At 42.9% G+C, this 126,851-nt stretch overlaps 1 protein-coding gene across 2 annotated transcripts; it reads right to left on the bottom strand.

Annotated features, from left to right (window-relative positions):
- Positions 1-14,910: 14,910 nt before the first annotated feature.
- Positions 14,911-94,290, bottom strand: Npepps (aminopeptidase puromycin sensitive). Of its 2 annotated transcripts, none has more exons than XM_021176671.3 (23): positions 93,962-94,290; positions 80,914-80,998; positions 66,989-67,066; positions 57,484-57,605; positions 53,706-53,813; positions 50,816-51,016; positions 50,171-50,267; positions 50,024-50,057; positions 49,175-49,289; positions 46,159-46,323; positions 44,403-44,507; positions 43,188-43,248; positions 40,173-40,282; positions 38,105-38,168; positions 35,040-35,179; positions 33,137-33,271; positions 31,436-31,655; positions 27,133-27,275; positions 26,429-26,485; positions 22,848-22,955; positions 22,120-22,275; positions 21,380-21,427; positions 14,911-16,361 (listed from the first exon to the last, which is right to left on the bottom strand). In XM_021176671.3, the coding sequence occupies exons 1-23, from the start codon at positions 94,217-94,219 to the stop codon at positions 16,209-16,211; spliced, it is 2,763 nt and encodes a 920-aa protein (XP_021032330.1). In that variant the 5' UTR covers positions 94,220-94,290; the 3' UTR covers positions 14,911-16,208. The 2 variants fall into 2 exon arrangements, with proteins under 2 accessions (XP_021032330.1, XP_029339254.1); XM_029483394.2 differs by lacking the exon at positions 93,962-94,290 and adding an exon at positions 76,892-77,022.
- Between the last annotated feature and the right edge of the window lie 32,561 nt (positions 94,291-126,851).

Below are 126,851 nucleotides of genomic sequence, written 5' to 3'. Positions count from 1 at the left end.
GCTCAGTCATGAGGTGACTTAGAATCAAGGGGATCTGTGATAAATTGAATATTGGAGAGCTTTGCAAAAAAGGAGATTGCTCAGGAGGCAGAGGCAGGACCTTAGAATTGGAAGCCTGGGCTGGAGAGATGGCTCAGTGGTTAAGAGCACTGACTGCTCTTCCAGCTGTCCTGAGTTCAATTCCAAGCAAACACATGGTGGCTCACAACCATCTGTAATGAGTTCTGATGCCCTCTTCTGGATGCAAAGAGAACATGCATCTAAATAAATAAATAAATCTTTTTTTTTTTTTTTTTTTAAATTGGAAGCCCACAGCCATCTGGTGCACAAGGGTAGTGCCAGAAGGTGGTGACTGAGTGCAGAAGGATTATTGTAAACTCAAGGCCAATACATCGTGTGTTTAAAGTCGGCCTGGGCTGTAGAATGAGACTGTCCCCACTCCCTCCCACATACCCACATAAAAAGAAGCTGAGCCAGGCAGTGGTGGCACACGCCTTTAATCCCTGCACTCGGGAGGCAGAGACAGGCAGATTTCTGAGTTCAAGGCCAGCCTGGCCTACAGAGTGAGTTCCAGGCCAGCCAAGGATACACAGAGAAACCCTGTCTGGAACCCCCCCCCCCCCAAAAAAAAAAAAAGTTGGTAGAGTGCCTGCTGTAAAAGCAATACTTTGAAGTCAATCACAGCCCCCATGTCAAATGGCCAGGAGCATCAGTGAGCCAATAGTCCCAGCATGAGGACCTAGAGCCACAGGATTTCTAGGAGCCCAAACAAACAAACTAACAATGGGGCTGGAGAGATGGCTCAGAGATTAAGAGCACTGACTGCTCTTTCAGAGGTCCTGAGTTCAAATCCCAGCAACTACATGGTGGCTCACAATCATCTGTAATGGGATCCAATGCCCTCTTCTGGTGTTTCTGAAGACAGCTACAGTGTACTCATATACATAAAAAAGTAAAATCTTAAAAAAAATAATAATAATTTTAAAGGCACCAGGCAGTGGTGGTATGCGTCTTTAATCACAACACTCAGAAGACAGAGGCAGGAGGATCTCCGTAAGTTTGAGGGCAGCCTGGTCTACAAAGTGAAGAGCCAGGACTTCATAGAAGACCCTGTCTCAAGAAACCAAAATAAATAAAATAATTTTAAAGACTACAATAGATCTAATGAGACAACTCACTGAGTAAAGATGTTTGCCACAGGGCAGGTGAGATGGCTCAGCAGGTAAGAGCACTGACTGCTCTTCCAGAGGTTCTGAGTTCAAATCCCAGCAACCACATGGTGGCTCACAACCATCCATAATGGAATCTGACACCCTCTTCTGGTGTGTCTGAAGACAGCTACAGTGTACTTACTTATAATAATAAATAAACAAAAATCTTAATAATAAAAAAAAAGATGCTTGCCACAAAACCTGACCAGCTAAATTCTATCCCTGGGACTCACATGGCAGAAATAATAGACTTCTGCAAGTTGTCCTCTGACCTCCACACACACATAACATGGTCTGTGTACACCCAACCCCCTATTCCTCACCCATATAAATAAATGAATTATTTTTTAAAAAAATGTTTTTCAACAGTATACTATGAAGGAGCACACTGGAGAGATGGCTCAGCAGTCAAAAGCACTTGTTGCTCTTGCTTGTTTCCCAGCATCCACATGATGGCTCACACCCATCTGTAACAGAGTTCCAAGAGATCTGATGCCCTCTTCTGATCTCCCTAGGCACCAGGAATACATGTGATACATATACATAAGTGCAGGCAAAGGACTCATACACAGAAAGTAGATAACAATGCAATAAAGTGAACGGGATGGCACCTTTCATAAATATATACAAGAAAAGAAAAGATAACTCCAAAAAGCTGAAAGATGAAAATGTGGAACTCAAGACAGTTTTACTTGGAGAGAATTTGATTTGACCCTATGTTTATTCTTAATAGATTAATAATTGTAAATGTACCAGTAGAAGGCTAAGGAAATGGGTCAGTAGGTTACTGCTGGCTGTGCAGCCATGAGGATCTGTGTGCAGGTCCCCAGTGTCCATGTAAAAGCTGAGCATGGCAGAGCCGAGTTACAGGGAGATCTCTGGGGGTTTCCAGCCAGCCAGTCTACCTGAAGCAGAAAGCTTTGGTTCAAATCTCTCACTAGACAACCTGCCTCAAAAAATAAGGTGGAGACAACATTAAGGAAGACATCTTGACCTCGAGCCCTGACCTCCACTTGTGCACTCGTGGGTAAGCATACCTTCATTGACACCACACACACACACACACACACACACACACACACACACACACACACGGGTAGAGATAAGCTGGATTCAGTGGCTGAGATAAGGAGGTTCACTGAGTGTTCAAGGCCTACCTGGGCTTCAGAGTGAATCTGAAAAGAGAAACTCAGGGAGAGCCTGTCCAAAAACCAAGCAGAAGCAAGGTAGCCTAGTAGGTCCTATGTTCACAGACTGCCAGAGAAAAGTGAAGGAGGGAAAGCAATCCCTGACAGGACAATCTGAGAGACCGCCCAGGGTCACAGATTTCCCGAGGAGGCAAAGGATCCGTAAGCAGGAAGCAGCATCATGACATTGCTGAACCACGTGGATCCAAAGTGCGGAGGGAAGAAGAAGGGGGTCAAAGAAACAGCAAAGGCACCGCACCGTGCTTCCTGCTTTCCAGATGGACGATCACGGAGAGACCTGCCAGAGATCCTCTCCTGGCTAGACGTCCTGATGATCATAACCTGCCATCGTATGTAGTAACTAAACATCGGCTCAGCTGAGCAGACACATTTACAGACTTACGAAATTGAAACACAGGACCTCTTACACCCTATTCTCTGCATTGTTTCTCAGGAGCCAGTTGGGAGACAGGACACTTTAGCAAAACAGAAAGGAACAGAAAGGCCGTCAGACATGGTGTCTCATCCATGAACAACAGCATTAGGGAGGCAGGAATAGGGTTATCAGTCTGAACTGCCCCGGGTTGCACAGTAGCTTGGGTTACGAAGTGAGACCCTTGGGAACAAAAGCAAAACCAGGAGTTAAAAGAAGAGAAAGAGGTGTGGTCTAGGAAGTAGGATTCACGGGTCAGAATACAGGTCTCCAAGACAACAAGGAAGGAAAATCCCCAGGGCAATAACTCACCAGGCAGAAGGTCTAGAGAGCGAGTCAGGACAGAAGCGATGTGTCCAAGCCAGCTCATCAGGGAAAGGTGCTTGCTGCTCAGTCAGTCGGGGTTCAATCCCTGGGATCCTCACAGAGGAAAGAAAGAACCAGTTTCCTCAAGTTTGTTCCTTGGTGCCCACAAACACACGAGTAAATTTAATAATAAAAAGAATATAACATAGCTATTAGAAGAACACACTTAACAGTGAATGAGAGAACAGAGCATTGCAAGCTCTGAGTTTCTTTTTCTTTCTTTCTTTCTTTCTTTCTTTTTTTTTTTTTTTTTTTTTTTTTGTGAGACAGGGTTTCTCTGTGTAGCTCTGACTATCCTGGAACTCACTCTGTAGACCAGGCTGGCCTCGAACTCAGAAATCCACCTGCCTCTGCCTCCCAAGTGCTGAGATTATAGGCATGCGCCACCACTGCCGGCAGCTGAGTTTCTTTATGACTCTAGTATATTAAAAACTGGCAAATAGCTTTTGGACCTTGGCTCCAGGATGAGCCCAAGAAGGAGGAGGAGGAGGAGGAAGAAGAAGGAGAAGAAGAAGAAGAAGAAGAAGAAGAAGAAGGAGAAGGAGAAGGAGAAGAAGAAGGAGAAGAAGAAGAAGACGACGACAAGCTGCATTACTTCCCAAGCTCTGCCATTCATAGCAAGGTAGTCAGGAATCGATCTCGTGAAGCCCGAAAGGGCACTGCCCCATGACCTCCACCAGAGCCTGTATAGAGGTGGCTTCATAAGAACAGAAGGAAAAATAAAATAGAAGTTATACTATATGTTAAAATAACAAAGAGCCAGGTCTGGTGGCAAGAAATTTTAAATCTTAGCACTTAGGAGGCAGAGGCAGGAGGATTTCTGTGAATTCAAGGCCAGCCTGGTTTACATAGCAAGCTCCAGGCCAATCAAGACTTTATAGTGAGATTCTGTCTCAAACCAACAGACAAAACCTAACAAAGAAACAACATAGTCAGAGACTAAGCTGTCCAGCCGTGTGTAACTTGTTCAATGAAAACAGTCTGCACCCATGGAAGGAGTTACAGAGACAAAGTTTGGAGCTGAGACAAAAGGATGGACCATCTAGAGACTGCCATATCCAGGGATCCATCCCATAATCAGCCTCCAAACGATGACACCATTGCACACACTAGCAAGAGTTTGCTGAAAGGACCCTGATATAGCTGTTTCTCTTCTTGTGAGACTAGGCCGGGGCCTAGCAAACACATAAGTGGATGCTCACAGTCAGCTATTGGATGGATCACGGCCCCCAATGGAGGAGCTAGAGAAAGTATCCAAGGAGCTAAAGGGATCTGCAACCCTATAGGTGGAACAACATTATGAACTAACCAGTACCCGGGAGCTCTTGACTCTAGCTGCATATGTATCAAAAGATGGCCTAGTCGGCCATCACTGGAAAGAGAGGCCCATTGGACTTGCAAACTTTATATGCTCCAGTACAGGGGAACGCCAGGGCCAAAAAGTGGGAGTGGGTGAGTAGGGGAGTTGGGGGGAGGGTATGGGAGACTTTTGGGATAGCATTGGAAATGTAAATGAGGAAAATATGTAATAAAAAATATTTTAAAAAAGAAAAGAAAAGAGTCTGCTGACCTGCGCCCCTGGCAGGAGTGCTCCCACCCCCTGCAGCGTGAATGTCTGCATCACCCCCAGTTGTGCTGACTGTTCCAGCCCGCAGTTCTCTCTTTGTCTCGTGTATCCTGGGATTCATTTAGTGAATTAACACATTCAACACTTAGACGAAACTGTCAATAAGTCTAGTGTGGTGGCACTTGGAGCGGCTGAGGCAACAAGGTCAGGAACTGCCTGGGCGACATATCTCAAACATAGAAAAAGCAGACTGAAAGTGCTAGCATGTGCCTGTGACCCGACACGCCGTTAAGCTCAGGCAGCAGAGAGCCGAGTGTGAGGCCAGCCCCGTGTTCTACACAGCCCACTAGGCTACACAGTGAGACCCTGTCTCAAAAAAAAGGGGCAAAAACCGTGAGCTGGAGAGATTGCTCCGTGGCTAAGAGGACGCACTGCTCCTGTAGATGAGCAGAGTTTGGCTCAGACCCTTGTAATTCCTGCTCCAGGAAATAACACCATCTTCCGGTCTCCTCAGGCACCTGCGCCCCCCTGTACATACATACATACATACACGTAGCATACTTGTTAAGACCCTATGTTAACCCTCAATAATACAAAAAAGGCGTTGTGAAGGTCAAAGGGGGTGGGGGTGGGGGTGCAGGTTTGCAGCCTCTATGCTGTGTAGGGCTTTTCCACAGTCAGGGGCCAGGGGCTGGGGCACCTGGGTCTGCTTCTTTTTCCTCAGAGCTGGGAAGAAGCTGCAGAAACAGGGCCTGCAGATGTCAGCATCCATAGATGAACATTGAAATGGCCCCGAGTGAACACTAAGTTCTACACAGTAGAATAGAGGCTCGAGTCTTAAAGCAACCTAAGTCCCAGATCTCTCAGACTTGCCCGGTTAAATGTACTTTTGAGCCATTCTAAGGGTCGACTCACAAAACATTGTCTTTTCCTTAAGATGTCACAAAAGTGCTAATGTCCCGGGATGATGCCTTTTCAGAGGCTGCAGCGACAGCGGACGGGACCGTTTGGAGGATTAGAACACTTTGGAATAATGGCAGCATGTGTGAGCCAGTAGGTCTTCGGAACAAGCTTTGGCTGGAAGAAACCAGGAAGACGGTGGACTCTGGTGGGTCCGCCCCACCGGGTTATGGAAGACAAGGAAAGCTGAGCCTTTCTGGAAGCCGGGTTACAGAACCTTACTTGAGAAATGCACATGGCCATAAATGGTCGGATCCTGCTCAGAGCAGCTGAGCTCACCCCCTGGGCTTCCGGACCTCACACTGGAAGTTTTCAAGTGAACTGTGTTTCCGGCCTTACCATCAGATCCCCGGAGGAGCAGCAGGTCATTAGAGCTTCCCATTAGCAGGCGATGTGGACCCCTGGGTGCCACTCCTTTAGATTGCAATATCACTACTAGTGACTATGGTAGTACTGTTGCTAGAGTGCATTATTATTATTATTGTTGTTGTTGTTGTTTTAAAGATTTATTTATTTAATGTATATGAGCATCCTGTTTCTGACACACTAGAAGAGAGCATCAGATCTAATTACAGATCGTTGTGAGCCACCATGTGGTTGCTGGGAATTGAACTCATGACCTCTGGAAGAGCAGACAGTGCTCTTAACCACTGAGCCATCTCTCCAGCCCCTAGAGTGCATTATTTTTCAATGAAAAAATTATTTTATTATTTTCCGTGTATGGGCATTTCACCTGCATGTAGTCTGTACCATGTACACGCAGTACCTCTAACGGCCAGAAGAGGGCACTGAATTCCCTGAACTGGAGTTTTGCCTGCTTGGGAGCCGCAGTTGGGTGCTAGGAAGCAAACCCTTCCTGTTTGGAAAATCTTTCAAGTCTTGATTTAACATCACATCCTCAAAATGACTTTTCCTGAGCATTCAGAATCCCCAGTGATGCTCTCAATTGTATGGCATCCAGTGCTTCCCATTCCAAATGGTTAGTGGTGGGGACCAGCGGCAGAACTATTACCTAGCAAAGCCCTAACACTGCAGGAGAAGAGCACTCACTTGCTGCCCTTTGTCCATGCTAACTCCTCAGCCTCAGGCAGACAGAGGCCACATCTGCCATGTCTGACAGTCTTCTTTAGTGAGTGAAAGCTCAGAGGAGTCACTGTCTGCTGTCTATACCCCAGGGCAAGGAACAAAGACATTCCAGGCTGGGATTTGAACACCACAGTCCACTTGGGGCAGGGGCTTTTCTGACACAATTTCAATGACCATGATATTTAAATGTTTTTTAAATTTATGCATGTGTGCCCCACATGTGCATTCCAGTGTGTGCATGCCAGTGTGTCTATGCACATCTGTGTATTTATGTGTGCCGCCGTATGCATGCAGGTACTCTCAGAGGCCAGACAAGGACATTGGGTCCCCTGGAAATAGAGTTGCTGATAGTTCATTCCTATGGGTGTGTACTGGAAGCTGAACCTACACAGGACCTTTACAAGCGCAGTATGTGTGTTTTTAGCTGCTGAACTCTTTCTTCAGCCTCTGCATCAATAACCCGTACTTCCTGTATAGACCAGTCTGGCCCTAAACTCATGGAGATCCACTTGCCTCCATCTCCAAGTGCAAGGATTAAGTGAGGTCTTTTAATCAGTGATTAAAAGGTACATCAGCCACAGCAACTGGCGTGCTGTGAGATTGCACAACGCCTTTCTGTCATCACAACTGGAAAAGGCCGGTGTCCTTTGCACTGGATTCCTCCTTCTGTAATTCTCACATGCCAGCAAGAAACTGTGACCAGCACACATAAGGCATGGTCGAGGACGGACCACAAATGGCAACTACCCACGTTGCCAGGAGTAGTGGTCTGTGCTTTTAATCCCAGCACTCAGGAGGCAGTGGCAGGTCCTAGCTACCCATGAGTTCAAGGCCAGCCTAGTCTACATCAAGCTAGTCAGAACTACACAGTGAGAACTTGTCAAAAACAAACAAACAAACAAACAAACAAAAAACCCTTCCCACATTATACCTATCTGAGGTCCTTCCTGTTCTGTGTTCCCCTCATCCCCATCTCTCACACTGAAACTGAACTCAGGAAGTTGCACATGACTCCCAGTGAGCTATAGCTTGGCACCGGCATGCTGGTTTTCTGAATTGTTGGGGGAAGGTAATCACTGGATTAATGAAGCCTAAGCACAACTCAGGCTGTGATGTCCCACATTCGGCCAGTGAGCATGAGCTGCTGGGAGCTGCAGTCTCTGCAGTCTGGGATTCTGCAGGCTGTGGTCCTTTTCTTAGCTGGCTGTATCGTTCCCTGCAGAATCTTTGTAAAACGCATCCCTACATAGCTTTCTAATCCAGTTAATGTTGATTTGAGCCAGAAGTTGTAGTTGAGGATGCTGCTGACAGGGGGGGAAGTGGGGAGGTAAGAGTGGGAGTGGTCAGTCTGCACTGTGTGAAATTGTCTAAAAACCAATTTGGATAAATAGAACTGCACACTCAGGCAGCATTAGAAGAGCTGGTCTCAGTTATGGTACTGTTGACATCTCCAATGACAAGGACTCTGACAGGAGCCACTTAGAACCAACGAAGCAAGATGCATTCCACCTCACTTGTCACGGGTGGGAGTTACACCAAACTGACACCTAACACGAAGACAGCTGGCTGCAATACAGGACCAGCGGCTCTAGCGGAGGCAGTGCGCTTCTCCAGATGTGTGTGCCAAGCACACCATTATGGGCAGCATGTGAAGAGCTGGAGACATCAACGATGGCCAGGCTGTGGCATACCAGAGTGCACAGGGGACAGGAAAAGGGGGCACAGCCTATCTCTATCCCTACAAACACTTGAAACGTTTAAACTAGTGTGGACACAATAATCAGGATGGGTGTGAGGTGCCTGCCCAGGATCCTGGGACTTGAGAGGAAGACCCAAAAGAATAAGAAGTTCTAGGCTTGTCTGGCTGGTCTTGCCTACATAAGTACCTGTTCTAAAAAAAGGAAGGAGGGAGAGAGGGAGGGAAGGAAGGAAGGAAGGAAGGAAGGAAGGAAGGAAGGAAGGAAGGAAGGAAGGAAGAAGAAAAAGTAAGACAAAGGGCTGGAAGAATATCTCCTAAATTTACCTGTTAAACAAGGCTATTCCATGAACACCTTTAATCCCAGCACTTGGGAGGCAGAGGCAGACAGATCTAGTTTCAGGATAGCCAGGGTTACAAAGAGAAAACATGTCTCAAAGGGGAAAAAAAACCTCAAACAACCCAAAACTGTTCCTGAGAGATGAGCTTATTAAAAAAAATTCTCCCTCAGGCTGGAGAAATGGCTCAGCAGTTAAGAGCACTGATTGCTCTTCCAGAGGTCCTGAGTTCAATTCCCAGCAGCCACATGGTGGCTCACAACCATCTCTAATGGGATCTGATGCCCTCTTCTCATGTGTCTGAAGACAGCTACAGTGTACTCACATACATAAAATAAATAAAACTTTAAAAAGAAAAAGAAATTCTCCCTCTGTCACTCCCTCCCCCCCCCTTCCCTCCTTCCTTCCCTTCCAGTCTCTGAGATTGCACCCAAGTCCTTTTGCATGCTAGGCAAGTACTTTACCACTGAGCTCTATCTCCACTCTCATTCCCTCTTTTTGAGAAAAAGTATATAGCTCAGTCTAGCCTGAAACAGTGACTTGTTCTGCAGCTATATTCCCAGTCTAGAGTGCACTGCTGTACTCAGTGCCCCACCCCACCCCTTTTTTGGAAGCTGAGTCTTGGGTCCCACAAGGTTGAAGCTGAAGTTTTAATCTTCTCCACCGCCCTTCAGTGTGCTGGGATTTAAGCATGTGCCAACACACCATTTATGGGGTATTAGGGATTGAATTCAAGACTTTGTGCAAAATAGGCAATCACTCTACCATTGAGCCACACATCCCCCAACCTTTCCATGCCTCGCACTCCCCATTTCCCCCCACCCATACCCTCCAGCCTGTTGTTTGAGATGCAGTCTACAGCTCAGGCTGGTCTCAAATTCTTGGGTCAAGTAATTCTCCTGCTGAAACCTCCTATATATGATGTCACACCTGGTTTCCTGCCACCCCCAAAATTGGGAAAATAAAATAAATATATATCATTATTATTTATACAGTAGATTGAACTCAGAACTTTGTCATGCTAAGCCAATTCTCTACCACCAAGCCCTGTCTCACAGTTCAAACGTAAAATAGTTTTGAAAGGGCAGCTGTTCTTATAATACAATGTTCCCAGATAAATTGTTAAAGAAACGAGGGATAGAAAAAACAGTTATGGGTCTGGAGAGACGGCTCAGTGGTTAAGAGCACCGACTGCTCTTCCAGAGGTCCTGAGTTCAAATCCTAGTAACCCCATGGTGGCTCATAACCATCTGTAATGGAGTCCAACAACCTCTTCTGGTGTGTCTGAAAACAGCAACAGTGTACTCATATATATATACAATAAATAAATACATCTTAAAAAAAAAAAAGTGAGCCGGGCGTGGTGGCGCACGCCTTTAATCCCAGCACTCGGGAGGCAGAGGCAGGCGGATTTCTGAGTTCGAGGCCAGCCTGGTCTACAAAGTGAGTTCCAGGACAGCCAAGGCTACACAGAGAAACCCTGCCTCGAAAAACCAAAAAAAAAAAAAAAAAACAAACAAACAAAAAAAAAAAACAGTTGTGGAACAATTTTCTATCATACATCAAAAATACACTTAGAGATATCAGGTAGACAAAAGGGTGTGTCCAGTCAGTCAATCCCTTGGAGCCAGGCAGTAGTGGTCCAGGCATTTAATCCCTGTACTCTGGAGGGAGGCAGGTAAACTTTGGAGTTTGAGGCCAGCCTGGTTTACAGAGTGAGTTTCAGGACTGTCAAGGCTCCACAGAGAAAACAAACAAACAAAATAAACAGACAAACAGAAGATCCAGTGAGCTCTCAGTAAGAGACCATCTCAAAAAAATAAAGAGGAGGTGGGGCTTTCTTTAACCCCAGCCTCAGGAAGCTGAGGCAGGTGGATCTCTGTGAGTCTGAGGACATCTGATCCACTTAGCCAGTTCCAGGACAGCCAGGGCTACACAGTGAGACCCTGTCTCAAAAAAACAAAAAACAAACCAAAAATAAAGTGGATAAAACAATGGAGGAGAGGCAAAATCAGCCTCAAACCCATAAACCCCCTCTCCAGGAACATGTACATATAGTGACAAGTTCCAAGGAAATAAAGATGACTGAACTGTTTGTCGCCTAGTGGCTTGCAAGCTGAGTTCTGAGACCTTTTCCACTGGCTTAAAATGTTTACTAGAGGGCTGGTGAGATGGCTCAGTGGGTAAGAGCAAGCACCCGACTGTTCTTCCAAAGGTCCAGAGTTCAAATCCCAGCAACCACATGGTGGCTCACAACCATCCGTAACGAGATCTGGCGCCCTCTTCTGGAGTGTCTGAAGACAGCTACAGTGTACTTACATATAATAAATAAATCTTAAAAAAAAATGTTTACTAGACCAAACTTGTCATCTACCTCCTTCAAGAATGGACTTATTTTTGCTCATAGTTTGAAGGGAAACAGCTCACACTGACAGGGACAGCAAGAGTGAGCTGCAGCAGGTCTCAGTATCCACAGTCAGGAAGCAGAAGGAACCCATTGAGACAGTCTCACTACGTACATCTGGCTACCAGAGGAACTTGCTATACAGACCTGGCTGATCTTGAACTCAGAGATCTGTCTTCCAAGTGTTAGGACTATAGATGAGGGCGCAATACAAACTGATCAGACCGCTACCTCCTGAGTGCTGGGATTACAGATGTCGACCATCAGGTCAGGTTTTCTTTTTAAAAGGCTATCCACTTTCAATTTCAGCTTGACCTTGGGATCCCAGCTCCCCAGTGAGGACTTCAGGTGTGAACCATGACTTAAAATTTGTTTTTTGACACAGTGTCTTACTCTAGCTCTGGATAGTCTGGTAATTCACTATTGTAAACCAGGCTGTTGCAACTTGTGACAATCCTCCTGCCTCAGCTTCCCAATTGCTCGGATAACATGTATATAAAATATCTGCTTTATTTGTAAAATTACATGTGTGGACAGCTCTTGGAGCTGCCTTCTAAGAATTTGGCAGGAATTTGACTTTGGCTACGACAAAGGAAATAGGCTCAGGCAGGAATTTGACTTTGGGCTAGGACTATAAAATGGCTCAAGATGAATACAGCTGAGGAAAGTGTTCTTTGAATCTTGATGGGTCTTGTTAAGACTGAATACAGAAATCTTGGGACCTTTGTGCTTTGTTCCTTAACGACTCTGTTTACACTGTAGGATGGACCTTATTCTTTGCATGTACTTAGAATGTTATAAAAGCAGACTGGAGAAAAATAAACCTGCTTCAACCTCAGCACTGACTGGAGTCATGTTATATTGTTGTCTAATTGTCTTTATTTATTTATTTATTTATTTTCCAATCCTCCCTCCCTCCCTTGAGACTCAGTTGACTAAGCTGGCTTGGTCAATTTCTTCCTTTTGTGTGAGAGGAAGGTGCACATGCCATGGTGCATGTGTGGAGGTCAGAGAACAACTTGCAGTTGACTTTCTTCTTCCACCGTGAGGGTCCTGAGGGTCTCAGATAGCTGGGTATAAAAGCAGGTGTTTTTACCTGTTGAGCCTTGAGCCTGCTTCAGCTTCTCTCAGAAGTGCAAATGAATTCCCCTCAGAAAGATGTGGAGGGCCAGGATACAAATAACACAAGAAAGGGGTTTGGGCTGGAGGTGATGGCTTGGAGGTTACAAACACAAGCTGGTCTTGAGAGGGCCAGGTTCAATTCCCACATGGTTGCTTACAACTGTCTGCAATTCCAGCTGCAGGGGATTTGATGCTTTCTTACCTCCTTGGATGCCAGGCATGCATGTGGTATACAGGCATAAATGAAATTAAAAAAGAAAAAGTAAAGGAGTGAGCCACTATACCTCACAATTACTGTAAAAGGGAAACCAACCAACTAAACCAAAAGCCCACGCTCTCAAGGTCCTGGAAACTACAGGAGAGTGCAGTACAGATTAGTACAAGCAAAGCCAGCTGATCAGCCCTGTGACATGGTCAGGAGTGGACTTAAACTGCACAATTTGCCAAACTGAGGAGGGAGAATAAGGTTGTTGAAGATCGGAGTGAAGGCTGAGGAAGGAGGCCAGTGGCGAACACATTGGGACTAGAGTCCTCAGGCAAGGTGTTATCGGGACACAGAACATACTCACATACAGGAGAATAAAATGTAAGGTCTCGTTACAAAAACAAGGGCAGAGCTCACGGGAGCTAAGAAGGAATAAGAGAGAATCCCAGACCGAGCAGGTGAGAGGTGTCCTGTATTACGTCTGCTTGTGCTTGGTCTTTAGTAGACAGACACCAAGGGCTCATGGGACCTGACAATGAAAGCTAGGGAATAATACTTTGATTGCATTTTCCCATCTTTTAAAAGTTTAAGAAAATGTGGAGGTCAGTCAGTGTCATGAGGCACGCTTTTAATCCCACCCAGCACTCGGGAGGCAGAGGCAGGCGGATCTCTGAATTTGAGGCCAGCCTGGTCTACAGAGTGAGTTCCAGGACAGCCAGGGCTACACAGAGAAGCCCTGTCTTGCACAACAAACAAAACAAAACCAAAAATGTGGAGGTCAAAGGAGTGGGTTCTCTCCTTCCGGAGTGGGACCTGGGAATGGAACTTGTGGCAGGTGCTGTCACAGGCTGAGACATTTTACTGGTGACTGGAATTACAGCTTTAAAAGATCTGTCTGCCTTTGTCTCCTGAAGATTAAAGTGAGCACCACTACAACTGGCTACCTGCCTGTTTGGTTTTTTTTTTTTTTTTTTCTTTTTTTTCTGTTTTTGTTTTTCGAGACAGGGTTTCTCTGTGTAGCCCTGGCTGTCCTGGAACTCACTTTGTAGACCAGGCCTGCCTCTGCCTCCCGAGTGCTGGGATTAAAGGCGTGCGCCACCACGCCCAGCTCACGCCCAGCTTTTTATGTTTGTTTTCTCTACCTGCCTGTTTGCCGTTGGCGCAGGATCTGAACTCACACCTCCAGTTCACAGAGTAGCTTTACCTTAGGTGTCACATTGCCAGACCCCACTTTGTTTATTGTGGCTGGAATCTAAACTCAGCTTTGTGCGTGCTACATGAATGTGTCTCCCAGCCCTGTAAATACTTCTGAGACAGGCACTCACTGTGTAGCCCATGCAATCCTGAAACTCTTAATCCTCTGCCTCGACCTTCAGTATGTTTACATTATAGGCACAAACCAGACCTACTTTGAATTTTCTTTTACTTTCCTTTTTTGGCTTCTTGAGACAGGGTTTCTCTGTATAGCCCTGACTGTCCTGGAACTAGCTGTTGATCAGGCTGGCCTCGAACTCAGATTTGCCTGTCTCTGCTTCTTTCTTTGTTTTATTGGGTGGGGGGTTGGTCTGGACTGTTCTGGAACTCTGTAGAACAGGCTGCCCTCAAATTTAGAAATCTGCCTGCCTCTCTCTCCCAAGTGCTGGGATTAAAGGCATGCACTACCACTGCCTGTCTCTGTCTCTGCTTCTCAACTGCTGGAATTAAAGGTGTGTGCCTCTGCCACCACCACCACCACCAACACCTTTAAAAAAAAAAAAATCCCGTGGTAAAGCTGTACCTGTTGGCTCATGCCTATAATCCCAACACTGTGGAGACGGAGGCAGGAGGGTCATTTTGAGTTTGAGCCCAGCATGGGCTACCATAGCAAGTTCTAGTCTAGCCAGGCTCAGAATGAGGTTGTTTCAGAAACACAAAGAGGAGTTGGCAAGATGGCTAGGGGTAAGGGTTTTTGCAATAAAGCTAGATGATCTGAGTTCAAATCTCCCCTCCTCACAGCAGGAGGGGGCAAATCAGTGCCCACAGCTGTGGTCAGACCTCCACATACATATGTGGTATTACATATAAAATGTAATACAAATTTTCAAAACTCCTATGGCTGCCTGAATTCTGGTAATTTTTTTTTTTTCTTTCTTCGAGACAGGGAGACAGGGTTTCTCTGCATAGTCCTGGCTGTCCGGGAACTCACTCTGTAGACCAGGCTGGCCTCGAACTCAGAAAATTCAAGTGCTGGGATTCAAGGTGTACACCACCACCGCCCGGCCGAATTCCTGTAATTCTGAGGCACAGAGAAACTTTAGTTTCCTTTCAAGAAGGCTGAAAGAACCAGGCCAACAAGTTCACATTGACATTTTTATTAACGCCAACTGTTTTTTAATTATTATTTTTTAAAACAATAGCACAAAAATGTTTCAAGGAAGCAGTCTCACAATCTGATGACCTTCCAAAATACATTAAGCCACACCAAATATGAATTTCTGTTAACACAAAATAAAAGGATTCAGAAAAAAATAAAAGGAAGAGAGAAGAAAAAGGGGTGGGGGAAGGGGCTGAGACGTAGTAAAAACACACTGGGTTAGGTGGCGAGGCTCATTAGTGGGCACACTGGCGACACAGCGGTGCAGCAGACATCTGGGCCCCACAGCAGTCCCCACTGGCCCCTCATATGCACAAGTGGTGAGCCAGGCTCACTGATACTGTTCAGAAGAGGTGCAGCATTTGGCCTGTTAGGTAACGGGACAGTTTTGAGCAGAAAGGCCTAGCTGATAATCTTTATTTCTACTCTTTCACCTCTTATGCATTTCAGGGTTCCTTGAAGGTTATCATAGGAAATAAAAGCATATCAGCTCCTCTTATTTAATGTGGCCATCAAAGATGTTTCTGTTATCTAAGGACAGGTCAGGGCTGGGCAGAACTAAAGGGAGAAGAACCCGGGAAGGGAGGGAGGGTGTTTTTGTTTTTTTTGTTTTTTGTTTTTTAAAGCTTTTCATTACTTTTTGGGGAGTTGGGGATCACACAGAAGGGAGGCAGGGAGGGAACTACAATCCTTGGTTCAGATTGAGTTATACAGGAAAAGATACCTTCCTGGTCGGTTCCCATGCCAAAAAGGAAAAAGAAAACCCACTTATAATTCTGCACAGGCTCCACTATGTGAGCCAGCGATCAGCCTTTTGATCAGCATCCCCAGCGATGGACATACCCGGCTTGTCAGGCTGCAGACACCCACTTCACAAAACCCCTCTTCCCTCTTCCCCCAAAGCCTCTTTCCTTCTGGTAGGCTATAAAACAATATCCGTCACTAACAGGAGAGTGTTCAACACTTTGACCATGACAGGCTTCAGGAAGTTTCACAGTTTCGTTATGCTCTAGTTTATTACTATCATATTTACATTTTTATTTTATTTTTTATTTTATTTTATTTTAATTTTTACTTTTTTGCTGAATTGCTGAGCTGATTTTCCTTTTTCAATAGAATTTAATTCTGGAGTGTGAGCAGGAACCAGTTAACTACATTCATTGTCCAACCCCCACTGGTGTAAGACTCCAGATTCTTGGCATGTGAGTCAGCTGTTTGGTAGCTCCACCTCATCCCTGCAGAGAGGCAGTGAGGCTGAGGTGCGAGGTGCGGAGGAGGCTTCACACCGAGGGTGGGGAGGTTTTCCGCTGAAGGAGGTACTGGTGAATGCTGTCAGCATCTCGCTTGAGCCAAGCAGCATTCAGCAGGATATTTTCACAACACTGCTGGATGGTGCGCTCAGCTGAAGGAGCTGGGTGACTCTCGAAGAAAGCCTGGTGTGATGTGAAAACAATCCGGAATGCAGAATCACGTTAGCAACAGTAACAAGTTAACAGTGGGACTGAGTAAAAGCATCACGTGGACTAACTGACTCATCAGCCTCCATCATGAGAATTGACCATTGCCAACATAGGCTAAATGAGCAACTCCTCCAGCAGACATGTAAGAATCCTTCCTTAGCAAGCGAAAACCTAATCAAAAACTGATAGAGGCTGAACCTGCTTTTTAAAATGCTAATTATCTACCAGTGTGTCCAACTCATGGTCCTGGCAAAAGCTACATACAGCCGTGCTTGCAGATATGAACAGAGTCCAGTTTATGACATAACCCTACTGAAGCCATCCTGTTTACTTAATAACTTGACTGTGCAGTTCTTTTTATTCTCCATAAAATATCTTAAATAGGCAGACCAAAAACATTACTACAAATATAACAAATATATTTAAAAACTTAGATTTTTATATTCTGTTTCTCAAATAGCCTCCAAAGTCTGGGCTTTAAGACCAGCTGCATTTCCAGTTTTCAGCTCCACCTGTGGCACCCAAGGCTTTCCTTAGAAAAAGAAAAGAGCAAGGCAGGACCCTCCAGAGCATGGCATGTTCAGGCCCCTCTACTCTCCTCAAGTCTATTTGACTGTCTTTTCCCTCACTTCATTCAAAATCTAACCTAGTTTGGTTTTGTTTTTTGTTTCTTTTTTTAAAGATTTGTCTGTATATGGGTATTTTGTTTGCATGTATGTCTGCACATGATTTGGATCCCATGAGATAATTATAGACAGTTATGAGTTGCCACGTGGGTGTTGGGAATTTTGAAGATTCTATTTAACTCACCCCACCACCACCCGAGACAGGGTTTTCTCTGTGTAAAGAGAAGACAGGCTGTCCTGGAACTCACTCTGTAGACCAGGCTGGCTTTGAACTCAGAAATTCATCTAACTCTGTCTCCTGAGTGCTGGGATTAAATGTGTGCACCACCAATTCCTGGCTTTGAAGACTTTTTTTTTTTTTTTTCCTCCAAGACAGGGTTTCTCTGTGTAGCTCTGGCTGTCTTGGAACTCACTCGAACTCAGAAATCCGCCTGCCTCTGCCTCCCAAGTGCTGGGATTAAAGGTGTGCACCACCACCGCCTGGCTAAAGACTTATTTTTATTTAAGTATCAGTGTGTGCCCGTGAGCCCAGGAGCATTTCAGATGCCCTGGCGTTGGAGGTTGGTGGCTGTGACCCAGCTGACATGGGTTCAGGAGACTGAACTCGGGTTCTTTGTAAGAATGCAAGTGCTCTTAAACCCAGAGCATTTGTAGTGCCTCGAACACATCTGTGGGCTTTAGAGTGTCCCAAGGAGATATGGAGGACAGATGGACAAGTCTTGGGTTCTTTCCTTGCACCAAATGGATCCTGGAGATCCAATTCAGGTCATCAGGTTTGGCAAAAAGCACTTTTCCTTGCTCAGCCATCTCTCTGGTCCTAACCTAGACTTGACAAAAGCCCTGACTCTCATTTTAACATTCTGCTGCTAGCATTTGGAAATGTCCCCTTACCCTTAAACTTCATATTCTGGAAACTTATTTCTAACAATTAAATGTATTAGGTCTCAGGCCCTCCACATGTCTAGAAATGAGCTCAAGTTGGCCTGTAGAAGGATTCCTGGTGATAGAAGCCAGCTTTCCTTGGGAAGCTGTGAACTGGGTTTTCTGTCCTCCAAAGGAGCCTTTCTTTGCTTCTGGCAGAGGCACAGGGCTCCTGTGGTGTGAATGGGTTTGATGACTATTCCCTCAGTCATCAGAGAATACAAGTCTTCGGTGGGACTGGAAGGATTAAGAGGGGTGACTTTTTAGGAGGAAGGTGTCACTGGGGGAGAGTTTTGAGGTTTCAAAAGCCCAAGCCAGGCCCATGGTTGTTCTCTCTCTTAGCCACTGTCTCATGTTCCCTGCTATAACAATAGCCCAAACCTGGGACACAGTAAGCAAAACCTCAGCTAAATGCTTTCTTTTATAAGTTGCCTTGGTCATGGTGTCTCCTCAGGGCAACAGAATTGTAGCTAACACTGCATATGAAAGCTCATGCTGGTCTCCAGGATTCCTTAGTTCCCACTCACAAGTGCTTGTTACATGTTTCACAGCCTCTATGCTAGTACCCTAGCCCTTCTCACTTCCCAGATACCCTTTGTTCTCTGTAGGACAGTTTCCTCCTCACCCCAGCAACTCATGTTATCTCCACTATCCTCCCACCCCACCCACCCCTGCTCTACTGTTTGCTCTCTTGCAGACAGCTCTGGACACATCCAGTCTACTTTTTTTTTCCTCCTCTGTTCTGCACTCTTGCAAATGTTTCAGGATATTTTCTCTCTCCTACTCAAAAAACAAAACAAAACAAAAATAAATAAACAAACCAAAAATCCCACAAAACAGTCTTTTAGAATACCTAGAACACTTCCCTATGGGTCAGATTCCTTACTGAGCTCTCTTGTATACAGTTTGTTAATGGAATTTGGAAGGTGAGGCCACTGAAAGGGAATTGCTCTCAGTTCATGGCTCTCAGCGTGAATTTCATAGATGACAGTGTGCTGTCCCAATGTTAAGATGTGATGTATATGGAACCTGAGGCTAGGATTGGTCCCGGTGATGGCTTACTACTGAGTAAGTTAACTGCTCTAAGCTTCCATCTCTCATCTCCTAGAAATGTTTACTGGATGAAAAAACAAAGGAGCACTTAGCAAGGCAGGGCACTTCAGGATTCAAAACTGCCTCACAATAAGCTACCAAGTTTAAAATGCTGCTACTAATCCAATTCTACTTCAGAGTTTTACGTTTTTCATAGAATAACATGCCTCTTGAGATTATTACTAAAAATTACTAAGCTGGGGGCTGGAGAGATGGCTCAGTGGTTAAGAACACTGACTGCTCTGCCCTTCCAGCAACCACATGGTGGCTCACAGCCATTTGTAATGGGATCCGATGCCCTCTTCTGGTGTGTCTAAAGACAGCTACAGTGCACTCATATACATAAAAAACACCAAGCTATTTTCTAGCTAGTTCATCTGCTCTCACGGCAAACAAAGCATCTGAAACCACAAACCAGCACATGGCCAAAGGCTGTCCTGGCGTAAACTTCAGATACCAACAGCCTGATTTACAGAGAAGACAACGGCTCTGTAGGCTTCTCAGGACTAGAGTGACACAGCAAACAGACAGCACCAGCATTATCATGGCCAACACCCATTGACAGTCTCTCTACACATTCTTGTTGCTAAATTTACTATATAAACCAGGCTAGCCTTAGAGACCTGCCTGCCCCAGCTCCCAAGTGCTGGGCTCAAAGGCAGGCCCCACAAGGAGGGTATCCTTGGCTCTTTTTCTTCTCTTAGGCTCTCAGCCTTCCTAACACTGTAACTCTTTAATACAGTTCCTGTCTTGTTGTGACCTGCAACCATAAATTATTTTCATTGCTACTTTGTAATTTTGTTACTGTTACGAATTGTAATGTAAATATCCATATTTCCTGATGGTCTTCTTTCAGGCCCCTGTGAAAGGGTCATTTGACAGCAGTCTCCTTCCACAGGTTGAGAAATGCTGCCTTAGGTGGTCAGAACACACAGAAATACTGTTGAATTAACGATTAACGAAAGCCAGGTGTGGTGGCTCATAAATCATTATGTAACCCTGAACTTCTGAGGCTGAAGTAGGAGGATCACTATGAACTCAGGGCCAACTTGGGGTTCACAGTGAGTTTTAGGCAGCCTGGCTACAAGAGTAGGGCTCTAACTCACCCCATACGCTCCAATGCTTACTGGGAGTCCCACCACGACTCCATTCTCCTTCTCAGAGAAGAAGAACTACACTATATCTTTCTTGCTCAGGGAATAAGTGTCTCAACCTTCTCAAACTATCTTCCATACTGCAGCGTGACTGGCCTTGAGGCACAGCAGTCCTCCTGCCTTAACCTGACCAGCACGAGACAGTGTTCATGCACTCTTAAGTCTGCTTTACCAGCTTCACCTTGCCACTGCCCTGCTTCCTAAACCTGTTTAGGAGTCTTTTCTTCGAAGTCCCACTGCCTTTACAACGAAATTGTTCACATAACACAATATACAATGTAGATTAAATGACATCTGAAATCAAGTATTTCACTGTTTTCTCAAGACCTAAAAAATAGTAAAATGTATTCCTGTTTTCTTCCCCTTTGTTTTGTTTGTTTTTGTTTTCAAACAGGTGTAGTCCTGGCTATCCTCGAACTTGCTCTGTAGACCAGGGTAGCCTCAGACTCAGATCCATTTGTCTCTGTGTTTAGGTCTGAGCCACTCTGCCTGGCTATAAATAAAACTTATCCCTAACAATGGTCCCCACAGTGAACCAGATCACAGCTCTCAGTATTGCCTCCAAGCAGATAATGTACCGACAGCACACATGATGATGAAGTTTATAGTATAATGTAGTTTTGCTTTTCCCACTCAGAATAAATCTGTCCCCCAAATGCTGACATTTACCAGGTCAGGATCTACACAAAACTAATTATCTCTCTACTGTAGACTCTTCAGATATTGAAGGCAAAGTCAAATCTGTCTAAGACACAAGAACCCACAAAAGCGCACCACCCCAACACTCTTTAGAGCATTAGAACAAGGTTCCTGGGGCTTGAGAGACAGCTCAGGTGAAAGACACCTATTGCTCCAGAGGACCTAAGTCCTTAGCATCCACATGGTGGCTCACAACTTCCCAGAAGTCTAGATCCAGGGGACCCTATGCCCGCCCTCTTCTGATATCCATGGGTATCAAGCAAGCATGGAGTACATACACATATACATACAGGCAACACACACATATATACAAAATAAAGTAAGAAAGAAAGACAGAGAAAGAGAGAAGAGGAGGAGGAGGGGAGGAGGAAGAGGAGGAGGAGAAGGAAGAAGAGAGAGAGGGAGGAAATGAGGGAGGGAGGGAAAAGAAAAAAGAAAGAAAGGGAGGTTCATTTATGCTCTGGACTGAAAACTGAGAAGTTAATAGTACCGTACTTACCTTAACTTCTCCAGCCATTTTATCAACTGCAAACCCCTCAACTGAGAGCTGAAAACAAAGCAGAGGTTTTAAATAGTTTAGAGAAACAAACAGACTAGACAGAAACTTCCACTTACCCCAAAGACAATCAATTCTGTTCTCCCGACTCTGGTTTGTTACACAGAAGATAAGATGGGGATGTACATGCTTATAAAACAAACCTCAGTAACTATTTGAGAGATTTTTGTTTTGCGGTTTTTTGCTGGGGCTTGAATTCACAGCCAGTGTGGCACAAGCCTATGAGTGAGCTGCAAGCACAGCCCTTGAGGAACCCTTTATTTGAAGGTAGGAGTGGGAGTTTGGGTCTTGCTATGTAGCCATGGCTACTTTCACACTCCAAGCAATCCTCCTGTCTCAGCTTCTGCAGTGCCGAGGTTACAAGCACAGTCCACCACGGCTGGCTGAAGAAATGTGGGAAGAATAAAGAGCCGAACTCTCGGGTCTAACACAGACGTTCCCATCCCGTGGATCACACAGCAGGTGTCCTGCACAGCAGGTGTTTACATTATAATTCCTAACAGTAGCAAAGTTATAGTTATAAAGGAGCAATTAAATAATCTGGTAGCTGGGGGTCATTGTAACATGAGGAACAGTATTAGAGTGTTGGCATTAGGGAAGGTTGAGAGCCAATGGTCTAATGGATCATGGATTATCATTCAATAGCATTCAAGGTTAGCAAGCTGCTCACGACTCCTACATACCTTTATTAATCTGGATATTAGGAACCCGCCCTGGTACCGGTTGTGAAGCTCCTCCCAGTTGTCCTTGATGAATTTCCAAGCAGCTTTCCTCCCATGCTTGCTGCCTCCAGCCACTCCACCAATCACCGACACAGTGTCCTGTGGACGGACCTCTTCCTAAGGCGGGGAAAAAAAAAGAACTAGCAGCCCAGCTCTCTAGAGTACCTCCAGGAACCAGAGAATACAACAGACTGTTGGAAAACTTAAGCAACAGCAGAGGAAGCACTCACCCCAGGGAGGGAAAGGGATTCCAAAGGCCTCCACTTTCTCTTCAACCTGTTCTAATTCTCACTACTAGGGAGAGGGCAGATCAGCACAGTAGCCAAGCCTCACAACCTGACTCAATATCTGGAAACCACAGATGGAAGGAAGACCTGCTCACCTCCTCTCATCCCCACCCCATCCCTGCCATACAAAATAAAGCAATAATAAAATGAAAACCAAACAAAAGCTCCGACCAGCTTCCCCAAAATATCAGGAGTGTGCTGAGCCAGATACTTGACACACATCATGGAACACCAGTTCTCTTTCCAGACAGAGTATCTCTATGTAGCTGTCATTCTGTAGACCAGGATGGCCTCAAGCTCAGAGATCCTCCTATTCCTGCCCCGTGAGTGCTGGGGTTAAAGGCGCGTGCCCCCACCTCATGGCTCAGCAGCAGTTCTCCTGCAATCCAACATATTACTTACTGAAAGTGCAAAAGTGAGGACTTTTTGAATCAGTTCAGGTGAAAGAGTAGCCCCAAGAACTCTTTCAATTCTGTTTTTCTCTTCTTGCATATCAGCTTGTTTGTGAAGCTACAGGGAAAAAATAAAGAGGAACAGTTAGCTCTTCCCTGGATCCCAGGCATGTTCACACCGGCTTCTCTTCCACTGAGGTGGAACCTCTGCTCTGCCTTCTCCCTGGGTAGGACTGACCGGTGGGGCACTGCACTACACCACTTAGTACTTTGCTACTGTGGCTGGGCACTAAAGCCTGCATCCGCCACAGCGGTAAGGCACGAGATGTAGGTGTGCATCAGTCAGACAGCGTCTCAGCTCTCCAGGCTAACATAAAGGTCTAACGAGTCTAACTGCCATGCTCAGTCTTTACATCACCGACACCTGACTAATGCTTTGTATTAGATAAAGAACTATCACTTAACTATCATTAATTTAGCCTGTGAAGCTGAAAATAATTAGACATCTAGTAGCTGGATGCTGTTAATTACTCAAATGAGAAAAAAATGCATTAATAATGGGGAAGTGGAGGCAGAAGGATCAGAAATTTTAGGACATCTTTGGCAACACAACTTGAAGCCAACCTTGTTTACATGAGACCCTGTCCCCCCAAAATAAAAAAGACAAATCAAGAGCCGGGCGTGGTGGCGCACGCCTTTAATCCCAGCACTCGGGAGGCAGAGGCAGGCGGATTTCTGAGTTCGAGGCCAGCCTGGTCTACAAAGTGAGTTCCAGGACAGCCAAGGCTACACAGAGAAACCCTGCCTCGAAAAAAAAAAAAAAAAAAAGACAAATCAAAAAGATATATTGTAGAATGTTGCCTAAAATGTGTGTCTGTGTGTCCATGTGCCTGTGTTGGCTCTGCTCCCCACCAGTGCACCTGTGGAGGGCAGAGGTTACTGCCAAGAGTCTTCCTGTACTGCTGTCCACCTTGTTTGTAGAGTCAGGATCTCTCAGTGAATCTGGAACTTGCCATCTCAACTCGAATAGTCGGCCCGTAAGCTGACTACCTCTGCCCATTGTGCTGGGTTAAAGAGATGTGCACCACTGCACCTGGCCCTTACACACGGACTCCGGACTCCAAACTGAGGTTTTCTTGCTGTGCAGCAAGCTTTTTACCTACAAAACCATCTCTTCAACCCTGAAAGTCACACAGGATTATTTGGAGTTGGAGAGGTAGCTCTGAAGTTAAGAGCACTGGCTGCTCTTGCAGAGGGCCTGGGTTTGGTTCTCAGCACACACATGGTGGCTCATAACTGCCTATTAACTCTAGCTTCAGGAGGGACCAGAAGTCCTCTTCTGAGCTATGCAGGATACCAAGCACACGTGTGGTACAAAGACATATATGCAGGCAAAACATTCATACACATTTAAAGAAAAGAAAGAAAATACAAAACCCAGACTATGTATTTGTTTTGAGACAAGGTCTCATTATGCAAACCTGGATAGTCTAGAACTCCCCCAACACTTTTTAAAAAGAGTTATTTATTTTATGTATATGAGTACACTGAAGCTGTCTTCAGACACACTAGAAGAGTGTGCCAGACCCCATTACAGATGGTTTGATTGTGAGCCACCATGTGGGTGCTGGGAATTGAACTCAGGACCTCTGGAAGAGCAGTCAGTGCTCTTGACTATTGAGCCATCGCTTCATCCCAGACATATTTATTTTTATTTTATGTACATGAGGGTTGGCCTATAAGTGCATTGTATGTGCATCTGGTACCCTCAAATGCCAGTAGACGGTGCCAGACCCCATAGAACTGGAGTTATGGAGAGTCACACATGGGTGCTGGGGATGAACCTAGGTTTCTGTAAGAGCAGCAAGTACCCTTAACCATTAAGTGATCCCTCCAGAATTAGTGAGAACCTGTTTGTTGTTGAGGCAGGGTTCTCATATAATTCAGCTGGCCTTGAATTCTCTGTGTAGCTCAAGATGACCTTGAACTCCTGAACGCTTTACTTTCCAAGTGTTCCACTCACTGCTGTGTGCTAACATGCCTAGCTTACATGTAAATCTTTTAATGAATACACAGTTCTGATGGGTGACTTGGGTATTTAGGCAAATTTTTACATAATTACCTGATGACAGATGTAAGCTTATTTTGACCCTCCCACCTCTAATATAGACACCATGATTTTTTTTTTTAAAGATTTATTTATTTATTACATGTAAGTACACTGTAGCTGTCTTCAGACACTCCAGAAGAGGACGCCAGATCTCGTTACAGATGGTTGTGAGCCACCATGTGGTTGCTGGGATTTGAACTCCGGACCTTTGGAAGAGCAGTCGGGTGCTCTTACCCACTGAGCCATCTCACCAGCCCACCATGATTTTTCTTAACAGACTGGAAATGAATGCACAGGGACAGGATGGGACTTGTCCCAAGTACCACTCACATCTCATTTTCTCACCCTCCCTCTTTCTCTGGCTCTTCTTCTCCATGCTGGAATGGAACCCAGATCCTTGCATATAACAAAGCAAAGTGCCGTCCAGTTTTTAAAAGTTGATTGGCCAGGCAGTAGTGGCGCACGCCTTTAATCCCAGCACTTGGGAGACAGAGGCAGGTGGATCTTTGAGTTCGAGGCCAGCCTGGTCTACAGAGTGAGTTCCAGGACAGCCAGGGTTATACAGAGAAACCCTGTCTTAAAAAACCAAAAAACAGCCGGGCGTGGTGGCGCACGCCTTTAATCCCAGCACTCGGGAGGCAGAGGCAGGCGGATTTCTGAGTTCGAGGCCAGCCTGGTCTACAAAGTGAGTTCCAGGACAGCCAGGGCTACACAGAGAAACCCTGTCTCGAAAAACCAAAAACAAAAAAACAAAAAAACAAACAAACAAACAAAAAAAACCAAAAAACTGGGCTGGTGAGATGGCTCAGTGGGTAAGAGCACCCGACTGCTCTTCCGAAGGTCCAGAGTTCAAATCCCAGCAACCACATGGTGGCTCACAACCATCCGTAACGAGATCTGGCGTCCTCTTCTGGAGTGTCTGAAGACAGCTACAGTGTACTTACATATAATAATAAATAAATAAATAAAAAACAAAACAAAACAAAACAAAAAACCTGGACATAGGTGGCACCCTGCAATTTCAGCACTTGAAGCACAAGGGTCGGAAATTCAATGCCACTCTGCAGCGTCAGTCATGCATGAGGACGTGGGATCAGCCTTACATTTCAGGGTTAAGGTTCAGGTACTCAAGTTGTGCAGGGAAACCAACAAATAAACCTGAACCCCAGGGTCTGTGGTACTGGGATCTGTGCCTCCATCGGGCATACTAGACTAATAGCTTCCCCATTATGCTCAATTCCCAGAGCTCTTTACATTTTAGTCTTAGTAGGATCTCACAAAGTTATCCAGTCTGTCCTTGAACTCCTTCTGTAGTCCAGGTAGAACTTAAACTCTCTGGCCTCCTGCTTTATTCTCCTCACTAGCTGAGATTACAAGCCAAATCCAGCACATCTATCTCTTTGCCCAGGCTCTCCTCCACCTCCAAGTACACATCCAAGCTCAAATGCAGACGTCTGGAGACCTTTCCCAAATATACTCACCTTCAGCATGATATCTAAGGTAGCGCCATCCCCATGCTTTAAAACAGTGAGATAGACCTACAAAAGAACACCAGGAAAAAAGAAGTCATTTGAGTTACAAGTATTTCATTATAAATAGTCTAATGCTAAGATAAAAAGAAGATGGGCATGTTGGCAAAGGCCTACTGTTGTACAACTGGAGGTTGGGGGTGAGTCAGAAAGGAAAAGGATCGTAAGTTCAATGCCTTTGTGGGATACACAGTAAGAGTATGGGTAAAACAAAACTGGGCTACAAGGCCAGTTTAAAAATTACGTATCAATGCAAAGACAGACAGACAGACTATGGTTATCAGTCACTGGTGGTGGACAATCACACAGTGCTGTCATGTGCAGACAAGATCTTGCAGCAGTTCTCTCAGAAATGCACCAAGTTAGTCACCTTGCAGCACTGATGTGCTACTGGAGAAACAAAGGAGAGGATGGCTGCAAACTACCCAAGCAGCCTTTGTTCACAGTGAGACAGGGTGTGAGTGTCAGTTCTTAGGCCAATTTTAACTCACAAATTAAAACTGATACCTACAATTCAATGGGATTTATTATTATCCTTTTTTCCTTTTCCCCAGACAGGGTCACTTGCTGACCTCTGTCTCTGCCTCCTGAGTACTGGGATTAAAGGAGTGTGCTACCACACCCAGCTGTCAGGGGAATTTATTACAATAACTCACAGGACTCCTTAGATCAGCAGAAAGAATCTGTTTCCCTTCCACGTGCTCCTTAAACCGACGACGGGCTTCTTCCAAAGTTGCCTTATGGCCTGCTTTTCCCAGTTTGCCCAGCACCAAGCCCCTCAGGAGTGCATCTAGATGACCTGGTGGAGAAGTGAAGATACAGACAACATGAGAAGCCTGCTTTGACAATGTACAAGTTACATAGGTTGTAACTGTGATACCAAGTCTATGGTCTTGAACAAACACAATCAACCACTCTAGTACTTATGAGAATACTTGATTTAGTTTATCAAATTGTAAGAAGAAAGGAATAAACATACTAGACAAGCAAACAAATTTGCTGACTTAGTGTGGACTCATAGGTACCAGATACCGGAGCCTCGTAATGTAGTTATACTGTTAAAAACCAGTGAAAAGGGAAGACACACAAGTTTCACTCAAGGTTTCTTTAAAAAATATTTATTTATTTATTTTATGTATGTGAGTACACTGTCACTGTCTTTGGACACACCAGAAGAAGGCATCAGATTCCACTACAGATGGTTCTGAGCCACTATGTGGTTGCTGGGAATTGAACTCAGGACCTCTGGTTAAGAGCAGTCAGTGCTCTTAACCGCTGAGCCATCTCTCCAGCTCTTCAAAGCTTTTTAAAAAATGTTCTTTGTTCAATAAACTAAAGCCTTAGATTTTAAAGTACTGGAGGATGAATGGATTCATCCTCCAGTACAGCACAATTACCAAAGCCATACCTCCAACTCAGTGTCACTGTCACTGTGATAAAGCCATACCTCCAACTCAGTGTCACTGTCACTGTGATAAAAACCTCCATGAAAGCACCAGGGATACAGCTTTGTGGTAGAGCATGGCAGAGGTATTTGCATAGAAAAGTAATTTTATTTGGGCATATAGCTTATACTACAAGGCAGGTCAGATTCCCTGGAATTAGAATTACAGATGGCTGTGAACTGAGCCTTGTCCTCTGCAAGAGCTATAAGGACTCTTAACTGCTAAGTCAGCTCTCTAGCTCCTGTGACAGAGTGTGTACATATGGGTACATATTTGTGTGTCCATACATGTGGAGGGCAGGCCAACCTTGGGTGTTTTATTTTTCACATAGGGTCTTACTCCTTGGTCTTGTCTGTCTAGGAACTCTCTTTGAAGAGCAGGCTGGCCTCATCATCACAGAGATCTACCTCTTCTGTCTCCCGAGTGCTGAGATAAGTCTGTGTGCCAGAACCCTGGTCACTTCACTCTTGAAGACATTATATCTCTCTGGAATGGAACCCTACAGATCTACTTCTCCTTTCCTCAGTGTGTGTGTGTGTGTGTGTGTGTGTGTCGGGGCCGGGGCCGGGGGTGGGTCCACAAGCACATGTCACTGCTCCAGGCTATCTTCCTGGGATTAAACACAGGTCTTCAGGTATGCACTCTTAGAAACAGAGCTGAGCTATCTCCCCAGCCCTTACTGGGAATCTGCTACTGATTTATGTTGTAGGTCAAAGCAACATAAGAACTATTTGCTCTTTAATCCCCCTGTCTGTACAGCTACAGAACAAAGGCATTCACCCTGTATTCACTCCAAATCAAAGATTTTACACATTATTATTTCCACAGACAAGTGCGGCATCCAGGAAGCAGGCTGTGTGTGTCCCTTCCTCTCTGCTGAGCTGTCACTATGTATGTTCTCTCTAAAGCTAACGACTTGCTGGGTCTGGACTCCTCTCAATGACTCAGTTGCCATACATCAGTAACCTTCTACCTTTCTCATCACACTCATGTTTCTAGTACCACTGCATTTTGCTCCCCTTGATAACCTTCAACTTCCCTATATACTCTGGTGTCATTCTCTCCTTAAAGAACATTTCTTCTCCAATCCCACGTCAAGTCTATTCCTGTGGCCAACAAAATTCCTTTTACAGAGTTGTCTATATACACTGTCTCCAATTCCTCCCACTATGGAGAATCTATTATAGGCATACCACTTCACAGAATCTGTTAACCAAAATTGTTAATTCTCTATTACTTTCTGCTTGTGGCAACCAACACAGCTTACCACTTTCCCTCGACCTTAAAATACAATACTTTGAAATTATGGGCCACTCTACTTTCTCCTGATGCTCCTCAGAGGCCAGTCAGTTTCTTTTGTGATTCTTCACCCTCTTCTCACAGAGCCTCATAACCCAGAGCGGTGGTTAACTCTCTATGACACTGAGGATGGCTCCTGATCCTCCCACTTCTACCTCCTAGGGCTAATGGTGTGGACCACCATGCCTCTTCTCTCTTTTGTTTCTTGAAATAAAAGAGCCATAGGTAAACCAGGCTGGCCTTGAATGTTTCTGCTTCCTGATTACAGGCATGCTTAGCTTTTCTTCTGCCAATCTCTAACTCTTGAATTTAGATATAGTCCTCAAACATCTCTCTATCTATTCTTAGTCCTTAGGTGGTTTCTTACAGTTTCACAGTTATAAATCCTACCTACATGCTATTAGCTCCAAACTGTATTTACCTAGCCTTCATCTCCAGGCATTCTCAAATGTAGCCAATGAACCCAATCTGAAAGACCCTAAACTAAACTCCTGACTCTCTTTTGCAACCAAACTTGCTTCTATAGCCAATTTTGTTTTTCCTTGGCTGACCTGGGACCTGGAACTCTTTGTGCCTGTCCCTCTACAAGTAGTATTTTGGGGGGAGGGGGACATGAGTGGCTGTGTGTCTGTGTGTTCTAGACATGGTTCTTGTGTGCAACAGCCCTGACTGTCCTGGAACTTGCTCTGCACACCAGGGTGTCCTCAACTAAGACATCCGCTTGTCTCTGCCTTCCAAGTGCTAGGATTAAAGGTAAGCGCCACTGCGGGCCACCTAAGTAGTCTTAATCTGATGAGTCCTCTTTTTACCACACTCAGTCCTCCAAAACCACAGAGAGAAGGCATCACTTGTATGTGCTAACAGCAACTAAGTGGAATACTCAAATAGCCTTCCAAATGATTTCCCTTCAGTTTCATAGTCACATGAATTAAATCATGTTCCTCTGATCAAAACTTTTAAAACTAGCATCTTGCATCACAAAATGTGAAAAACAAGGAACTTTGCTTCAGGCTGCGTCCCTGTAAGGGAGTCATTGACTTGCCATGGGTCTCTCATTTCTTCCCCAGTCCTGACCTCATCAGCCTTCCGGTTTTTCGTTGAACACTCTGGGCATGCTCTTGCTTTAGATTCTTGTTACTTGCTGGGCCCTCTGGTCTGGACCAAGTTTGCTCTGCACTTGTATCTCTCTTTCTCTCAGTTCTCCATTTATGCTCAAAGATCAGTTATTAGGGAGGGTTGGTTTTTCTCCAACTAATTTATCAAACACTGGCTTAGCACTCCTTATTCACACTATCTAATTTTACTTGTGATACTATATGCTACCTTAATATAATTTGCTGTGTCTCCCATTAGAATGTAAGCTATACAGGACAACTGCCAGTTTGTAAAATAGCACCTGCCTTTTACTAGTTACATAAATATTAGGTGAATATGAAGGAAAGGCAGTGGCAAGAACTGGATACTATTACTGTTCTTATTTTTTAAAATCCCAGATCAATGTAATGGTCTGGGAGTAGATCACTGGCAGAGTTTAGCATAGACTAGGCTCCTGGGTAAACCCATTGCTGTAAGAAGAAAAAAAAATAAGGGGGCTGGAGATATGAGATGGCTAAAGCGGTTAAGAGCACTGACTGCTCTTCCAGAGGTCCTGAGTTCAATTCCCAGCAACCACATGATGGCTCACAACCATCTGTAATGGGATCTGATGCCCTCTTCTGGTGTGTCTAAAGGCAGCTACAGTGTACTCATATACATAAAATAAATAAATCTTTAGAAATAAAATAAAATAAATCCTAGATTAAGATTATTCAGGAGATAACACCTCATTTAGTAAGCAGATGGTGACAAGTGAATGGATTTAAACCCTCCAAATTACCACTTTCACCATTTAAATCACAACTGTTTCAAAAGGAACATGATTATAGATAATATCATAGAAAGGCAGACAGCAATTAAAATCCTTATTTTGGAAAGCTGAACCCTGCCAAGTGTGAAGATTCATGCTGAGGCAGGAGAGTCAGTATAGGTTCCAAGGTACATGAGCTACTGTTTTGTGCTGGTGTAACAATTTCAATAGCAGGTTCAGAACACTACATTTCTGGCCAACTGAATATACTCTAAAATCTGGATACAGAGATGCTGCTAACTGTTAACCACACAGGAATAGGAAGCACTAACTTTAGATTCTTCCCAGGACAGTACATTCATCTATTACCTTCTCCAGGTTTGGGGTCCCAGCCCAATCTCTCTCCTATAGGTGAAAAGACATCTTTGACAAACTCCTGGATTTCCTCATAGAAGTCTGTGTGGGACAAGAGAGTTGAAAGAATCCCCAGGTTACAGCTCAGGTCGCTCCATACAGTATAATTGGGCTCATTCACAAAAGCCTCCATGACTTTTAGAACCTCTACTGTGCTAATGATGCCAGCTCGAGCCTGGGATAGGAAAAAACACAAATCAGCGCAGCCTTCAGACTCAGCGAGACAAAAGAAAACAAACATGCATGTGGCATTATCTACGGCTAGCAATTCTCTTGGTTTAAGAAAACGAGGCTAAGTCAGTTCAGAATACTGTTAGAATAAAAAGCCTATCATGACAACATCTTTTGTTAATTTCCTTGCTATCTATAAAAGAACACCTTAAAAAAACTTACATTGAATCTCATATTTTGGGACCAATAAAAATCAGTTAACTTCTTGTTTCTACTCAGTTTCTGGGGCATCACTTTGATGTTTTAAATTTCTTTCTTTCTTTTTAAAAATATCTTCTACCTCGAGAAAAGTTGCAAAAAACAGCTGGGGCGCTGGTTCTTGACAAAGGTTCTGCCAAGGCTTACTATGCCCACTGTGTCAACGCCAGCCTCTCCTTGCCTCACTCTAAAGGGGCAGGGACGGGAAGGCTCTGCGGAGTCAGAGTGCTTTCAGCACTGACTAACAAGACTTGGAAAAGAACTTCTATTCTAGCAGCCAACTGCACAAACAGCCTATTGTCCTGGAACAGGTCTCTCTTGGAAGTGAGATCAGCAGATGGGACGTTTGTCCATCAATGCTAATCTGCATTTATTTAGAGAAGGAATCCAATCAGCAATCACAGGGCAGGGAGACTTCAGGTCCAATTTAAAGCAACACTAGAAAGAATGATAATTTGACCACAGGCAAAGACATCCTGAAAATACCTAACCTGCTGGAGTCATAAAGACAACAATATGAATTTTGCTGCTTTAAATCCTTCCTGGAACAAAGCCAAATATGTATATAATTCTGGGCTGTTATGCTATAATTTGAGTAATAACAGACTGTTATTTAGAACATTCTTGCTTTCTCAGCGAAGTACAAGTACTACTTAAGAACAACATAAAATCACTCTGAATTAGTGTTTAAAAAATCAATAGGGAGGGGGCTGGAGAGATGGCTCAGAGGCTGCTCTTCCAGAGGTCCTGAATTCAATTCCCAGCAACCACATGGTGGCTCACAACCATCTGTAATGGGATCCAATGCCTTCTTCTGGTGAGTCTGAAGACATTAACAGTGTGCTCACATACATAAAATAAAGAAATAAATCTTACAAAAGAAAAAAATCAGTAGGGAAATCTCTTCTTGACTCATATCCATTTGTTTTTAAAAGAATGGACTTTTGTCCCTAAAAGGACAGTTTGTGGTAAGCACTGATAAGTTGAAAAACACAAAAACAAAACAAAACAAAACTGGATTAGTGAAATGAAATTTGCTTCAGACACTGATATAGGTAAAAATTTTATCAAGTTAATTAATAATTAGTCATTCACAGTCATCCCAAATTAGCTAACCTTAGACAGGAAGGACCATATCCTTCTAATATTCTTTATATAGATTTAACCATTATACCCTGTAACCAACAAAATGCATCATATGACCTAAGTGTGAGTGAGAACGCTCACCAGAGAAAAGAGGTCATTCTGTAATCCAAGTCGATCCACTGGGGGCAGAGAAAGGTCACGGATGCCTGGTAATAAACTTTCGAGCATGGCAGAGCTGTACTGGGTTCGATAAAACCCAACTGTTCCCAGATTTAGCTGAAAGGAGACAATAAATACTATTAACCACTTCCTTTCTCCTTAGTTTTCATGAGACAGGTTCTCTTTATGTAGCCCTGGCTGTTCTGGAACTTACTCTATAGGTCAAGCTGGCCTTAAACTCAAGAGATCTATCTGCCTGCCTCTGACTCCTGAGGGCTGGGATTACAGGTGAGCCGGACCGTGATCAGCTACTCCATTTTTTGTCTTTCTTTTTTTATTTTTAAAAGTTATTTATTTATTTATTTATTTATTTATTTATTTATTTATTTATTTATTTAATGAGTGTTCTGTGATTACACAAACCAGAAGAGGGAATCAGATCCTATTACAGATGATTGTAAGCCACCATTATGGGCACAGGGAATTCAACTCAGGATCCAGTTAAGAGCAGCCAATGCTCTTAACCACTGAACCATCTCTCCAGCCCCAGCCACTTCATTTTAAAAAGATATCTTTGAGTGGGTATGGTGGTCAACTTGCACTACATACTAAGTTCCAGAGCAGCTATAGCTACATAGTAAGACCCTGTCCCAAAAGAGCAACAACAACAACATAAAACAAAGAAGCAAAAAAATATTGGGGGTGATGAGGTTCAAAGCCACACCTCTCAAGTTTCCTTCCACTGAGCTAAGTCATGTCTTAAAAAAACAAACAAACAAACATAGGTAAAATGTAATTATAAAATTTACTACATAGAAGTATTGTAAAAATGGGGGTGGGGGGTGGATGGTTCAGTGGTTAAGAGCACTGGCTACTCTTCAGAGGAATTGGGTTCGAATTCCAGCATCTAGTCCAGTTTCAGGGCATCCAACCCCCTTACACAGACACACATGCAGACACAACACCAAAGCACATAAGACAAGAATAAATAATAAAAAATTATTTAAACTAATTAAACAATTCTAATCCAATTATTTTGAGTCTCTTTTATCTTTTGCTGTAGGAACTGTATCTTCATATGCTTAATTACAGTCACAGTGTACATAACTTTTTCTAATTTGTGAGAAAGTTCCATATTGTTACTTAATCTTCAAGATCATAATTTCAAATGCTAATATATTTCAGAGTATATTTTAAATATTAAAATAGAAAAATGGGTATTTCTTGGCAACTAAAATTTTGGGATAATCTATAATCCTAAGAAGAAATTGCAGCAAATTTTTTTTTTACAAAGTAAAAATAACTTACCCATTGGTGTTTTCATATTCCAGTGACAAATAGATTTTTATCTATTTCTGCTCTCACTTGAAGAAAGCTATATGAGGACAACATAGACCTGAGTCTAAAGCGTGCTTGGAACGGCAGGACAGCTTGGGTGGTTTTCAACAGTCTCTGTGTAGCCCTGGCTGTCCTTGAACTCACTCTGTAGACCAAGCTGGCTTTGAACTCCCAGTGATGCAGCACAGACTGGCTTTTTAGCAGGGGAGGCAGCTGCAGCTGCAGCACCACAGATGTTCTGTGCCGGTGCGCTATTTACTCCTCCCTTTGCTTTCTTCTTCTGAAACAGAGTCTCACCAGCCTAGGCTAGCCTCAAATGTTAACATCCTGCCTCAGACAGCTGTGTGCTGGGGTTACAGGCATACATGACCAAACCCAGTCAGCTTCTCCTCTCCATCCCTTCCTTCTATCTGCTTAGAAACGTTTCCTTAGAAAATACTTGTATAAATTGAAGAAATACAATTCAGAGTCAGCCACAAAGACATAGGAGTAAGAGAAATAAATCATTTGAGATAAAATAAAAGTAGCTTTGCCATTCTAAACTCACCTTTACCCACTGGTCTGGTTTGACATTTTTCAAAACCACACTCATCTCTGGCTTATCCATGAGTATTTTCAGTTTAGCCTGGCTGGGGTCCTCACTAGTTGAAATTGTGATAGGAACCATCCACTGAGGACAGTCTTCACCTAAGCAAGAAGAGAACAAGTAGAAAACTTGGAAAACCAGGTTACACTGAAAGAAGCAGGTAGTGAGGTAAACACAGGACTGCCACGCTGTAACCAAGACAAAACTCTCATTGTTAAATCATGCCTTCGGTAACCTCAACACTATTAGTACAAGGGACAAGATAAGATCCTACCAAAATCACACTCATCTAAAGGGGAATTTTTTTCCCTTTTGCAAAGCAATAAAGACAGCAATGATTCTACAGTCAACTTGAGGAGTCAGTGCTCTAAGATGCTTCCATTAAGGGCTCCCACTCCAGTGACACTGTGCAGAACCAATCCCGGGAACTATTTCTCTCATCCCCAAGGAGCCAAAACCATTGAAAGGTAGAGCCAGTGTCCTAGATATCAAACAGCAAAGCAGACTTTGAGTATATTAACAGAACTATTTAAAGATAGCACAGAGTCAACAATGAGTAAGCTGCATGTCTTTTTAAAAAATATATATTATTTATTTATTTATTTTTATATGAGTACACTGTCACCCTCTTCAGACACACCACAAGAAGGCATCAGATCCCATTACAGATGGTTGTGAGCCACCATGTGGTTGCTGGGATTTGAACTCAGGACCTCTGGAAGAGTAGTCAGTGCACTTAACCACTGAGCCATCTCTCCAGCCCCAAGCTGCATGTTAAAGCACTGAGATACCCAAGGTTTTAATGTCACCTGCATTGTCTTAGGGACAGAAAAACCTGCAAACCTGTCAGTATTACAACACAGATTATAAATATGAGGGAGAAAATAGCAACTGTGGCACTTAAAGACTTAACTGGCGAGTAAAGCCATAAACTGACATGTCAGACTTCTTTTTCACATTAGGCAAGGAATGCTGGAGATCAAATCCATGGCTCCTACTGAGAAGACTAGTTCAAAGTGAGACAGTGAAGAGCCGAAGGCCATTTTTCTCTACTGGATCTTGTGAACACAACATGACAGGACAGTGGTGACAAAGTGGCAGGTACACATATCTCTCCCTACTGAGACTACTATTCTAAAGAAAATGAAACTTAAGTTTCTTCAATTAAAATTAAATTGCCCGGTTAAAACTTTATAGGTAGAAAGGGTTTGATGACAAGCAGAGTTATTCAGGAAGGCGGCAGCGGTTGGGAGGACAAAGTGAGGGACTTCCACAATCTTATTTGAATTCTCACTCTTCTAAACTCATTACATAGATAACTTGGAGCAAACAAGATCTCTATACATCGCCCTGGCTGTCCTGGAATTCACTCTTGTAGACAGACTGGCCTTAAAAACCACAGAGACCTTCCTGCCTCTGCCTCCCAAAGGCTAAGACTAAAGCAACCTGACTGAGCAATTTATCCACCGTAGCCACACCTCAGCTTTAATGTGTAGAAGAAAAGTATTACTCTATCCTGAGAACGTAACGTAAGAAGCAGCTGCAGTGCCTAGGATAATGGTAAGTGAAGGCAATCGTCACTGAATTAATACTTATTAAGCCCAATCACTTAAAAAACAAAAACAAAAAACCCCTAACACAGCAAGTCCTCAGAGCAGCAGTTTCCAATCTGTGGGCCTCAACTTCTTTGGGGGTTGAATAACCCCTTTCCTAGGGGTCACACATCAGATATTCTGCATATCACATATTGACATTATGATTCATAATAGTAAGAAAATTAGTTATGAAGTAGCAGCAAAAATAATTTTTGTGGTTAGGGGAGTCACAACAAGAGGAATTGTCTTAAAGGGTTGCAGCATTAGGAAAACTGAGAACCACTGCCTTACATTTCTTGAGGTATTCCAATCCTTTTTTATTCTCTTTAAATAAGAGAGCTATACACTTTATTGTTATTTTTCTTTTCTCACGCCTAAAAATATAGCTTCTGCGAGCCACGGCCTACCGCCTGTTATATTAATTTCCTTTTAATAAACCCTTTCTTTTCTCTATTGTTATTTTTCAAGACAGGGTTTCTCTGTGTAGCCCTAGGTGTCCTGGATCTCCCTGGCAAAACCAGGCTGTTCTTGAACTCAAGAGATTTGCCTGCCTCTGACTCCGAAATGATGGGATTAAAGGCCCGTGAAGCTTGGTGGGAGACACACAATTTTAAAGACTAGGCCTAGAGTGATGGCTCAGCAGTTAAGAGCACTATAACTGTAGTCCTAGGGAATCTAATGTCCTCTTCTAGCATCCTCAGGTACCTGCACATAATTGGTACACATACAGACAAGCAGGCATACACACACATATATAAAATAACTGGGCAGCGTCGAACAGGAAGCTGAATCTGTTTTGGCACAGCTGGATGATGACTAAAGTGCCAAGGTCCAAGGGAGCCAAGCCGGACAGGTCAGCCACCCAGACCACAAGTCTCTGGAATCACAGTGGAGCAGCTGGGAAGTTGACAGCTCCTGGGACCAGGGCTGGCAGGAACCCAGCTCTGTGGAGCCACCCCTAGAAAGCACACTGCTAGCTAGTGTAACTAGGGTGGTGCAGAGCCCAGTGACAAGGGCAACCACCCCTTTGCTGCCCTGTCTGTTGGTCCCAGCGCTCAGCCCAGGCCAGACCCAGACTCGTGGGGTGAAAACAACTGGGAAGGCTTGGAGGCTGAGAGCAGACAGGTAAAGGAGGAGCTGGCACCAAAAAAGTGAGAGGAAAGTAGAAGAGAAATGGAATGTATTTATTGCACAAACCATGTGAGCCTGGTCAGCAGATCAGGCACATCTACTGTACATAGTCAAAGCCACAATAAATTCTATTTCACAATAAATAAATAAGTAGGTAGGTAAGTAAATAAATAAATAAATAAAAACTAAACTAAATCCAAAGTATAATTAGACAAATAACATGTTTCCTCTGATTTTGAAAACTGTTAGTAAGGAACCGAGATTTACTGGTCAGTTCCCTCTGAGATGGTATTTGCTCACCGCCATATGGTCCACTGGCACAAAACTTCTTCTGAGACAGCTTCAGCACTCTGTCATCTTCTACCTACAGAGGTAAAGCACAGGCTGTGACAACAATGGCGATTTGGGGTGGGAGCGTTTCTATGACAATAGAGGCAGGGAAGCAGTACAAATTATCTTCTGCAATGAGATGAGAAACTTCAGAATTGGAAAAGAAAGTCAGTCACTCTTGAGGAAAGAACCGTGAGCCACACCCCTAGCTAATAAGGAGCTGCTTTCAATTTTCTCCAGAGATGTGACCCCTGGTAAGCTGTTCATGTCCCAGTGATCGTCCCATACCCATGTGAATGCAGTAAGGTTTTAAAATGTATTTTTAAATGTCTTAAAAAGGAAAAATGTGAGGGTAGGGGTGACTTCAAGTCTAGAAATCAAAAGCAATAGCCTATGTGTTTATAAAATGCTTAAAGATGATAACTCACTTGCCATGCAGTCTCCAGCACCCATGTAAAAACTGGGGTGTGATAATGAACACTTACAACCCCAGTGTGTGCAAGGCAGACACAGAGGGTTCCTGGAGCTGGCTGTCCAGCCAACCCAGCCAAACTAATCCCAGGTCCCAGTAAAAGACCCTATCAAAAAACCAGGGTGGACAGCCTACTGACGGCCCTTCACACTCTCAAATGTGCACACTTACACTCTGCACTCAGCATCACCCACCCCACCCAAGGACAAAAGCCTTCAACAAACAGGCAGTCACTGGCCTCACTGCTCATCAATAACTACATTCTGGGATATTTCAAAGATCACACACTTGAACTTAAATCAAATGTAAAACTAAACAGATAATGATCTTAGTAAGTAAACTAAGCACAAGAGACAGAATTGAAGTCTAGGCACAGTGGTACAAGCTTTTAACCTCATCACTGGGGAGGAAAGGCAGGCAGACAGCTAGAAATTCTAGGCCAGCTGAAGCTAAATAGGAAGACTGTTTCCAAAAACTAAAACAAACAAGCAAACAAACAAGTAAGAAAGAAAAGGTTCTAGGTTCAATACACAGCATCACTAAATAAATAATGAATGAATGAATGAATGAATGAAAATTAAAATAAAAAATCTAAGCTGAAGATATGGCTCAGCAGTTACAAGCACTGGCTGTCCTTCATTCCAGAGGACCTGGGTTTAATACCCCAATGTTCACACAGTAACTCACAACCATCTGCGTAACTACAATTCCAAGGGATCAATGCCCTCTTCTGGCCTTCGTGTTTACAAGGTACACACATGGCGCAGAGACATGCATTCAGGCAAACATCCATCCACATGAAATAATAATTTTAAAAAATTTATCATTAAATAATTTAAAAAGTAGGTATTATGGGTTATGGATATCATGCATTTTTTTAAGGTTTATTTATCGTGATATGAAAGTACACTGTAGCTGTCTTCAGACACCGCAGAAGAGGGCGACAGACCTCATTACAAATGATTGTGAGCCACCATGTGGCTGCTGGGATTTGAATTCAGGACCTTCAGAAGAGCAGTCGGTGCTCTTAACCACTGAGCCATCTCACCAGCCCCCAGATATCATGCATTTTAGAATTTAAGAGATCCTGGCCAGCTAGCACTACACAGTGATATTCAGTCTCAGAAAGAAAAAAAAAAAGTCTTTCTACATGCATATCCATTGGCTGTCCTGAAACTCACTATGTAGAGTGGGCTGGCCTCAATTCACAAGAGCTCTTTTTTGCCTCTTCCTCCCACGTCCTAAGCTTAAAGGTGTGCACCATTATACCCAGCAGCCTACTGAGGCTTAAAAGGGTGCTGAGCCTTAAAATAAAGAGGAAAAAAAAAGCAGCAACCAGTAGTCTGAATTAAGTGTAATCATGACTAAGCATAACAGTTCTGAGAAACGGAATCCTCAGAGAAGAAACAACCATTCTGGTGTGCTACTTTTCTCTTTGTTTTCCAAACTGTCTGGCTAGGTAGCCAAGACATGGTTCAAACTCATGTCTGCTTATCTCCTTCAAAGTACAGAGATTCCATGTATGACACATCACACCCAGCTGTGCAAGGATTCTCACAGGTTTACCTGTTCAGCTTCCACATAAATGAGAGGGAATCCCATTTGTTTGGTCCAGGTATTCATCACAGCTGCTATGGGTTTGCCACTGGCACTTTCCAAACTTTCCCAGAGATCCTCTAGAAGGTAAATGAAAACAATAAACGGAAATATTTATTTCCTGTATCAAATATTCACATACCTTTTAACATTGCATGGCTTACCAACTGTTAGGTCCATCATACAGAGGCTCAAACAAATGGTCTACCCACAAGGCTACAACTAAGTAAATTCTACTAAAAAGCTGTTTCTGGGGACTCAGTCAAGTGCTTGCCATGCTAGCACGAGGTCACCCAGCACCCATAAGAAAACTGGTAACATGAGCGGGGTGTGGTAGTGTGTGCCTTCAATACCAGCAAAAGAGAGGCAGAGGAATGCGGATTTATCTAAGTTTGAGACCAGCCTGATCTATAGAGTGAATTCCAAGAGAGCTAGACTATGTAGGGAGATCCTGTGGTGGAGGGAAGCGTTATAATCCCAGTACTAGGGAAGCAGTGACAAGAGGGCTCCTGGGGGACAGCCAGCTGGACTGGCCTAATTGGGTAAGGTCCAGGTTCAGTGATGCCCTTCAAAGAAAACTAAGGTACAGAGCAACTGAGGAAGCCATTCAACACTGACATGTCGTAGCTTCTGCACACGCATACAGACCAAACACCTAGACTTTTATTCTAAAATAAATTTAATCATTCAAATAAAAATTGATCATAAGTAAGACAAACAGAAACAAGTATAAGCTCATTACACATTCACTGACACTCATTCAATCAGTCTAAGTTTAAATATATTCAATGTGAATACAACCAAAATAAAACTAATTTGGTTAAACTTCACTGGTTATAGAGGGAAAGCAAAATGGTAACAATGTATGCCATGCCTGGAAAAAAAGCACATAAGTGAAGTGCTTGCTATGCAGGCATGAGACCCTGAATTTGATCCTAGAACCACTTAAAAGCTGAGGTTGTAGTGTGCATTTGCAATACCAGCCCTGGGGAAATAGAGACAGGCAGAAACCCAGGGCTTCCTGGCTAGTCATACAAGCCTACTTTCTGAACCTTGGGTTAATTAAATTTAGTGCCTTTAAAAATGGTGTGTAAAGGGCTAGAGAGATGGCTCAGTGGTTAAGAGCACCGACTGTTCTTCCAAAGATCCCAAGTTCAAATCCAGCAACCACATGGAGGCTCACAACCATCCATAATGAAATCTGACTCCCTCTTCTGGTGTGTCTGAAGATAGCTACAGTGTACTTACATATAATAAATAAATAAATCTTTAAAAAAAAAAAAGGTGTGTAAATGTGGGGATTGGGTTGGAGAGATGACTCAGTGCCTAAGATCATATTATAGTTCTTGCAAAGAACCTGAATTAAATTCTCAGCACCCATGCAAGGTCATTCCAACAGCCCATAACTTCAGCTTCAGAGGGATCTGATGGCTCTGGACTTTGAGAGGTATGTGTACTCACGTGACCATACCCACACACAGGCACCTATGTATAATTAAAAATAATAAATCCTAAATCATTCAAACAAGCAAAGCAAAATTAGGGTGGAGCTTATAGGTAAGAGCATTTGCTACAGAAAGCTTATAACCAGAGCTCTGTTCTCACCTTCAACGACAGGAGAATATAAGCTCACAAAAAGTGTCCTCTGACCTCTGCATGCATGGAATGCATACACTGATGATTAAAAAACAAGCAAAAACCCAAAAAAGACTACGTGGCTACCTAGAAATGGCATCCAATGTAGACCTTTAACCTAGACGCATGTATGTACACCATCCCCCCTCAGACTATTGCTGGGTCTGGTGGAGATGCCCTGAATCTCAGCAATTAGGAGACAGAAGCAGGAGGATCTTTGCACTCACAAGGAGTCCAGTATACATAGCAAACAAAAAAATAAACAACAACCAATATATTCAGCAAGTTCTAAAACAGAAAATAGTACAGAAAAATAGGGAGATGACACTAAAAACATAAGCAAGGACTAAGGCACTTAGGGCATGAGAGCTTACAAAGAGGTATGGCAGCACGCGCCTGTCATTCCAGCACTGGGGAGGCAGAGACAGGCAATCTCTGGGTTCCAGACCAGGCTGGTATACAGAGTGAGTTCTGGAATAGCCAGGGGCTATACAGAGAGACCCCGCCTTACTAAATAAACAAACAAATAAATAATTATTTTATTGGGAAGGAAGGAAGGAAAGGAAGAAGGAAGGAAGGAAGGAAGGAAGGAAGGAAGGAAGGAAGGAAGGAAGGAAGGAAGGAAGGAAAGAAGGAAAGAAGGAAGGAAGGAAGGAAGGAAGGAGAGAGATGGTACAGAGCAAAGCTGTAAGTACTGGGTTAGAAGGCAAATCACAAAATTCTAATAGAGAGATCATAAAGTCATGAATTCTGGGAAGAACACTGACAGGCAGTAAACTTCTCCAAGAGGATGAAAAGGATCCACCGTACCCTGAGCATGTGGGAATGCCACAGTAGCTGGAATAAACACAGTAAACACTAGGCTTTGTAGCTCAAAGTGCAGCCCATGTCCTCATGCACTACGGCTGAGGAGTCATCGTAAATGACCCTTCCTGTGTAGAACGACATTTTATCTCCAGCACCCCATGGTCTGGTGCTAGGAAATCAAACTCAGAGCCTTTATCTGTATTTCTACTTCAAGTTATTGAACACGACCTTCGAGGCTAGGATGCAGCTCAGTCCAGTAGAGCATGAGCACTGTATGCATCAAGTCCTCGACTGACCTTTAGCATGACAAAAAGGGGAAGGAGGCAAGGGGTGTAGGGAAAAACTGAAACAAGGGGCTCAGCGGCTAAGAGAACTGACTAGTCTTCCAGAGGTCTGAGCTCAATTCCCAGCACCCACATCGGGGCTCACAACCATCCGGAATGGGACTCGATGACCCCTTCTGGTGTGTGTGAATTCAGACAGTGTACTCAAATATAATAATATAAATAAATCTTAAAAAGAAATTAAAAACGTAAAGATTACCTGTGGCAGCATTCTTTTGTTGGAACTTGGTTAAATACATATTCATTCCTTTCTTAAAGTCCTAAAAAAATACAATTTTAAGTAAAAGTGAGTCAGATCTCAGAATTTATAGCAGATACACACATTTATCAAAACTAAATGTACTCAATTACTAAAATATCAGATATGCTGAAAAGCATGCATCCTTCTGAAGCCCATTATGTGTTATCTAAGAGTAAAATTGCCTTCTTCTTTTGCTTTCTCAATGTGGTGCCTTATTTATCTTGACAGTGTGCTCTTATGAGAATGGTTCCCATAGGCTCTTGTGTTTGAAATCTTGATTCCCAGTAGGTACAACTGTTTTAGAAGGGTTAGGAGTTGTGGCTTTTGGAGGAGGTTTGTTAATAGGAGTATACTTTTATTCTCCTTTGGCTCTGCCTGGTGGTGGTGTCTCAAGACATCTCTTAGCCAGCAGTGGCTGTACATGATTTTATTCCCAACAATACCTACACACCCAGCATGCCAGAGGCAGGTCAATGTCTGATTTCAAGGATAGCCTGGTCTATAAAGTGAGTTTCAGGACAGCTAGGGCTACACAGAGAATCCCTGTCATGAAAAGAGAGAGGGCTCTCAGCTACTGCCCCAGTGCCATGTCTGCCTACCACATACTCCACGATAACAGTGATGGACTCCTATCTCTCTGGAACTGTAAATCCCACTAAAAGCTTTTTTCTAGGAGTTGTCTTGGTCTTGGCATTTTGACACATGGATGGAAAATTTACTAGTACAGACACTATGTAGCCTTGGGTATCACGTCTGAGTAGCCTTGACTGGCTTGCAACACTCTGTGTGGACCAGGCTGGCCTCTGTCTCCCCAGTGCTGGTTTACATGTCCAACTGCTTGTAAGCTGTATAGCAGCTTTCTATTCTCTGCTTTGTTTAGTTCTGTTAAGACAGGGTTTCTCGGTGTAGCCCTGGCCGTCCTGGAACTCACTCTATATGCTAGTCTGGCCTGAAAGAGATCTGCCTGCTTTTGTTTCACAAGCACTGGGATTAAAGGCATGAGCCACCAGGGCCCGTCTAGCTTCCCATTCTTACCACAGACATACTAATTTGTATATCATTATACTAGGAACCTTTAATAACCAATATAAAAAGAAATGTCAATAAACTAAAAATCAGATTAAAACTGTGATTTCACAATGCAGGATTGGAATTATTATTTTTATTATTTACCTTATCGCCAATGTAGTCATGTAGCATTCGGATTACAGATGCACCTTTGCTATATGATATAGCATCAAATATCTCATCAACCTCAGACGGATGGCCCACACTGACCTGGCAGACAGTGTGATTCAGGGTTATGACAGGAAGCAGACAGCCTGTAACACTGAATTACATAAAAAGCTTTCTAGGAAAACCCTTCTAACTCATGATATTCTTCTTTTAACTTACTCATAAAAGTATGCCAATCCCCCCCCCAAAAAAGAATAACTAACTTAAATATAACAATATGTAATCTTTTAACTCCCTGTTATTGTTCATAGCCTAGATTCTCTCTTTTGATCAAATCAAAGTCAAGCTGTGAACATTCTATTTATTCTTAAACGGATTTGATTTGTTCCACTAATATTATAATTATATACACTCACATACACACGCGCGCACACATACACACTTATATATATTAATAGTTTAGAACAGCAGTTATTAACCTGTGGGTACAACTCCTTTGAAGGTTGAGTAACCCTTTCACTGGTATCAAATATCAGATATCCTGCATACCAGATATTTAAATTATAATTAACAACAGTAGCAAAATCACAGTTACATATTAGCACTGCAATGTTAGGGTTGGGGGTCAGCACAACAGAGAAACTGTATTAAAAGGTGGCAGGTAGGAGGATCAGAGCAATGGTCAAAGACAAAGCAGGACTATAACTCCAGGTCTTTGGATGCAAAATATATAAACTACCTAGGTATGATGGCTCACTCCTAGCTCTCAGGAAGCAAAAAGAGGAATATTGCACATGACTTTAAGGCTAGCCAGAGTCACATAACAAAATTCTATCTCAAAAAACAAACAAACAAACAACAACAGAAGAAGCCTACGAGATGGCCTAGTGGATAAACGAGTTAGCCACAAAGTTTGATCCCCAAAACTTACAGTGGAATGAGAGAAGGAAGTGACTCTCAAAAGTTCTCTGTTATCAATGCAGACTGGGGTAAGTGCTCTCACACAGATAGAAATATTAAGTAAAACAAAGGTAGAAACGATGGTGCACACCTTTAATCTTGGCATTTGGGGGTGGGGCAGAAACAGGTGGCTGAGTTGGGGGCCAGCCTGGTCTAGAGAGCAAAGACAGTCAAGGCTACACAGAGAAACCCTGTTTCACCCCCCCCCCCACGGCCCCACATAAAAAATAAGCAAGACAAAAAAATTAAAAAGCCCTATTTATCAATAAAAACCAAAGTTTAAAAAAAAATTGGGAGGGAGAGGCAGGCAGATTTCTGAGTTCAAGGCCAGCCTGGTCTACAGAGTGAGTTCCAGGACAGCCAGGGCTATACAGAGAAACCCTGTCTTGAAAAAACAAAACAAAAAAAACCCCAAAAACAACAGAAAAAAAGCTTTAAGAGATAAAGACAAGCTAAACAGCAGACAGATGCAGTGGAGCGATGGGGATAGTGATTTGTCTACAGCGGCTGTTGGAACCAGTATAGTGTGGCTCAATAGACTGCTTTCCTCCTATCAGTCAATAAAAATACCCATAGTTCCTGCCTTTACAAAAAAAAAAAATCTTTACATTACCTACTTTAAAGAGAAATGCTACTTAGAACTTAGTCTAAGAGTTTCAGGCATGAGCTAAAAATAAATCAGTCACCCAAAGGAAGCCATCCATGCAGCTTTTTTTTGCATTTCAGAATCCTAAACATCCTGAGACATAACAAATTACATATTTCACTGAAATGATTGCAAAGTACAGCTCACTTCAATAGGATGGCTGTTATCTAAGGCATCAAGTTCCTGGGCACGGGTATAATCTGCAGAAACAAACTGAGTCCAGATATCATACTCTGGAAAGCAGTGGTCTACACAAAGATACTCAATCCAGGATGCAAAGCCTTCGTTCAACCAGAGATGAGTCCACCATTCCTAAAAAAGAAAAAGGTAGATCGAGTGAAGGACACATAGGAATAGTCACTGCATTATTGGAAAAACATGTCTCCCTTCTATTGTACTTGAAAATTTGTAATTTTGTAAAGTAAAACTCAACAGAAACCAGTTAGTAATGAACTCATATTTGAGGGCATCAGATCCCATGACAGATGGTTGTGAGCCACACCATGTGGTTGCTGGGAATTGAACTCAGAACCTGTGGAAGAGCAGTCAGTGCTCTTAACCACTGAACCATCTCTCCAGCCCCAAGAGAAAGTTTCTTGAGTTTACTGCAAAAGGGCATCAGGCTGGGCAGGAAACCAGAGGGCTATCTGCAGCCAAGAATTTCTCTTAAAACCCAAACCAAACCATGGCTCTTACGGCCAAATGAGAAAGGTAGAAATCATTTACTCAATGACTGGGAGAAACAGTGAATTGGGTTTCCATTTCTAAATGAATAGAAGTATAATACAGCCTCAAGGACTATGTAAATCTAGCAGGAATATCACTCACAGCAGGAAGTAGTTCAAAAATAAATGACATTTAAGGATTTATGAAACAGAAAATTCACATCTAAGAATGCATAGTGAGTTGAATAGTGGTAATATACAGAAACTAAAAGCCTGGTCTAAAAGCATTACACCTTTTTATTCCATTTGCACAGAGGTAACACTGTTAAATATGTGAAGTCTATCTATGAGGGTTTGACCAGAAACTAGTAGAGAATTTTCAACATAATGAAAAAAAAGTGACATGAAAAAATTTAAGAAGAATCTTTTAGAACACATCAGTCTAATTTTCATTGATGTTGATTAAACCTCTTTGTAAAGTAATATATGGATCCAAAACAGAGGCCAGAGAATTTTTTGTTAAATAGTAAAAAGGTACACAGTTTGCAAAGAACAAATTTTTTTTAATATTAAGTAATTAGGGTTGCTTGTCAATTAGGTATTAATAAACCCCACTGAGGTAAGCTAGTTCAGAGCTACTGAACACTAATCCTTAGGAATTTCGGTCTATGAAACAATTGGCATCTAACAAAGACGGTTACATAAGCTCAGAAAGAAGTTGTTTCAAAATAGTAAGTGCATATTTCCTCTGCTAAAATTTACTGCCGGTAATAAACAAATAATTTTTCTCAAGGTTGAATAGAAATAGCAGACTTGCTATGTGCCAAGAAAATACCCAACCAAGAATTGTAACACATTAGTCTAATCCTAGCACCCAGGAAGCAGAGGCAGGAAGATCTCTGAGTTCAAGGCCAGCCTGGTCAGGTCTATACAATGAGCACTAGGACAGCCAGGACTACACAGAAAAGACTGTCTCAAACGAAAACAAAACTACGTGTGGTAGTGGCAGTACTTGGGAGGCAGAGGTAAGCAATCTCTTGAGTTTTAGGCCAGCCTGGTCAACAGAACAAGTTCCAAGACGGTTCAAGGCTACATAGAAAACCTTCAAAAAAATCAAACACAAAATAACAAAAGCCCCCCAAAACCATAGGGAGAATAGAAATTTTTACACACATTTGAATGCAGGCATTAACTCATATAGTTCCAATGATATTGTATTAAAAATAAAAAATACTGGGGTTGGAGAGATGGTTTAGCAGTCAGGAGCATTGAATACCTTCCAGAGTACCTGGGTTCAATTCCCAGCAACCACACAGCAGCTCCAAGATCTGACACCCTCACACAGACATACAGCCAGACAAAACACCAATGCACATAAAGTAAAAATAAGTTATTTTTTTTTAAAAGCCACCTAACCTATAAGAAAAGTTTTAAACATTGGAAGAAAAATGGGAGAGCATATTTTCAGAGACTGACTTTCTTTAGAAGTGTTCTTAGCTAGGTCATAGCTGAAACACATCTTACTTTTTCACTCATTCCTAAGGCACATGGACTTAACTAACATCTAAGTCAGGTTCAACTCTTTGGCAGTCTATGGTGCTGTCAAGGAATCTGGCTAAGTCCAGTCTCCAGTTCTTTCAGGGCACAGTTAAGTCTAATTCTTTTTTTTTTTTTTGCTTTTTGTTTTTGGAGACAGGGTTTTTCTGTGTAGCCCTGGCTGTCCTGGAACTCACTCTGTAGACCAGGCTGGCCTCGAACTCAGAAATCCGCCTGCCTCTACCTCCCAAGTGCTGGGATTAAAGGTGTGTGCCACCATGCCCGGCTTTTTTTTCTAATTCATTTATTAAACCCTGTATTTCAAAACACTAACATAATTGGCTCCCACAGATAGAATTTTATTTATAGTAAAGGTGAAACACCAGGATTAACAGATACAAAATACATACAGTAACTGAAAACTCCAATTAGATAGTTAGATTTTTAGTTCAACGGATTTTTTAAAAATTTTACTTCAAACTTCACCTTATTTTAGGCAAATACAATAATGACTTACATAACCACATTTTTGTGTTTATATAGTTCAACTTGCAAACTATAGAACAAAGATAACTTCTCTCTTCCCTTACCTCCTCTAGATGCCAGGGAACCTAAGGGCCTCAAACATGTTGGGCAAGTACCTGACCAATGGGCTATCTGCACAGCCCCGATAAATGCTTATGAAAACAGATCTTTTAAAAGAAAATGTTTCTTTTTTGTTTTTCAAGACAGGGTTTCTCTGTGTTGCTCTGGATGCAACTCACTTTGTAGACCAGGCTGGCCAGAGATCCACCTGCCTCATTAATCCCAAGTGTGGGGATTAAAGCACCACCAGCACAGAGTATATAAGAAAATGTTTAATTTTTGGCATAGTATCATAGCCAAATTTGAAAGAGTGTGGCCAAAATAATGTGCAGCAGGACATAGATGGATATATTTGAGCACTTAAAAATATTAAATACCATAGTAACAAGATTTCCAAACCATTGATGGGCGAGTTCATGTCCCACAACCAGAGCAACCCACTGGCGTGATGAAGAACACGAGTTTTTTGGATCAATAAGCAAGGCCGTTTCCCTGTGTTTAAAAAGAAATAAAATAAAATGGTAAAAGCATTTCAATAAAAGCAGGCCTAGAAGTGGAGGAGATAAAGCCAACTGGCTTTATGTTAGGCTTTAGCAATATCAAGTAAACATTTTCTCAGCAAATGTAAGATAAATAGGGTTCAGGAAGTCTAGACTACTTTGATAGACTATGTACAACAGAAAATCAAAGATACCCAAGTTTATCAGTGTGCTGCCTGGTGACTAGGAAGACTGCTAATCAGAGAAGACACGAAAAAGTAGCAGCAGAAGACAGTGTAAAGTCCCAAAGAGGACACTGAGCGGGCTCTACAGAGCTCAGCTCATCCAAAGGCAACTAAAAGTGGAAGAAAAAATTGTTTACAGACGCAGCTTCAGAACTTATGCAACCCACATGTTTGTATTGTGCTGACAGCCATGTAAAAATCAATCGGAGGCTCTTCACAGTGGGCAATAACTATGTAACTCTTGAAACAGCACTGGACATGACTCAGCCAAGAACATAGCTAAAAAAGCTACAAGTGCCAAATGCACCCTTTAAAAATATTGTACCCTCAGATAGTGCCAGTGAGGGAAGTCCATCTGCATGCTTCAAATATTCATGAAACTCAGGAGAGGCAGAAAAATTTTCCCAGAGCATAAAGCAAAAGCCACTCAACTGTGAACAGAGTGAAGCCCTTATGAGATCGGTGATTTGAAAGAAGGCAGGGTAACGTGTCATTAACATACCTATAAGTAACAAGGCCCCAGTTCTCCATGGCACCTTCATAAAATAAATATAAACATTTATTGATATATATATGCATACTTTTCCTCAAAAATCACAAAATTCAAATAAAGTCATACAATTCAGCAGTAAAATGAAATTTACTTTACCAGCTGCAAAGTCAGCAATAGCAATGAGATCAATTTTAGGTAGAGGATAAGGAACATTGAAGTAGTCTTTATAAAAAGGCAAGGTCTTAGCAGCAACCTAAAAGGTACAAAAAACAAAATCACCCTATGAATATTTTATTATAAGTCACACAGAAACCCACAAAGGAGAGCTGCTTTAGGCTAAACCACCAGAAGCTTCTAGAAACAGATCCCAGGGACCCGCTTCCTCTGAAGACTGTGTTCGCTCGCTACAAATGCTGTCGCTGACCTAACTCTAGCCCATTTATAAGTTGGTATGAATAATAATTATATATTTTCATGGTAGTCCATAGAAAAACAAATACTGCTTTTATATTCTCTCTCTCTCTCCTCCAGAGGGAGAGTATTGCACTCACGACTTCATGCACTGTTAAACACGAACTCTCCCATGACCCTTGGCCCTGACTTTTGTATTGTCTGGATCATTATCTTAGAAAATGTTAATGCAACAAGAATGCCATATCCAAAATTCTAGTAAAAGTGAAATGAAAGTATCAAAACAACTTTCCATTAAATCACAAATAACCAGACTAGGAACTGATCAGTTGTAAACTCCCCAGCCTGCAGCTGTGGACGACTGGGGCAATCCTCTTCAAGGACAGTTACCTCGAGCGCAAACTTTCCTTGCTCTGCTTTGCCAACAGGGGTGTAAACACGGACACACACACCATCTTTTGACCTTGTTTCTACAAAGTCATATTCACCCACAACAAATGCCACCAGATACGTAGACATAACAGGTGTGCGAGCAAACTTCACTTCCACTAAATTTTCATCATCAGGATATGGTTTCCTTTCGATTACATTCTTAAGGGAAAAACAAAAACAGAAAACAAGAAAAATTTAAGGAGATTTATATTGGTATTTTAGAGTAAATACTAGGCAAAAACCTATAGGCTTAAGTATTTTCTCCTTTCCCCTTTCGTAGAATGGTATTTTAACTAAGTTCTTCAGTGCTTTTATATTATGTAGGTCATTGCTCTTACAAGAAAGCTTTCCTTCAGTGGGATGGTGGTGGTGCATATCTTTAGTCCCAGCACTCAGAACTCAGAGTCAGAAAGATCCCAGAGAGCCGGGCCAGTTCAAACAGAGCAAGTTCCCGGACAGTCAGAGCTACACAGAGAAATTCTGTCTCAAAACCAAACAAACATACAAGTTCCTCATTTCTTTTTGAGACAATGTCTCAGTAATTATGTGCCCTTGGTTGGCAGGATCTTGCCATGTAAACAGGTTAAGCTCTAACTCAGAGATCCACAGTGCTGGGACCAAAAGCATGTAGCACCTTGCCTGGTCTTTGATAAAGTTCTTACACTAAGAAATTGGAAGCAAAGTGTTAAAACACTAAGAGCTTACTCAGAGAGAGAAGATAACCTTTCTTGAATAGCAAACCTGGCAAACGCTGACGTGCTTTGTTCCACTTTTGTTTTGTTTTAATCTTTTTGTTTGTTTGTTTGTTTTTGGTTTTTCAAGACAGGGTTTCTCTGTGTAGCCCTGGCTGTCCTGGAACTCACTCTGTAGACCAGGCTGGCCTCGAACTCAGAAATCCGCCTGCCTCTGTGTCCCCCCCCCCCCCCGCCCCCCCAGTGCTGGCATTAAAGGCGTGCGCCACCACACCCAGCTCCAGTTTTGTTTTTTGAGATTGGGTCTCACTCTGCAGCTATGCCTGGCCTTGAACTCCACTTGAGATCCACTTGTTTCTGGCTTCCATATGCTGGGATTAAAAGCAGGCACCACTACCCCGGGCCTGCATTAGGAGGTTTTAGATTTTCTTTTACTTTTTAAAAAAAGACCTCAATACTTTTCAAATAAAAATAGGGACAGGATAAAGTAAATTAACAATAAAGTGATTACAGAATCATACATCTATCTTAAAGGGTATAGTGAGTTCTAGATCCCAAACACCATGTGTGGAAGATCCTGGAAGACGTGAAACTTCACCTTTACCTATGGGATTCCCAACGGTTTCTCTGTGAAACAGCCCTGGCTTTCCTAGAACTCACTTTGCAGACCAGACTGGCCTCAACCTCGCAGAGATCCACCACCACAGTCCAGTCCAACAGTTCTCAGTTTGTTTGTTTGTTTGTTTGTTTGTTTGTTTCTTTCTTTCTTTGCTGTGTAGTTGGTTCTGACAGCTCTCAGTTTCTTTTTTTTTTTAAGATTTATTTATTATTATTATATCTAAGTACACTGTAGCTGTCTTCAGATGCACTAGAAGAGGGCGTCAGATTTCATTACAGATGGTTGTGAGCCACCATGTGGTTACTGGGATTCCAACTCAGGACCTTTGGAAGAACAGTCGGTGCTCTTAATAACTGAGCCATCTCTCCAGCCCAGCTCTCAGTTTCTTAAGATTCTATCCTTTCTTCCACAGAAGCCCTATCTATATTCAAGAAACAAACCTTAAATTCATTTACACTAAAATGTAAATGAGTGTTTCATTTAGTGTATTGGTTTTCTTACTAGGAATGGATGAAAGAGAATAGCATTTTCTACAGAATTCTTTCCACTGATGAGTAGGCAAAAGCTAGATGTTTGGTTATTTTTTGGCCTTTGGTAAAGGGTCTTTAACCTAGCTGGTCTGAAACTCATTATGTTGCCGAGACTGGCCTTGAACTTGCAGCTATTTTTCTGCTTCAGTCTCTCAAGTGCTGGGATTATAGCAAGAATCACCATACATAAAAAGCAAGAAGCTCTTAGTTCTTCACAGTCAGATTCTAAGCTCCTGGCTACTATCAATCTTAAACAAGGTGGTCTCAGACAATCAGGTTGAAGGATAAAAGCTTATACTTATGAATGAGATCAATAACAATAATTAAGAGCATATGTGAAAATATAATCAGCCAAAAACCTAAATATTCTTTTTAATATACCTATCACTTCTAGGATTTAATAAGAAAGCCAAGACACTCTTATTGTAGGTTATTTCACATATTAATGTTCCTTATTTATGTCCTTCAGTTTTAAAAAGTAGATAAAAGTGCAGCTCATGGACAACGTCCTAGCACCTAAGACAGTGAGGAAGGAAGACACTTTCCTGCAAGGCCAGAGTGAGCTACAAAGTGAGGAACAGGACAGCCTTGGATACAGTGCACCCTGACTTAGAAACAAAACCACACAGTAGCTGTGCAGTGGTGGCGCACGCCTTTAATCCCAGCACTTGGGAGGCAGAGGCAGGAGGATTTCTGAGTTCGAGGTCAGCCTGGTATACAAAGTGAGTTCCAGGACAGCCAGGGTTGCACAGAGAAATCTTGTTTTGCAAAACAAAACCAAAACAGCACAGTAAGAATCTTGCCTTCCTGTGGCTCTCTTGGGAAGTTGCTCCTTGAGGAGGAAACCATCAGAATGCAATTGAGGAAAATAGGACTTAAGGAAAATAAAGGAACCAGGGACAATGCTTGTTAGCAGAAAGCACTATGCTAGGTGATTTCACATCTCCTACTTAATCAAGAAAGCAAATATACCAGAGATTATTAAAAGTTTATTAGCACATACATACCATATTTGATAAAGCCACTCTGTCTTTAGGCACAACCAGCGAGATATCAAAAGTTGCTTTGATAGCAGGCTCATCCCAGCAAGGAAAAGCCCTTCGGGCATCAGTAGCCTTAAGGAAAAAATATAAACTCATATCAATACCGTTTAATTAATCTCAGAGATTGTTTCATGAAATCATTGCTGTTTTGTATTAGTCAATTATTTCTCTTTTTTTCTTTCCTTTTTATAAAAATTGTGTTTAATGAGTGTTTTCTCTGCATGTATATTTGTATGCCAAGTTTGTGCCTAGTACCCTCAGACACCAGAATAAGGCATCAGCTCTTGTAGACGCAGAAACTGCAGATGGTTTTGAGTAGCCATGTGAGTGCTATGAATTGAACCTGAGCTCTCCTGAAGACTATTAGCCTGTGTACTTAACCTCTGAGCTCTCTCCACCTCCTTTTCTTTCATTTTTTTTCAGGATTGAGAATCAAAACCCAGGGCCCCATATACAATAGGCAAGGCCTCATCTACTCATCTCTATCCCTGGGCTTCAAAGATTTACTGTTTATTCTGTCAGGTAATGAGCTAAGTGCTGACTACAAAGGAAACATTAATGCTGCTACCAATGTCACATTAGCAGTTATTTGTCAACTATTCTGCTGCAGATTATGACAAAATGAGAATTATTTGTAATTATATTTTTGCTTTTATTAAAATACTTATAACATTTAGATTTAATATGAATGGCTTCACTAATACAGCAGATATAACTCAAATCACAGACCATTTATTGCCAAGCTGTAAGGATTCAAATTAGGGAAAATATGAGAGACGGTGCCTCTGAGTTTTATTTTAAATTAACAATAAACAAAACTAATAAAAACATGTATAATATAATAAATAAAAATATTCCAAGTCTCTGATACACTCTGTTCTTAATCTAGAATGACAATAAATACAGATGCTCTATAAATCGAGACAAGTCATTTATTTAATGGCCTGTCTATATGGTATACATCAGAACTCATTATCTGACCTAGAAACAGTATTCTATAAAAATTAAAAATGGGATTAGGGAGATAGCTTAGTCAGGAAGTTCACACTAAGCAAGTAGGATGAATTAATTCAAATGTGGTAGTATTTGTAACTGCAGTCCTGGGGAAACAGATAAGAAGATATTAGGGCTCCTTGGCCAGCTAGTCTAGCCTAATTGAAACTCTTCCTTGTTTTGTTTTTTTGGGTTTTTTTTTGGGGGGGGGGCAGGTTTCTCTGTATAGCCCTGGCTGTCCTGGAACTCACTTTGTAGACCAGGCTGGCCTCGAACTCAGAAATCCACCTGTCTCTGCCTCCCAAGTGCTGGGATTAAAGGCGTGCACCACCACCGCCTGGCTTGTTTTGTTTTTTTGAGACACGGTTTCTCTATGTGCCATCACCCAGCTCTGACGGAAACTCTTTAAAAAAAAAAAGGCTGGTAAGATGGCTTAGCAGTTAAGAGCACCAGCTTCTCTTCCAGAGGAAGGAAGGGAGAGAGGGAGGGAAGGAGAGAGGGAAGGAGGAGGAAGGAGAGAGACAAGCAAAACATCCATACAAATAAAAATTAAATCAAATAAACAAACAAAAACCCAACTGTTTGCTCTCCATGCTAACTTTCAAAGACTGATCGACTCTGGGGGAGGAACAGTCATTGCCTTCAGTTGTGTGGCAAATGGTAACCCACCAGGCTCTAGTAGATAGGGCCAACCCAATGGCCACACAGTCAGTGCTGGTTAAAGCTAGAGTTAGTGCTATAGAAATGGCACATTATTGCTCTTGCAGAAGACCTGATTCAGTTTCCAGCACCCACGCTGGGGCCTCACATCTTCCTGTAACCCCAGAAGGACGGACACCTCACCTATGTGGGCGCCTAAACCTGCACACACACAAGCACTCACACAGGCATGCGTGCATCATGAAAAAAAGTTTAAAACCATTTATATATACAAAATCTAAGTCACCAAGTCAAACAAAAAGGCAAGAATGTGAGAAAGAATCTGGGTGTGTGTGGAAGGGAGACAGTCAGACACTGTGGCACACACCTATAATCCCAGCACTTGGGAGGTAGAGGTAAGCATATCTGTGAGTTGGAGTCAGCCTGGCCTATCGTGAGTTTCAGGACAGCCAAAGCTACATAGAGAGATCAAGTCTCAAAACACCCCAAAGGTGTGAGGTTTTTGGTTAGGTGCGGAAGAAAGCTAAATCAAAGAAAATCTGAAACCAGTGCAGTCGCCATGCCTTGAAAAACTAAGGAAACAAAGACTTTCTGCTCACAGTCCAGTGGGTGGATGCCAAATCTGCCAAGATCAAGAACAAGGATTATGTGAAGTTCAAGGTTCACTGCAGCAGGCAGCTTTACAGCCTGGTCATACAGATAAGCAGAAGGCAATGATAAGACAGCCCCTGCCTTCTGATCTGCAGTGAAGGAGTTGAAATAAACCAGACTGGTGCGTTTGACTATTTAAAAATACCCTGAAAAGTCAATCTAACAAGAAAAGGAGTAGAGATGTACTGCGGTGGTTTTCTGCCTGGACTCCACCCCCACAGTTACCTGGCAGAACCCAGGTGTGCTCCGCCCCACAGGTACTTGGCAACAGTCAGGGAAGTCTGGCCTACTGTAAAAGGGGCTGCTTGTCCCCTCCTTGCTCTCTTACTCTCTTGCCCACTTCCCCCTGCTCCTCCTCTCCCCACCCCCCCCCCATGGTCATGGCTGGCCCCTACTTCTCTATTCTCCCCTTCTCTCTGCCTTTCTCTGCCTCTGCTGCTCTCCTAACTCCCCATGCCCTGAATAAACTCTATTCTATGTTATAGAATAAACCTGTGGCTGGTCCCTCAGGGGGAAGGGATGCCTCGGCATGGGCCACTGAGGCACACCCTTCCCCCACACCCAGATAGAACATATTCTTACATTTCTTTATCTTTTTATGATCACAGCGTACTGTAGCTAAGACTGCAGGTAACTGCAAAGAAACATGGGTACATAAATGTGATGTGGGTTTTGGTTTACTTTTGTAGGGTAGCACTGTGCAGCCCTGGCAGCTCTCAGATTCACTATGCAGTCTAAAACAACAGTAACAACAAGAGCAAATCTGATGTAAAATTTTATTACCTTGGTATGTATGTACACATGAATATATTATCATTCTCTAACCTATATCCCTCATTCCCTCCTGTTCTTTTTTAAAGGTTTCTATTTTTAAGATTTATTTCTAAGTGTATGCATGCATGCAGGTAAGAGCAAGTAGCCGGGCGTGGTGGCGCACGCCTTTAATCCCAGCACTCGGGAGGCAGAGGCAGGCGGATTTCTGAGTTCGAGGCCAGCCTGGTCTACAAAGTGAGTTCCAGGACAGCCAGGGCTACACAGAGAAACCCTGTCTCGAAAAACCAAAAAAAAAAAAAAAAAAAAGAGCAAGTGCCCTCAGAGAAAGGCAAGAAAGTGCAGGATCCTCTGTAGCTAAAAACTCTCTAAGAGCAGAATAGTCTGCTAAACAATTACCCACTCATCCCCAGCCCTGTTTATCTCTTTTATATAGATAGAAATAGTCCTGAACATAAAATACAAATTCCAGGGATAGGTGTGGTGGCACACTCTTTTAACCCCAGCACTCAGGAGGCAGAGGCAAGTGAGATCTCTGAGTTCAAGGCCAGCCTGGTCGATAAAGCATGTTCTCAGACAGCCAGGGGACACATAGTGAGGCCTATGTTAAAAAACAAAAAACAAAATAAAAAGACAGAATAGCATTAGTGACAACAGCCACACATACCTCAAACTGTGTGACAGCAGCATAGCGCACCTCGCCGGCAGGGGTGGTGTATCTGCTTCTATAGAAACCTTTCATTTTGTCATTCAGCTCTCCAACAAAATCTATCTTTAAGGTTCCTGTACCTGTGATTGAAGATAAAGACCTTTTTATTGACATGTTAATTATAAATTCAGGTACCAAAATATGCCCTCAAGACACTATTTTCAATAGGCTATTACAATATTCAAAGCATTTATTTCCTTTCTCAAATACTCCTTTTGGCACTGGAGAGAATTCTCTACTGACTGACATGAATGGCAAACTAATCCTTTAAGTTTCATTTAGGGGGACTGCTTAGAAAATAATTTTACTAAGTCTCAAATTACCACAATACATTAAGATAAAAATAGGAAAGAAAGCATTTATTATGAAATGTCTGACATGTTTCTGTGCATGAGATTTCTAAAAATACTTATGAATATAAAGTTGGAAGTATTGTCCCCTTTTGTAGAAGAGAAAATCAAGGGCTAAAAAAATGTTACGTCAAAGTCCTGAAACTAGTAAATAGCAAGACTGCTTTCACCTAAAACATGCTTGTGGCCAATTACATCATGTCTTTAGCCTTTTAAAAATAACTTTAGTACACAAAATGTAGCCAATTACTTTACCACTAAAGACAATGTTTGCTTGATCCAGATAGAACATTGATTGCATATTCTTGTAAGGAATTATAGGGAAGAGCAATTATTTGATCAACTAAGGCATAAGGCTTACTCGATCATCTGAGTGTGAGCACTAGAGAAAGAAATTACTAAGCTAAGCAACCTAAGTACACACCCTATCATTTTAAGAGTAAAACCAATTTTGCCTATATGTGTGATTTCTGCTAAAAAAAAAAAGTGCTATTTTAAATAACAGAATGAAGATCTATATTCTAGTATTCACCTGCTGAACTCAGGTACACGGCAAAACAAGAATCCATTGCACACCCTACAAATCAAGTCACAACACACAAAGTATTTGAAAAGAATGTTGACTTTAGACATGATCTTTTCCGTGTGTTTATTTATAACAAGATCTAGAGTATGTGAGTCTAAAGACATGAGGAAAATGCTTAGCTAATCATACCAGACTGTCATATCCTGATATTTCAGGCTGTCATTTTGAAATGCTAAAAGTAATGATGTCTGACATTGATTTAATGTTGTTGATTTTTTTTTCTACTTTGACATTAACTTTTTTTATTGCCTTAAAGTCAAATTTCATGCCTGAAACTGAATTTGTTCTTTGGAAAGTTTCAAAGTCACACAAGTGCAAGTCTATACAATAGGCAATGGACAAAAGGCATGGCTTCTACTTAAAAACAGGTGTGTTTGCCATGTGGCTAAACTCATTTTCTCATGTGTCAGCAAGCACTAAACTAGTGTCACACAAGTAAAATAACCACGCCCTGAGCGCTTCGCTGAAGCTCAACTGAAAAGGCACCTGAATGGTTTGAAATCAGACACTGATCTGTGACATCTCAAGGGACAATGAATATTTTCTGGTGTGTGTGCTAGGATGAACCTAGGGCATCATGAATAATGCTAAAAAGGTTCTCTGCCATTGAGCCATAGCCCAAACTCCAGGGAATACTTTTTCTTTTAACAAGAATGACAGATTACAGGGGCTGGAGAGTTGACTCAGCGTTTTAGAGCACTGACTGTTCTACCAGAGGTCCTGAGTTCAAATCCCAGCAACCACATGGTGGCTCACAACCATCTGTAATGAGATCTGATGCCCTCTTCAGGTGTCTCTGAAGACAGCAACAGTGTACTTATAATAAATAAATAAATGAATTAAAAAAAAAAGACAGATTACTAGGACGATAAGTATTAACATAGTTATGAGACTATAAGAATTATTAATGATGGATACAAATTAATAACTAAGGCAAAAAATTAAGAAAATAACTAAATGTTTTATTCTCTATTTTGAATAGTAATTTACTGTGCTTTTAAAAAGCAGGTATATTTATACTATTAAGGTGGGCTGGTGAGATGGCTCAGTGGGTAAGAGCACTGACTGCTCTTCCAAAAGTCCCGAGTTCAAATCCCAGCAACCACATGGTGGCTCACAACCACCCATAATGAGATCTGATGCCCTCTTCTGGTGTGTCTGAAGTTAGCTACAGTGAATTTATGTACAATGATAAATAAATCTTTTAAAAAAAAAAACTATTAAGGTTTTAGGAAGAAAATACAATAATTTTTAAAATGCATTACCCTTAGTGGGAACTGCTACAGTCCCACCAATGAAACTGGCAGTCTGCTTTCACTGTCAATATGTTTTCTAATAACTCATATCCATAGAAAATCTACTTTCAATTTTTTTCAATTTGGAACAAAAGTGGATTTAAAACTCATAACTAAATAAGAAAGGCTGCTTACACTTTTACTTGGTTTTAAATCTCCAAGGTCATCAAACCATAACAAGATACTGACAGTGACCACTTCCAAAGAGTGGTTTACTAAACAAAATACAAAGTATTGGAAAGGATAATTACCTGAAATTCAAACAAAACACAAGTTAAAGATTTTTTAAAATCATTATTAAATTAGTTTCACATTATACAATACTAATCATAAAACATTACTACTAACAGAATTTTAAGGTAACTAGAAAAAAGGACTTTGACAAATTTCATTTATCAAATACCAAGATGAACCAACAGTCGGTTGATCTTTAATTTTACACCTATTCATAAGGAACTACACTGTTTCCTCAAATTAGATACTTAATTTCAATGTCCAACCTACTTAAAAACACAAAGCTAGGTTAGTGGCTCACACCTCTAATCTCAAAACTTGGGCAGATCTGGGTTTGAGGCCAGCCTGGTCTCCATGGTTGAGAATTCTAGGTCAGCCAGAGCTGTAAAGGTGACCTTCTCTCCAAAAACAACAACCAAAACAGAGAAAACAAGAAAAGAAAAAACCCAAAACAACAAAAAACAAACCATAAAATAATGATTAAAATGAAATAACTAAGACAATCACAACATCCATCAAAAACATAAATGTTGAAAGTTTAGGAAATTATAACTGTAAAACCTACATACCTTGAAATAATTCGATTAAGTTTACTAAATGCTATAAAATTAAAAATTAATTTCTTTTTTTTTTTTTAGATTTTTTTTTAATTAGGTAATTTCCTCAATTACATTTCCAATGCTATCCAAAAAGTCCCCAATACACTCCCCCCCCCAGTCACCCACCCACCCACCCCCACCCCTTGGCCCTGGCATTCCCCTGTACTGGGGCATATAAAGTTGGCAAGTCCAATGGGCCTCTCTTTCCAGTGATGGCCTACTAGGCCATCTTTTGATACAAATGCAGCTAGAGACAAGAGCTCTGGGGTATTGGTTAGTTCATAATAATGATCCACCTATGGGGATGCAGTTCCCTTTAGCTCCTTGGGTACTTTCTCTAGCTCCTCCATTGGGGGCCCTGTGATCCATCCAATAGCTGACTGTGAGTATCCACTTCTGTGTTTGCAAAAATTAATTTCTATAAAAGGAAAACATTATGAACAGTGTGTTTCTGCATAATGATGTCACTTTACAAGATTTTGAAGACTGTTCTTAAGTTTTCAGACCTTGCAGTGATCATGGGATATTAACCACTATTACAGTTTTCAGACCTTGCAGTGATCATGGGATATTAACCACTATTACAGTTTTCAGACCTTGCAGTGATCATGGGGTATTAACCACTATTACAGTTTTCAGACCTTGCAGTGATCATGGGGTATTAACCACTATTACAGAATGATGCCAGTATCAGAGATGCTTTAGTGGCTATCTGATAACTGGTACAATTGTTAAGTTTGAAGAGACAAACCGCAAAGGCTACTGACGACATCATACGATTATGTTCATTCAATATTTACTCCATCATCACTCAAGACCAGTTCTATAATCTGATCTGAAAAATCCGAAAAGATAAAGAACTTTTTCTTCAGATTTAGTTAGTTTTATTTCTTCCAAATTCATATATTTATTTGTGAGGCAAGACCTTTATTTAAAGCAAAAATGACTAGATGATCCTGAAAACTTTGATAGAGTGTGAAGTCAATGGTTTTCCAATAAACATTATCACAGATATTCAATAATTTAAAAATTAAAATTAAAAAAGGGGTGGGATGGAGAGATGGCTCAGCAGGTTTGAAGAGCACTGACTGCTCTTCCGGGAGTCCTGAGTTCAATTCCCAGCAACCACGTGGTGGCTCACAACCACCCATAATGAGATCTGACGCTCTCTTCTGGTACATCTGAAGACAGCTACGGTGTACTTACATATAATAGTAAATAAATCTTAAAAAAATAAAATAAGCCGGGCATGGTGACACACGCCTTTAATCCCAGCACTTGGGAGACAGAGGCAGGTGAGTTCGAGGCCAGCCTGGTCTACAGAGTTCCAGGACAGCCAGGGCTATACAGAGAAACCCTGTCTCAAAAAATAAAATAAAATAAAATAAAATAAAATAAAATAAAATAAAATTGTGTTGCTATTATCAGTGGTTAGAGGAGTAGGTTTCTTTCTTTTCTTTTTTTTTATTAATAGAGGTTTTTTTTGTTTGTTTGTTTTTGGGAGGGGTTCTTTTCTCTTTTAAATGGGGTAGGTTCTTTCCTTCTACCTCTTCATAGGTTCTAGGGATTGGATTCAGGTAACCAGGCTTCTATGGCAAATACCATTACCCACAGGGGCATCTTGTTAGCCCAATATTGAATAATTTAATAAGTCACACTTGCAGGATTTTCTAGCAGTTTTGTGAGTCATTATATTAGCTTAAGAATTTACTACAGTGGCAGATGCCTCAGTGGTTAAGAGCACTGGCTGTTCATCCAGAGCCCAGGCTTGGTGCCCAGCACCCACACGAGGCTCACAGCCACCTTCACTCCAGCACCAGCTTTCTGATCCTATAGGCTGGCTCTGCACACACAGACACAGAGATACACACAAACATCAAATATATTTTCTTGTAAAAGAATTGTTCTAGTAATTTAAAAATCTCAAAAAAACATATAAAGTATTATAGGTTTACTCAATTTCCAATAAAATATGAAGCAGATAATAAAAAACACTATTTTGATTTATAGCATAGTACATGTATGTAATTTCTCTGGTATTTTTGAAATGGATTTTAACATTTACCATGGGTTTTATGAATTTATTAAAAATTATGCAGCCTAACCTAGTGGTGGTGGCACATGCCCTTTAATTCCAGCATTTGGGAGGCAGAGGCAGGCGGATTTCTGAGTTCAAGGCCAGCCTGGTCTACAGAGTGAGTTCCAGGACAGCCAGGGCTACACAGAGAAACCCTGTCTCAGGAAAAAAAAAAAAAAATGATGTAGCCTGGAACTGGAGAGATGGCTCAGCATTAAGAGCATAGGCTCCTCTTCAAAAGGACCCAGATGTGACTCCCAGCACTCACAGAGCGGCTCACAACTGTGTGACTCCAGTCACAGTTGAGCTGAGCCTTCTTGTGGCTTCCTCAGGCACCAGGCACAGACAAGCATACAGAGAAAACATCCATATACATAAGATTATTCAGAAAATAGTATATAAATGACTACAAAATTATGATAGAGTTTCTAACAATACATAAGAAACTCATCCCTTTTGGGGGCGAACTGACAGAAGGACAGGTGGAGATTTCATCAGACAGCATATGAATTTTAAAGCTGAGCAAGATTCTGTCAGAATGAAATAAAACAGGGCTAGGGGTGTGAAGATGTGGCTCAGTGATAAAGGCATTAGTCTAACATGTGTAAGCTTTAGGTTCAATTCCAAGTTGTTGGGGATAGGGATTAAATTCTGAGCTGAAGTTGGGCATGCTGGCCAAAAATTTACTCCCAGGACTCAAGAGGGAGAGTCAGGGGATCTCTGTTTGAAGCCAGCATGGTGTGTACTACTTATCATGTTCAAGCCCAGCCAGAGCTACATAGACTCTGCCTCAAACAAAAGAAAACAATAAAGCAAGCACACACAAAAACTGAGCTGAACAACGTAGGATATACCTAGAACCCCCAGCACTGGAAGGCAGAGCAAAGTTCAAAGCCTGCCTGGCTTTCATACCGAGTTCCAGATCAGCTAGAGGAACACCCAAGACCTATCTCAAGATGATAGAAATTAGAGGTGGAGTCCAAGGTATTAGGCCCTGGGTTCAATCCCTATACTGTGAACAAAGAAGCAAACCCAAAAGCATGGTGAGTGTAGCAGAGACATAGGCTTTTGTTTGCTCTGTTTATTTCTGAACTGTTGTATTATTGTATTATGCTGCCCAGGATGGGCTGGGGCTCATGGCACTACAGTACAGCTGGCTGGCTTCCACCTGCCTTTTTATCTGGGTTCTGTGGCTCCAACTTGAGACATAAGGCCTGTGTGGAAGCAACTTGACCATCTCCTTAGCCTCTAGTTTAATATTTATGACCCATTTTTACTCAACTCCTGCTCTTGTGTGTGTGTTCCAAATAAGCCATATTTAATGTCCAGCCCTCCCTCACATGGCACAGAACCACCTGTAAATCCAGCCCCAGGGAATGTGTCCAACTCTGGCTTCCACTGGCACCAGGCACATATTAAGTGCACAGACATACATGTAGGCAAAACACACACATAAAATTACTTCTTGTTTTGATTTTGTTGTTTTGAATAAGATCTTTCTATGTAGTCCTGGCTATCCAGCTCATTATGTAGGCCACGATGACTTCAAACTCAAATAGGTCCTCCTACCATTGCTGCTTGCTCCCCCAACCCCCAATGCTGGGATTTAAGGTCTGTGCCATCAAGGCCTAGCCTAAAATTACTCTGGTTTTATCAACTAACAGTTCCTATTTTTAAACTGATACAGAAGCCTCAGGCTTACCTATAAACTATGGAGTCGTCCTACCCAATGTGCCCTTAACTCTCCATAAGCATCCAGCAGCCAATGGTTTTAACTCTCATTCTAAACACTTGCTGATATAACTGTATTCACTTTAAAAAAACGCTCATTTTTACGTATGGGTACTTCTCTTGCATGTGTATATGTATACTACACGTGTGCCTGGTGCCCCAGAAAGCCAGAAAAGAGCATACGGTCCCCTAGAACTGGAATTACAGACAGTTATCGGGAACTTTTTTGTTTGTTTGTTTTTTGAGATTGAGACAAGGTTTCTCTGTGTAACCCTGGCTGTCCTGGAACTCACTTTGTAGACCAGGCTGGCCTCGAACTCAGAAATCTACCTGCCTCTGCCTCCCGAGTGCTAGGATTAAAGGTGTGCGCCAACACTGCCCAGCTATCAGGAACTTTTAAGACTCTAACACAAATTCATGGTTTGACTAAATACAGACTTCTAAGTTGAAAATCAGATTCACCTAGTATTTTAAACAAGTAATCTGTGAGAGGATAGTTTCCATTGTTCCTAATAAAAGTCTAGAGTGAGGGCAGGGATGCAGCTCGGTTGGTAGAATGCTTGTCTATCATGTACAAAGCCCTAAGTCTGACTCCAAGCACCCTATCAGATGTGCCGGGTGGCCTGTAATCCCAGCACTTGAGATGAAGGTAGGAGGAACAGAAGTTTAAAGCCACACTTGGCTATAGTGTTTGAGGCCAGTCAGGGCTACATAACATCTTACTTCAAAAAATAAAACAAGTTTGGTGAAGGTACACACCAGCTTCCATCCCATCCCAAAAGAAATTCTCTCAAAGCTTCACTTTATTCCCAAGGCACTAAAATCTGCTTTGGGATGCAATTTGTTATATTTTCTCAATCTCCCTCTTGCCAAAGAAATATTTTGTAAACTAATAGCTCCTGTATTTAATTCAAAGAGATTTTTAAATTTCTTCTCTTTTTAAAAAAATTTTTTTTAATCTTTTTGAGATAGGGTTTCTCTGTGTAGCCCTAGCAGTCCTCAAACTCACTCAATAGACCAAGCTAGCCTTTAACTAAGAGCTCCACCTGCCTCTGCCTCCTGAGTGTGGAATTCAAAGTGTGCAGCACCACCACCAGGCCCTGTACTATTTTAAACATATGATCCATCGACTAGAATATGTGCATGTGTGTGTGTGTATGTATTTGTATGTATATATATATATACACACATATATATGTACACACACATATATATCAATGTGTTATAATTAGTACTTTATTATGTTAAAAAGAAATCATGAACTTACTGTTAAATACACCTCACTATACGAATGTGTCAAAATCAATCTCTGTGTTGAACAAATACATTAGTTTTAATTCATTTGACAACACGTGAAATGTCTCAATAAATATTCTTTTAGCTATAAAATACTTTTGTTATGACTTCTCCTTAGAATATATTCCTATAACAGAACTGGTGGTAAGAGCTGTTTTTCTTCTTCTTCTTCTTCTTCTTCTTTTAACAAGCTGGTTTTCAAAGTATTTACATGGGTTTATCTCTAACTAGTATTGCAGAGACATTTGTTTATTTTCAAGAATCTTTTTCATTTAAGTGTTATTTCAATTTCAGGGGTGGGAGGGGGATCAGAAGCGGGTGTGAGAGCCCCCAGGGCTCGGTGTCCAGAACCAAACTTAGTTCTGTGGAAGAATAACAAGCATTCCTTTAACCACTGAGCCATCTCTCGGCCCGCATTGAGAATTTTTTATTTTTTTTTATTTTTTATTTATTTATTTTTGGTTTTTTTGAGACAGGGTTTTTTTTTTTTTTTTTTTTTGGTTTTTCGAGACAGGGTTTCTCTGTATAGCCCTGGCTGTCCTGGAACTCACTTTGTAGACCAGGCTGGCCTCGAACTCAGAAATCCGCCTGCCTCTGCCTCCCGAGTGCTGGGATTAAAGGCATGCGCCACCACGCCCGGCCGAGAATTTTTTAAACTTTAGTTTACTTGACAAGAAAAAACCTGTTTAGAACTTATTTTTATATTTCTGATTACTAGGAAGCTAAATCTCTTTCACACATGTAATAGTTATTTACATGTTTCTGTGCGGTCTCTCCGTATCTTTCATCATCCACTCTTATCAAATTCCTAGAGCTTTCCTGATTGAGGATAATTTCTTCTATATTAAGCTCAAAAGGTCTTCTATATTCTTTGGGCTTTTATGTCAAATAATAGTAACATCATACCAATAAATCCTCCTTTTGATGCTGTCACTAGTAAAATTTCTCTTGTTCTGGTCATACACCAGAATGCTAGGGAAACCCTGTCCTCAGAGTTCAGTCAGCACCCGGAGGAGGGAGCGCCTTACATGGATTGTTAGCAAACAGAACCTGAAAGCTATACATCTTATTCTATAGCAAATAATCTATAGTTTTTCATAGTTTTCTGTTTAAGTAAAACACAAAGACAAAGAAATTTGAAATGTTTATTTTCATAATTCAGAATTTTTAAGGGGGAAGAAAAGCTCTTAATGTTTTAAGCTGCATGCAATAATAGTGGAAGAAATGGGATAATTTCTTTGGAACAGTAAGCTGCTTTCTCCCTCATAGGATTTCACAAAAGGCATGTTTCTTACCTGTTTGGAGAGTGCTAGGAAAAGACAAGGTGACTTTCTCATCTTCATTCTGATAGTTAAATCCTGTCGCATGAATTTCTGGAAAGAAGAAATTATTTCACAAATCTGAGTACATCGAAAAGAACAAATCTCAACTGCCACAGTTAAGAACTTTAACAAAATGTCTCCTGAAATAAATGAGCTATACTCGTTTGTGAGACAGGTCTGGCTATAGACATGTATGTATATCATGTTACTCTGTAGTGTCCCAGACTGACCTGGGTCTCATAGCCATCCTCCAGCCTTAGCCCTCCACATGTTAAAATGAAATAGTCCTTTTGCTTGTTTGTGTGTTCTGAAAATGAGGTCTTACTAGCCTGCCAGGTCTGGAAATCAGAGATCCTGTGCTAGCATTAAAGGTGTGTGCCTGGGCAAAATGCGACCTTCTCAGTTGAGTAAACCAAGTTACAATAATGAGTGAAACATGTTCCTTAGACAATCATTACACGTGGGCCGAGAAAGATGGATCAGTGGTTAAGAGCACTGACTGCTCTTCCAGAGGTCCTGAGTTTAATTCCCAGCAACCACATGGTGGCTCACAGCCATCTGTAAAAAGATCAGATGACCTCTTCTGAGTGTCTGAAGATAGCTACAGTGTACTCATATACAAAATATATAAATCTTTAAAAGAAAAAAACTACACATGGGGCTGGACTCAGTGGTTAAAAAGCACCAGCTGTTCTTTCAGAGGACATGGGTTCAATTCCCAAAACCCACATAACAGTTTACAACTGTTTATAATTCCAGTTCCAGAAGATCTGACACCCCCACATAGCCATACATGTAAACAAAACACCAATGCACAGAAAATATAAATAAATCATTAAAGAAATAATAATAATTACATGTGGGCTGGTGAGATGGTTCTATGGGCAAAGGTCCTTGCTGTACAAGCCTGGTAATAGTAGGTCAAAAATCTCAAAACCCATGTAGATGCACCAACTCCACAGAACTGTCCTATAACTAATACACACACAATTTTTAAAAATAATTTTATTTCTTTATAAATTTGCCATCTTTGGTGATATAAGGAAATAGGGTTACTACAAATGATATATATATATAATTTGTGTGTGTGTATGTGTATATATATATATATATATATATATATCCCCCAGACAGGGTTTCTCTGCATAGCCCTGGCTGGCCTCGGAACGCAGAAATCCGCCTGCCTCTGCCTGGGATTAAAGTGCTGGGATTAAAGACGTGCACCACCATGCCCGGCAATGATTTTCTTTTTTATATATTCATTTATACTGTGCTTATATTTTTGTGAAATAGGGTCTTACTATATTACTATATAGCAAGACTATCCTTGAACTAGCAATTCTTTTTTTGTTTTGTTTTTTGTTGTTGTTGTTGTTTTGTATTGTTTTTTCCAAACAGGGTCTCTCTGTGTAGCCCTGGCTGTCCTGGAACTCACTCTGTAGACCAGTTTGGCCTCGAACTCAGAAATCCATCTGCCTCTGCCTCCTAAGTACTGGGATTAAAGGCACTTAATCCACTGCCCGGCTCAAACTAGCAATTCTCTTGCCACAGCTTCCAAAGTTGTGATATAGTTTTTGCCAGATTTACAGATGATATTACTTTCTATGTTGCATCTATGCAGCATAAATCTTTGGAAGATTTTAGTACATTGTCAATAATTCATTGTTGGGCTGGCGAGGTGGCTCAGCAGGTAGGAGCATTGACTGCTTAAGTTCAAATTCCAGCAACCACATGGTGGCTCACAACCACTGGTAATGAGATCTGACGCCCTCTTCTGGTGTGGTCAGAAGACAGCTACAGTGTAGTACTTATGTATAATAAATAAATCTTTGGGCCGGAGCAAGCAGGGACTAAGCAAGCAGAGCAGGCTGGGTTGATTAGATCACTCTAATCAGAGTGATCCTAAAGGTCCTAAAAATTTAATTCTCAACAGCCACATGAAGGCTCACAACCATCTGTACAGCTACAGTGTACTCACATACATAGAATAAATAAATGTCTTTTAAAAAGGGGGGAGGGGTGGAGAGATGGCTCAGCAGTTAAGAGCACTGACTGCTCTTCCAGAGGTCCTGAGTTCAAGTCCCGGCAACCACATGGTGGCTCACAACCATCCGTAACAATATCTGGCGCCCTCTTCTGGAGGGTCTGAAGACAGCTACAGTGTACTTACATATAATAAATAAATAATTAAAAAAAAAAAAAAAAAAAGAATTCATTGTTAAAAACGTCATGAAGCCGGGCAGTGGTGTCACACACCTTTAATCCCAGCACTAGGGAGGCAGAGACAGGCAGATTTCTGAGTTCGAGGCCAGCCTGGTCTACAGAGTGAGTTCCAGGACAGCCAAAGTTACACAGAGAATCCCTGTCTCAAAAAACCAAAAAAAAAAAAAAAAAAAAAAAGAGAGAGAGAGAAAGTGTTCAACATAATAGTCATCAAGGAAATGCAAACTCAAACCCCCACTGGCCACACACACACTGCAATGGTTAGCTTTACTAGAGTGTCAACAAAAATGTTACCTAAAATTAAACCTAATGTTGTTGGTGCAAACATTCTCCAAGCAACCGCAGGGTTCCCATGTTTGCTTGGACAGTTCTTTCATCAGCTATGTAAATGCTGTAGAGCATCCATTCACATGGAACAACTCCCTCTTTTTGTTTTTTAAGATTCACTTTATTTATTTTATGTATATGAGTACACTGTAGCTGTGCTGATGGTTGTGAGCCATCATGTGGCTGTTAGGAATGAAGGTTGCTGGCTCCGGTCAGCCACATTCGCTCCATCCTAAAGATTTATTTATTATTATATCTAAGTACACTATAGCTGGGGTGTCAGATCTCACTATGGATGGTGGTGAGCCACCATGTGGTTATTGGAATTTGAACTCAGGCCCTCCAGAGGAGCAGTCAGTGTTCTTAACCACTGAGCCATCTCTCCAGCCCACAACTCCCTCTTTTTTGGGGATGTTAAGGGGGGGATTTCGAGACAGGGTTTCTCTGTGTGGCCCTGGCTGTCCTGGAACTTACTTTGTAGACCAGGCTGGCCTCAAACTTAGAAATCCGCCTGCCTCTGCCTCCCGAGTGCTGGGAGTAAAGGCATGAGCCACCACGCCCTGCCACAACTCCCTCTTTAAAGATCTGTTCTATCACTTCTAAGAACAATCTTCCAGGGCTGGGAGTGTAAATCTGGTGCTTCTTTTAACATGCATGAAGCCCTGGGTCCTATCCCCAGCACAAACATGGTACATGGTTGTAAGTGGCTGTAACTGAAGTCCCAGGACTCATGAGACAGATACAACTCAGAATTTCAATGTCAATCACAACTACATTGTAAAAGTAACTTTTTTTAAGGAGCCTTTGATGATGAGTTCGCCACCACTGACACACCAGAAGAGAGCTTCGAAAAGGGCATCAGGTCTCAGCCCAGATGATTGTGAGCCACCATGTGGTTGCCAGGAATTGAACTCAGGACCTCTGGAATTGAAGCCAGTGTTCTTAACTGCTCGCTCATCTCTCCAGTCCCGTAAAAGTAACTTTTTATTCTCCTATATTAAGGCTTACAGCCTCTGTGTGCTAACCTAGGCATAGTGCTGGAAGCTTCTAGCCTTCATATAATCGTATCTAGTCCTAGACTGCTTTCCGCCCGAGAGGCGCTGCTGAGTTAAGAACACTCTCTACTCCTTCCTGAACTCTGGCTGGCTGGTCAGCTCGCTGTTCTGGCTCAAACTCCTCTCCATGCCAACTGACTCAATCCAGCTTCTCCTGGTACCTCTGACTTTTTGCTCTGCTTGGTCTCAAACTAACTGTGGCAATCTAAAGTAGCTTCCCTTTCCTAGTTAACGTTGGGCTTATCCTATTCTGCCAAATATTCCTCTGATTTGTCACTTTGTCTGCCACCCAATTTGACATCACTTTCAAACATGGGTGTTTCCTTCTACAAACTAACTTTACCTTGTTTGTGATTAAAGGTGTGTACTAACGGACTGTTTTGTACTCCAGTCAGAGAAATTAAAGGTGTGTGCTAGGGGTGAGCCACACCAGAACTAGAAATAGTTTTTTTCTGTAAATAACACAATCTCAGAGTTCACAGTGTGATCAAATATCCTGCAACACTACATAGTGTGTTCAAAGCCAATCTTGGCTACAAGAGACCCAAATTTAAAAGAGGAAAAAAGGAAAAAAAAAAAAAAGAATAATCCTCTTTGTAGATATCCCTCTCCTCATCTGTCTGTCTCTGTCTCTCTCTCCTTTAATACTATTATTCTTGTTGCCTATTAGGCCATTAATAATCTATTAGTATTTGGAGTTTTACCCAATGGTCCTAGCTCATAGGACCAAAATAGGTCTTAATTAGGCATAACTTAATCTTCCCTGTCTTTCTCTACCCCCACCGTTTCACAAGATGCCACATCTGATCCATAGGAGGCAGGAATGTTACACTGAGATGCCAAGAGGAACCTGCCCTGGCTTTCCTGGATTTTCTCACCAATGCCATCAGCATTAGATAAGCAAGTCTAAAAACAAAAAGGAAAAAGTTTCAGAGAGCTTCCAGACACGAGAAATCCCTAGAGAAAGATAAGCCTTTTCCCCCTATTCTGTTTTGGCTTGTTTTAAGGATCTCACTAGGTAACCAGACTGGCTTTGAATTTGCAGAGATCTACCTGCCTCTGCCTCCTAAGCACTGGGATTACAGGCTTGTACCACCATGCATGGTACTATATACAGTCCACCTGTATCCTTGTAATAAACCAGAAACAACTCCCTGAGATCTGTGAGCTGCTAAAACATAGTCATCAAAACTGAAGAGGCTGCTGTGAGGACCTGGAGTAATTGGGAAATTAAAAGCACAGGTAAAAATCACCCAGGGTTTGCAATTGATATCTGAAAGAGAGGGACAGAAATATCTTGGGATCTGAACTCTCTACCTATGGGACCTGACACTATCTATAGGTAGAAGGTATCAGAACAAAATTGGATTAGATGACACCCATGCTCTCAACTGCTTGCTTGCTCACTGGGGGTGGGGAGACCCTCACTTTTTGAGGTTAGTTTCCTGTCTTACAGTATGATAGACCATTTATCTTCCCAAATAAAATATAACTAGTAAGAAGGAATGTTGAGTTAAGCCTAGTGTGGTAGTACATGCCTTTAAGCCCAGCACTCAGGAGGCAGAGGCCATCCTGGTCTACAAAGTAAGTTTCAGGCCAGCCAAAGCTGTTACACAAAGAAACCCTATCTCAAAAAATAAAAATAAAGAAAAAAGTGAAATTGAAATTAGCTGGGTAGGTGTGCCAGCCCATGCTTTTGTGAGGAGACAAGAGTTAAAATGGGGTCTCTCTACAGAGGCTGGCTGTCCTGGAATTCACTATGTAGATCATGCTGGCCCTGAACTTATAGATCTCCATCACACCCAGCACTCAGCAGGCAGAGATAGACAGATCTTTGCATTCATTGCCAGCCTGATCTACACAGCCAGTTCCAAGGCTACACAGTGAAACCCTGGTCCAAACAAAAAAATAAAAGAATGAATGTTAAGACTTCCTTGGGAAGCCGGGCAGTGGTGGCGCACGCCTTTAATCCTAGCACTTGAGAGGCAGAAGCAGTAGGATTTCTGAGTTCGAGGCCAGCCTGGTCTCCAGAGTGAGTTCCAGGACAGCCAGGGCTACACAGAGAAACCCTGTCTCGAAAAACCAAAAAAACAAAAAAAAAAAGCAAACAAAAAAAAAGAAACTGTCTTGAAAACAAAGTGAAACAAAACTTATTCTTATTTGATCTGTATGGGTATTTCGCCTGTACTACATATATGCTGGGTGCTTGAAGAATCCAGAAGAGCGCATTTGATTCTCTACAACCAGTGTTAACCCCAGCTGTGAGCCAGCATGTTCGTGGGCTCATCTCTTTAGCACAGGCAGTATACAAAAATACATACATATGTGCATAAATGCATACCTACATATATTGATTCATTAATAACAGACAGACACATGGATACTTATGCGTATGACTATTTTGCCTGGATGGTGCCACCAGAGGTTAAAAAAAAAGGAGGGCATTGGATCCTCTGGAACTGGAGTTATAGTTGTGAGCCAACATATGAGTTGTCTTCTGTAAGAACAAGTGTTCTTAACCACTGAGCCACCTTTCAACCATAAGCCATCTCTCCACTCCCAAAAAGTAAATAAATCTTTAAAGTAAATCTTCTAAGTAGACACAACTATACACCAAGTATAAACACATTTTTATATTATTTTCTCATTTCTCTGAGACAAGATCATACTATTTATATGTTGCCCAAAGTGGCTTCAAATTCTCAATCCTTCTGCCTCAGCAACCTGAGTGTCAGGATTTCAATGGACCACATGCTTGTCTTACAAACTTATTTTAAACTTTACTTAAAAGTGTTTTAAAGGTCAGTTAGGCATGATACATGCCTACACACCCAGAACTCTAGAGGCTAAAGAGAAGCTGAGTTAGAGGCTAGGCTAGGCTACACAGTAAGACCTTGTCTAAAAGCACCTGGAAAAATTAATCTTTAACATGGAAGAAAAAGGCTAAGTGCTTGAGAGCACTAACCTAGAACACGTGTATAGGAACAGAAAAAAGCTATCAGACACAAGTTATTATTCCACACTATTTCTACACCAAGATTAAAATAATATCATAATGTACTTCTTTTTTTTTTTAAAGATTTATTTATTTATTTATTTATTTATTTATTTATTTATTTATTATATGTAAGTACATTGTAGCTGTCTTCAGACACTCCAGAAGAGGGAGTCAGATCTTGTTACGAATGGTTGTGAGCCACCATGTGGTTGCTGGGATTTGAACTCCTGACCTTCGGAAGAGCAGTCGGGTGCTCTTACCCACTGAGCCATCTCACCAGCCCCCATAATGTACTTCTTAATTGTTTAAAAATTAAATATGTGATATAGCTGGGTGCTGCACACCTTAATCCAAGCACTTAGAAGGCAGAAGAAGCCAGATCTCTGTGAAGTGAGTCCAGCCTGGTCTACAGAGCAACTTATAGGACAGCCAGAGCTACATAGTGAGACCCTATCTCAAAAAAATAAACAAACAAAAACACCAAAAAATTAAATGTAATAAACATAAACATAATAAACATAAACATAAAGTATAAACATAAAGTATAATAAACATAATAAACATAAAGTATAATAAACATAATAAACATAAAGTATAATAAATACTTTATATAAGCGCTAAACACAGTGTTGATTATAACTACTATAAAATGTTCTGAGGGCTAGAGAGTCTGAGGCAAGAGGATTCTCACTTTAAGGCCAGCCTATATTTTGTAGTGAGAACATCTGAAAAGGGGAAATGAAAAGAGAGAATAAGAGAAAGAGACAGACAGACAGACAGAGAAATACTCCTCGGTATTTATACAAAAAAAGGACTTAAAAACCTTAAGATCAAACAAAAACATGAATGTGGATGTTGACAGCAGCTTGACGCATAGCTGCCAAAATTTGGAAGAAAGCAAAACATACTGGTAAGTGAATAAATTGTAGCCTATGCAAAAAGCAGACTTTTTTTGTTTGAGACAGGATCTCACTATGCAGCCCTGGCTAGCCCTAGCTGTGTAGAACAGACTGGCACAACTCACAGAAATCCACCTACCTCTGCCTTCCAAGAGCCTGTGCCACCACCCCCGACTGAAATATTATTCAGTGCTAAAAGGAAACAAGTTTTTTTGGTTTTGTTTTTTTTTTTGGATTTTTTTTTTCGAGAAAAGGTCTCTCTGTGCATCCCTGGCTGTCCTGGACCTCGATATGTAGACCAGGCTGGCCTCAAACTCAGAAATCCACCTGCCTCTGCCTCCCGACCGAATGCTGGGATTAAAGGTGTGCACCACCATGCCCGGCAGGAAACAAATTATTAAACCACAAAAAGACATGGAGAAAATCCCAATGTATACAATTACAGCAAAAAGAGCCAATCTGGAAAAACTGTATACTGCATGATTCCAATTGTGTTATTTTAGAAAAGACAAAACTATGGGCACCGGGCTGGAGATGGCTCACCAGTCAGGCACACATACTGCTCATCCAGAGAAAAATTCCCAACAACCACTTGTAACCAAGAGTATCTAAGGATATCCCACACCCTTGGCCACTGTGGGCACTTACAATCATATGCACAAAGATATATATTTATGTATATACTCAAATACTCTCTCACACACACACACACACACACACTAGTAATCAAACCACCTATAGGCACAGCAGTAGTAACATTAGTGGCTGTCAGGAGATAGACAGGGAGGAATGGACAGGTAGAGTAGAGTAGAGATGGTTTTTAGGGGAGGAAATCAGTTCCATGTGGTAAGACAACGGTAGATGCTTGTCATCATTTGTCAAAACCCACACACAGTACACCAAGACTGAAGCATAAGCAAACATTAGATGACAATGTTTCAGAGGACCATCAACTGGGACCACTAATTGCACGCTGGTACAACATGCTGACATTAGATGAAGCTGTTAAGTGCACGGGAACAGGGATTATATGGGCACTCTCTGTATTTTCTTCTCAATTCTGCTGTTAACCTAAAATAGCTCTGAAAGTAAAGATAGAAGTGAAATAAGGTAGCCATCAACTTAGAAAACAGTTCCTCAAGGTAGTCTGGAGTAGTCAAGTCACCCATTCCTCAAAAGAGCAAAGAGAATTATATTCCCATTCTCCAAACTCACTACATTCAGAAAGAATAAACCAGAGACAAAAGTAAATTAAAAAAAAAAGAAAAGAAAAGCCAGGCAGTGGTGGTGCATGTACACCTTTAATCCTAGCATTGTGGAGGCAGAGGCAGGTGGATCTCTGAATGAGGCCAGCCTAGACTACACACAGAAACCCTGTCTGAAAAAGTAAATAAAAGATGAAGTAGGAGGTTGTTAAGTGTTAAGTGTTCAAGGCCAGTCTTGACTGTATAGCGTGTCCCCTTCTCAAAAAGCCAAATGAAACAAACAAAAACTCTCTGAAAGGAACCTGGGTGAGGCCTAACTGAGTGTGAGGGAGGGAATGAGGAGGAGTCTAGCCCTGGTAGTCAGTCCATCATGGGCCCAACCTCTCCACACAAAGAAGTCTAAAATTCTATAAAAAGGAGCTGACTGAAAGATTCTGAATATTTCAGTATTTATAGTAGTAGAAATGAAATTCAGGGGCTTGCACATGTTACACAAGTATTCTACCACTGAACTACACACCAGCCACTAATATTTTCTTTTTTTAAGCATTGTTTTCTAGGGGGTGCACACCACAACACAGTAACTCTGTCACCTTCCACCATGTGGGTTCACAATATTCAACATAGGTCATGAGGCTGGGAGGGTGTTGTAGTGCCTCACCCCCTTCTCAGTCTTCCCATTGTAAGGGCCACACAGTATTTGAGAATAATGACATTAAGTCAACTTCAAGAAGGTAACTAGTGTATTATCTATACACATAATTATATGATAGAATATGCATTACTAAGAGTTAGACAAGGGCTTACAATCAAGTGAAGGTTTAACAATCTGCTCTGATGGTGTGTTTGGCGATATCCTTTTATTACATTAAATATATGCACGCTTCCATAAGCACACATTCAAATACACAACTGTACTTAAAGAACAGTGTAATTTAGGTCAAGCTTAGCTAGATAGGCCAAGGTGATGCTGGTAAATCTGGAACTATGCACTAGAGCTCTGAATAGACAAACTTCACCAGGGGGAATCCTTTCCCACACACTAACGCTGCAAGCAGATTATCTGAAGGATACACTCAGGCAAAAGCCAGCACAAAACTTTCCAAAGATCCTTTTCTATGTGGCTTTACTCAATCTGTCTATTAATGATAAATTAAAAGACTGGTTACCTGTCAGGACCTGAGTTCAGGCACTCAAGAGTTTCGTATTTTTCTTGCAGACGCTGATGACAACACTAACCCTGCCCTGTGTAGGGAGGTACACTCCTTGCACTGGCTTAAGTGCTAGAATTTCACCAACCCTTGAAGTGTAGAACAGTAAAAAAAGAGTTTTCAGCCATTTTTGCTGAGTAAGATCTCAGTTGTATTAAATTAACCATGCTTAAAATACAGTGCCTTAGAGTCTAATGGTTTCTCAGGATTAATGCACATATCACAAGATGAACTTTCTTCATCTATTAAAAACTTACATTGCAACAACTTCATGGTTTCAAATACTTTTCTAGTTGGTTTTACTTTCAAGCATCAAACTTTAGTGGCTCCTAATAGCTGAATGAATTTCTTTCTCTTTTCCTTTCTCTGTCTCTGTCTCTGTCTCTCTCCAGGTCTCACTATGTACTCCCCAATTTGTCCGGAACTCCTACAAGGTCCACCTTCCTCTGCTTCTATAGAGCAGGGATTAAAGGTATAGGACACCATGCATGGCTGAATCAATCTTGCACAAAGTAATCAATCATAAGTATTAATGGGTACTTGATGTGATTAATTAGGTTAAAATGGTCCCTATTACCAGCAAGTAGCTCTGGAAAGAGCTGGATCAAATTTATAACTATTTGTTTTGTGTGTGTGTGTGTGTGTGTGTATGTGTACAGAGGCTAAATCTATCACTGTTCCTTATGCAAACTTTAAAATATCAAATCAGCCAGACAGTGGTGGTGCACGCCTTTAATCCCCGCACTTGGGAGGCAAAGGCAGGTAGGTTTCTGAGTTTGAGGCCAGCCTGGTCTACAGAGTGAGTTCCAGGAAAGCCAGGGCTACACAGAGAAACCCTGGCGGGGGGGGGGGGGGGGGGGATCAAATCAATAAAATTACCATTTTGTGAATTACGTTCTAATATCAAATGAACTCAGCATGACTCTGGGTTTCTCTTGACGCTACAGGAGAAAAGGATTGAGAAATGTGCTTTAGCTAGTTCTGAAGGAAAACTCTGTTGTTTCTGTTTCTCCGAGACAGGGTTTCTCTGTGTAGCCCTAGCTGTCCTGGAACTCACTCTGTAGACCAGGCTGGCATCCCAGAGATTCAGCTGCCTATACCTCCCAAGCAATGGGAGTAAAGGTGTGGGCCACCACTGCCAGGTGGAAAAGATTTTAAGTATCTAAAAGAGCGGCAATGTTTTATCAGAGTCTCTACAGAGCCTACTCCTTAAGCAGGAACTGCCCTGCTGCTTGCAAGGTGAGAGCACTCTCAGGTTGCTCCAGTGCAGGTCACTGCCAGCTTAGCACCACTCAGCTGCACACACAGCAAACCCTGTAAACCCTCTGCTCCTTTCCTGCAGTTTGGTTGGGAAGTGTTTGGGGTTTTTTTGGTTTTGTTTGTTTTTTAGATTTATTTATTTGTTTTATGTATATGAGTACACTGTTTCTGTCTTTAGAGACACCAGAAGAGGGCATCAGATTCCATTAAAGATTCCATTAAAGATTCCATTAAAGATTCCGATGCCCACACGGATGTTGGGAATTGAACTTAGGACTTCTAGAAGAACAGACAGTGGTTTTTGTTGTTGTTGTTGTTGTTGTTGTTTGGTTTGGTTTGGTTTTTTTTTTTTTTTTTTGAGACAGGGTTTCACTGTGTAGCCCTGGCTGTCCTCTGTGTGTAGCCTGGAACTCACTCTGTAGACCAGGCTGGCCTCAAACTCAGAAATCTGCCTGCTTCTGCCTCCCAAGTGCTGGGATCAAAGGCGTGCGCCACTGCTGGCTCAGACAGTGTTCTTAACCACCTCTCCAGACCCTTGCTGGTTTTTTTTTTTTTTTTTGGGGGGGGGGTACATTTTTTTTTTTTAGTAGATATTTTCTTTATTTACATTTCAAATGTTATCCCCTTTCCCGGTTTCCCTCTGAAAATCCCCATCCCCTCCCCCTCCCCCTGCTCAACAACCCAGCTACTCCCGCTTCCTGGCCCTGGCAGTCCCCTCTACTGGGGCATAGAACCTACACAGGACCAAGGGCCTCTCCTCCCATTGATGACCGACTAGGCCATCCTCTGCTACATATGCAGTTGGAGCCATGAGTCCCACCATAAGTTTTCTTTGGTTGGTGGTTTAGTCCCTGGAGTTCTGGGGGTACCGGTTAGTTCATATTGTTGTTCCTCCCATGCTAACTCTTGTTTTTTAAGTAAGCTACTGAAGGGTACATGTGTATTTTACTAGATTTGCCTATCTATACTGGATGCCTCATTAACAGTTAAAACCCTACAGTGACAGGGCTGGCTCATTGGGTCCTTTTCAGAGGACCCGGGATCAATTCCCAGCACCGACATGGCAGCTCCCATTTGTCTGTAACTCCAGTTCCAGAGGATCAGATACCCTCATACAGACATATGCAGGGAAAACACCAGTGCACATAGAATTAGAGAGAAAGAATGATGATTCTGGGTGTTTCTATCTTCCATAGCACGAAGTACATGGGCTAGACTAGATAAGTAAATAATAAATGGCAGGGTTTTTTTTCTTTAAACAAAAAACAATACTAACTGAAATGTTCTTTAACTGAAAGCTAGTCTCCATGGAACTATCTCAAGTCTTTCCACTTTCCCTCAGCAGTGAAGAAACTGATCATCCTCTCATTTGCCAAGCAACCTTCCAAAGTCCACACTGCAAGTCTACCTGAAGAATTGGTTGTTTAAAGTTAAAATGTAGCAGGCAGTTCTACTTCACAAACTAGTGAGCATAAGCTAACTGTAGCAAAAGTATGGGCAACCACTATTACCTCATCTTTCTACTTTAAGATGTCTAAGTCATGATGGGCTGGAGAGATGGCTCAGTGGTCAAGAGCACTGCCTGCTCTTCCAAAGGTCCAGAGTTCAAATCCCAGCAACCACATGGTGGCTCACAACCATCTGTAACAAGATGTGGCTCCCTCTTCTGGAGTGTCTGAAGACAGCTACAGTGCACTTACATATACTAAATAAATCTTTAAAAAAAAAAAAAAAAGGGCTGGTGAGATGGCTCAGTGGGTAAGAGCACCCAACTGCTCTTCCGAAGGTCTGGAGTTCAAATCCCAGCAACCACATGGTGGCTCACAACCATCTGTAACAAGATCTGATTCCCTCTTCTGGAGTGTCTGAAGACAGCTACAGTGTACTTACATATAAATAAGTAAATCTTTAAAAAAAAAAAAAAAAAAAGATGTCTAAGTCATGATGGCCTGGAGAGAGGGCTCGGTGGTCAAGAGCACTGCCTGCTCTTCCAAAGGTCCTGAGTTCAATTCCCAGCAACCACATGGTGGCTCAGAACCATCTGTAATGGGATCTCATGTCCTCTTCTGGTGTCTGAAGACAGCTACAGTGTACTCATGTACACAATAGATCTTTAAAAAGAAATAAAAGTCGTAACACAAATGCTAGACCTTAAAAGAAACCTACCTGTATGCTTCATTTCAACATAATGTAAAGCAGAATAAAAAAAAAACTAAGAAAAATACTGATAATTTTATCTATGTCAAATGAGACTTTCAATGAAATCAATTAACCAATAAAATATTCTGCCAAGGAATGGCAAGGTAAACACAAAAGTAAAAAGAAGTTCTGAACCTCAAAACTATCCTAACCTTACTGAAACTGCACATGTACACTAGTTCTCACTTACAGATGCTAACAGGCCTCCACAGAAGCACACCCTGGCTCTTCACATCCTCATGACTAACTCCATCATGCAACTTCAGCCCTAACACCTGGGCTCATCAAGTATTCTCCCGATTAGAGGCAAGACTTCCTACCTCAAGGCTCAAGGTGGTGAGGTCTTTTTCAGAAGAATACTGTCCTCTTGCCTCAGCCTCACAAATCCTGGGATTACAGGAATGTATCAGCGTGCCCAGCACAGTTTAAAGCAGGCAGTATAGAAGTTTCAGTCTGAAAGTCTAAGTCAGTCCGGTTCTATCTGTCTCTCACATACCAAATTAAAATGGAACAGTTCTTACCTTCATCTCCTTCTGGCGCGTATGAAGCTGTAATAATGTCAATATCAGCACAATTCATCACAATTTGATTGGTTGCCTGCCTTACCTAAGAAAAGAAAGACCAATTATTATCAGAAATAGTACAAAATATGTTCACCTTCAACCTGGACTAATGTTTCATGCACTTTTTTAAAAACTAGATTAATTATTTATAAAATGGTAAAAATAAATGAGTTATTTCAATACTTCAAAGCAACTCATATTTTCTAAATTAGATTAAAAGCAATGATACATGTTTACATTTTCATACTATTTATCAATATATAAAATCTTCTCTACTTAAGTCTTTATATAAAAATTTTCATTTTATATTGGGGAGTAGACAGATAGCCTGGCCACTAAGTGCAGAAGGGTGGAGTTCAATTCCCAACATCCCTTCCACACCCAGGAAGCTCACATTCGTCTATAACCTCAGCTCCTGGGGGAATCTGTCTCTGGCCTCTGTGGACATGTATGGGTATGCACCTGCACACACACACACAAACACATACACACACACCACACACACACACACACACACACACACACACAATAAAAATAAAAATAAAATAAAATATAAAAAAGAATGCTTTTTAATGGCTGGAAAAATGGCTCAGTGGTAAAGAGGCACTGACTGCTCTTCCAGAGGACCTGAGTTCAATTTCCAGCAACCACATGTTGGCTCACGATCATCTACCTGCAATGGGATCCAATGTCCTCTTCTGGTGTGTCTGAAGACAGCAACAGTGTACCCATATTCATAAAATAAATGCTTTTAAAAATGCTTTTTAAAACTTCACAACTTAGCATAAAATCTCCTGTCCCACCTGGGAATCCTTTGTCCAGTGCATTTAGACTATATATTCTACTTACAACTAGTCACTTAGAAATCCAAGTTATGAGATTAACTGCAGAGATGTACAAGTCCGCATGTCCAAGTAATACTTATTTTATATCCTTAACAAATGACACAAAGATACAAAAATAATATAAAGCAGAGATTAAAACATTAGCTGGGCATGGTGGCACATGCCTTTAATCCCTCCTGCACTTAGGAGGCAGAAGTTGTTCAAGACCAGCCTGGTCTACAGAATGAGTTCTAGGACAGCTAGGCTACACAGAGAAACCCTGACTCAAAGAAAAGAAAACGTAAGGATGGGGTGGAGGTCGGGGGTGGGGGAAGAAGAATAGAGTAGTTCTTTTACTGTTGGCAAGATACAAAGAAGAGAGCAAATATGCCCTCATATTTCAGGTATCCACTAGAGGTGTTGGATTTCATCTCCTCAGGAAAACAGGGGCCTACAGAACAAATATAATGAAATTGCATTTTCTAGAGATAACTACCAACTTAATGTTACGGCCTATCTTTCCTGTATATGTTCAAACACACAAAGATCTACAAACTGTTCTTTACATTTTACACAATAATTTCAAGGGTACTTTCCCAACTAACTTTATTAATTTAACATTGTGTTTTCTGGAAATGGGTTAATGTGATAGATGCAGACCTAACTTATTTATATCAAATGTTATTCACATAGATTTCTTTGTTTATTTTAAAGTCAGGATGTCACTATATAGCCTTTGCTATCCTGGAATTCACTATGTAGCCCAGGCTGTCCTAGAACTCACAGAAATTCACCTGCTTCAGCCTCCATTGAGATTAAAGGTATACACTGCCACACCTGGCATGATCTTATTAATCTGAACTCCTCTATAATGTTCCACCCTATAAAAAAGCAGTTATTTATCCAGACTCTTCCTAAAGAAGTTTATTTCCGTGTTTAAACCATTGTTCTGCTGCTTGTTTGTATTGCATATAAACAAAATGACTACAATAAACATCTTGGTCTAGTGTCTTCTTCTACACATGCACTTTTTTTTTTTTTTTCAGAGAAAGAACCAAAATTGGTAGTCTTTCTGGACTGGAGGATATATATCTCAACAATACCAATATTTTGACAAATTTCCTCCAGAGTGACTCCAACTGACATTCCACTGTACAAAAAAACAAATTCAGTACTTTCTGAACTACTTTAAAGTGTCTAACAAATGAATAGGGCAGTGGTGGCGCACGCCTTTAGTCCCAGCACTTGGGAAGCAGGTGGATTTCTGAGTTCGAGGCCAGCCTGGTCTACAAAGTGAGTTCCAGGACAGCCAGGGCTACACAGAGAAACCCTGTCTCGAAAAACCAAAAAAATAAAAATAAAAAAAAAAATCCAAACTGTGGCAGAAGCTGGCTCTGTCAGTACATTCCTGCTGTCAATCCTAACAAACTGAATCTGATCCCCAGGACCTCTATATACACCATGCCATCCACAGATCCTCACTAACAAGTAAGGAATGCAATTTTTTTTACAAAATGAAATGCAGAAGAAAGAAAGCACTGAACTGGAGATTTGCTCCAAAGAGAGAGATGAGTATTTTTCAAAGTTTGAAACTTATGCCAACAAAACAACTGACTTAGTTGCTGACCTTAATCCTCATCTAGGCAACCATTTGTCACCTAGCAACACATACAGTCAGTTTTCATGGCAGCCAAGCATTTGATTTATCAATGTCAACATACCCCAACCACATTACATTTGCAAATCACATTTAGCTAATTACTACCATAACCACCAAGGTGCTTAAAATGTTTACTTTAGAAAGCACTGTATATAACATCAAATTACCAGTATTTTTTTCATTCCTCCCATGTTTAGGGAAAATACACCCGTTTATACTAATAAATCAAGCTTTTTGTACTTAACAGCTTCTTTCTCTTTTCAGGATACTGACATTTTTAGAAGAGTAAAAGAAGTCAGAGGAACAAAAACATGTACCTTAAAAATAGACCTCCACTAAACCTTTTAAATAGTCAATATTGCCAGGCGTGGTGGCGCACGCCTTTAATCCCAGCACTTGGGAGGCAGAGGCAGGCGGATTTCTGAGTTCGAGGCCAGACTGGTCTACAGAGTGAGTGCCAGGACAGCCAGGGCTACACAGAGAAACCCTGTCTCGAAAAAACCAAAAAAAAAAAAAAAAAAAAAAAAAAAGTCAATATTTTTTGCACCTTATTAGAAATGCATTTTAAAAGGCAACCAAACACGGGGATAATCTATAGAAAGTGACTGAGTTAGCATTTACTGCCTGGTAAGTAGTAATCACTTAAAAGATATGGTGTAGGGCTGGTGAGATGGCTCAGCGGTTAAGAACACTGACTGCTCTTCCGAAGGTCCTGAGTTCGGTGCGGTGGTGGCACACGACTTTAATCCCAGCACTCGGGAGGCAGAGGCAGGCAGATTTCTGAGTTCGAGGCCAGCCTGGTCTGCAAAGTGAGTTCCAGGACAGCCAGGGCTACACAGAGAAACCCTGTCTCAAAAAAACAAAAAACAAACAAAAAAAAGCATTTGTTCTTGAGAGGACCTGGTTTGGGTTCCCAGCATCCACCACCATTCATAACTCTAGTTCCAGATGATCTGATCCTCTCTTGACCTCCATGGGCACCAGGCATACATGTGGTGCACATGTACACATGCAGTAAGAATACTGTATTCATACAGGGCTGGAGAGATGGCTCAGCGGTTAAGAGCACTGAGTGCTCTTCCAGAGGTCCCGAGTTCAATTCCCAGCAACCACATGGTGGCTCACAACCATCTGTAGTGGGATCCAATGCCCTCTTCTGGAGTGTCTGAAGACAGCTACAGTGTACACATATACATGAAATAAATTTTAAAAATTTTTTTAAAATGGGAGGCTGGTGAGATGGCTCAGTGGTTAAGAGTGCCGACTGCTCTTCCCAAGGTCCCTAGTTCAAATCCCAGCAACCACATTGTGGCTCACAACCACCCGTAACGAAATCTGATGCCATCTTCTGGAGTGTCTGAAGACAGCTGCAGTGTACTTACATATAATAAATAAATAAATAAATATTTTTTTAAATTAAAAAACTCATATACATAAAATAAGTCAAAATAATAAAAATAAGAAAGAGGTATTAATTCAAGTAAGTTTCCACTAAAACTATCAATTTCTAAGTTTAAAAAATGAAATGTGCCAGGTAGTGGTGGCACATGCCTTTGATCCCAGCACTGAGGAGGCAGAGGCAGTCAAAGCTCTACTGAGTTCAAGACCAGCCTGGTCTACAAAGCAGGTGCTAGGACAGCCAGGGGTTGTTGGGGGTTCGGAGGGGGAGTCAACAACAAGGGAAATGCTTAAGTTGTCCTATAAATTGTGCTGATAACTAACTCATCTTCAATTCTTCTATGCCATAAAAAGAGTAGAATGTCATTTCTTTGTTTCAGTTCTAGGATTAAGTCTTTGGACTTCTATACAGACTGTACTTCAAATGAGCCACATAAAAATGGCTGTACTCAAGTAGCAACATGGACCTTGGAAACAATTCTACAATCTTCTACAATGGAAGATTCCCAGGCACTACAGAGGTAGGGAGCCCAATGAGCCTTCTCTGCAATGAAGTGACAGGCTACATCACCAGGCCTTGCTGTGCTGGAAGGATGACGTCATACTGTGTTGTAACCACATGCATAATAAATATATCTTGCATTTACTACAGTAAGACTCAATATTTTTTTCCTGATTGCCAAATCCAGATAAATTAAAAAATAAAAAATGTCCAGTGTTGTAACTACATTCACAATCGTTTGGAAGCTGAATGCTTTCCCTAATGAGTGACTCCACTGTTAAAACTTTGCAGTGGTTGTTGCGTTGGTGCAGCAGAACTGTAATTTCTCAAGTCAATGGGAAGCAAACAATCAGTCACTGGTACTGAGCTAAATCTTCTTACAAGCGATGCTGGAAAGAGCAAGTCAAAGGAAAAACCAAGGGAGTATTTTCTCTGTGTGTGTGTGTCTCTTTTTTTTAAAAAATAGTTTCTCTGTGTCACCTTGACTGTCCTGGAAATCACTCTGAAGACCAGGCTAGCTTTGAACTCACAGAAGTCTGCCTGACTCTGCCCCCACCCCCACCCCACAAGTGCTGAATTTAAAGGCATACCCCACCATTGCCTGGCATCTTTTTAAAAAAAGACAGTTTGTTTTTGTGGCTTTTTGTGGCTTAGGCTGGCCTCAAACTTACTATGGTAACCCAGGGACTGGAACTTAAGAACCTGACTCAGGCTGTGGAGATGGCTCAGCAGGTAAGAACACTGACTGCTCTTCCAAGGGCCCTGAGTTCAAACCCAGCAACCACATGGTGGCTCACAACCACCCATAATGAGATCTGACGCCCTCTTCTGGCCTGTCTAAAGAGTGCAACAGTGTACTTATGTATTATAAATAAATAAATCTTTGGGCCAGAGCGAGCAGAGCTGACCAGAGCAGAGGTCCTAAATTCAATTCACAACAACCACATGAAGGCTTACAACCATCTATCTGTATAGCTACAGTGTACCCACATACAAAAAAATAAATAAATAAATCTTAAAAAAAAAAAAATGAGGCCAAGTATGGTGACGCATGCCTTTAATCCTAGCACCTGGAAGGCAGAGGCAGGCGGATTTCTGAGTTCAAGGCCAGCCTGGTCTACAAAGGGAGTTCCAGGGCAGTCAGGGCTTTACAGAGAAACCCTGTCTTGAAAAACAAAAAGAAAAAAAATTTTTTTAAATAAAAAAATAAATGAACCACCTGACTCTACCTTCAAAGAGTTAGGACTATATGCATGCACCTCTATCTATCTGTCGGTCTGTCTATCTATCTATCTATCTATCTATCTATCTATCTATCTGTCTATCTATCCATCTATCTATCTATCTGTCTGTCTGTCTATCTATCTATCCATCTATCTATCCATCTATCTGTCTGTCTGTCTGTCTATCTGTCTATCTATCCATCTATCTATCCATCTATCTATCTATCTATCTATCTATATGTCTGTCTATCTATCTATCCATCTATCTATCTGTGTATCTATCTGTCTATCTATCCATCTATCTATCTGTCTATCTATCTATCTGTCTGTCTGTCTATCTATCTATCTATCTATCTAACTATCTGTCTGTTAATCTATCAATCAAAAGCTTGCTGGGCATGGCGGCATACCCTTACTCCCAACACATGAGAGGCAGAGACAGGCACCTCAAAAAACCAAAATAAATAAACAGTTAAATACACAGATTACTGACATGTATACTCTGTGACTACTTATAAACAGGGTGAAGTTAAAACTGTACTATGCTGCATTCTGCACTTGTCTCTAGGTGGGTAACAGGAGTTACCTTTGAGCAGAGTAAAACAGGAAAATGAATTTCAGTGGTATTCATTATTATTCTCCCCTTCCCCCCATTTTGAGACAGGGTCTCTCTATGTAGCTCTAGCTATCCTGGAACTTTTCTAAGTGGACCAGGATAGCAGTGAGTTCAGAGATCCGCCTGCCTCTGCCTCTGCCTCCCAAATGCTGGGATTAGAGGTGTATACCAATACCTAGCCTTCCCCAACCCCCAGGGGTGTGGAGGTTAAGGGAAGCAGGTTTCATGTAGACTAGAAATTCACTAAGCACAGAAAAACAACCTTAAACTTCTGATCTTCCCCCCACCCCAACCCCGTCTTTACCTTCCAAGCAGGGAGATTACAGGCAGATGGCACACTAACCCAGGGTGCTAGGACTCTGTGCGTGCTAGAAAGGCTCTCATCAACTGAGCCCCTATCTGTGACTTTTTCCAAAAAATAGTATGAACAGTCTAAAGCAATGAGGCAATATATTAAATCTAGGTAAGTCATTTTCTGTATTTCTAAAACATTTCCCGATTCAAAATAAAAATAAAATCAGATTACAAATACCAAATAAAACAAAAACTACAGGTTCAAAAGGTGTTCAAAAGTAAATCTCGGGCTGGAGAGATGGCTCAGTGGGTAAGAGACTGCTCTTCCGAAGGTCCCAAGTTCAAAGCCCAGCAACCACATGATGGCTCACAACCACCCGTAATGAGATCTGACACCCTCTCCTGGAGTGTCTGAAGACAGCTACAGCGTACTTACATGAAAGAAAGAAAGAAAGAAAGAAAGAAAGAAAGAAAGAAAGAAAGAAAGAAAGAAAGAAAGAGTAAGGAAATACTTTTTAAAAAAAAGTAAATCTCTAAAATTTGGGGTGCTAAACTCAACAACAATCAGAAGGTTCGTACTTCACCACTGAGTACAGATTAGAGTAGATTTACTTTACAATAAAAGCAGGCTCATTTATGTAGCAAAGTTCAAAGACATTTCACAGATAACTTGCTACTCAAGACTACATTTATCCTGGCTGTATTAGACATTGATAATCTAGAACCAGGAAGTTAAACAAAAAGAAAGGAAAAAAAAAAAAAAAAGACTTGAACAGGACAGCAGACTAGATACTACAAAGTCCATACAATAAAGCTGACGCCGCTCACCCAGAAGCTAATCCACCCAACTCTCACTCAGAAACGTGTTTTGCTTGACTCATTACATAGACCTCTCCTGCTCCAGGTTCAGTGAAACAGAAGAGAAGACAGTGCAAAATAGGCAGTGTGACAAGACACAACCCACAACAAAAAGCAGTATGGCTGAGAGCAAGGAGCCACAAACCAACTCTAAAGGACTAAGTTAATGAATTATGTAGTGGAGTTTGAGGAAACTTCTTTAAGTATTCTAGCATCAATGACAGACATTCAGAACAATACAGTACTTCAAAAAAAAAAGAAAAAGAAATCTAGAGCATGAATTATAAAACTTAAACATTCCAGCCGGGCGTGGTGGCGCACGCCTTTGATCCCAGCACTCGGGAGGCAGAGGCAGGTGGATTTCTGAGTTCGAGGCCAGCCTGGTCTACAAAGTGAGTTCCAGGACAGCCAGGGCTATCAGAGAAACCCTGTCTCAAAAAAACAAAAAAAAAAAAACAAAAAAACAAAAAAAAACTTAAACATTCCCACCCAAATCAGGTGAATGCTTTTTTAAATTTAAATGGTTCAACAGTAAGTTTGATTTATATGGAAAATTCACCACAGAATTCAGTGTCAGGTGACCTCAGACAAAAGCTTAATAAAAATTCAATTTTGAGGGAGTGGTGATGCTGGGTCTCTGAGCTAAGTTCCTGCACAGCCTAAATGCTAAGCATGAACTCTACCACCCAGCTGTGGTTTGCTTGCTTTTGCTCTTTATCTCTCTCTTTATTTTTCTTTTGTGTGTCAGTCTGTCTGTCTGTCTCTGTATTTCAAGACAAGGTCTCACTATGCAGTCCTGGCTGATTTGGAACTGGCCTTGAACTTGTGGTAATTAATCCTCCTGCCCTCTAAGGGCTAAAGTTACAAGCATAAGCCACCAGGCCCAGTTTAGTGCCTTATATTTTATTTTATACATACATTTTTAAAAAGCTGAACATAAAAAATGTGAGTAAATTCCTTATTACACAACTTCTAAACTTTATTTATTTGCTAGGCATTGAACACAGGTCCATGAAACACACATTCTTTTTTTTGTTTGTTTGTTTTTGGTTTTTGAGACAGGGTTTCTCTGTGGAGCCCTGGCTGTCCTGGAACTCACTTTGTAGACCAGGCTGGTCTCGAACTCAGAAATCCGCCTGCCTCTGCCTCCCGAGTGCTGGGATTAAAGGCGTGCGCCACCACGCCCGGCGAAAAACATATTCTTACCTTTAAGCTACCCTTACTTAACACCTCAAATTTAAGACCAATTAACTAGCTAACATAATGCTATCTATAGCATATTATGAATTTTGCTGGGCCTTTTAAAGTAATTAAAAACTGTCAATCTTAATCCCAGCACTTGCGGGGCTGGTGAGATGGCTCAGTGGGTAAGAGCACCCGACTGCTCTTCCAAAGGTCCAGAGTTCAAATCCCAGCAACCACATGGTGGCTCACAACCATCCGTAACGAGATCTGGCGCCCTCTTCTGGAGTGTCTGAAGACAGCTACAGTGTACTTACATATAATAAATTAAAAAAAAAAAAAAAAAATCCCAGCACTTGGGAGGCAGAGGCAGTCGGATTTCTGAGTTTGAGGCCAGCCTAGTCTACAAAGTGAGTTCCAGGACAGCCAGGGCTATACAGAGAAACCCTGTCTTGAAAAAACAAAAAGAAAGAAAGAAAAGAAACTGTCAATCATGACTACTGAGAAAATATGAAAATATGGGCATAAATTTTCTTAACACAAGATTTAAAAAAACAATCACTTAGATGACAAGCTTTCAGCTGCCAAACCCCTCGGTTTCTGTTACTCTCCTCTACTGCCACCGATGGAGTCAGCTGCAACATGGACCATTTTGTTGGTAGAGCCCAGAATCTGGCTCGTATAACCTGATTTCTCTGAGACAGCGACAGCGGGTTTCCACAGGAGTGTCCTACTCCTGTTCTAGCTACTCAAGCAGAGGCTGCAGTCACACTCACGTAAGCCTGGAACCCAATTTAATTCATCATCAATAATGGCAGATCCGATTTTGAAATCTCTCAAGCGTCTACTGATCCAAAACATCAAATATAAAAGTGAAAATGAAATGAATTATAAGCCTACAAATCTCTCCAGGCCCCTGAGACATGTTCAGAGCCTGCTGAAACTGAGCACAGCGGCAGCTCATGCTTACAATCCCAGCACACCAATGGCAGGAGGGCTGATGAGCCTTTGAAGGTGGCCAGGAATACACAGCTCAATTCCAAGGCAGCCTCAGAGTGTAAGATCCCATTTCAGAACCCTGCTAAATTAGAATAGCCATCTATGAGTTGGGCGATGGCTGCTCAGGCCTTTAATCTCAGCACTCAGTAGACAAGACAGGTGGATCTCTGAGTTCAAGGTCAGCCTGATCTAGTGAGCGAGTGCCCGTGCAGCCAGGGCTACATAGGAAAAAAGCCCTGTCTCAGAAAAACAAAAAACAAATAAAAAAAAGAAAAGAAAGAAAATTCATCTATGTAAAAAGACAATTTTTTTTTTTTAAAGATTTATGGGGCTGGTGAGATGGCTCAGTGGGTAAGAGCACCCGACTGCTCTTCCGAAGGTCCAGAGTTCAAATCCCAGCAACCACATGGTGGCTCACAATCATCTGTAATGAGATCTGGTGCCCTCTTCTGGAGTGTCTGAAGACAGCTACAGTGTACTTACATATAATAAATAAATAAATCTTTAAAAAAAAAAAAAAGATTTGTCTTTTTACATAGATGAATTTTCTTTAAAATCTTTAAAAGCCCCAAAAAGACAATTTTTACATTCACCTTTCAGGAGTGCAGGTTAAAGACCCACCAAGTCTCTAATGAATAACCTGTACAAATACTCTGCATTCAATTTTGCAACTCAAACTTAACTAAGGCAGCCATTAAAAATTCAATATTCCGGGCTGGTGAGATGGCTCAGTGGGTAAGAGCACCCAACTGCTCTTCCGAAGGTCCAGAGTTCAAATCCCAGCAACCACATGGTGGCTCACAACCATCCGCAACGAGATCTGGCGCCCTCTTCTGGAGTGTCTGAAGACAGCTACAGTGTACTTACATATAATAAATATTTAAAAAAAAAATTCAATATTCCGTGTAGTATGATATCAACTGCTAAGAAAGTTACCTAATGTCATTAGCCAATCTAAAATGTAGAATGTTTTTAATTTCTACAAGGATACCACCTAATGCTACTATTCCAACAGACAGCATCAAGGATCTAGTTGCTTTAACTACTGTGAATTCTTTTACACTTCAAAAGGGACAACTAAAAAAGTCCAATTATCCCTTAATCAACTTGTTAGATTTGCTATTACTCAATCTTTGTGTTGCCACCTAGCCTGAAAAGACTCTCTGGGAGGAAAAAAAAAATTGTTTTGTGCTTTTCTTTTTTAAAGATCAGAAAGGTGGCTCAGTGGGTAAAGGCATTTGCAGCCAAGACTTCTGACTTAAGCTCAATCCCAGGGCCAACATGATGGAAACACAGAACCTACTCCGGAAAACTGTCCAGTGACCTCTGTGGACATGCATGCCTCGGCACTCAGGTATGCACACCCACACAGACCTATGCACTCACAGTAGGACACACAAAATAAAGGAGGGGAATGCCTTGTTCCTTCTTTCTAAAGTCTGTTCTATCAAAAAGATCCAGTTACTTCCTTGGATCAGATTCACAAATCAGCCAGACATGATGGTGTGTGTCAAGAATCTAAGCTGCTCTGGAGGTTGAGGCATGCATGAGACAGTGAGTTCAAGGACACTAAGTCCCGCTGCTAGGTAACATACAACCTTGTGCTTCCGCAATGGCAGAAACCAATCTTCCACATATCATCATCTCCTTTGGTTTGGTTTGTTTTGTTTTTCAAAACAGATTTTTCTGTGTAGGTAGCTCTGGCTGTGCTGGAACTCACTCTATAGTCCAGGCTAGCCTCGAACTCAGAAATCCACCTGCCTCTGCCTCCCAAGCACTGGGATTAAAGATGTGCCCTCCAACTTGTTTCCAGCTCTTCAGAGAAGTAAGAAGAGGTAAAAGTGATTACTATGGAAACCAAGCAGCCTGAGTTTGAACCGGAGATCCCATATGAAAGGGTAAGAGACAGAGCTGTCCTCTGACCATACATGCCATAGCTCCCACGCACCCCCACCCACTCACACACAAACACAATTTTAGAGGGGTGGGGGGGAACATGTTGCTGCTTGTTGTTCTAACATGTCTATAAACCTCAATAAGCTGTAAGCAAATCTGTACTGCTTTTTCCTCAATGTCTTCACTCAGTGCGCACACCTTCCAGATTTATGAACTCGGGCCAGCTTCCTTAAAGTTATTAGTCTTTTCTCATAATCCAAACTCATCCCAAGTGTAGGCCCTTTTTCCAAAGGTCACAAGGCACTCTGCTGTGGACAGTGATGATGCCAGCATCTAAGGCTGGCAAAGCCAATGTTCCAAAGCTAAAAACATACTTTTAAGTTCTATACTTTTACACAGATTTTCAAACTCGAGTATCATACCTTCTTGGCTTTCAAATCACTCAAATACTAGTCTACGTTTCTCTCATTTCATTGCAACACACACCCTCATCTTTTTGGTTGAGGCCTACTGACTGGCTTCCTCCACCACTCCTGTTCCCCAGCCCCTAGCTGGGGTAGGAAAAGAAACGGAACCAATTCTGTTTCCACCACTCCTGTCACAGATAGCTATCAAACAGCTCCCAATTTTCATTTCCGATCTCGCGTAACACATCATACCCATGGTTATTTATCGTAACCGTTTGAGACCTCTGTGAGCCATCTATATGGATGGTCTCCGAAATCAAACAATACTGCCAGATAATGCTTCGGGGAGGAGGGAGGAGCGTATGATTCACCAAAAAAACTGCAAAGAAGAGTAATGGAATATTTTCACCAGTGTCAGGCTAAGACTGAGAGCTTTCTTTCAGAAGAGGGGACTGCTAAGCAACCGCCACTGAAGCAATAAATCCACCAGCTTCACAGGTTGCGAGAGCAAGGCGGATAGGAGAAGAGAGGAGCTAGGGTCCTCCGCGGCTTCTCTGGAGGTTAGGGGAGAACAAAGTCACTGCTGCACTGTCATTTGAGGGGAAGGGGGAGGGGGCGGATCATCCTGGAAACCCGGCCCCTGGGCAGGATCAGGCCGGGAGAACTCGGTGAGGCTGCCTGGGATTAACATTCTCGTTCCACTCCCCCCTGCCCCCAACCTTCTAGACTCGCCCCTCCTGGTTCTCAAGTGCCTGATGACCGCCCCTTCCAACCTATCCCGGGCGGAGTGAAGGGACGACCAGGAAAGAACGCAGTCCGCAGGGCTGCCACCGAGCAGGCAGTCCTAGCCCCTTCTAGTTCCCCAGCCCCCACCCAGCCTCTCCCGGAGCTCGGGGCCCGGAAGGCGGTGACCAGGGGCGCTGCACACAGGTGTGCTGGCCCCCCGAGGGGCGCACCGCCCGCAGACTCCCGCAGCGCGGTCCCCGCCCGCCCGGCCGCCTCGAGGGGCGCGCCGCACCCGCCTCCCGCTCGGTCCCGCGGCCCACGCGCCCAGCCCGCCCCGGCCTCCAGCCCAGCCCGCGGGCGCGGCCTAACTGCTCGCCCGCCCGCCCGCTGCTCGCCCCCCGGCGCCCGAGGGTCGCAGTACCTGGGCGGCGGCCTCCAGCTTGCCCTCGAAGGTGAAGTCCAGCAAATCGGGCTTGAGGCAGAGGCTGTAGTTGATGGGCGACACCTCGGCGGGCAGCCGCTCGAAGGGCCGCTTCTCCGGCATCGCGGCGAGGCCCAGGCTGTGGAGGCGGCGGCGGCGGCGAGAGGAGCGGCTGAGGAGGAGAAGGAGGGGAGGAGGCGGAGGGCCGAGGAGGAGCAGGCGGCGAGCGAGGGAGGGGACGGCGGCTGCCAGCCACATTCACCGGGCGCGGGCGACCGCCTGCCGAGAGCCGCCGGGGAGGCTGGGGCGGGGGACAGACCCAGCGGGTGCTTGGGCCGGGCGGGCGGGCGGCGGTGCGGGCGGGCTGCCTACGGGGAAGGGGGCGGAGGGGAGGGCAGGGAAGGAGGGCGGGGAGGGAGGCGGCGGCGGCTGCGTGCGCGACCCCGCGGGGCGAGCGCGCCCCCGCCGAGGGCGCGCGCCGAGGGCGGGGCGGGGTGGCGAGGGCGCGGTCGGCGAACGGGGAAGGCGCGAGGAGGCTCTTGGCGCTGCACCTGTCGTCGGCCGGTGGCAGGAAAGAGCCAGGAAGGGCATGGAGAAGCTCTGTGGAAAATGGAAGCCTACGCAGCGGTCAAGTCAGCGCGGGGGGGGGGGGGGGGTAGGGGACGCGTGGAAAGAGCCATTCCACCTCAGCGGTGTGAGCCCGACCTGAGGCTTTTTTTTTTCTAGGAAATAGCCAGTTGAAGGGATGATCTGAAAACAGTTTTCCCCGAGAAACATTTAGTTATCCAAGGTCGCTCCAACCAGTGAAATCTAGACCTTTTAGGAGAGTGGTTTCAAAGATTAGAAAGACCGGATCCCACGATTGCATGTTTAAAACAAGATGCTTCATTGCTGGGCACGGAGGCTGAGGCAGGAGGATCATCATGGGCCAGCCTGGACTACAGAGTGAGTTCCAGAATGGTCTGGGCACACAGTAAGATTTTAATTAAGAAAACACAGATGATAATAATGATCAACTGTCTGTTTCCGGATTTTTTACCCTTCCTGTGGTGCTAGTAAAGCTTCCACACAGGCTGGGCAAGTGCCATGCCACTGAGCCACACCCCCAAGCCCCTTGTTTTTGTTTCTGCTTTTTTAACTGAAAAGACCCTTTACCAGTTGTGACTTCTGTAAAAGTATCCTAACTGTGGCTCCCTCCATTCTGTAGGTATCTCTAAGACCTATGTTTAAATCAAGGCAAAAATATTCCTAAAAGCATATTTCTTTTATAGAAACTTGTAAGGTAGAGTCAAAACTAAACAAGCACTGTCCTACAGACATGACACTGTGAGCCACTAGGTAGAATTAAAACAACAGAAATTATTACATCTCCTCTCCCTAGCACAACATATTCAGATTATAATTTCATCATGTAATGCATTTTAAAGATGCTAATGAGGTGCCTGGCAGTGGTGGTACAGGCTTCTGGAGGCAGAGGCAGGCAGATCTCTCTGAGTTTGAGGCCAGCCTTCTCTACAGAGTGAGTTCTAGGACAGCCAGGGCAACACATGGCTAATGCCTATTGAATTGGGCAGCACAGTTGTGGATCCTCAACCTGCCCTGCTTTCCTCCAAAAATCCTACGTGCTTTTTAGAAACACAGATGCAATCCTTGAAGAGACGGGCCTTTAATATGTCTGGGATGCTTGCTAACACTTTACACATTCATTTTATCTCTCAGATGCTCTGTGAGGTGGACCCCCAACCTGTTTTATATATGCAAAAACAGGCACATAGAAAGATCATGACTTGCTCTAGACCTGTATACAACTAATAATTGGTGGAGCTGGAATTGGGACCTCCTTGAGAACATTATAAACAACTTCCTTCTTCATAATTCTGCCAGTTTGGTTTATTCTAATCCAACTGTGTATGATCTCCTCAAAATGTTTGCATTGTTTAAAAAAAAAAAAACAAAAGGCTTCCTTGTGTCAAAGCAAAATTGATTTATAACCATCTAAGGCTGCCTATGAGCTGTTTACCCTTTAACATCAATTCTGCAGTCTAACTCACTTACTGTCTAGCCCTTACAGATTGCTAATTTGCTCAGGAATGAGTGTTTCAGTGGCCTGCTCATCCGCTTTTGTGAAATGTGCGCCCCTCCCTTCCTCACCTTGCCAGGAAGAGTTCCATTGTGGAACTCCACCCTGCTCTAGCCCTTTCCCATTAGCTCCAGAACTCTGCCGATTCATGTGTACTTGATCTTATGTTTTGCAATTGAATATTAGGGCCTTTGTTTTATTTGTAGATCTTTGTAGGATGAACTAGCAAGAGCTGACTTGCTTTTTTTTTATTTTGTTTTTAATGTTTTTTGGTTTTTGTTTTTTTTTCTTGGACAGGGTTTCACTCTATAGCTATGCTGGCCTCAAAATCACTATATAGAGCAGCCTGGCACGGAGCCTTCAGCAGTTTTCCTGCCTCAGCCTTACAGGCAGGAGCAGCCCCACCACCAGTTGGTTTGTTTCCCTATTTTATTTTCCTTTTCTCCTCCTCTTCTTTTCTATCTTTCTTTCTTTTTCAAAGACAGGGCCTCACTATATAGCCCTGGCTAGCATGAAATTAACTATGAAAACTGGTTGGCACTTAACTCTCAAAGATCTGCCCATCTGTGCTTCCCAAGTGCTAGAATTAGAGTCCTAAACCACCGTGCCCTGTTGTTTCTTCTCTTTAAGGCAGGGTCTCACACTGAGGCCCCAGCCTTTGGGGTGCCAGGGTTGCAGACGTGAGCCACCACTTGATTCATTTACTTTTCTTTTTTTTTTTAAATATTTATTTATTTATTATATGTAAGTACACTGTAGCTTCTTCAGACACACCAGAAGAGGGAGTCAGATCTCATTACAGATGGTTGTGAGCCACCATGTGGTTTCTGGGATTTGAACTCTGGACCTTCAGAAGAGCAGTCGGGTGCTCTTACCCACTGAGCCATCTCACCAGCCCTCATTTACTTTTCAGAGAGCTCACTCTCTACTCCTTTTATTGCTTTCAGTACTAGGCCCTGAGCAAAGTGCATCTTGGTTGCTATTGAGCCAACTAACAATAGGCTAAGAGAGAAAGTCTTCTTCAGTCTGTGCTGTCTTTCCTGTTCAAAAAAATCTGTCCCACAGAGAAACTGTGAACCTACAACTATAGACTATCTTTTATTAAATCACAGGATTAAAAATGGCGATGCATACGCCGGGCGTGGTGGCGCACGCCTTTAATCCCAGCACTCAGGAGGCAGAGGCAGGCGGATTTCTGAGTTTGAGGCCAGCCTGGTCAGGAGTGAGTTCCAGGACAGCCACGGCTATACAGAGAAACCCTGACTCGAAAAACCAAAAAAAAATTTAAAAATTTAAAAAGGCCTCTTCTTTCTAGTCTATAAGCATCAATAAAAACTTGGGGGCAAGGTGGAGAACTAGAGATGGCTCAGTGGTTAAGAGCACTGTCTGCTCTTCCAGAGGACCTAGATCAGTTCCCAGCAACCACATGGCAGTTTACAACTGTTAATTCCTCCTGTTCTAGGGGATCTGACACCCTCAAACGGACAAACGTGCAGTCAAAACACCAATGTACATAAAATAAATTAAAAAAAAAAAAAAAAAAAACTAAAAGGGGTTCGAGGCTAGCCTGGTCTACAGAGAGTGAATTCCAGGACAGTCAGAGCTATACAGAGAAACCCTGTCTTAAAGAAAAAAAAGGGGGGGCAAGATAGCTCAGTGGCTAAAGGCATTTGCCTCCAAACCTCACAATCTAAACTCTGTCCCCAGAAGCCACACAGTGGGGGAAAAAACAGATTCCTAGGAGTTGTTTTCCCTCTCCATTTACCTGTGTCACAAACACAAAACCTACAGAAGCAGTGGATGGGGTAGGGGTATGTAGAAAAGAAAATGTAAAAAACAAAGTTAAAATGGCCATGTGTGGGAAGCTCAATTTATAATCCAACTACTTAGAGGGTTGGGACTGGAGGGCCAGGAGTCTGAAGCCAGCCTGGACTACTTAGTTAGCCTGAGTTATCTTCCAAAACAAAAACAAGCAAACAACTGTTGTCTGCATCTGCCAGGTGGGACCTGTGCAATTGTAACAACAGCACTTGGAAAGTGAAACAGTAGTAGCTGAAGTTAGTTCACCATCATCCTCTGCTACATAGAGAGTTGGAGAGCAGCCTGGGCTACTTGAAACCCTGTCTCAAATAATAACAAAAAGAATAGACAGGTATAGTGTTTTACACCTTTAATCCTAGCTCAGAAGGCAGGTGGGTTTCTGGAAGTTCAAGGTCACCCTGCTCTACAGAGTGAGTTCCAGCACAGCCAGGGCTACACAGAGAAACCCTGTCTCTAAAACCCCAAAATAAGTTTTAAAAATAAAAATTTTAAAGGCTAAGAAAATAGGTTTGGGGTCTAGCTGAGTGGCACAGTGCCTGCTTAACCCGGCGCTCACAAGGAGATAATTTCAGTGTCATCTCTGACCAAGAACAAGATGTACACATTTCCTTCCTTGGTTTCACCATCCATAAATAAGCTATGTGCTGCAATGGTGACTTGAAACTTTCTATGAAAACTCTTGCCATTTCTGTAATATGAGTGAGTCAAGGGCCAGCATAAAGGAGGCATAGAGGGGATGTAGATCACTGAGAGGGAAGAGTCCAAGCAAAGATAGTAGAGGAGTTAGAGGAGGGAACCAAACTATCCAGGCAGGAGAGAGCCCCTGGCCGGTGACCACGCACGGCCCGGGACCACACGGCCCGGGACCTCGCACGGAAAGAGGAAGAGAAGGATGCAAAGGATATGGGAGGCCGAAACCAAACCCACCATGTTAGATCAAAACAAAACATCACTACCTCTGACTTGGAAATTATGGCCTCCACATTGGTTTCGAGGATGGAAATTATAACTCTGCTTCTGCTAATATGAGTCTTACCTGTGTGGCATATGATGAAGGGGCTCCAAAAGGCAGAGATGCAGAAAGTCGGAGCACAACGCATGGAGAGCGCCTTTATTTTTTTATTTTTTTTAATTTTTTTTAAAGATTTATTTATTATTTATTATATACACTGTAGCTGTCTTCAGACACTCCAGAAGAGGGAGTCAGATCTCGTTACGGATGGTTGTGAGCCACCATGTGGTTGCAGGGATTTGAACTCTGGACCTTCAGAAGAGCAGTCAGGTGCTCTTACCTGCTGAGCCATCTCACCAGCCCGGAGAGCACCTTTAATCCCTTGCCTCTCTCCTGAAAGTTTAAATGGCTGTTGTGATGACAGCTGGAGATGTGAATAAACAATGTTGCCACTCTCCACTCTCCAGCCTTCTTCCCCCAATGGAAGGAGGTTAATTCAGTATGCATTAAGAAGCATAGTAGACTCCCAGGGCAGTAGCAGGGCAGTAATCCCAGCACTCAGGGGGCAGAGAGTAGCTGAGCTTTTTGACTTTGAGGCCAGTGATTTTTTTTTTTCTTTTATTGTGGCTACCAAGATAGCTCAGCAGGTAACACTCACATGCTCTCAAGCCTGATAACTGGTTAGATCTCTAGAACCCATGTGGTAAGAGAACCAACTCCTGCAGCTATCCTCTGACCACACACACGCTTCAGCAGCACCTGCATGCACAATCATTATTAGAAAAAAATATTATTCTGATATATACATATATAGTATTACATATTTACATATATAGTATACATATATAGTATACATATATAGTATACATATATAGCATATATAGTATTACATGGTACAGTTTTTGGGGTCAGGGTTGGTTTCTTTCTTTCTTTTTTCTTTTTAGTTTTTCCAGACAGGGTTTCTCTGTGTAGCCCTGGCTGTCCTGGAACTCACTTTGTAGACCAGGCTGGCCTCCAACTCAGAAGTCCGCCTGCCTCTGCCTCCTGAGTGCTGGGATTAAAGGCATGCACCACCATTGCCCAGCGATTTCTGTTTCTTTTGGTATCTTTCCATCAGGAAATTGAGAGTCATACATTTCCACCTGCTTCATTTCATTTTGAGCACCCCCACCCCCACTCTGTCACTTCTGGTCTCCACATAATCATCACTTCCAGTTTATTTGTCACTCTGAATGCCTGGCAGCTACAGACAGACCAGGCCCTTCCCTGGTGATCTTCAGATTAAGTTGGGCCTGCTCACCTCTGCTCTCTTGGGAACGGTGAGCCACCAGAGCTTTGCAGAGAGTGTGTTAGGGAATGAAGCCAACAGCTGCAGGCAAGAATGCAGATGTCTATGTCTGCAGCGTGGGTTTCTGGAATGCTGCTGCAACACTTCTCATGGAATCTCAAGTCTTTAAAGGTTACAGTGTTCTGGCACTGGCATGCTGGCATTGGGTTTCAGCCACATTTGTGTTCACTTTAAAAAAAAAAATCCAGCCAGGAGATGGCTCGGTGGGTGGAGGCCCTTGTCACTCAGGACTGGCAATCTGAGTCCCACACCCCTAGAATCTATGTAAGAGTGGAAGGAGAGAGCAAACTTGCTGTCACCTGACCACACGCATGACCTGGCACCTGCACCCACACACGATCACCCATGCACATAGATTCACACTTGAGTAAATAAATAGCAAGGAGGGGGGAAGAACTAGGAAGAGAAGAGGGAGGGAAACTGCCATTGGGATGTAAAATCAAAGTAATAAAAAAAAAGGAGGTTGGAGAGATGGCTGGGAGATTAGAACACTTGTTGCTCTTTTAGAAGATCCAGATTTGGTTCCCAGAACCCATGTGATGGCTAACAACCACCCACAAGTCCAGTTCTAGAGAATCTAATTCCCTCTTCTTGCTTGTTTGGGCACAATACATGAGGTACACCATACAGTGATATACATGCAGGCAAAAACAAAAAAAAAAAAAAAAAAACCCACAAAACCAAAAAACCATACACACAAAATAGAGATAACTTTAAAAAGAAAGAATTAGCGGGGCGATTGTGACGCACGCCTTTAATCCCAATACTTGGGAGGCAGAGACAGGCGGATTTCTGAGATCGAGGCCAGCCTGGTCTACAAAGTGAGTTCCAGGACAGCCAAGACTATACAGAGAAACCCTGTCTCGAAAAACCAAAAACAAAAACAAGAAAGAATTAAAATGTTCTTTGTGGCCTGAGCCTGAACCGGAGCCTTGGTGTAACCAAGGTGATTAGAAGCCTCACCAGCCCTCGACAATAGTCACAGGGCACAGGGCGTTGATTTATCCACCCTCAGCTCTTTTTTTGTTTGTTTCTTAAATCCCTGACAAGAAGAATTGACATCAGAATTAGACGTCCCCCAGTACCTGATCTCAAACCTAGCAGAGTGAATAATAGCCCAGCCCTCGTCCAACTGCCAGTAAAGGGTGCGGCAAAGGAAAAAGATCCAAGACACAAACGTCTGCCAGTACCTGCGGAATCTCATCTCACGGGGTGTGACTTTATAACAGCAATTTGCCTTGGAGTCTTAGCCACATAAACAACCGAAGATGACAGTCCTCTACTGCCAGCCTCCCTAGAGTCAGTGTTAGAGTCAAGATACTTAAAAAGCATCAGAGATCAGGCATGGTGGCAAATACCTGTAATCACAGCACTGGAGAGGTAGGGGTGTGGAGTTAAAGAGCTCAAGGTCTTCTTCAGCTTCATAGTGAGTTTGGTTACAGCTCAGGTTACAGGAGACCCTCCTGTCTCAAAACAAAAAGGAGGGACAGCTGGGAACTGGCTCCATGATTCAACTGAAAGCTGTCCTGTCCCTAAGAAACAAGGACAGTCGAGGTAAACGGAGAGCACCTGGGCCACTTCCATCTTCAGATGTTATACATTTTTCAGGAAAGGGGTTTTGGCAAAGAGCCAACCCTGGAGAATCTTTTTAAGAATTATAAATACAACCTAAGTTGGAGGTGTAGCCTCTCTCTGTTCTGAACCAACTCAAAGAAACCAAAGAGACAAAAAAAGAAAGAAGAAGATTGAACCTGCTCATTAGCCCTGAGAAGTCTGCACCAGGAGGTTTCTGGATATGGTCTATTTTAGTTCAAAGTGTGATCACACTGTATAAAGTACACATGCACTGAGAACTCAGAGACAGAGCAGGAATACTGTAGGGACCTGACATCAGAAACTGGGGCAGGTTAAAAAAAAAAAAAAATCCTTGCTCAAGAGACAGACTCGCCGGGCGTGGTGGCGCACGCCTTTAATCCGAGCACTCGGGAGGCAGAGGCAGGCGGATTTCTGAGTTCGAGGCCAGCCTGGTCTACAAAGTGAGTTCCAGGACAGCCAGGGCTATACAGAGAAACCCTGTCTCGTAAAAACCAAAAAAAAAAAAAAAAGAGACAGACTCAATTGGAACCACTCAAGAGAGATTTATGTTATCACCCCACACCTATGTTAGCTTAGAATTGAAAGCCACGATGTTATCCAGTCCCCATCAGCAAACACTTGAGTGAACCCTGGGGTGTCCCATCCCAGTGTGTACCTGTGCTAAGAGATGCCAAAACGTGTCATCTCTCTTTAACCCTGTGCACTTTGGTTAATTGGCCATTGTTTTCTTATCCTAAAGCAAGAACAGCTCAGAAGATGCATGGGGAAGTGACAGAAAATGCTCGTGTGACTGACTGACTCTGCCAGAGCAAATGACTTCTCAGCCCCATCCCCTTCCACTTTTTCAAGGAATTAGAATAGTGGAGTTCTATTCAGATTGGATTCACGCATGGATTGTGTAAGTTGCAATTCTAAAAGCAGGTGTATTTCATCCTTTTCCTAAAAAAGGGAATTGGAATAAGGGATGGGGCACACTGGAGAGATGGCTTGCTGCTCTTTTTTTTTTTTTTTTGGTTTGGTTTTTCGAGACAGGGTTTCTCTGTGTAGCCCTGGCTGTCCTGGAACTCACTCTGTAGACCAGGCTGGCCTCGAATTCAGAAATCTGCCTGCCTCTGCCTCTGCCTCCGGAGTGCTGGGATTAAAGGTGTGCGCCATCACAACTAGCTTGGCTTGCTGCTCTTGTCAAGGACCTAGCACCACATCTGACAACTCACAACCACCTGTGACTACAGCTCTAGGGGACCTGACCTGTTCTTCTGGGCTCTACATTATGCAGTACATTCCTGTGTGCCTGTACACATGAGCACACGCATTCTCTCTCTCTCTCTCTCTCTCTCACACACACACACACACACACACACACACACACACTGGTGCATGTATGGACAGGAGGAATTCAGCTCAGCACAAAGCTTATTTACCTACCATGTATGAGACCTTGGGTTCCATCTACACATTTGTCAAAGTGAACAAAACAACCACTACTGCCAAACAGCACAGACGTGAAAATCAAGGAATTCAGATTCAAATTTGAGAAAACCTTAAGTCTTTGCTTTTCATAACCGTTCTCTCACGTTGTGGGGGAAGGGCCACGGAGACACAGGCTGCTGCGGCCACGGAAACACAGGCCGCTGCATCAGAATCTTGAGACCCATAGGTTACGTTTCAAAATCACTTCATAGCCAAAAGAAGTTGAAAACTAGTTTTTTGTTTTTTTTCTTTGCCTTTTCCTCATTATTGTCACTGATTCTTCAAACAGCAGGAAGAGAAAACTGACACAGGACAAAGATTCAGCAATCTGCCAAGGCTGATTCCAAGCACAGGCCGAAAGCCTAGTGAGCAGGGGTTCAGACTGCCAGCCCTCTTTGCTGTCCAAAGACTCCTGCTGTCACGGAGAACTCATGTTCAGATATCAGTGAAGCACCCATGCCCTGGGCTTTTTGGAACCCTCCTGACTGCAGATGTGGTCTCCCACTGTTGTCATAGGCCAGTCCAATGCCTGGGAAATTCCAATAGTCTGGCTGTTTGAGCTGAAAGAAAATGAAAGGATCGTATGCCCGGAGTCAAGGCACAGAGGGCATGTGAATAGGTGGTGTCAAGGTCGGGTAACAGGAAGGAGACAGAAAGATCTGATTGCTGGAATAGCCAGGCTGCTCAAATGAGAGTAACAGAATCCTATGCTGCAAAGCATCAGCTGATGCTGAGCTAGTGCTCCAGCCGAGCCAAGCCTGCAGGACTCCTTCCTTGTTTCTCTCTCTCTCTCTCTCTCTCTCTCTCTCTCTCTCTCTCTCTCTCTCATTCTTCTCTTATTTGTGAGACAGGGTCTCATTACACAGCCCTGGCTGACCCAGAATTCACTGTGTAGACCAGGATGGCCTCCTCATATCTCTGCCTCCTGGGTGCAGTAATGGCAGCTCGTGCTCCTGGGTCACCATCCCCAGCCTGGCTAGCTGTTTTTCAGGCCTCCTCTGGAATAACAATGTTCCCCGTCTCTGGCAGGCTTCTCTCCTGGAGGTCTGACAAGTCCCAAAGGGCCAAACAATGGGGTAATCCATTAGGGAAGAGAAGGGATGACTTCATTAGAACAAAATATTCTCATTCAGCATTCGTGAAGGCCTCAAACTGCTTTCCAAAAGCGAATCTACAAGGAACAGCAAACCCAGCAAGAGAAACAGGTTTCTTGCCTATATGGTTAATCCGAGGCTATCAGCCCTTACACAAACACGAACTGAAGAGCTGAAGTATCCATTTTATTTAATAGTTGATCTGCTCTGCTCCCAATTATTAAAAATATATTTACACGCTTTTCACACTGCAAAGAGGACAGAGTGAAACCCCACATAGCAGAGGTTTCTGAGGTCCTCCCCCTGGTTATAAGTAAAGGTTCTCTCTCGCCAGCCAGGTCAGAGATTTGCCAGGAAAAAAAAAGATACCTAGTTAATTTTTTTTTTAAAGATTTATTTTTGAGGGACTGGAGAGATGGCTCAGCTGTTAAGCATACTGACTGTTCTTCTAAAGGTCCTGAGTTTGAAAGACTCCAAAACTCCCAAAGGGAGGCACTTACTCAAGCCTCGGGTCAGCCGCGCACCCAAGAAGACACTGAGACCGAACTTAAGATGTATAGAGAGTAAGATTTAATACAGCAACGACAAGAAAGCACATATACCAGATATCTGGGGTCGGACCTCATGCAGCCTGCAAGGTGCAGAGGAGATTCGGCAATTAGCCCAAACTTTTCACAAGCTTTTATAGGAAATAGCCAGGTAAAAAGTACAAGTTTTACGTCACCAAGGTGTTCTGCCAAGGGGCTTTACATAACCAAGGGGTCGTGTCCTATATTTTGGCAATGTACTCGATCTATTGGAACATTCTGGGACAGTACCAGGAGGCCCCTATCTCAAAAATGTTCTTGGCATAGTCTTCAGTTGGGAGGGGTAGGACTAGGTTTTTTCCAGGAGACCCCTTATCTAAAAAATGTTCCTGGAGCAGTTTCCAATTGGGAGGGGGTACCTTGGGGTAAAAAGTTCAGGAGTGCTCCGGGAACTATCTCTGGATGGGAGGGGTAAGAGAACTCTGAGCTGAAGAGTTCATGGAGAGTTCAGGTGTCCAGTAATTTCACTCTTTAACTCTTTCAAGTTCAAGTCTCAGCAACCACATGGTGGCTCCCAACCATCTAGAATGGGATCTCATGCCCTCCTCTAGTGTGTCTGAAGAGAGCAACTGTGTACTTACATAACATAAAATAAATAAATCTTTTTTAAAAAGATACTACAAAACATTTATTTTTGATATTCTATTTACTATGCATAGGTATTTTGCCTGAATGCAGGCCAGTGTATCGTGTGAGTCCCTGATACCTGCCAGAAGAGGTCATTGGATCCCCTAGGATGTGCAGTTACAGAGAGTTTGGGCTGCCATGAGGGTGCTTGGAATTGAGCCTGTATGCTCTGAAAAAGCAGCTGGTCCTCTTAATCAGGGTGCTATCTCTCCAGCCATAAATCCTAATTTTAGACAAATAACCAACATGTCTTGTTTTAAAGGACTACAGGTTCATTTTAGCTTGTTGTTGGAAAGTAAGCATCTCCAATATTTCATGTATATGCACATATTAAAAATGTATATGCTTGCAGGGCTGTGGTGTTGGATGCCTTTAATCCCACCACTTGGGAGGCAGAATCTCTGTGAGTTTGAGGCCAGCCTGGTCTACAGAGTGAGTTCCAGGACAGCAAGGGCTACACGGGGAAACTGTCACACACAAAAAAAAATGATAGATAGATAGATAGATGATAAAAGTATATGCTTATATTAAAATGAGCACTTCCTGTTCTTACAGAAAACCCCACTAGTTTCCTAGACCCAGTTGGCAGCTCACAACTATAAAGTAACACTAATTCCAGGGAATTCAATGCTCTCTTTTGGCCTCCAAGGACTACTCACATGTGGTGCGCATGTTGACACTCTCACATACACATAAAACTAACTCTTTTTTAAAATACACAATAAAGAGAGTTTATGATCATATTAACACTATAAATTGCTCATCTGAACCCAGGGCCTTGCCTCTATATCACCATAGTCTAATGAGGGACTGGTAATTAATGTCACCAACCCTGCTTTCAAATTGTGAAAACTGCCACCACTGTCATTTGAACCACTTGCTTGATTGGTGTGTTTATTTATTTTTAAGAAAAGGTCTCGAGCCGGGCGTGGTGGCACACGCCTTTAATCCCAGCACTCCGGAGGCAGAGGCAGGCGAATTTCTGAGTTCGAGGCCAGCCTGGTCTACAAAGTGAGTTCCAGGACAGCCAAGGCTACACAGAGAAACCCTGTCTCGAAAAATCAAAAAAAAAAAAAAAAAAAAAAAAAAGAAGAATCCTCTGATGTAGGTGCCGGGAAGTGAACCTGGGTCCTTTGCAAAAGCAATAGGTACTTTGATTACTAAACTAGCTCTTCAGGCCTTGTTTGTTTAATTTTGAGGCAGGATCTCACACAGTAGCCTCAGATGGTCTAAAACTCCTCATGAAACTGAAGCTGACTTTGAATTCATGGCGACTCTCCTACCTGCCTCCTGAGGATTGGGATTAGAGATGTGAGCTATTACATGCCTGGCGTGTTCATATAGTATTTTTCCAGATAGAGTCTTATGTAGCCTAGGCTAGTCTCCTGTCTCCATAACTCAAGTTCCAGGATGATAGACAGATATGCTCCACCACTACCTGCTTTCATAATATTTTTTGAAAATACTTGTTTATTGAGCTAGGCATGGTGGTGTATGCCTTTAATCCCAGGGCTCAGGGGACAGAATCAAGTACATCTCTGTGAGTCTAAGGCCAGCCTGGTCTACATAGCTATCCCTGGCCAGCCAGCTCTACATGATTAAGGACCCGTCTCAAAAACAACAATCCAACAACAACGTTTGTTCATGTGACTACAAGTATAGGCGACAGCAGGTTCGTGTCAGAGGACAGCTTGGGAAGTGGTTCTCACCTTCTACCTTGCTGAATCAGGGTTGCTCTTGGTTTTGGTGCTCTGCCATGTTGTGCTCTAGGCGACATGACCCACAAGTTTCTAGGACCTAGAATCCCGTGGCGTGCCCCCATGGTAAGACAAAGCAAGCATTAGTTTGGGTGTCTCTTATTTCTCTTGGAGGCAAGCCCATTATGGCAGCCCTGCTTTCTTAAGCTCACCTGACCTTCACTCCCCTCCCCAGGGCCCCACTTCCAGCCATCATTAAGATGATGAACTGGGAGGCTGCACCAAAAGAATTGGGGATGAATACCTTACAAAGAAAACAGGTTGGTTTAGCTCACATCTGTGAAGGCTGCGAGCTAACGATCAAGCAGCCCCATCTGTTCAGACTGTCTGAGAAACCCCTTAGCTACAAGACAGCATGGAGGATTCTCAGAAAGGGGAAGGGCCTCATGCAGAAGGTCCCTAGCATGTTGGGTAGCTTTGCTTCGTAAGGATACATACTCAGAGGACTAAGGGGGATGCTCTGGTAGTTACCTGACTCTCCTGATAATCTAATCACCTCCCACCAGGCTCCACTTCTGGAAGGTTCCACTACCCACGCTGCTACAGACTTCTAGGTCATAAACCCCCAGTGGGCCTACGGAAACTGTATCTGAACCATAGCAATGGTTACATCTCTGTAATGTGGAGTTTGGATGGGAGAGATGGCTCAGCAGACAAACCTCTTGATGTGAAAATAGAAGAATCTGAGCTAGAATTCCAGAAGCCACATAAAGCTAGAATCCATTGTGTGCATCTGTGATTCCAACATGCCTGCTGAGAGGTGGAGACTGGAGAATACCCAGAAACTCTTGAGGCAAGCGGTCTGGTCTTTGTAGCCAGGAACAACAAAAGCAACCCTGCCTCAAAGAAGGTGGAAGGCAAACACACACACACACACACACACAGCACACCACGGATGCAGGAAGATTTCTATGAGTTCCAGACCAACTTGGGCTATAGAGTCAAATTATGTTTAAAAATAAGGAAATGAGCTAGGTAATGGTGCTTACATCTTTAATCCCAGCACTCAGGAGGCAGAGGCAGGCAGATCTCTGAGTTTGAGGCCAGCTTGGTCTACAGAGTGAATTCTAGGACAGTCAGGGCTACACAGAGAAACTCTACCTTGGAAAACAAAAATAAATAAAGAAAAGAAAAGAAGGGCTGGTGAGATGGCTCAGCAGGTAAGAGCACCCGACTGCTCTTCCAAAGGTCCTTAGTTCAAATCCCAGCAACCACATGGTGGCTCACAACCATCTGTAACAAGATCTGACTCCCTCTTCTGGAGTGTCTGAAGACATCTACAGTGTACTTACATATAATAAATAAATAAATCTTTAAAAAAAAAAAAAGAAAAGAAAAGAAAAAAAGAAAAGTCATGAAGTGTAAAATTCTGAAGCAGGAAGAAGCTCAGCGCTCAGTCTGTCTCCGCGGGCTCAGCAGACCCTCTGGGAAGCAATGAACCTGGATAAGCTTCAAGATTTTCTCACTTCAGGCAGGGGGCTAGGTCGTTATCCACCTGTGCGCATTAGTCTTTGGATAAGAGCCACCAAGAGTGATTACCAGCTGAGGTTATCACTAAAGTGGACTGACAGTGGAGGGCTGCCTGCTGGCTGCCTTCCTGACAGCTGAGAGGAGAACCAGAGCCATTAAGGGGAGTGCCCATTCATGGCGTATAGTTCATTCATCCATCTTGGTAAAGTAGCTGTTCAAATCTTGCCGTTCGATGCATCATTTATAGCTATTCCTTATATTTTCTGGATATAAATGCTTTTATCAGGTATATGAACACTTGTATTTCCCCCACAGAAGAATACAAATGTCTTTTATTCAATATTTTTTATTTATTTAAAAAAATTGTATGTGAGCCAGCTGGTGGTGGTGCAAACGTTTAACCCCAGCACTCAGAAGACAGATGCGGGTGAATCTCTATGGTCTACGAAGTGATTTCAAGGAGAGCCAGGGCTTCCCAGAGAAAAGCTCTCACAAAAGCAAACAGATTTATGTCTAGGTTTAAGTGTTTGTGGACCAGGTTCATGCAGGAACCCTTCGGAACCAGAAGATGGTGTTGGAGCTTCTGGACACAGAGTTACCGGAAGTTGTGAGTCACCAGTGGATGCTGGGAACTGAACCTGGGACCTCTTATAGGAACAGCCAGTGCTCTTGACTGATGAGCCCTCTCTGCAAGCTCCTGTCTACCCTTCTCACTGACCTTCCTTAGATACACTGCAGTGTGTGTGTGTGTGTGTGTGTGTGTGTGTGTGTGTGTGTGTGCATGCGCGCGCATGCGCTTGCGCTTTTTTTTTCTTTTTTTTTTTTGAGGATCTGTGTGTATTCCTTGTATGTGAGCACCCCACCCTGCCCTTGTTTCTATGATGGCGGTTTTTTTTTCCTGTGTTTCCTCTTCCCCTTCTTTTTCTAGATTCTTCTCTGCTTTCATTCTCTTCTCGTGCCTATAGAAGCAATAGAGACCCAGAGAGCTTCATGGATCCAGTTGCCTTTTTAAGGACTTGGCAGGTGATCATTTTTATGGGCTCTATAGATTCATTCTAAAGCAAACATGAACAACCTGAGAGAGAGCCTGGCAAGCTGATTTTCAAAGTGGATAAACGCTGTGCTAGCAGTTCATGCACTGACATTGGTTGAGCATAGTGAGCTAAGCATTCCTGGAAGGTGACATGTTGACCACGTGGCATATCATTATTGAGCATTCCATGTAGTGTAATAATATTCACAAGCCTTTTATTACATATATTTGTCTGCTTCCACTCTGTCTTTCCTCTTACCATTCTTCTTCCTTTTATTTTTTGTTTTCTTGTTTTTTTAATTTTTTTTTGTTTGTTTGTGTTTGTTTTGAGGCAGAGCTCTCACTTTGCAACCCTGGCTGGAACTCGCTTTATAGACCAGACTGGCCTGGGACCCACAGAGATCCACGTGCCTCTGCCCCCCAGAGTGCTGAGATTAAGGCCCTTTATTGTTGTTGCTTATTATTAAATTATTTTACGTGTGTGGATGTCCGTGTCTGAGTCTGCGGAGGGCACTGGATCTCATGAAACTTAAGTTACAGATGGCTGTGAACCATCATGTCAGGGCTGAATCTGGAGCACCTCCAAGTGCTTTGAACTGTGGATCTGTCCCTCCAACAACACCAACCCTCTGTTCTTTGGTGGTGGTGGTGATGGTGGGTTTTGTTTCTTTGTTTCAGAATAGATTTCACATAGGCCAGGCTGCCCTTAAGTTCTAATTCACTACATAACCAGGCCTGGCCTTTAGTTCTTGATCCTCCTGCCCCCACTTGCCCAGTTGCTGGCCTTACCAGTGTGTGCCCTCTTTCCTTTCCTTTCTCTCTTTAATCCACATTTGTTCACTAGCGTATACATCAATACAACTGGTCTGTGTTTTCATGGTTTAGCTTGATTTTTCCCCCTCTTTTTTTTTTGAGGGAGGGTGACTGTAGCTCAAGCTTGCCTCAAAATTTGTATCCACCTGCCTCGAGCTCCTGAATGCTGGATTTACAGGCATAGGCCACAATGCCTGGTCAATGACCTAGCTTCAAATTCAGAGCAAAATGCTTCCGTGGACTATATTGAAAAAGGGCGGTAGTAGAGCAATTGAGTTCTATGTTGGCCTTTCTCTGCCCTTGTCAACAGCTGGAATCTCTGTCCTAGTTAAGAAAGGCTGAAGTTATTCAAGAGGGTGCTCGGCATTGCTCACTTAAAAATGACAGGTCAAAGCCGGGCGTGGTGGCGCACGCCTTTAATCCCAGCACTCGGGAGGCAGAGGCAGGCGGATTTCTGAGTTCGAGGCCAGCCTGGTCTGCAAAGTGAGTTCCAGGACAGCCAGGGCTATACAGAGAAACCCTGTCTCGAAAAACCAAAAAAAAAAAAAAAAAAATGACAGGTCAAGCCGGGCGTGGTGGCGCACGCCTTTAGTCCCAGCACTCGGGAGGCAGAGGCAGGCGGATTTCTGAGTTCGAGGCCAGCCTGGTCTACAAAGTGAGTGCCAGGACAGCCAGGGCTACACAGAGAAACCCTGTCTCGAAAAACCAAAAAAAAAAAAAAAAAAAAAAATGACAGGTCAACCACAGGTATTTTACTGCAACAGAATAGCTTAAAAAAACAATAAAAGAAAGTTTTAGAAGCTATTACTTACAGGAGTTAAACTACTTTTTTTTTTTTATTACTGGGTGGTGGTGGTATACAGCATGCCTTTAATTCCAGCACTTGAGAGGCAGATATAGTCGGATCTCTGTGAGTTTGAGACCAGCCTGGTCTACATTCCAGGACAGCCAGGACTACATGGAGGAACCCTGTATAATATGTATAATATTATATATTATATATGTAATATGTATAATATTATATATTATATATGTAATATGTATAATATTATATATTATATAATTATATATACATTTTTTCTCTTTTGATAAAGGGTCTCACTATGTAGCCCAGGCTAGCCTTTAGCTTTTACTGATCCTCCTGCCTCTCTGCCATCCCAGGGCTGGCATTACCAGTGTATGTCACCAAGTTTATCTTTTCTTTTTCACAGTATCCTGGAGAGACACAAATCCTTGTCACACAAATGAGTGACCTATGGCTATCTTGGGAATGTGTAAAGCTAGTTGAAACATACCCAAAGATAGAAATTGTGTCACACAGTAATTTCAGCACCAGAGAGGTGGAAGCGGGAGAGTAAGAAGTTCACTGCCCGGGCTGGTGAGATGGCTGAGGGTAAGAGCACTGACTGCTCTTCCAAAGATCCTGAGTTCAAATCCCAGCAACCATATGGTGGCTCACAACCATCCACAATGAGATCGGATGCCCTCTTCTGGTGTGTCTGAAGACAGCTACAGTGTACCCACATATAACAATAAATAAATCTTTAAAAAAAAAAAGAAGTTCACTGCCAGCCCCGGCTACTTAGTGAATTCAAGGCCAGACTAGGCTGCATACGATCTATTTCAACAAACAGGAAAATAAAGGAAAGTTTGTTGTTGTTGTTGCTGCTGCTGTTGCTGCTCTTTTATTATGTTAGGAATTGGAGATATGACTTGGGGGTTAAGAGCTTTGGCTTCTCCTCCAGAGGACCTACGTTCTATTCTCAGCACCACATGCCAGCTTACATCCACATGTAACTGCAGTTGCAGTGGATCTTCTGGTCTCCCAGGCACAGCATATATACTGTGTACAGACATAGGTGCAAGCAAAACCATTTGTTGTACACCAACAATTGCATTTTGTATATTTTTTTTACAAATAAAATTTGTCCATAGGCATGCTGGCGCACGCCTTTAGTCCCACACTTGGGAGGCAGAGGCAGGCAGATTTCTGAGTTCAAGGCCAGCCTGGTCTACAGAGTGAGTTCCAGGACAACCAGGGCTACACAGAGGGACCCTGTCTTAGAAAAATAAAAAAACTGTGTCGGGGCTGGTGAGATGGCTCAGTGGGTAAGAGCACCTGACTGCTCTTCCGAAGGTCCAGAGTTCAAATCCCAGCAACCACATGGTGGCTCACAACCATCTGTAACAAGGTCTGGCGCCCTCTTCTGGAGTGTCTGAAGACAGCTACAGTGTACTTACATATAATAAATAAATAAATCTTTAAAAAAAAAAAAAAAAAAAACTGTGTCTTCTCTGTGGACTTGACCTCCTGTCCAGGGCTCTTTTTTTTTTTTTTAAAGATATAGTTTATTTATATGAGTATACTTGTAGCTGTCTTCAGATACACCAGAAGTCATCAGATCCTGTTACAGATGGTTGTGAGCCACCACCATGTGGTTGCTGGGAATTGAACTCAGGACCTTTGGAAGAACAGTCAGTGCTCTTAACCGCTGAGCCATCTCTCCAGTGCCCTGTCCAGGGCTCTTTATTCTTCAGTGAGCTCTCTGGTTAACATCAAGATTGTGGCTTTACTGATTCTCTGCTCTGTTGCTGTTGTTCTGATTCTGCTGCTGTTGTTGCTGTTGCTATCCTTGTTGTTGTTGTTCTTTCTCAAGACAGGGTTTGACCAAACTAGCCTCAAATTCAGAGATCTACCTGCTTCTGCCTCCCAAGTATTGAGATTAAATGGGTATACTGGGATTAAAGACCCACCACCACTAGGCCTGGCTTGGATTCACTGCTCTTAGAAAATGAACTTCTCGCCGGGCGTTGGTGGCGCACGCCTTTAATCCCAGCACTCGGGAGGCAGAGGCAGGCGGATTTCTGAGTTCGAGGCCAGCCTGGTCTACAAAGTGAGTTCCAGGACAGCCAGGGCTACACAGAGAAACCCTGTCTCGAAAAACCAAAAAAAAAAAAAAAAAAAAAAAAAAAAAAAAAAAGAACTTCTCAGCTGAGCATGACAACGTCCATCTATAATCCCAGCTCTCAGGAGGCAGAGACAGGAGAGCAAGAATGTTGCTGGGAATGGAAGGCTAGCCTGGTCTACACATAAGTTCCAGGCCAGCCTGGGCTACATAGTGAAACCGTGTCTCAAAAGAAAAAAAGGAAAAGAGGAAGAAAGAAAGAAAGAAAGAAAGAAAGAAAGAAAGGAAGGAAGGAAGGAAGGAAGGAAGGAAGGAAGGAAGGAAGGAAGGAAGGAAGGAAGGAAGAAAGAAAGAAAGAAAGAAAGAAAGAAAGAAAGAAAGAAAGAAAGAAAGAAAGAAAGAAAGAAACATGGACCCTTCTCTATCCAAAACAGAAGATGTCAAACAAGGAAAGTAATGCTCTCACCTTACCACATGAGCAAGAGAGGAAGAAAGCAAGGAATCTGTCTGCAGTAGTCTGTCCTAAGGAACGGTTCAGGTGATAGCCAGTTACCTAGAAGCAGGGCTATGACTGTTCCCGAGTGATTTTTCCCACCAGTAGCTGTCATCACAGTTTCCAGAAAGGCTGCCAAGCAATAGCAGGAATTAGCATTTCACACAACCACTCCCACACACACTCAGAGACCTTGGAACTTTTCCCAACTGCTCTCTACTCTTTGCCCTCCCGCCTTCCCTTTCCTCCCTCCACCCCCCCCCCCCATTCCAGATAAACAGGCAAGGTGTTTGCCTCACCTAGAGAAGAGGCCTTCCGCTGTGAAAGGAGCCACCCTCTGTAGGAGCTCTTTAAGCTCAACTGTTTCTAAGAATCCAAAAAACCTCAGGGATAAACATCTACCCTCCTTTCCCTTCTCCCCTGGTGGCCTCGCCTGCAAACAATACCCTAGCTATTTAGACTCTCCTGCAGCGAGCAACCCAGGCCTCAGTTTCATTTCAACAACGTGTGACTTGATTATGTTGTATCCCAATGCACAGCAAGGCCTGGCTGTTGTTGGGTCTTAATGGATGTTTGAATAGCCTTGCCTCAATTGGCCTCTGGCATCTCCTGAATTTCAGAGTGCCAGGATTGTAGGATTGTAAGAGACTGCCTGACAGGCCAACTGCTTCCTGCCTTGGAAGATCCACCCAGAGACAAGAAGACAGAGGCTCCATGCTTCAGAGGGAAAGAGCTTCCCTGTACATCCAACCCACACATTCTCTGCCACAGGCTGAAGGAGTCCAAGCAGATCAGCTAACAGAAAGAGCTGAGACCAAGAGCTGGGTTTTAGTACAGGGACCATTACAACAGTGACATTGGAAGTTGGTAGGGACTCAAGTAAAACTAATCCAAGAGCAGAACATCTGTTAGAGCTAAGAATGAGCTTTATGTTCGGGAGGCAGAGGCAGGGGGATTTCTGAGTTCAAGACCAGCCTGGTCTACAAAGTGAGTTCCAGGACAGCCAGGGCTACACAGAGAAACCCTGTCTTGAAAAAAAAAAACAAAAAAGAAAAGAAAAGAAAGAAATGATCTCTAAGGACACAGAGCTGGCTCAGCACACACAGGAAGTCAATTCAACAATGCGAGTGCAGTGGCGTTCACGTCTGTAACCTGTGAGTCTGTAATCCCAGTACTCACACTGAGAGGAGGAGCCTGCACAGAAGTTCCCACATGGGAGCCATCACACACAGGGCATTTTCATATAGTTTTTTTTTTTTTCCAGATAGAGTCTTATGTAGCCTAGGCTATTCTCCTGTCTCCATAGCTCAAGTTCCAGGGTGATAGACAGATGTGTTCCACCACTGCCTGCTTTCATAATATTTTTTGAAAATACTTGTTTATTGAGCTAGGTATGGTGGTGTATGCCTTTAATCCCAGGGCTCAGGGGACAGAATCAGGTACATCTCTGTGAGTCTTAAGCCAGCCTGGTCTACATAGCTATCCCTGGCCAGCCAGATCTACATGATTAAGGACCCGTCTCAAAAAAAGGACAGTCCAACCGTAAAGTATGCAGCAGCAGTAATGAGGGATCCTGCCCCAGCGAGGTGAGAGCCAGGAACCCCACAAGCTTTCCTCTGACCTCCACGTACTTGCTGTGAGGCCTGCACATGCGCACCCTCTCATGGAGGCAGGTATTCACAGTACAGACCCACACACCAAATAAGCCAACAGATTCATTGATTAATACAATTTTTTGGAAAGACTTAAAGGGAAGAATCTAGTCAAAGTTGAAAGCTGGAATCAAGACATCCAGACACAATAACCTAGACTACATTTTCAGGGATTAGTGAGGGAATGAACTTCGGAGATCAAAAGCCTCCCTCCGAACTGCTGGAGGGTCCAAATAGCTGAAGAGGGTCTTTTCACCAGGGAAGGCCTCAATGATACTTTTACATATCTTTGTTTGCGACTTAGCTTCAGAAGTATGTAATATGGGTTGCTTGGTGGGTTTGCTTGAATGGGTCAGCCCCAGATTGGCAGTATTAACAAGTTAATATTAATTAATAGAAAAGGTGCAGAAATATGTGGATAAGAAAATGAGCTTGAAAAAAGAAAAGGAAAAGAAAATGAGCTTGAAAGTTGTAGATGAGCCGGGCGGTAGTGGCACACGCCTTTAATCCCAGCACTTGTGAGAGAGAGGCAGGCAGATTTCTGAGTTCGAGGCCAGCCTGGTCTACAAAGTGAGTTCCAGGACAGCCAGGACTATACAGAGAAACCCTGTCTCAAAAAAACAAAAAAAAAAAAAGAAAGAAAGAAAGTAGTAGATGACTCAGAAAATACCCCCAAATAAGGATCTCAGAGGCTAAGTGTCTTCCTGACCTCTGCCTTGCTTGCTTTTGACCCTTTGATGCTCTCCCTGGCAAGCTACACAGACAGTAGGAGTCCTCCTCCCTAAGGCAGATCACAAGTGTAACAAGAGGAAAACCAGCCCTTTCTCCCAAAGCCAGCCACTTAAGCTTAAAATAATCCTGTCCCGCACCTCTCTACGTGAGTTGACTATAAAGAAACTTCTACCTTACATTTAGATTGTGACCTATTACCCCACTTACCCTGTAAGGAAGACATCGCATAGACCAGGAATCTCAACAGACAGGCCTTGCTGGGTTTTCCCCTCATCAATTACCCTTCCGTCACACCCTTGTGTCCAATCTTTCAGCGCTACAGTCCAAACTTCACAGAACATGTAAATGGGTCTTTAGGTCTCTAATCTGAAAGCTCCCTCATCAAACTATGAAATACCTCTCCCCTTCTCGTTCCTCAAGATCTCTCTATGTAGCCCTAGCAGTCTGGAAACTGGCTGTGTAGATCCAGCTGGTCCCTAACTCATGGAGATCTGCCTGTCTCTGCCTCTGGAATGCCAGGATTAAAGTCATGTGTCTGGACCTACTTTTCTCTTTTTTTTTTTTTTTTAATTTATTTATTATTCGACATTAGACACCAGAAGAGGGCGTCAGATCTCATTACAGGTGGTTGTGAGCCACCATGTGGTTGCTAGGATTTGAACACAGGACCTTTGGAAGAGCAGTCAGTGCTCTTACCTGCTGAGCCATCTCACCAGCCCTACTTTTCTCTTCTTATATTGGTCATGATCCAGATAATGGGTAGGCAAGGGCTTGCTGCTTTATTTGTCCCTACACAGTTATGTGACTTGGAATTAGTTTTTCAACTGAACTCAAAAATATCGGGAGAGTGTCCAGAAGTACAGTAGAGCATGTGGCATGCATGAGTTCTCTCTCTCTCTCTTACAGAGCATATCACACACACACACACACACACACACACACACAAGATTATTAGTAGATTGAGATGAAAAAGAGCTGGTAGGCCAGCATAGTGGCACAGCCTTTAATCCCAGCTCTTTGGAGACAAAGGCAAGGAGATCTCTGGGAAGTTCAGGCTAGACAGAGAAACATAGTGAGCTCCTGCCTGCCCCCATAAGAAAGGAAAGAAGGAAGGGAGGAAAGGGAGGAAGGAGGGAGGGAGGGAGGGATGGGAGAAGGGAGGAGGGGGATGGGTAGGGGAAAGGAGCTTTGGCAGTACTGCCCTAGTACTTTTAAAGTCAAAGTTGTTTGTGTTTATGTGAAGATAATAGACTGACAGATGATAAAAGAAGGATTTCAAACACAAAACACGTCTGGAAAACAATGTAGATATGTTTTTCAGCCAGCATAGGCACAGCTTTGTGGTATTGGCACATGCCTGTGTTCCAATGACTTGGACGGTTGCAGCAGGAGCATTTGCAGTGTGAGGCCAGTCATGACTTTGCTCAAAATCTTTTTTCAAAGACAAATAAATGTGTATCCTTCTAGGTTATGATATGATGGGGATTTGTTTGTTTACTTTTCATTTTTATTTACTAAAATTTATTTGTTTGTTTGGGTTTTGAGACAGGGTTTCTCTGTGTAGCCCTGGCTGTCCTGGAACTCACTTTGTAAACCAGGCCGGCCTCAAACTCAGAAATCCACCTGACTCTGCCTCCTGAGTGCTGGGATTAAAGGTGTGCGCCACCATGCCCGGTCTGCCTGGTGCTTTTAATTTTTAACTGTGAGTTGTGTGTGTGTGTGCCTGTGTGTGATATGTAATATATGTATGTGCACATGAGTGCAGTGCCCATGGAGGTAAGAAGATGGTGTCAGATCCTCTAGAGCTGGGGTTGCAGGCTGTGGAGAGCCACCTGACCTGGGTGCTGGGAACCAAACTCAGGTCCTCTGCAAGGTTTCAAGTGTTCTTGCGGATACACCGTTTCTCCAGTACCTGTGTGGTTTTTTTTTTTGTTGTTGTTGTTGTTTTTTGTTTGTTTTTCGAGACAGGGTTTCTCTGTATAGTCCTGGCTGTCCTGGAACTCACTTTGTAGACCAGGCTGGCCTCGAACTCAGAAATCTGCCTGCCTCTGCCTCCCGAGTGCTGGGATTAAAGGCGTGTGCCACCACGCCCTGCGTACCTGTGTGATTTTTGTTGTTGTTGTTATTGTTGTTGAATTTTGAGACAGGATTTCTCTGTATAACAGAGCCCTGGCTGTCCTGGACTTACACTGTAGCCTAGGCTGGCCTCAAGTTCACAGAGATCTGACTGTCTCTGCCTCCCAAGTGCTGAGATTAAAGACATGCACCACCTGACTAGCCTGGTGTGATATTTTGGATATATGTTTACAATCTTGCCAAATTATCTTGACAGATTAGAACAAAATGCCAAACTAAAGAAGATGAAATTTAACAGGCATAAAATCAAGACATTTATGGCAGGGTTTTTGTTGTTGTTATTGGTGGTGGTGGTGGTTTTGGGTTTTGTTTTGTTTTTGTTTTTAAATCAGTTGCACAGGAAGGAGCTGGACAGGCTTGACAACATTTTTGGTGAAAAGATTCAGATGTCAACAAACTCAATTCAGTTGCCACTCCAGAATGTAAAGGAGAGAGAGACAGACAGACAGAGAGAGTGGGTGAGGGGAGACAGAGACAGAGAGAGAGAGAGACAGAGAGAGAGACAGAGAGAGAGACAGAGAGGGGGGGGAGAGAGATCATAATCTCGCTGTGCCTTTCGATGACCAGTGAGGCTAGGGTGGTTCCATGCCAGGCTTCAAACTGGCAGTTAAGGGACTAGGCCTAAATCTCCGTTTCCAAGAACTGGGCAATTCCAGGCAAGTCCAGGCCTCAGAAGCTGCCCCACCACCTGGCCTGAGGCAAGGACAATGGGTCAGCAGCAGTTTCCAGACTTCCTCAGCAACAGTTTCCAGACCTCCCCACTCTACACTCCACCATAATGGAATGTCAGTAGAGATGGAGGCCTTGTCTCAAAAAACAAAAAATGAATGAATAGTTGGTCATGGTAGTCATGCCTGTGATCCCAGCAACACTGAAGAAGACACAGGGAAGAAAACTGAAAGATGAAAGATGAATTAAGGAACAAGAAATTCCATTAAAGGGTCATGCTCGGCCGTGTCCCCAGACTTTGATTTTGTTTTCAGGCCATGAATGAGGTTTAGGGTTCCAGCTTCATGATTTTCTTCTGTCTATGGCTTCCTCGCCGCTCCACCCCATTAGGCAGCCCTTCTGGAAACTCTGAAACTCTTTCTTCCAGATTGGAAAGCTCTGGGAAGGACGTCCTGGATGTGCGCAGTGACTCCACTCCCTCTGCCAAAGGATAATGCTAAAATTGACTTTCTTGGAAACCAGTTAATGCCTTTAGGAAGCTCAGCCCTAGTTTAAGAGAGCCTGAACCTTTAAATAATGGGAAGGTAAGAAAATAATTTTCAAGCCAAGCAAAGTGGTGCACACCTTTAATCTCAGAACTCTATGCAGAGACAGGGGGATCTCTGAATTTGACACCTGCCTTGTCTACAGGGAAGTTCCAAGGACAGGGAGGAGTACATAAACCCTACCTTGAAAATATCAAAACAGGGGGCTAGAGAGATGGCTCAGCGGTTAAGAGCACTGACTGCTGTTCCGAAGGTCCTGAGTTCAAATCCCAGCAACCACATGGTGGCTCATAACCATCTGTAATGAGATCTAATGCCCTCTTCTCGTGTGTCTGAAGACAGCTACAATGTACTCATATACATAAAATCTTAAAAAAAAAAGAAAATAACAAAACAAAATAAGAAAGAAAAGAAAATACCAAAACCAAAACAACAACAAAAAGAAAAACAAAACAAAAAATTAAGAAAAAAAGGGAGAAAAAAGAAAATGATTCTTAGCATTCGTGGTACAAGAATCCAACCTCCAGTTTCCTAAAATGTCACCTCAGCATGGCAGACTGCCACACCAGTCTTCCTGCATCTTAGTGTTTTTGACAACCTGCCTAGGAGGAATTACATGTCTAGCTCACATTTTACATAGGACAAATAGCAAAATGGACATATTGAGTTGGGAGGCATAAGACAATTGGTTTTCTATTGAAGCTACAGAAGTTAATTTGGCAACAGAAGAAAGAACATTTTTATAACGTCTTGAAAGCCAGAATATCAGTATGGTCTGTGAGTAAGTCAGTAAAGGAAAAGAATGTAGTTTAGAGTTGGGTTGGGAGACCTGAGTTATGTGCCTAGATAGGGCCCTGAGTCACTGTGTTACTTCCTGGTCCCATTTTCCCCTCCCCCTTCTTCTGTACAACTTCTTTTATACTTTTTTTTTTTTTTTAAATAAAGTTAAGCATGATTGTTTAAAGCAATCTGAAAAATACCAAGTCCTAAATGTAGCAATATAGGAAGGGCTTGTTCGTTTTAAAGCTACTAGTACAAACTTTAAGTTTGTTGGGGTCCCCCAGATGGGAATTAAATGAGTAGGTAATATGTCTCAGCTTCTCGGGTGTTTCCTGTCTGAGCTGACACAGCCATGTGGCTAACCCAGAACCCGGGAGAGATACTTGGAGAGATATAACTGAGGAGCACCCAGCTAGGGCAGAGAATGAGTCAGGGCTCAAGGACTCGATACCAACTTCTCCCACTCCTGCCAGGAAAATTCTGGGGTGAGACAGCAAAGGCAGGAGCCAAAGGGGGCGGACCTGTCAGCTGCCTACCCTGGGGCCTCTCTCTGCCTTGTGGTTTCACCCCGGGCTGCCCTGCGGCTGTAACGTGTCTACTGACACGCAAGCCCTGGACACTCTGTCCCTCCCCCTTTCCCAAACCTTCACTAGTTCAAGAATCTCCAGAAGGGAATGGAGGAGAGAAGAGAGGGACAGGGAAAGTCAGAGCTAGGCATGTATGTGGCAGCTTAGCAATCACGAGGCAGAATCAAAGAGGGTTTTCACGGGGGCGTGAGTGGAAAGTAGACATTTAACTCACCTCCATGAAAACCAAGATAAAAGACAGAGGAGCAACATGTTTAGGCGCTGTGGTGCTGAGATGTGGCTGAAGGACAAGACGGAACAACCAGCGGCATTGGCGTGCAAAACTGTAAGGCTGAAGAAAATGGCAAAGGACCACACTTCTGTATGGAGGGACTCCAGGCTCCTGCGAGCCCATCTACTGTAACACCAACATTCTCTGGCGGCAGCAAGACTCAAAACTTTCCTCTAGCACGGAAATAACGCAGTCATCCCTGCTATACAGTCACAGGATACATAACGCTATCACTCCGTGTGAAGTCGAATTTTGCAATCCCCGTTTCACCAAACTGTGAAATGGGCCACCGCAGGTTTAAGTAATTTGCTCACAGAATTTGGAAATCATATAGCAAGGTCCGTATCAGTCGCCAGAACCCCCCGTTGGACTCCATCAGACCAAACTGCACTGAATAGAGAGAGCTCTGTGCTTCCCAAAGCAGAGATTTACAAGTCCGGACTTGCTGGGGTCTGGCGATCTAAGATCCCAGCGCAGCCCTGGTACCCTCTAGTGGAAGTTTTCAGCATTAACGTACATCCATCTACTGGAGAACATCTCAAAAGAAGGCGCGCGCGGCCGGGCGTGGTGGCGCACGCCTTTAATCCCAGCACTCGGGAGGCAGAGGCAGGCGGATTTCTGAGTTCCCGGCCAGCCTGGTCTACAAAGTGAGTGCCAGGACAGCCAGGGCTACACAGAGAAACCCTGTCTCGAGAAAAAAAAAAAAAAAAAAGAAGGCGCGCGCGTTTGGTTGCCAGGAGGTGGGGGGTGGGAGGGTGTCTGTGAGTGTGGGGATGGGGTGCAGGTTAGAGACAGTCAAGCCAGTCAAGCGCCTGACTGATGTTGAGGCCCACTAGAGTCAGCTGGTCCACCCTCCTGGTGCGTTCGTTACGCATAGAAGGAGATCCACATCACTTGGGAATCTGGACTTTTAAGATTCATGAGAAAGTCCCCAACCTCCCCCTTTTTTTTTTTCTACTGAGGACAGGTTGGTGATTAGAAATGCAAAGTGGCTTGTCTAAGGCCACAGGACAAGCAGAAACCAGCGACAGTGGGGCCGTGTTTCCTTTGTCCCCAAAGAAGAGCTCCCCACCTCCCCTTGTTATTTCTTATTTGCTAATAAGCTGGCTTTATCCATGACTTGAGAGCATATGAAGACATAAAATTTGTAAACAGGAACAGGGACAGTTTTTTACCTTCATCTGCCCACAAGCCATGAACTTTTCCACTCTTTCGCCTATTACTGCCAAACCCGAAGGCTCTGCCTTTCCAGCCTTCGGACCCTGGGGAGGGAAGGAGCTCCCAGACTCAGGAATCCCGTGCCTAAAGCCCTTCAGGGCCGGGCTGGAGTCTCCTCCTCCTCTCTTCCCAGCACTGAGGCTTTGGTTTATTTCCCTCTCCCCCCCCTCCCCCTACAAGTAATCCCTGCGAATGGAAGTGGGTTAGAAAGAGATTACTCTAGTCCAAGGGCTTTGCCCTCTCCTCCCTAAACACGCTGTGCGCAGGGTGGAGTGGGGTGGAGGTAGAGAGTCACAAACAGCCTGAAATTCCCTTTTAGGATGATTGCTTAATTTAGCCAGCTGGGAGAAAGTGGAGCAAGGAGAGGCTAGGGATTAATTATTTCTAGACCTCTCCAGCAGTATGGGCTTCTTTCCTGGCTGAGCCGGGATGAATAAGATCTCTCCCTGAACATGCCTTCGGAATGAGGAATCTAGGGCAAGCACAGAGGCAAAGGCTCAGTCCCCAGCAGCGAAGGAGAGTGGAAAGATAAAGCAGAAAGAAAGGCAGCTTCCAGAAGTTCTGCAGCGCTGACAGAAGGAATCACTCTGAGCCATGGAAACTTCCTGTGTTCCTGTGGCTAAGCTTTAGCAGAGATGAGAACTGGAGAACTGCGGGTTAGGTTTCCATGAGGAGCCAGCTCATATCTGGAAATTTCTTGTTTAGGAGCACTGCACTGGGGTGTCCTCCAGATCCGGGTTGTCTCTCTTCTGTGTCCAACATAAGGGGCAGCCACACTTCTTAGCATCCTACCAGGCTCCTTGTAAATATGCGTTTCTCAAATATCAGCAGGCTTGGAAGCTGGAGCTATAACTAACCAGGGTGGAACACATTTGATTTTGAATGAATTAATAATTCTGTAATTTTGAGTATGGAATTACCACCTTTGTATAGATGAGAATCAGGTGTGGCCAAGATGCCCTGTCAAGAACTATCAAATCCCTAAGCACTTGTGAGACCCACGGGGAGTTGGCCTGGGTGACAAAGAAGCCTACCTAATGTTGTTAGCTAAAATTAGTGGAGCGTATCAGCTAGGAAGTCGCCATTCTTGTTTCCTCTGTGGCACCTGTTTCGATAAGTCCCATCTCTTTGTGCTGTTCATATGTCAGGGAAGGACAAGTTTCTCAAGCAGTAATTACCTGTAATAATCATCTTATTTATAATCCATTCTTCCAACACTCCAGGGAAATGATCTTGTCTAAATCAGCTGTGTTCTTCTAGATGTAGGTCACTCAGAGACATTTTAGAACTTCCCATTTAAAAAATAAAACTTGAGCTGGGCCGTGATGGGACATGCCTTTAATCCCAGGAGGCAGAGGCAGGCAGGCCTTCTCTGGGTTTGAGGCCAGCCTGGACTACTTGAGTGAGTTCCAAAACAAGTGGGATTACACAGAGAAAGCCTGCCTCAAAAGAAAATCCCAAAAAGCAAAACCCAAAATGTATGTGTGTGATATGTGTGTATATGTATGTTTGTATGTGTATGTGTATGTGAGTAACACACACATCATCGTGCAAACATGCCTATGTGCCTATGTCCATGAGTGCTCCTGCAGAGGTCAGAGCAAGACTTCAGAGTCTTTCTTTATTGCTCTCAAAAATATTATCTTGAGCCGGGCGTGGTGGCGCACGCCTTTAATCCCAGCACTCGGGAGGCAGAGGCAGGCGGATTTCTGAGTTCGAGGCCAGCCTGGTCTACAGAGTGAGTTCCAGGACAGCCAAGGCTACACAGAGAAACCCTGTCTCGAAAAACCAAAAAAAAAAAAAAAAACAAAAAAAATATTATCTTAGCAGCCCGGCGTGGTGGCACACACCTTTAGTCCCAGCACTCGGGAGGCAGAGGCAGGAGGATTTCTGAGTTCGAGGCCAGCCTGGTCTACAAAGTGAGTTCCAGAATAGCCAGGGCTACACAGAGAAACCCTGTCTCGAAAAACCAAAAAAAAAAACAAAAAACAAAAAAAATATTATCTTAGCAGCCCGGCGTGGTGGCACAAGCCTTTAATCCCAGCACTTGGGAGGCAGAGGCAGGCGGATTTCTGAGTTCGAGGCCAGCCTGGTCTACAAAGTGAGTTCCAGGATAGCCAGGGCTACACAGAGAAACCCTATCTCAAAAAACAAAACAAACAACAACAAAAAATTGTCTTGAGACAGTCTCTTCCTGATCCAAAAGTTGGTCCTTTTGCTTAGACTGGCGGCTGGCCTTCAAACTCTCCAGATATCCACTTTTTAGTTTTGACATTATAGACACAAATTTCAGATACACCCCACTTTCATATAGCTATATATTTAATATGTATGGTTTTCATGCATATATGCTTGTATGCATAGTGCATACTAGGTGCATGCCTAGTGGCTGCAGAGGCCAGAAGAGGGCATCAGATCCCCTGGAGATCCAGTTATAATGTGAGTGAGCCTCCAATGGAGAGGGAGACAGAAGGGAGGGGGAAGAGAAAGAGGGCTTGCAGAGAGAGAGACAGAGAGAGAGAGAGAGAGCCAAAATGTCTGGATTATTATATAATGAAGAGCCTTTGGGTGATAGGAAGTCTAACGCCTGGGCTGGAAATTTCAGCATAGAGGGTAGGACATGCCAGCCATGCCCTGTAACAGGTAAGGTCTGCTTTGGCATATTAAATATCCAACTTAGTCTCTTGTCCTGGGTCTAAACCCCCCCCATATATGTGTGTGTGTGTATACATATACATACATGTACACACACACACCCTGCTGCTAACAAGGACTCCTATTCTTTAGGTTCAATTTAAAAGTCTCACTAGGCCAGGTGTGGTGGCACACGCCTTTAATCCCAGCATTTGAGAGGCAAAGGCAGGCAGATTTCTGAGTTTGAGGCCAACCTAGTCTACAAAGTGAGTTCCAGGACAGCCAGGGCTATACAGAAACCCTGTCTGGAAAAACAAAAAACAAAAAACAAACAAACAAACAAACAAAAGTCTCACTAGGAAAAACTTAGGCTTCAGGAACACCTTGAGTATTGAGAAAAATGGGAAAGAAAAGTCTGCCTCATAGGATTTCCTTTTCACTGTTGTTTAAGAGAGTTTTAAATGTATGTGGATGCTTATCTGCCAGTCTTTATGTGCACCATGTGTGTAATGCCCTCAAAGTCCAAAAGAGGGCATCAGATCCCCTAGAATTGGACTTACAGGGGCATATGCGTCACCATGTGGATGCTGGGAACCAAACTTGGGTCCTCTACAAGAGCGGCAAGGACTCTTTTTTTTTTTTTTTTTTTTCGAGACAGGGTTTCTCTGTGTAGCCTTGGCTGTCCTGGAACTCACTTTGTAGACCAGGCTGGCCTCGAACTCAGAAATCCGCCTGCCTCTGCCTCCCGAGTGCTGGGATTAAAGGCGTGCGCCACAACGCCCGGCTGCGGCAAGGACTCTTAACACCTGAGCCATCTCTGTAGTTTCTATTTTCTTTGTTTAGTTTTGTTTGGTTTGGTTTGGTTTGGTTTGGTTTTTGGCAGGGGTTTCTCTGTGTAGCCCTGGCTGTCCTGGAACTCACTTTGTAGACCAGGCTGGCCTCAAACTCAGAAATCTGCCTGCCTCTGCCTCACGAATGCTGGAACTAAAGGCTTGTGCCACCATGCCCGGCTCAAAATTTTCCAAAACAGCTAATCAAAAGTAACAGTGACCACATAGAATCCATCTCAGAGTGAACCAAACCATATTAAGTACTGATAGGGAATTAGCTTGCAGTAGTCAAGAAACTGAGCAGAGGCCAGGCAGACATGGGTTAGGATGTGTGACGTAGTCTGTGTGGCTCCAGGATGACCTGGTTATCACACTGGGATCCCTTTAACCACTGAATGTGAAGCAATTTTGTAGTTGTTACACTCTATGCACCTGACTCTCAGTTCTGCCAATTATTTTTTTAAATTTGAATTACATATTTAGTATCTCTGGTCCAACCATATATGTAAAAGCAGGAATATTTATTACTTGTGGCGAGGATTAAGTTGATATATGTAAAATGCTTAAATTGCCAGGCGCCTAGTAAACAATTTTGAAATACCAGTTATTACCAAATTTGGTAAGTGGTATTTTTGGAAATGATATGTTTTGGGAAATGACAGATCCTTGTTAACCCACGTGCCTTTTGCTTTTCAGTAATCACAGCGGTCAGCTTCCCTAACAGAACGGTAAGAAAGAATTTTCACATAGAAAACTAGGTTGGTTAAAGGTTTAAGGTTATACTGCATT

The sequence above is a fragment of the Mus caroli genome, unplaced genomic scaffold (assembly GCF_978045245.1).
Source record: "Mus caroli unplaced genomic scaffold, Mus_caroli_1 scaffold_13, whole genome shotgun sequence".
NCBI classification, from domain to species: domain Eukaryota; kingdom Metazoa; phylum Chordata; class Mammalia; order Rodentia; family Muridae; genus Mus; species Mus caroli.
The sequence above is the reverse complement of the archived record's forward strand: the minus strand, read 5'-3'. Positions and strand labels throughout refer to the sequence as shown.

What these genes read in the sequence shown, in the direction of transcription:
- Npepps (XM_021176671.3), bottom strand. Translation starts at nt 94,219, where the DNA reads ATGTGGCTGGCAGCCGCCGTCCCCTCCCTCGCTCGCCGCCTGCTCCTC. An exon ending in TAATATCCAGATTAATAAAG is followed by an intron (nt 21,428 to 22,119) that starts GTATGTAGGAGT and finishes CTTTGTTTTCAG; the next exon opens with CTCTCAGTTGAGGGGTTTGC. An exon ending in AAATGGCTGGAGAAGTTAAG is followed by an intron (nt 16,362 to 21,379) that starts GTAAGTACGGTA and finishes ACATCACACCAG; the next exon opens with GCTTTCTTCGAGAGTCACCC.